Genomic DNA, 143,778 nt, shown 5'->3' with positions numbered 1-143,778 from the left:
GCCAACCTCCAGGTGGGAGCTGGAGACCTCCCGCTATTACAACTGATCTTCAGGCGACAGAAATCACTTCACCTGGAGAAAATGGCCACGTTGGAAGATGGACTCCATGGCACTGTACCCTGTTGAAGTCCCTCCCCTTCCCAAACCCCACCCTCTTCAAGCTCCACCCCCAAAATCTCCAGGTATTTCCCAACCCGGAGCTGACAACCCTACCTACTGTTGAAGAATCACCTTTCCCCTTCACTTTAGCTGGACTGGGCTCTATGTAGGGTTGCCAGCCTCCAGGTAGTGGCTGGAGATCTCCCGCTATTACAACTGATCTCCAGGTGACAGAGATCAGTTCCTCTGGAGAAAATGGCCTCTTTGGAAGGTGGACTCTATGGCATTATATCCCGTTGAAGTCCCTCCCCTCCCCAAACCCCACCCTCCTCAGGTTCCACCCCCAAAATTTCCAGGTGTTTCCCAACCTGGAGCTGTCAACCCAATGAAAAGGGTGAAAGAGCCCTTGACAGATCTACGGTGAGCCAGGGGAGATCTTGAGTGGTCAGAGGAGGGTAAGTCAGGAGGGGGGCATTTGGAGCTCCGTTCTGGAGAAGGAGAGCACAGGCTGCCAATGACTATTTTAAAGTTTCCTACAGAGAGCCCCGTGGCACAGAGTGGTAAGCAGCAGTACTGCACTCAAAAGCTCTGCTCACGACCTGAGTTTGATCCCGACGGAAGTTGGTTTCAGGTAACTGGCTCAAGGTTGACTCAGCCTTCCATCCTTCTGGGGTTGGTAAAATGAGTACCCAGCTTGCTGGGGGTAAAGTGTAGACAACCGAGGAAGGCAATGGCAAAAAGCCTGCCTAGTAAACGTCGGGATGTGCTGTCGTCATCCAATGGGTCAGTGAAGACCCGGTGCTTGCATAGGGGACTACCACCTTTTAATTTAAAAAACAGCCTCTCATTTTTTAAATAAGGAAGCTGTCATGTCATCAAATAAAAGTCTATTAAAAATTCGTAGGTGAACAGAGCAGTGTACCCAAGGGCCCAGAGTACATGTAATTACATTAGCTCACATCATGCCATCCTTCTCTCCCTCCTTCATAGGCATGACTTTGACTTTTTGCTTTCAGAGTTCAGACCCAAAATTCCCCTTAGGATTTTGCATCCCTCTTCTGCAAACCAGACCCATGACTTTAAAAACAAATTGTGCACCGTTTTCCTGATTCCTTGCACTGAAACCCCCACCCCCCGTGAAACGGATGCATTTTTCAGTGTTATTAGCACACTGATAAATCTGCATTATCTGAATATTATACTTATGAATGGTGTGCACTGAAAGCAGGGCTGAGCTGGGACATTAAATTAGCCCCGGAGTGCGCTGTGTCAGCTGTCTCTGATGATCTATGTGAGGATTCTGTATCATGAGCCGACACCAATTGTCCCCACCAGGAACATTCCCAGGGGCCAATCTGCCCCTACACATGAACACATGTAGCTGCCTTATATTGACTCAAACCATTGGTCCATCAAGGTCAGACTTGTCTACTCGGGGTGCCAGCAACTCTCCAAGGTCCTAGGTAGAGGTCTTTCACATCACCTCCTGATACTTTTAACGGGAGATGCTGGGGATTGAACCTGGGACCTTCTGACGGTATGGGGAGGGGCTGTGGCTCCGTGGTTGAGCATCTGATTGGCATGCAGAAGGTCCAGATTCAATCCCTGGCATCTCCAGTTAAAGGGACTAGGCAAGTAGGTAATGTGGAAAACCTCTGCCTGAGACCCTGGAGAGTAGCTGCCCATCTGAGTAGACAATACAGACATTCATGGACCAAGGATCTAATTCAGTATAAGGCAGTTTCATGTGTGTTCATGTGTTTATATAAATTTCATTTAAAATCCAAGCAAATGCACAAAAAATGAAATGGGGAACTTTTGCAGATCTTGAGTGTTTTCTTCTGCCCATTTTTAATTTTAGATGGTAAGCTCTTTGGGACACAAGGGGCTAGTTAGGAAGTTCTGCAAAATATTGTGTGCATTGGTGGCACTGTAGAAATTGGCAATAATGTTTCCCGCTCATGTGCTTACTTGCATATTCTATTTATTTATTTGAATTACTTCTCTCTTGTCTTTCTCTGCCTGGACCCAAGGTGGCTTACAAAAATTAAAATCAGTGAAAACAGACAAAAATATAGGGAGGATGTTCTCCACAGCAGGAGGAAGGAGAGAAGCAAGACGCAGTGCAACAAACAGAGGTTTTTGCTTAGACTGGCAGCCAGGGGCAAGCTGAGCTGATTGCCATTAGTTCAAAACAGATGTGGGAACAAATAACAGTTACAAATTACAGCAAACCAAGCAAACTACAATCCCTGGTTTGAAATCCTGGTTTAATGCCAACCAGCAAGCCTGGTCAGTTGGATGGTTTGCATTCAGATGCCACAGCTAACTGAGGTTCAACCAAACCATGTATTTTTTAAAAAAACATGGTTTATTGTGATGCCTGACTGCAGGCTGTAGTTCTGATGCATGTTGTGGCAGCACTGACCTGCAGTAAACTTAGCCCTGGCAAAGCCGCTGATAAAAGTTTAATTACCACTAATATAGGTCCCCAATGAATTGCTGGCAGTAGGTTGCAAAATTCTTAGGAAGGTTAATAGTTTGCTGTGGGATAAGCCATGGATTTAAGGAGCTCTGCACCCTTTCCCATGTGACAGCCAGAGTTCGGATGAAGTAGATCTTTCTTCACAGGGAGTCCTGACAATCACAGGGCCAGAACGAATGACCTGAAATAAGACTACCACCACACACACACACATGCAATAAGTTGCAGGGTCACACCTACACTGGCACACCTTTTATGTGTCCATGCGTAAAGGGTGAGCACAAATGCATCAAAGTGCATATCTTCAAAAAGGCACCTTCACACCCAGGGTAACCAGATACAAGGGTAATTTCAACAGAGAGAAAGGTGTCAATTTGGAGAGAAGAAGAAGAAGAAGAAGAAGAAGAAGAAGAAGAAGAAGAAAGGAGTTGGAGTTGGTTTTATATGCCGACTTTCTCTACCTTTTAAGGAGTTTCAAACCGGCATACAATCGCCTTCCCTTCCTCTTCCCACAACAGACACCTTGTGAGGTAGGTGAAGCTGAAAGAGTTCACAGAGAACTGTGACTAGCCCAAGGTCACCCAGCAGGCTTCATGTGTAGGAGTGGGGAAACCAACCTGGTTCACCAGATTAGAGTCCGCTGCTCATGTGGAGGAGAGGGGAATGAAACCCAATTCTCCAGATTAGAGTCCACGGCTCTTAACCACTACACCACGCTGGCTCTCAAGCAGTTCAAGGCAAGCAGTTCATTGGGAAACACACGTGTCTGCATGTAGAAGGTCCCAGGGTCAATCTCTGGCAACTCTGATTAAAAGCATTTCAGTCAGCATGGACAGCGCATTGCTAATAACAGTAGAACGTAACCAACTAAGATCAATTTCTCACTACTGTACCTCTCTCATTCCTGATAGGATGAGCTGCAAGTACCCAACTTTCCTCCGCATGGAAGCATTGAAAGGGTCGGATTCTTTGCAGCATTCTCTGCATCTGGTTGCTCTATTTCTTTCCTGTTCATTCATTTATTATAGAATAGAATCATGGGCCATTTATGCTTGGTGATTAGCAGCTTGTTCCTGGCTGAATTGCCCCGCATATTTTTTTTGAATTTTTCACGCTGAACCGTCATTCCGGTAGTGACTGCGAAGCCGCGACCTTTGGTGTTTGCTCCACCCCCGCCGCGAAGGATCCCCGAAGGAACCATGCAAAATAACAGCGGCACGTTAGCTATGCACATGCTAATGGCTATGCAAACAGGAACGAAGGAGCAGGCAAGTGGGGTGTGTGTGTGGAATTTCTCCTTTTGTGTCTGGACTGTGAATATGCATTTTAAAAGTCGCATTTTAAAAAAGGGCTTTGAGCGAGCATCAAAATTGACCATGCATCGAGTTTATGACCAGGCTATCGAGTTTGAAGGGGCCATGCAGGCCATCAAGTCCAACCCCCTGCTCAATGCAGGATGAACCTAGAGTACTGCTGACCAGTGTTCGTCCAGCCGCTGCTTCCAGTGAGGGGGAGCTCACCACCTCCCTAGGCAGCCAATTCCACTGATCATTCATTCATTCGTTTGTTTGTTTATTCATTCATTTAAACATTTATATTCCAGTTTTCTCCCCACCGAAGCAGCTTACAACAGTAGGAAAAAAACACTAGTTAGGATCCCTTGCCACATAATCACAACTTAACCAAAAGGGGAGGAGATTAGAACTGATTTCTTACCTTAACATATTCACTGCCGGATTCCAGTCCATCCTGGTGCCTAGAGGGAAAACCCAATGCTATTAATGAGCAGGTAGGTAGTAAAACACATGCAACAAGGACTCCCTGTTTCCTACTACCCACCCCAGTCAGTCATAAACCAAACATCAAAGAATCTTGGCCATGGGTACTGGCTGGTGCAAACATCCCTTAGGATGCATTCTCATGTATAAATCTGTCTGTCTATCACTGCTTATATAGCTATAGCCTTGAGCAGAAAATAAAGGAATAAAAATGCCTGTGTGTGTGTGTGTTAAGTGCCATCAAATCACTTCCGACTCATGGCGACCCTATGAATCAATGTCCTTCAAAATGTCCTATCTTTAACAGCCTTGCTCAGGTCTTGCAAATTGAGGGCTGTGGCTTCCTTTACTGAGTCCATCAATCTCTTGTTGGGTCTTCCTTTTTTCCTGCTGCCTTCAAGCTTTTCCTAGCATGATTGTCTTTTCCAGTGACTCTTGTCTTCTCATAATGTGACCAAAGTACCATAGTCTCAGTTTAGTCATTTTAGCTTCTAGGGTCAGTTTAGCCTTGATTTGATCTATAACCCATTGATTTGTTTTCTTTGGCAGTCCAGGGTTTCCATGCCTAATTAGTGTTTTTCTTTTGGTATTTGATTATTGCCCCTATAAATTATAAATGTATTTATTTTAGATATCATTACTATCAATTATCTCAGTTTATCCAATCTTTCCTCCAAGGAGCTCAGGTCAGCACACATGTTCTACCTTCCCTGTTTTATCTTCATAATAACCCTGTGAGGTAGGTTAAGCTGAGAGAGAGTGATTGAAATAAAGTCTCTCAATAAACGTATAGGTGAATTGGGGGGTTGGGGTTAGACCTGTGTCTGTGCACTCCCAGGCTTACAATTTAACCACTATCCTACACTGACTCCTAAACTGAAAGTGGTGTCTAAGAATAAATCAATATTTTAAAATCCCATAAAATGTCATAAGTAATAATGAATAAAATGTAATAATGAATAATGATTCTGAATCAACAAATTTTGCAGGAGAAAAACTCTACAGGCTTCCAATGAAAGCAACATCTGAAATTTAATCTCAACCATCAAACTGATTTGTTTTGCAACCCCATCAAAATTAGACATGCACTTTTTGATTATAACGTCCTACACCACTGGGTATTGTTGAAAGATATTGGTATGCATCTGAGTACACAGACTGAATACATTAAATGACAAGGTATTCTGCACATGCTGTCATCTGTATTTTTCATATATTTTAAAACACACCAATGATGGGGGGGAGCCATTTGCACATTTTTTGTTTTCATTTTTACTTCATTTATACCTCACCCTTCTCTCCAATGGGGGTCCAAAATGGCCAACATCTTTCTCCTCTCCTCCATTTTATTCTCACAACAACCCTGTGAGGTAGGTTAGACGAACAGAATGAGCTTCCATAGCATAGTAGGGATTTGAACCTGGGTCTTCCAGATCCTAGTCTAATGCTCTAACCACTACACCACATTGGCACACACATATTTATCAAATGTTGTTTTGTACAGAGATGCATTGCTTTCTTTCAGTAACCCTGTTGTTGCTGCGGCTATTTGGCTATTACACACAAACATATGAAGCTGCCTTCCACTGAATCAGACCCTTGGTCTATCAAAGTCAGTATTGTCTACTCAGATCAGCAGCCACTCTCCAGGGTCTCAGGCAGGGGTCATTCACATCACCTACTTGCCTGGTCCCTTTAACTGGAGATGGCGGGGATTGAACCTGGGACCTTCAGCATGCCAGGCAGATGCTCTATCACTGAGCCATGGCCCCTCCCCAGAGGGGAGCTATAGGGAGCTAGATGGAGCGTGCACATTACTCCCATCCTGCAGGTACTACACTGGCCGCCCATCAGTTAATGGGCTCGATTTAAGGTATTGGGCTGTCCCGTACAAAGCCCCTCAGGGCCTTTGGACCTTCATATATGCAAGACCCCCCCTCTCCCTCGATGCTCTGCAACGACAGCTTCGCTCATTGGAGCAGGTCCTTCTGCAGGTGCCAACCTGCAAATGGGCAAAATTAACTGCTACCCATACCTGTACCTTCTCTAGGGTTGCCAGTTCCAGGCTGGGAAATACCTGGAGATTTTGGGTGTGGAGTCTCAGGAGGGTGGGGTTTGGAGAGGGGAGGGACTTCAATGCCATAGAGTCCTATTGCCAAAGCGGCTATTTTCTTCAGGGGAACTGATCTCTGTCGCCAGGAGATCAGTTGTAATAACGGTAGATCTCCAGTCACCAGCTGGAGGTTGGCAACCCTAGCCTTCTCTGTTGTGCCCCCCACCTTATAGAATGGCCTGCCTGAGGAGGTCAGGAAGACTCCCACTTTCCAGGCTTTCCGCAAACTGTGAAAAACTGAATCATTCAAGAGGGCTTTTCTATGCAGGCAATAGAGTTGCATTGTACTAAATTATTCATAAAGTTACTTGGATAAATTATTAGGGACTGTGGTCTATACTACTGTGTTTAGCTTGCTTAGGATCCTATTATGTAATTTTTGTATAATGTAATGTGGGTTTGTTAATACTTATGCTTTGCTTCAGCTCTGTTTTTAGACCTCTGGTTGGTTCTACAATCCTCATCCTACTGCATTGTTTACTGAATGTCCCATCCTATCAATTGTATTAACTCACTCTGTGTAATCTGCCTTGAGTCCATGTGGGAAAGGTGGACTATAAATAATGTAAATAAAATAAATAAATGGTGAGTTTGCCACATCTTCACCATGCCACTCCCTGCAGTGCCCTCCTGCACCACCAGGGGGCTTTTGATGACCCCCCCCCCAACTGACATCATGAACACATGAACTTGCCTTATACTGAATCAGACCCTTGGTCCACCCAAGTTAGTATCGTCAACTCAGACAGGCAGTGGCTCTCCAGGGTTTCAGGCGGAGGTCTTTCACATCACCTACTTGCCTAGTCCCTTTAATGGACATGCTGGGGATTGAACCTGGGACCTTCTGCATGCCAAGCAGATGCCCTACCACTGAGCCACAGCCCTTCCCCTCAAGCTATCATGATAATGATATACCATTCTGTCAATATATTGGTATGTCATTAATCAGAAAAAAATCCTTAAGGGGAAGGAATGGCTGCTGTGTGATTTGGGGCAGGTAAAATGGCTGCTGTGTGGCATGAATGGGAAATTTTGGACTTTCTGGGCAATTCTGGACTTTCCCACCCACACAGCTGTCGTTTATGCTTTCCTGTGATCTTTCCCAAACTTTGCAGGAAAACATGTTTGGGAAACATCAGAGCAAAGCTAGGTTTCCATACCAGCTGTGGCCGCAACATTTCCAAGTTGGATCAGGCCCATTTGCAGAGGGGGGGGGGTTTGCTGAGAGTGTTCAGTTCCCAGAGAACTTGTCTAGGGAGGATCCCCCCCCCAAAAAAAAAACCCTGAAGAAATTGACATTTCTTGGACCCCCTTCCCCCTTTAAGCACCTTGCCAGGTTCACAGTCATTAGGGGGACTTTGGCTGGCCAGAAATTGACCGGAAAACAAACACTTGTTTTTCAAATGGAATCTGTTGTGTTACAAATTAGTTCCTTTAAAAAGAACACACACACACACACACACCTTAAGTTGGGCCAAAACAGTGCTCCAGACAGGGAAATTCACTCACTGGCCACATCCTAGCTGTAGCTCTGCTCTGCCTCCTTGCCTGAAAAATCTTTGGGTATTCAAGTCGAGGAACAGTTTGAAGGAGGAGAAGGGGGAGACTGAGCTGGCTGGGTGAAGCTCCTGGCTTGGATGGGTGACTAGCTTTGACCTCCTAAAACTCTGCGAGAACAATTACACTGCCGTGAGAAATTCCCAGAGCTACTCCCCTCCGGCCAAGTGCCCAATCTCTCCAGAAGTTGGCCTCAATGTCGCTAAGAGGATTGGAGAAGTGTTAAGGCTGTTTCCCACAGGAATTTGCCTCCAAACCCCACCTCCGAATTAAACCCTGGGGTTGGATTAACCTACCCATCACAGTGCTGGCAAGTTCAGACAAGGTCATTTTGCAAGCCATTTTGCAAGCCCTGAAGCAGAGGAAATGAGTGGCACAATTTCTTCTGTGAAGTCCTCCGTGATGAGGAGAACTACTTCTGGCATGGCAGTAGGGGTCAAAACAACACCCTGGCTCTTACATAGCTACTAGCCGAAGCTATTTCATGCAGGTAGCCGTGAGGTCTCGAAAAAAGATGTCCTGTGCCTTTACTAGAAGCTTCATGGGATGTCATTTCCAGGTGATGTTCTTTACCGCCATGCCATGAAAAGATAGGGTTGCCAACTTCCAGGTGGTGGCTGGAGATCTCCCACTATTACAACTGATCTCCAGGCGGCAGAGATCAGTTCACCTGGAGAAAATGGCCGCCTTGGCCATTGGGCTCTATGGCATTGAAGTCCCTCCTCTCTCCAAACCCTGCCCTCCTCAGGCTCCACCCACAAAATCTCCAGGTATTTCCCAGCCTGGAGCTGGCAACCCTAATTACAACTGACCTCCAGGTGACAGAGATCTGTTGGTGCCTGTAGGTGCCCTGGCACCCACTGATGCCTTTCCTGGTGCCCACCAAGTGTTTTTAGAAAGTGGGTGTAGTGGTGGTTGGGAAATACCTGGACATTTTGGGGGTGGAGCCTGAGGAGGGTGGGGCTTGGGGAGAGGAGGGTCTTCAATGGGGCAATAATACCACAGAGTTCACCTGCCGGGGTGGCCATTTTCTCCAGGTGAACTGATCTTTGTCACCTGGAGATCAGTTGTAATAGTGGGAGATCTCTTGCCACGACCTGAAGGTTTGGAAATCAGCACAGGAAAATCAGTACAAATGAAGAAAATCTTATTAGTGACTATAGCATAGATGACAAAATACAAAATACAAGGTGCATCACAACAAACATATACTCATTGTACCATCCTACAAATATATACATATATACAAAGCATGTATATTGCAGACTCTATGCAAAATATATAACTTTTGTTCTTCTGGGTAGTTGAAATTTATAGTTTTAGTTGAAAATCCAAAGATTGGTATAGTCCAAGAGAATGAGATGGGGGACGGCCATCTTTTCTTCAGCCCCATATTCAATCAAAATTCGGTTATAGATTAATCACATAACAAAGTCATCTTTCTCTGCGCAGTATGACATTGCATTAAGATGACATCTTTGTTTGTTGTGATGCACCTTGTATTTTGTATTTTGTCATCTATGCTATAGTCACTAATAAGATTTTCTACATTTGTACTGATTTTCCTGTGCTGATTTCCAAACCTACGAGGTACAGGCACAGGGGAGCCCTTTTGTTCGATTTACGACCTGAAGGTTGGCAGCCGTACCCATTGGACTGACTGCTGGCCCATGCGACACTCCTAAATGTAGCCATTTGGGGCATGACACCTGCCAAACCACAACAGTAGTCGGTGAAGAGGCAGAAGTCTGTATTTTTATAGCTGGGCTGTTTGCTTGGGAGGGAACCAACCACCGTTGCTTTTAAAAGATAGATATCTCTGTTGGGGGACTTGCCTGCTTCTCTCCTCCACGTTAAGCATGCTTATTTACAAATAAACACATGAGAAAAATAGAACTTCAGTATTCTTTCCTCACAAGGACAGTGGCTCTCTCCAAGGCTACTTCCCCACACCTCAAAGAAGCGCAGAGTACAAAACAAGAATTGTTGGGTGTTTCTTTAGAGCACTTCAGATAAGGCTGTTTGAATGGCACTTTACCACGCTGCTCAAAGCGATTTACAAGTAAAACAAGTAAATTAAAACTGGCCAGAAACTTGACAGGCTAAAAACATGAACGAAGTTAAACACCATTCGAAACAGTCAGGCAGTCCCGCACTGCTGTCTGAATTGGATGAAGGGGAGGCAGGCCTTACTTCGGCTGGCGCCCATTTCATAAAGACGGGGTTGCCACAGAAGAAATGTTGCCCTGCCAGTGACAGACCTCACCTTTTGTAAGGAGGGGAAAGAGAGCAAACCTTGTGAGAATTTTACTGTCTGTCCAAGATTATATGGGAATAGGTGATATGATAACCATCTTCAAGTACTTGAAGGGCAGTCATATAGAGGATGGCGCCAAGTTGTTTTCTGTTGCCCTCAAAGGTCGGACCAGAACCAAAAGGTTGATCAAAAGAGTTTCTGTCTAGACATTAGGAAGAATTTTCTAACAGTTAGAGCAGTTCCTCAGTGGAACAGGCTTCCTCGGCAGGTGGTAAGCTCTCCTTCCCTGGAGGTTTTTAAGCAGAGGTTAGATGGCCATCTGTCAGCAATGCTGATTCTGTGACCTCAGGCAGATGATGAGAGGGAGGGCACCTTGGCCATCTTCTGGGCATGGAGTAGGGATCACTGGGGTGTGTGGGGGGGAGGTAGTTGTGAATGTCCTGCATTGTGCAGGGGGTTGGACTAGATGACCCTGGTGGTCCCTTCCAACTCTATGATTCTAGGTGGTCCTTCAAGTTCGGGGGACCACCAGTCCATAAAGGCCATCCATATGTTATGATCAGATTTTGCTTTTATATACTAGTAATTTATGTGTTTGCCCTGACCTGGATGGCCCAGGCTAGCCTGATCTCGTCAGATCTCAGAAGCTAAGCAGGGTCAGCCCTGGTTAGTATTTGGATGGGAGACCACCAAGGAAGTCCAGGGTTGCTGTGCAGAGGAAGGCACTGGCAAACCACCTCTGATAGTCTCTTGCCATGAAAACCCCAAAAGGGGTCGCCATAAGTCGGCTGCGACTTGACAGCACTTTACACACACACACAATTTATTTGTTTACATGTTGGTCATTAGTTGGTTAGATGTGACTGAGACTTTTGCTGGGCACACTACCATTTTCTTGGATCCTTCGCAGGTGGCATAATTGGGGCACAGATGATGAAGAGCAACAGGCCGTTTGCAAGATAGTTTTGAAGGGACAGAGGTCCGCGGGGCCGGGCTATTTGGCAGGAACTGCAACTGGAGTGGCAGCTAGAAGCCCTGGAACCCTGGCACTGTATGGCTGCTTCCACATGGAGCTCCGTATTGCTTTCCGCACTGGAGTGCTTTTTTAAAAAAAATCATGCAATATTCCCTGGCTTCGCTGCATTTCCCCCAAAACCTGCTTTGATATGATCTTTCCAGAAAGATTCTACTCAGCATGGGATTTGGTCACCTTGTGGACAAAAAGATTGGAATTTGTGCAAGAGGGAGGCCATTTATGCAGGGATGTTTCCCTAGCGGTCACCCTGCCGACTGCTCCGGTGCTTCGTCTTGATTATTCATGCCTCACTCGCCCTGTGCGTTTCCGCGCGTTTTGGCCGTGTTTTTGGATGCTGTTTTAACCAAAATTCTCAAAACGCGGGCAAAACGTGCAGAAACGCGCGGGGAGAGCGAGACAACCTCTGACAGCCGGGAAAGACATGCATAATCAAAACAAAGCACCGGAGCAGTCGGCGGGGGTGACCGCAGGGAAACAGCCCTGCATAAATGGCCCGAAAGTGCCTCTGTCTGTCTCCCCCCCCCCACATACACACAGGGCTAATAACAGCTCAGAGAGGAGAGGGTCAGTTTCAGTTGCTGAAACTGCCCTAGTGGGAGGGTTAGACCCCCTCCCCAATACTGTGCCACCAATAAGAATCAGGTACCCACATCAGCATCATTTTCTTTCTTTCTTTAAAGTTAGGAACATCCCATTATGGATCATCCAGTGCCTCATCTGGTTTGGCCTTCATCACTGAGGCCGTTCCCCCCCCCCCCCCGTGTCCCCTGGGAACAGGGAGGAAGTCAGGAACACACGGAGTTGTACGCACACGTTTCCTCTGTACCTTCCTCCCCTGCTCAGCCCACCCATCTGTTTCCCGGCAATGTTCCTGAATGGCAGGAACATGAGGGAACAGCTTGAGGGACGGAAATGGGTGGCCGATGAAGGCGGCCAAATATAACTCACAGGATCTCGGGGTCAGGGACCAGATGAGGCCTCCGCCCTCAGAGAAGGTTTGACTGGGAAATGACTGGTCTCCATCAACTACACCTTGAACCAAGGGATGAACAAGTGTTCCCTAGTTTTGTTTCTTTTCATATTTTTGTCCCAACAGTTTCAGTTCTCTACTTTTTGCTACTGGTTATTAAGATTTGTTTGTATTGTGTACACATCGTACACTTTTCATAAGCAATTTATACATTCCATGTACATCACTATATTATTATTACTACTATTACTACTATTATTATTGGTTATTTATAGTCTTTCGTTCTCATTGAGACTCATGGCAGATTATTAGGGTTGCCAACCTCCAGGTGGTGGCTGGAGATCTCCCGCTATTACAACTGATCTTCAGGCGACTGAGATCAGCTCCCCTGGAGAAAATGACTGCTTTGGCTATTAGATTCTATGGTATTGAAGTCCCTCCTCTCTCCAAACTAGGGTTGTCAACTCCGGGTTGGGAAATACCTGGAGATTTTTGGGGCGGAGCCTGAGGAGAGCGGGGTTTGGGGAGGGGAGGGACTTCAATGCCACAGAGTCCAATTGCCGAAGCAACCATTTTCTTCAGGGGAACTGATCTCTATTGGCTGAAGGTCAGTTGTAATAGCAGGAGATCTCCAGCTAGGACCTAGAGGTTGGCAACCGTACTCCAAACCCCGCCCTCTTCAGGCTCCACCCCTGAAATCTCCAGGTATTTCTCAACCTGGAGCTGGCAACCCTACAGATTACTGAGTGCATGTTAAGTACACGCAGCAGGATGGGATATTTAATAAGCAATACAATAGGGTTTAGACTACAGAAACCTGAAAACAAACAGAAATCTCAAACGGAGCTGAAACAGAGCATGAACCTTTAGACAAGATACGTTAAGTGGTGTAGAAACTACCTAGTCTGGAGCATTTTTACAGCATTGGATAGCTACACAGGGTTACAGTCCCTATACCCTTCACCAATGCAACTTTCTGACCATTTCATTATGGAAAAAGCCCTCTTGAATAATTTTGTTTTGCATATTTGTGGAAATCCAGGAGAGTGAGAACCTTTCTAGCCTTGGCAGGGAGGCCAGAATCCATCACCCATACTCATGAATTCTCTGTGCCGGGGGGGGCACTACAGAGAATGCATGAGTATGGGTGATGGATTCTGCCCATTTGCAGGATGCACTCCCACAAGGCCCTGCTGGGATGAACACAGTTGGTGTGGTGGAGTATAGGGAGAGAGGCAGTCCTTCAGATAAGAGGGACCAAAGCTGTGCAGGGCTTTGTATGTGACAGTCAATACCTTGAACTGAGCCCAGTAATTGATGGGCAGCCAGTGGAGTGACTTGCACAATGGGAGTGATGTCCATGTTCCGTCTAACTCCTGATAATAACCCAGCTGCAGCATTTTGAACTAACTGGAATCTCCAGATTGACATTGTAGGGAGACCCACGTAAAGCGTGTTGCGGTAGTCTAGTCACAGTGTTTCCATGGCATGGATCCAGGTTGCCTGGTTGGCTGAGCCAAGGTAGGGGCCATCTTGTGGGCTGGATTACGTTGGAAGAAAGCATTTTTTGCAGCTCTATTAACTTGCTTCTCTAGCAGTAATGCTGGATCCAGGATAACCCCAAAGCTCTTAACCTGAATCAGCAAGGCTCAGCTGAACCCCATTGAAAGTGTGGAACACGATGTCCTTCAAGACATCTGCCTTCCTAACCAGCATCACTTCTGTCTTGTCTGGGTTTAGTTTCAATGTATTTGTTTTCAGCTTTTCAACCACAGAAGTCAGGCAGCAACTGAGGTAGGGTTGCCGGGTCTAGGTTGGGAAATACCGGGAGATTTTGGGGGTGGAGCCTGAGGAGAGGAGGGCTTGGTGAGGGGAGGGACTTCAATGCCATAGAGTCCAATGGCCAAGGCAGCCATTTTCTCCAGGGGGGCTGATCTATGTCGCCTGGTGATCAGTTGTAATAGCAGGAGATCTCCAGCCACCACCTGGAAGTTGGCAGCCCTACTCATGAGATTGCATAGATGGAATTGGAGGGAGCAACCCACTTAGAGGTACGAACCAGGCTCACGGAAATGATACTTGGGCCCTGCTAGCAAATTGCACTAAAAGTGTTAACATCTCCCAAAGGCAAAATAACACAGGGAATGCAGGGCCCAACAGGGACAAGAAAAAAACGATTAGTGAATAGGGACAGCTGGGGTTTCTGGAGCTGTTGACCAGCCCCACTTTGAATATGATATTCCCATTAAGATTGTACCCAAGTAAGTTTGAAAATAAGCATGGTGAGGTAGGGGGGGAACTAGGAAAGGAGATAACTACACGAACAGCTTCTTCCTGCTTCTAATTATAGGGACTGGTGAAAGACTGGAAGCAAAGGAAGGCAGGATCTGCCTTCCAAGTGGGGAGAGGAGGAGGAAGAAGAAGAGTTGGTTTTTATATGCTGACTTTCTCTACCACTTAAGGAAGAATCAAACCAGCTTACAATCACCTTCCCTTCCCCTCCCCACAACAGACACCCTGTGAGGTGGGTGGGGATGAGATAGCTTGAAGAGAGCTGTGACTAGCCCAACGTCACCCAGCTGGCTGAGTGTGGAGTCCCCATCCTTTGTAACAATCAGATGTGGGTTGTCGGTAGGGTTGGGAAATTCCTGGAGATTTGGGGTGCAGCCTGAAGAAGGCAGGTTTGAGGAGGGAAGGGACCTCAGTGGGGTATAATGCTATGGAGTCCACACTCCAAAGCAGCCCTTTTCTCCCGGGGAACTGATTGCTGTTGCCTGGAGATTAGCTGTAATTCCAGGAGATCTCCAGGCCCCATGTGGAGGTTGGCAACCCTAGCTGTCAGTTCTCAACTCCTATGCATGCAGCGCCTAATTCAGATTAAGACCATCACACACAAGGAGATGGGGCTTCAGACTCCCACCTAGTGACATTTTTCTGACCTGAAATGGACCTGAATGGTCCAGCAATACCTTTGCCCCACAGCAAGGGAAAAATAAAAATGTGATCAAATTGCTATCTGGGGAAAAAGAAGCACAATGTCATAAAGATGAAGACGAAGAAGAAGAAGAAGAGCTGGTTTTTATATGCCAATTTTCTCTACCTTTTAAGGAGAAGCAAATCGGTTTACAATCCCCTTCCTCTCCCCACAACAGACACCTTGTGAGGTAGGTGGGGCTGAGAGAGCTCTTAATAGAACAGTGACTAGCCCAAGATCACCCAGCTGGCTTCATGTGGAGGAGTGGGGAAACCAACCCGGTTCACCAGATTAGAGTCTGCTGCTCATGTGGAGGAGTGGGGAATCAAACTTGGTTCTCCAGATTAGAGTCCACCGCTCCTAACCACTACACCATGCTGGCTGTGGGAAGGTGTGGATTCCACGAGCACCCAAACTTGCTGTGTGGGATTGCCGTGGGTGGGGTGGTTACGGTGCACACCAGTGCAGTGTGACTTCTGGGAACCAGGCACGCCAAAGTTAGCGTGTAACAGCTCTGCAAAATTAGCTCGGACATGGCCGTCACTGCTGTCATCAAAGACAGGATTTTCACACCATTTCAAGCGGCCGCCATGCCAAAGGCGGGCCTTCTGAAACCCCACACGGAGCCTTCTCTTTCAGAGTCTGCCAGCTGTTGGCTTAGAGGAGCCGTTTCACACGGCTGTGGAGGGACTGGAAGACAAGAGGCTGGTGTTTGGGGGGAAAAGCTGTGAGAAAAATTCCAGGCTAGGAGGGGAGGCCGTCCCGACAGGAAACAGGGGGCCTGAGAGCAACCGAGAGAAGGAATTCCAGAGGGGTGGCAAAGAGCTGCTCTGGCTCCCTGGAAAGACGAGAGGCCCTTCGGCTTACCAACGGCAACAGTTCCCTGTCCGGAGCCAATGAAACACCCCCGCCCGAGCCTTCCACTCGGCTGCCGCAAGGGAAGAATGAAAATACTATAAATAACCCCTCGTCTCCTAACTGCAAGCAGATGTCTTTGGCTGTGACTTCATCCTGAGAAGAGGCCAGCTTGCAGCGATGCGCAGGGAGCCGTGCGAATGAATGGCTTGTGGGATTCTTGAATGGGGCTCAACATTCTCGGAGCCGGTCAAAGTGCCTGGGAGAAATTCCAGCGCTCCCCCCTTTGGAACTGAGTCTTGCCGCTGCCTGGGAGCACCAGCACAAGCCGGCATGGCACCTGGCCTTTTCCAGGCTCCAGCTGGTGCCGCGCCGGGCTGTGCTATGGTTTGGAGGGCTCTCCGAGAGTCAAGGGCCGTGGGAGAAGATGCCAGGTTTCGGCGTGGGAGCCTCCGCTGCAAACGTGCTGAGAGCGGCTAGGGTGTCCAACTCCATGTTGGGAAATACCTGGAGATTTGGGGATGGAAGCTGGGGAGGGCAGGGTTTGAGGAGGGGAGGGATCTCAGTGGGGTAAAATGCCACACAGTCCACCCTCCAAAGCAGCCGTTTGTCTCCAGGGGAACTGAGCTCTGTAGTCTGGAGATCAGTTGTGATTCCAGAAGATCTCCAGGCCCCATCTGGAGGCTGGCAACCTTAGAACTCAGCACCTGCCTTCTAGACAGGAACTGATATAGCCTAGTTGCTAAGCAAGTAAGCTATGAATGAAAAAGTTGCTGGTTCTAATTTCACTTCTACCATGAATTCTTTGGGTGCCTTTGGGCAGCCCCAAATCTGTAGTGGGGGATGATAATAACTACCTTACGGGGTTGCTGTAAAAATCACAATAAGATAATTAAAAATATATAAATTTAGATATTTATATCCCACTTTTCTCCCCAGTGGGGACTCAAAGCAGCTTACAATATTCTCCCCTCCTCCATTTTATCCTTACAAAAATAACCTTTTGAGGTCCGTTAGGCTAAAAGACATTGACTGGCCCAAAGCCACCCTGCAAACTTCCATGGCAGAGTCAGGATTTGAATTCAGGTCTCCCAGATCCTAATCTGAAACCCTAACCACTATGCTATGCTGGTTCTGATGATGCACGAGGCAACCACTTGGTTGAAGCTAAACTGGGCTGGGTCTAGTCACTGCCTGGACAGGAGACCTCCTGGGGATTCTACTCTGTTCACTTAGTCTACCTCACAAGGTTTTTGTGAGGATAAAATGTAACAATACAATACATGGTGCGAATGTTGCTGGGAAAACTAAATTTCCATGTTACAGAAGTAGGCAATAGTTTAATAGTTGTTAAGCTTAAAAACTGATCACCTAGAAATGTCCTGTTCAGTTTAGAATAAGTTGACCCTTCTTGCCTCACAGCACATCAAGATAAGCTGAGGTGACAAACTGGGAGAGCATCTTTGAAAGTTGATGGAGAAATTATCGGTGATAATAGTTCCACAACAATGGAAGAACCTTTTCTACGCATGTTCTGAGCTGGGAGGGGGAGTGTTTACGTAGAATGTTATTCTGAATAGTCACATTAATTCAAAGGTCTGGATCAGGCAATGGCCTTTTATGCATGGGTTGTTCCTGTCTGGTCACCTCCCGACTTCTTCGGGGCTTTGTTTTAATTATGCATGTATTTTTCGACCGTCAGAAGTTGTCTCTCATTTCCCCCACATTTTCAGGATGCCGCTTAACCCCGAATTCAAAGTCTGCCCCGATCCCAAATCAAAAGCCGGTCCGTGCATACTTGTCACTTTGGGGTTTTCTCCTCATGCCCATTCTCGCTTCTCTTCCCCACGTGTCTGCCCCCCTCATCTAACCCTTCCCCTTGAAGCCATTATCGAGTGCACTAGGGAGAGAATAATGCTGGAATACCATAAGGCTGCTTTTTTGTCAGTTTCACAGTGAGTGTGGGTCAGTTTCAGATCAAACAGTTGAGAGAACACTGAAATTATCACAAGCAACCTATGCTGCTGCTTATTTGGTCAGTTTCAGTTCTGGGCAGGATGGAACAAAGCTGGGCTGATTTGCCACCCTCCCCTTATACACATCCTCTTATAGGCATGAAAGCCTTTTTTTGTGAGTGCAAGGCTACCGATGAGACGATGAAATGGTCACAAATGACTGTGTATTTTTATGTTCTTATGACCGCTGCATTGAAATAGCCAGAAACAAATTGGTTGGGAGTGGGGGTTGTCTGGACAATTTTCTGCTTTGGCTGTAAAATGGCCACTTTGTTCGGATCAAATGAAAGAATCCCACTGTGGGGCTGGCGACATATTTAAAAAAACACTACAGCCAATTACAAAGCAGTGTTTTCGGGGGGGAGGGACTCACACATGATTCAGAAGCTCCGCATTTTCGCTGGTGATACATAATTTCTTTGGGGGCAGAAAGCCCCTGTGCATAGTGTTTTGAAAATTCGACTGCAAATACTGTGCAGTTAGAGAGCAGCAGATCCAGCGGAAACTGGCCACGCTTAAAAGGCCAGAGACTTTTGAATTGGCAATGGAGCATCCATGTAGGACTTTTACACTCACTTTCCTTTGCAGCGTATCATATCCCCTGCTTCCCCCTTCCACCCGGCTGTATCACCGGAGGGCTCTTCCTTTTTTTAAATCAGCAATCGCTATAGCACAACTTTCAGTGTCACTTATAAAAGTGCCTGAACTTTGGCCTCTGCTTTCAGATGCAAACAGGATATTGTAGGTTTCAAACATCGCAGCTCAGCTCCTTTTCCTCACTCTTTCAACAGTCTCCTCTCTGTCTATCTCCTGTTCGCAACCAGTTTCTTTCCTCTGACTCACACACTTGTGCTTTTTTTTGAAAGTCCACGGTACATTCCATGCTTCTTCAGCCGCATAGCTGTTGGTGGAAGGAAACCCCAAACGGCTTGGAGATGAAAGAGGGTCAGTCTCCCAGAGACATCGCTCTGTTCCTTTTCAAATCCTACAGTTCTGGGACTGAAGGGAAGTCTCTTCTTGAGGAGACGGGTTGCCATGCGGAAGGAAAAGCAAGTGAAGAAAGGGACCGGCAGACACAGGAAATGCAGAGACAGCCAGGGTGGTGTAGTGATTAGAGTTGAGCTAAGACTGGGGACAGCTGGGATCAAATTCTACAAAGCTCTGTAGATGACCTTGGGCCCCTTGTGATCTCTCAGCCTAAACTACCTCGCAGGGTTGTTATGTGGATACAACATGGGAGAAGAGTGTGATATGAAGAGGAAGGGGGTGGGTGGAAGAAAGAAAATAGAAACAGAAAAACCACAGGAACACCAGAGGGGACCAAATCCTTTCTTAAGGTGCAAGCAACTTCTTGTGAAGGTTTCCCAGTCACACAGTAAAGAACAGAGTTATATTCACCACAGGATGGTATTTATACACGCCATGTATTTTATACATTTTAGGCATCTATGTGTTATATGTATATGCTTATGACTTTGTTAATGAGTAATAAATGACTACTACTACTACTACAGACTGGTATTAACAAAACTACGCTCAGACCCTTTTCATCACAGAAGGGGCATCTAGATGAAGGTGCAAAGGCGAGGTGTGCTGAATCGTTGCGTTAGATGCTCACAAGCCTCCCTCCAGGAACTGTGCAGCCAATTCCCAAAGGACTAGCAAGATCAGCGCAAGCCATGGTGCTCTAGACCCTTCGTAGGGTTGCCAGTTCTGGACTGAGAAATTCCTGGTGATTTGGGGGTCGAGTCTGGGGAGGGTGGGGTTTGGGGATGGGAGGGACATCAGTGCAGTATAATACTGACCTTCAAAGTAGCCATTTTCTCCAGGACAGAGGAACTGGTCCATGGCACTCTAGACCCCCTCAAACAAGTTGTTTTGTTTGTGGGCCTCCTGGAGGCACCTGGTTGGCCACTGTGTAAACAGACTGCTGGACTTGATGGACCCTGGACTGATCCAGCATGGCCTTTCTTATGTTCTTATGGTCTCTACAGTCTAGAGAGCAGTTGTAACTCTGGGAGATCTCCAGCCCCCTCCGAAGGTTGACAACCCAACCCCTGGGATGTTTGGCAGTACTTCAGAAGTTTTCTTCCATACACACTCTCCCTTTTCAGTGCAATGCTGCAGTGACTAGGGGAAGCTGCCATGAGGATGAAGCCATAGCAAAACCACCACTAATTGTTTTGTTTTGAAATCCTCTTTCACCGCTGAGCTCTCCTTGTTTGGCGTGTGCTGCACCTCCCATTACTGACTGCAGGGCTAGTCTGCAGTAGAAAAGCTAGATTCGAGTCCAGTAGCACCTTAGAGAGCAACAAGATTTTCAGGATATAAGCTTTCAAGACTCAAAGCTCCCTTCGTCAGATACGAGCTGGTATTCTAAACATTACTGGTTGATAGGGTTGCCAGGTGCCCGGTGGTGGCGGGCAAACCCCAGGCAATTCGCCCATCTGCCCGCTGACCACCTGAGGGTTGCAGGCAAATGGGCATGCGCGTGCCAATGCATGCGCGCGGCGCTTCCGGTTTACAACTGTAAGTGCTGCCTTGCTTGGGGCCTTTTCCTCTTAGTTCAAGTGGTAAAGGGCCGCTTTACCACTCAAACTTAAGAGGAAAAGGCCTCTCGCGAGGAGGCACTTCTGGTGAGGAGGCGCACAATTGTACCCGCAGCCCCATAGCCTCCTGCCGAAGCAAAGGAGGGACCTGGTAAGCCTACTGGTTGAACGAGAGGTCGTTGAACTGTTAGCGCTTGAGCTGTACATTGTGACACCCGCCCCATCCCCAAACACCATCCTTGATGGCCTACTCTCCCAAGGAAAAGATGATTTGGAATAGGGAACAGATGTGTGTGTGTTTTGGTTAACACTGTCCCCCATTTTTCTACCGCCACTTCCCCACAACCACCACCACAAGCCATTTCCCTCCACATGTTTCCCACGTATTTGCCCTTTCTATGTCGAGGGGCCTAGTTTCATTTTGTTTTGCCTTGAGATTTGAAATTATAAAGCAAGTTCCTGTTTGCTCACTTTCTCATATACACACAAACTGCAATATGTAGTTTAGAATACTGGTCTACCATACATGGCTGTTAAAAATACACCTATCAATCTCTATCTATCTATCTATCTATCTATCTATCTATCCATCCATCCATCCATCCATCCATCCATCCATCCATCCATCCATCCATCCATCCATCCATCCATCCATCCATCTATCTATCTATCTATCTATCTATCTATCTATCTATCTATCTATCTATCTATCTATCTATCTATCTATCTATCTATCTATCTATCGATATATGCTACGTGGTATATATTGTAACATTGAACCTTCTCCAAGGCAAGGCAAAAGATGCTTCAAGTATTGAGTATTCTGTCCTGGGGCCAAGGGTCGAGCTTCCACAGTGATGTTTTATATTCTTCACATTTAGGAGAAGGCCTCAGCCTCTATGCCAGGGGTGTCAAACATAAGGCCCAAGGGCCAAATCTGGCCCCTTGAGAGCTCTTATCTGGCCCGCGAGTCAGCAGAGGCTAGGGCTGCCAGGTCCCTCTTCACCACCACTGGGAGGTTTTTGGGGTGGAGCCTGAGGAGGGCGGGGTTTGGGGAGGGACTTCAATGCCATAGAGTCCAATTGCCCAAGCGGCCATTTTCTCCAGGTGAACTGATGTCTGTTTTTATCAACTGGTGCCTGAAGCAGCCAGGGGTGGGAAACAATATGGAAGGAAGTGTTAACCCTTGTTCCCCAGGACTGTGCTCCAGTCTTACCCCTCCCAGTTGCTGCTTTTTTAGGGCCAAAAGACATGCTTGGGAGTTCCAGGCACAGAATCCCACAGTTATGTGCCACTTAGGCCCTTGATCGACACACTCATCTGTATCACCTGGATCTTTCCTCAACACTTGAAAGCTCACAGATAAATGTTCCCTGCCTCCACATGTTCCATTTCTTCACATTCCAGTTATCTTCTTCAGGTCTTTCATTGGTTTACCTTGCCTATTACCAAATACATTCTCCTTACAGAAATCATTGAGGCACACTGTTAATTATGACACTTGGCCCTTTTATGCAGAGTTGTTACGCCGTGGTCACCGCCGCCGCCTGCTTCGGGGCTTCCTTTTGATTATGCATGCCTTATCCGTCCGTCAGAGGTTGCCTCGCTCTCCCCGCGCCTTTTGCCCATGTTTTCCAGATGCTGTTTTAGCCAGAATCTGGAAAATGAGGGCAAAACACAAGGGGAGAGGGAGGCGACCTCTGACAGGCAGAAAAGGCATGCATAATCAAAAGGAAGCAGTCGGCGAGGGTGACCGCAGGGGAACATCTATGCATAAAAGCCCTTAGTTGTGACTCAAGGTTGGCTCCAGGTTCGGGAGGCTCCAGGGCAAGATGGCCTCTATTTCCCACACTAAGCACGCTGCTTCCTCCTCCACCACCATCCTGTGCCTCCATTTGCATTTACACACTGAGAAAACAGGCACTACTCAGTGCCAGCATTGCCACTGGCTTGCCCAGCCAGCCAGCAGCGATAACTTCTAGGAGCAGCCACAGCAGCCTCTGCCACTCAGAGATGTGGCGGGCAAGAAAACTGCAACCGCTCTTCCTAGGGTTGCCAACCTCCAGGTGGTGGCTGGTGATCTCCCGCTATTACAACTGATCTGCAGGTAGGGTTGCCAACCTCCAGGTACTAGCGGGAGATCTCCTGCTATTACAACTGATCTCCAGCCGATAGAAATCAGTTCCCCTGGAGAAAATGGCCGCTTTGGCAATTGGACTCTATGGCATTGAAGTCCCTCCTCTCCCCAACCCCCCTCCTCAGGCTCCACCCCCCAAATCTCCAGGTATTTCTCAACCCGGAGCTGGCAACCCTAACTGTTCCCTCTCCTTGCTGTTATCCTGGAACAGCTGGACTTGGCCGGCTTGGCCAAGTCATGCCACTTCCACACAGTGCAAGAGGGTATGCAATGTGCCACAGCAGGTCAGGAGTCCAGGTACGGCACGGGGGGGGGGGCTCCCGAGCCCCCCCCCCACTACACAGTAATGCCAACTTAATGCTGTGCAGAAACAGCGACTTCTAATTTCAGCGAATGCTGGTCTCGTTGCTCTCTGGGACTACCCTAACTGTGGCTGGATTGGGGCCATTGCCTCCTCATCAACACTGGCTTCAATGGAAAGCTCTATCGGCAGTGATTAAGCTGGGAAAGTCTTCTCCGCGTGTGCCATCAACAAATTAGTGAACCAGTTTAAGATTTTAAGTCCACTTTGTTACCTTCGGAAGGGCTAGCTGCATGTCTGCACATGGATTTTTAAGGACACATCCTTAGTGTAAAGCACATCCAAGCAAAAGGACGTCTGCCTACAGGCGGAGCTGATCTCCTGCTAGGGTAGCCAACCTCCAGGTATGGCCTGGAGGTCTCCTGGAATTACAACTCATCTCCAGACTACAGAGATCAGTTGCCCTGGAGAAAATAGCTGCTCTGGAGGGCGGACTCTATGGTATTATACTCTGCTCTCCCCTCCCCAAACCCTGCCCTCTCCCAGGCTCCTCCCCCAAATCTCCAGGAATTTCGCAACCTGGAGTTGGCAACCATCTATCCTGCCTTTCCAGCCAGGGGTACATCTTGGATGGACACACACATCCCTCTTGTGCAACATGGTACCCTGGGGTGGGGTGGGGTGAGGGCAGTACTGCTTCTCGCCCTGCTGCTTGAGACATGATTGACAAACCAGGAGCATGAGATGCTTCAGTGCAGACACACCATAAATCTTCAATTCAATCAGGGAGTGTTTTGAGCAGCTTACCTGCAGATGACCCCAAACTCTATTACCCAGTACCTTGTTTTCTTTCCCAAGGGCGAAATTACCTGTGTTGACAGAGGCGTCTGATAAAGTAGGCTCTTGCCTTATAAAAGCCTTTTTTTTTTTTTTTGGCCATCAAGTTGCAGCCGATTTATGGCGACCCCTCCTGGGGTTTTCAAGGCAAGAGACGCTGGGAGGTGGTTTGCCAATGCCTGCCTCTGCATTGGGACCCTGGACTTCCTTGGTGGTCTCCCATCCAAATACTAGGGCCGACCCTGCTTAGCTTCCGAGATCTGACAAGATCAGGCTAGCCTGGCCGATCCAGGTCGGAGCTACAGTACATCTACCTTTAATGTGCAATCCCTTTCGCCTTTACTATAGCTACTGGCAAAGGGGCAAGTCTTTGGCATTCTAAAAAGTTTCTCCAACTCTCTGCTCCTTCCTTTGGTTGGGGTGCAAAGGGGATCTACTTACCTGGCATGGTCCAGGGTATGATATCTCCTGCCCACCTCTGTCATCATCTGTCCTGGCTGGTTGCAGCCCAGAAAAGAAAAAGATGCTGCCCTTCTCTCCGAAGATGCTGCCTTGACTCTCCAGATCTCAGCTGCTCTTGTTTTGCCAGCTCTGAAACTTGTGGAAGTGGGAGCTGGACATGTCCGTCCCTCCTCCTAATCTCCGTTTCTCCTCCCCAAAGCCTCCGTCCCTCCCTCCCTTCCCTGGAATGCAAAGCAAGCAAAGGCCAAAAGCGGAGAGAAATTCCTCTTCATTAACATGCTTCTGGCATCTGTAGTCTGTGCTAAGACTCCCATAACATGAACCTCCTGAGAAAACAAACCTCAGATCCCAGGGGTGGGCGGGTGGGGGTTGAGGTAGATTGGGGGTACATTCTCCATCTGGGAAGGAGACAGGAAGGGGAGATGTATTCTGACAATTGGCGGATGGACGGGGAGGAATTGAAGAGTGATGGCTTACTGGAACTGTGGGGAGGGGCAGTGGCTCAGTGGTAGAGCATCTGCTTGGCATGCCGAAGGTCCCAGGTTCAGTCCCCAGCATCTCCAGTTAAAGGGATTAGGCAAGTAGGTGATGTGAAAGACCTCTGCCTGAGACCCTGGACACACGCTGCTGGTCTGAGCAGACAATACTGACTTGGATGGGCCAAGGGTCTGATTCAGTATACGGCAGCTTCATGTGTTCATGTAGAAATGGGCTTCTTATCATAAATTTGGATTACAGGGCTGTCAATGCCAGCATTACAATTAGGCAGCTGTAGGTGGCTGTCTAGGGGTGCACAGTAAGGGGAGCTCTGCAAAATGTGCAGGCAGGAGACAGCGTGCAAGAGAGTGAGTCAGATCTGATGCACCGTAGTGACTAATGCTCTGCAGTGTGGGAAGTCCCCAGTTCAAATCTCACCTCTGCCACAAACTCACCGAAGTGGCCACTCTTTGTTAGCCTACCCCATCTGCAATATGGTGATAATAAAACCGGTCTACCTAACAGAGCTGTTGTAAGGATAGGGTTGCAGGTCCGGATTGAGAAATACCTGGAAATGATGAGGGAAGAGGGGGGACTTCGATGGGGTATAGGGCCATAGAGTCCACCTTCCAAAGCAGCCATTTTCTTTAAGCGAACTGATCGGTGTCGCCTGGAGACCAGTTGTAATCCCAGGAGATCTCCAGCCACTACTTGGAGGTTGGCAACTCTATGTAAGGATAACAACTGGATAATATTTTTAAGCACTTTAGTTGCTGAAACCATACAAATGCTATCATACCCATTAACCGGAGAAAAGAGCCATGCTATTATGGATGGAAGGATCTTATCATGCCCACACAGTGTTGTGGTATAGGGATAGCATACTATGTGGAAATAGGAACAGACAATGTGCAAACTTTGAGTACATCTAAAGGTGCATTGTCCTAACCCAGGGTAGCCTGATCAGCAGAAACTAAGCAAGGTCAGTCCTGGTTAGTACTTAGCTGGGGGGCTACCAAGGAAGTCCAGGGTCTTCCAGAGGCAGCCAATGGCTAACCACCACTGTCTCTTGCCTCGAAAACCCTACAGGGTTGCCATAAGTCCGCTGTGACTTGATGGCAATTGCCACCACCACCACCTATTCTTTAGTCTGAGCATTCTGTGTTTAGACAAACTTGTTCCTCTACAGTGAACAATGTTTCACAGATGAAAAAGGAGCACTTGTAACATCTATGTCCCCACATCAAGGTTCTTTGTCTGAGGTGAAAGCCAGCATGGGGTAGCGCTTAGAGTGCTGGGCTGTTATCTGGGAGACCCAGGTTCAAATCCCCACTCTGCCATGGAAGCTTGCTGGATCATCTCAGGCCAGTCAAGCATTCTCAGTCTAACCTACCTCACAGGGTTGTTGAGAGGATAATATAGAAGAGAATGATGTAGGAACTCCCTGCCCCAGAATGTGATGATGGCTGCCAAATTGGAAGGCTTTAAGAGGGGAGTGGACATGTTCATGGAGGAGAGGAGTACTCATGGCTACTAGTAAAAATGGATACTAGTCATGATGCATACCTATTCTCTCCAGGATCAGAGGAGCATGCCTGTTATATCAGGTGATGTAGAACACAGGCAGGATAATGCTGCTGCAGTCGTCTTGTCTGTGGACTTCCTAGAGGCACCTGGTTGGCCACTGTGTGAACAGACTGCTGGACTTGATGGGGCTGGGTCAGATCCAGCATGGCTTTTCTTATGTTCTTATGAGCATGCCTATTATATTAGGTGCTGTGGAACACAGGCAGGATAATGCTGCTGCAGTCGTCTTGTCTGTGGACTTCCTAGAGGCACCTGGTTGGCCACTGTGTGAACAGACTGCTGGACCTGATGGACCTTGGTCTGATCCAGCATGGCCTTTCTTATGTTCATAGGACATTGAGTCTCAGTTGGGGAGAAAGGCGGGGTATAAATGAAGTAAGTAAATCAAGGCTCATTGTCTGAGGCATGGCTCCAGGTTTTTCTCTCTCATGATTCTTGGTAAGATTGAATGGATGAATATTTCCCCATATAAACACACACACACACACACATACACACGCGCAGAATCCTGTTCCATGACCCAAGTTCAACCTTCCCAGCCTGTGATGGAGAAGGAGAATACTAGCTTAACATAAAATGTTTGTACCTTACCTTGTAACTGCATTCTCCTGTGAGATTTTCTCCTTGGTCATCTGTTCTCTGGACACTATGTTTTTTTCTGGGATTTCTGTCCTGATGTGTTCCTCAGTACCTTTCCCGTCTGCCTCAGGACGGTCCAGCGTACGGCCTTTCGCTTTGTCTTCTGTGCCCTCACCCAGTTGCCCCAGCTCAGGAACACTCTTTGAGATGGTGGTCACAACAACAGGCTCTATCCTTTGGGAACAGGATGGGCCGTGGTTGGCTTTGGGCGGTGGTGTCTCTTGGAGCTCCAATTCCTCATCTGCTAAGGAAGCCTCGTTTCTCAAGATGGGCGCGACAGCAGTCACACAGGGCTCTGGGACCGCTGGTAGTGGGGTATCCTGAATTCTGTCTTTCGAGGTCCCCGTGGCTTTAGCCTTGTCCCGTTTTCCGGACCTTGGCATGGTCCCCATGTGGCTGTACATGTCACATGAGCGGGCGTAAGGGGACGGGCTTTTTGGCATGGTGTTCAGGTCATCCTGTGTGCTTTCGATGGGGGGCTCCAGGAAGCTGTTTGAGGACAAAAGACCCCCTCCAGGAGTCTCGAGAACGCTGGGGGCAACAGACACACGCCGGAAGGTGAAGGCCCGTGGAATACTGCTCAGGCTCCCAAAGCCTTTAAACTTGAGGAACTCTGCAGGGGGGGGGGGGAAGCCAGAGTTGGTTATGCTCCATGAGTAGGGTTGCCAACCTCCAGGTACAATATTAACGTGCCCTAAGTGCCCCGTAGCGCAGTGTTAAGCTGCAGTACTGCAGTCAAAAGCTCTGCTCACGACCTGAGTTCGATCCCAACGGAAGTCGGTTTCAGGTAGCCGGCTCAAGGTCGACTCAGCCTTCCATCCTTCCCAGGTCGGTGAAATGAGGACCCAGCTTGCTGGGGGTAAAGGGAAGATGACCGGGGAAGGCACTGGCAAACCACCCCATAAACACAGTCTGCCTAGAAAACGTCGGGATGTGACGTCACCCCATGGGTCAGGAATGACCTGATGCTTGCACAGGGGACCTTTACCTTAAGTGGTTGCACATGTGACTTTGATGACATATTTATGATTTTAGAGATATAGTCGTATGGTGGTTTCATGCTAATGAAATTTTGCAGACTGCTGAACTTGCCTGGGTTGCTTTGTTTCGGATTGTAACCTCCAGGTCCTAGCTGGAGATCTCCTGCTGTCACAACAGATCTCCCGCCGATAGAGATCAGCTCCCCTGGAGAAAACGGCCGCTTTGGCAGTTGGACTCTATGGCGTTGAAGTCCCTCCCCTCCCCTAACCCCGCCCTCCTCAGGCTCCGCCCCAAAAACCTCCCGCCGGTGGCGAAGAGGGACCTGGCAACCCTGTCCCTAAGGGGGGGAAATTCTGGAAGGTTCTATAGTCATTCATAGCACCAATGACATGTGGCTCTCTCTTGCATTGTTGGCCTCGCTTTGTTCAAAACAACAACAAGGACTGTTTCCCCCTTCTTCCTGTGTCAGGATAAATATGCCTGACTGCCGAGGTGACTTCTTTATACCTCGGGAAGCTCACAAAAAACGTCTGCCACAATAAATGTGGCTGTTCTTGAAGCGCCACTAGAACCGCCATCGTTTTCTCTGAGGGAAAGAGGCAGAGCTGGGACTGCTCTGGCACGGTCTCTAGAGCCGTCTACATCTGCTTTGCCTCAGAAAAATGCTTCTTTGCCTCATGAGCTAGGGTTGCCAACCTACAGGTGGCTTTTCAACCAAAGAGCAACCGCTATGGCAATATTCACAACAGGTTATACACAAAAAATGAGCCAATGGTATTATATATAGGTTCTTGTAGGTTATCCGGGCTGTGTAACCGTGGTCTTGGCAGCTGCTGGCGAAACGTCAGGAAAGAAAATACCAAGACCACGGTTACACAGCCCGGATAACCTACGAGAACCAATGAACTCTGACCGTGAAAGCCTTCGACAATATATTATATATAATTCCTGTATTATTTCATTCAGTCATAAAGACAACGGTTTTAACCTCAACTGTATTCCAAGACCAACAATTCAACAAATCAAGACAGAATTCATTCTGTTTCACAACTTTCCTCAGCTGAAAATTTTCCTTTTCAGGTACTTGATCCCACTGTAAAATAAAAAAATTAACCCATGGAGTAATACTAATGAATGAAGACGTGATAAGTTGTCTAAGCAGCGTGGGAGTGCCTGTGAGCGTCACCTTCTTCAACACAATTGAAAGGAAAAAGTACCTGAAAAGGAAAAGAAATTGAAGATTTTTGATTTTGGACAATACTTGCCCTTATACGGACTACAATACTTTTCAACTGAGGGAAGTTGCGAAACAGAATGAATACCGGAATTCTGTCTTGATTTGTGGAATTGTTGGTCTTGGAATACAGTTTAGGTTAAAACAGTTGTCTTTACGACTGAGTGAAATAATACAGGAATTATATATAATATCATTGGCTCATTTTTTTGTGTATAACCTGTTGTGAATATTGCCATAGTGGTTGCTCTTTGGTTGAATAACCTCCAGGTGGTGGCTTTAGATCTCCCAATACTATTACAACTGATCTCCAGGTGATAGAAATCAGTTCCTCTGGAGAAAATGGCAGCTTTGGCAATTGGACTCTATGGCGTTGAAGATCCTCCCCTCCCCAAACCCTGCTCTCATCAGGCTCCGCCCCCAAAATCTCCAGGTATTTCCCAGCCTGGAGCTGGCAACCCTACTCACGGGCAGAACTCACAAATTCCAGTTTAAGTTTCCCACACACCCCTCCAAACTACTGATATTTTAGAACTGAATTTCCTACCTGCGTGGAAATGGTACTGCCCAGAAGGATTTGTTACATGCGGGCCGTACTATCTGGATCAGCTCTAGTTACACACCATGTAGGAGGCCTTTGGTGATCACCATTACCGCTCAGCCCATCCCAATGCTCAATACGGTTATATTCACAATTGCCCCAAAAACCCCAAGGCTATTGAGAGTGGTCCGCTGCAGTACTGCAGTCCAAGCTCTGCTCACAACCTGAGTTCGATCCCGACAGAAGTCAGTTGCAGGTAGCCGGCTCAAGGTTGACTCAGCTTCCCATCCTTCCACGGCCGGTAAAATGAGTACCCAGCTTGCTGGAGGTAAAGTGTAGACAACTGAGGAAGGCAACAGCAAACCACCCCGTAAAACATAAGTCTGCCTAGTAAACGTCGGGATGTGACATCACCCCATGGGTCAGGAGTGACCCGGTCCTTGCGCAGGGGACTACCTTTACCTTTATGGCACATATAGAGGATAGGATCCAGGGAGACTCAGGCTTGAATCCCCACTCTACCACAGAAGCTTAAAAAAATACAAAATGCATGTATACATATTGTACCTATGAAAATAAAGCCTTATAAGAGGGAATACAGAACACGACAACAGAATTTCATACATTCCATCTGTCCTTATTTACCATGTAGAGTCCCTGTTTTCTGGTTCCTGTCCCTGGTAAATTCTTGGTTTTTTATTGGGATACCATTTAAATTTGTTGTTAATGCTGGATTTCTAGCGTTGCCATTCTTTGCCATTCTTTTTTGGTTCCTGTCCTTGGTAAATCCCTGTTTTTTTAATGGGATGCCTTTTAAAGATGTTAGATTGCTAGAGCTGCCATTCTTTGCAGTTGAGCCCCCTCACAAGTAAATCTCTAGCGACCAACTCCCCTGGGGGAGAGGGAAAAAACATAATTTCACATGAACATGCATCTAGCCATTTTACATAGTGATGCTCAATTATTAGTATGGAACTAACCAGAAAGACCAGACTGGAAGGGAGGGACCCTGACCCAGGAATGCCTGCTTTGCATGCAGCAGTTTCCAGGTTCAGCCCCTGCTGAATTACAACTAATAATGAAGCTCAAAACAATGTATTCTCCTGGATTGAATAGAGACCTGGGATTCATGTCTCATTACCAATGCTGATTTCTCCATGCCTACTACCACTCTGCATATCACACCTAATACAATCGCACCTGCTAATGTCATTTACCTGCTATTGACATTTACATTGGGTTTCTGAATTCACTCTTCTCCACTTAAGGACAGATGAACTCACATCTAGCTGTATCTGAAGAAGTGAGCTGTGACTCATGAAAACTCATACCCTACCAGAAATTTTGTTAGACTTTAAGGTGCTACTGGACTCTCGCTCTTTTCTTCTGTCCTCCACTGTTTTAAAAGCTGGGAAGGTGTTTGTTCTTTAGGCTAAAGATATGCTATGGGGAAAGGGGGAATTGTTTGACAAATGAGAGACTCAGTGGCATCTGCATTAGAGACGTGCATTAGAGACAGGATGCATCCACCTTCCACAAACACCACTCAGAAATCTAAAGGCCCTGTGGAGGGAGATGAACCCTACAGAACAATAACCCCAGCAACTCATACACAAAATGGTTTAACAAGGTGTTTTAACATGGAGATAAAATGACTGTGGCAGGTTCCAGGAAACATGGCCAAACCTGGACAGAATGATGTAATTTGCTCCCACTGATGACACATCGATCTGGTAACTGACAAAGCGAGCTTTGACTCAGGAAAGCTTATGCACTGGGAACTTTTGGTGTTCTCTAAGGTGCTACCAAACTCAAATTTTACCACTCTGGCTTCTAAATCTGAAATCATTCGATCATAATACATAGCAATACTTCTTCCCGGTTGGTTGTGTTTAAAGTGAACCACGTTCAGAAGCAAGAGAGCGACAAATGTCCAAACAACGAACAGTAATGCAAGCCACACTGCACCAAAATGAAGAGAGAACCTGCCAGGGAAGTTCTTCCTGGTAGCATGCGAGAAGTCTGGTGTGTACGTCAGGGCATCTACAGCACAGCTAGCAAGCAGCGTTTGCTGAAGCAGAAACAATCTACCCAATTTCCGGTACAAAGGCATGTCAGTCTACCTGCCCTCTGTTGCCTCTTTATTTCACAGCTCACACCTGCGAGCACACGATATTAACTCAAGCGGTATTTATAGTCACCACAAAACAGGATGGGCGCTTGCAGCCCAGCCCACCTCTTCGCGCTGGTTGTGTTTCATAGGATTTGTCTCAGAACATCTAAGAATCAGGGGGACACGGATTCTCTGATATTCACTACCAGTTGACAATGTCGACTTGAAGTGGCCTGAAGAGACCGGAGAACTGGGTTTCGATAGGCCTGTAAACATTCTCATTTATCTATATTCATATTCCACTTGAACCCAAAGCCCCTAGGCAGGTAAGACCGCGTTATCCATCTACAAAATATAATCTGTTACTCATCTAGTACTGGTGGTCACCGAATCTCTGCACAACTAGTAATATTGCCTAATAACCAACCCTCATATAATTAGGGTTGCCAACTTCCAGGTCGTAGCTGGAGATCTCCTGCTATTACAACTGATCTCCAGTCGATAGAGATCAGTTCACCTGGAGAAAATGGCTGCTTTGGCAATTGGACTCTATGGCATTGAAGTCCCTCCCCTTTCCAAACCCTGCCCTCCTCAGGCTCTGCCCCCCAATCCTCCCACTGGTGGCAAAGAGGAACCTGGCAATCCTACATATAATGGATTTTTTGTCCATATATGATCAGTTGCTTTGTATAATCTCAGGAACCACAGATTATGACTTCAGTGTGCCTTCAACAGCTTTATGACAGGCAGAATTCCTACCCGGGCAGCTGCCTCCAGCAAAGAGATACCATGCTGGAGGGAAGCTTCATGCTTTCTTGCTTTTGCTTGTCACGCAGCTGTCAAAAGCACACGCACCCAGCCAACAAAAAAGGAAGGAAAGGTAGGAATCACAGCCGCACATCACAGAGGAAAGGCAATTGCCACCTCTGCTTCACACACCCTTGCAGTCCCTTTCCGTAGAAGTCTCACGAGGACCAGGGGTCCTCTTCTTTATTTCTTCAACATAGTCACTGCCTATAAGCAAGCTGCAGAAATGGCCTGCCTGCTCCTCCACATTTACTTACTCTTTTTAAAACCTCCTCCTTTCTTCTGGCTTTCGGCCATCTTTCAGCGTTTGATGGGGCCACGGTAACAAGAAGTTTGCAAATGCGATACGCTTTCATCCAGCCCTCCCTCCCTTCCTTTCCCACACCCTCCCCCACCCTCTCGCTTTCTTTTTTGCTCACATTTCCTCTCTTGTTGCACAACACATGCTTGCCGCACTAAGCATTGCCGGAGAAGCAGCCAAGGTGTTAACACGGTGCTACGGCGCACCGTCCCTCAGTCAACCCCCACAAAGTCTGCATGCAACATGCCTATCCAGCCCTGACTTTTCGAACCCACTTCAAGCTCTTTGCCATCACAGAAGAGGATCCGAAATGGGGCTGCCAACGTCTTTTAATGGGTGCTTCCCCTGTGCCTTTAGCAGTAGCCTGAGCTGCAGAGTCCAGTGAGCCATCTTGCTTATCTCCTTGTCATGACAAGCGCCACTCACAGCTGGCCACAGATCGGGCTGTAGTTAAAAGTGCAGGAGCAGGCCAGGTAGGGGTTTCTTGGGGCCAGCTGGTGACTCTGTTTGGAGACAAGCTATTCAATATTTGTCAGGCCACAAAGTTGGGGTTGCCAACCTCCAGGTACTAGCAGGAGATCTCCTGCTATTACAACTAATCACCAGCTGATAGAGATCAGTTCACCTGGAGAAAATGGCTGCTTTGGCAATTGGACTCTATGGCATTGAAGCCCCTCCCCAAACCCCGCCCTCCTCAGGCTCTCCCCAAAAACTTCCCGCCGGTGGTGAAGAAGGACCTGGCAACCCTAGACTGTGTCCATGGTAAACTAGTAGGGTTGCCAACCTCCAGGTACTAGCAGGCGATCTCCTGCTATTACAACTGATCTCCAACCAATAGAAATCAGTTCACCTGGAGAAAATGGCTGCTTTGGCCATTGGACTCTATGGCATTGAAGTCCCACCCCTCCCCAAACCCTGCCCTCCTCACAACCTGGCAAACCTATAAACTAGTGAAGCCAGGGGGGATGTGTTTCAGTATTTTATTCAGAAAAGAAGGTTGAAAAACAGACTATGGGCGAAAACGCATGGTCGCTTTAGCCTCCTTAATTCCGTTTCAGCAAGGATTCATCCAGGATCGAACGCACGTTCGGTGAAACGCATGCGTTCGATCCTGGTTGAAACAGGGAATAAAGGAGGCTAAAGCGACCATGCGTTTTCACCCATTTAATGTCAAAAAGGACACCGGATTTCCTAGTTCTAGATCTCTTTCCTCTCTGAGCATAAGGACCAGGCCAGGTCAGAAGCAGCCAGGTTTGTTCACGTGTCCATCCCAGTTATCTATAAAGCTAAGGTCCGAACTGGACATTATGTTCGACACATGGCTGCCGTAAGAATTCCAGTCAGACAACAGCTGTGAGTTCTCCAAGGAACTCGATCCCAAAGCCTACAGAGCCCCAGTTAGGATCGGGACCACACTGTGGGGAGAGCAGCCATCCGAGCACAAGTCCTCCGTTGCAATCACATGTCAAACCTAATATCTGGATTGGATTTAAGGGCAGGTCTTCTTTTAACAAAAAGGGAAGTCAATCCCACCTCAGCCCAGTACAAGAAGCGAGTCAATCCCGTACTGTGCTTATCTGATTTGGTAGTGGCGGAAAGTGCCAAGATGCAGTCGTAGGGTTTTCAAGGCAGGAGATGTTCAGAGGTGGTTTGCCATTGCCTGTCTCTGTATAGCAATCCTAACTGGAGAGCCAGCATGGTGTAGTGGTTAAGAGTGGTGGTTTGGAGCTGTGGACTCTGATCTGGAGAACCGGGTTTGATTCCCTATTCCTACACATGAGCGGTGGAGGCTAATCTGGCAAACCGGGTTTGTTTCCCCTCCCCTGCACATAAGGCTAGCTGGGTGACTTTGGGCTAGTCACAGCTCTCTCAGCCTCACCTACCTCACAGGGTGTCAAGGGAAGGTGATTGTAAGCCAGTTTGATTCTCCCTTAAGTGGTAGAGAAAGTCGGCATATAAAAACCAACACTACTTCTTCTTCTTCTTTTTCTAACTTTCCTTGGTGGTTTCCCATCCAAATACTAACCCGGACCAACCATGCTTAGCTTCTCTGATCAGGCTAGCCTGGGCCATCCATATCTAGTATCTGGTATACTTATGAAATTTGCATAGAAAAGTCTTTTAATCTATGCTTCACAGTTCCCACCCATCCCCACTCCCTGCTTTGTATATATTTCTGCTGAGGGTAACACTTCATGAATCTGCTGAAGTAAACTCCTGCCCACAAAAGCTTATGCTTCAATATAGCTGTCTGTCTTTAAGATGACACCAGACTCCAGTCTAGGGAGGAAAGAATCTGTGGTGGCAGAGTGAGGGGAGGGGAGGATTTGGATCCTCTAACCTACATGCACTTTTTTTGTGAGTAAAAAGTCAGCATACATGAATGAGGCAGAGACTTAAAGAAACAAATAGAGCGGTTCGCAGCCCAAATCCCACCTACTTTGGCTCAGAGCAGGGGTTGGGAACATCAGGGTGGGGGGCCGTTTAACGCCTGCGAAATCATTTGGTCTGGCCCTTTGTGGGTCCTGGCAGATCTCTAGCTCAGAAGGATCTAAGACTGGCGATCTGCCCCCTCCCGCGGACAGGAATAGCCTCTATTCAAGGTGGAATGTGAGTTTGTTTTGCCAAGAAAAGGAACCTTTTTTCCCCTTGCAGAGGAGTCATTAGCTATGGAGTGGCTAGGACTGCCAAAGAAACTGTGTTAACCCTTTCCCACCTGGGCCAGGGAGAAATGTATTCCCTCTGTGCTACAAGAGGGCTGGGGGTGGAAGTGGCGACCATAGAGGGGTTAAAGGGGGCAGGGCCAGAAGTGTGTGTGTGTGGGGGAGCTCTTAGCCAGTGTGTCCTCATTTCATCCCTGCAGGCAGAGGTAGCAGGAGCCAGCTGTAGAATCCAGCCCTGACCACGCAGAGCAGGAGCAACTCCGGTGTGTGGCTGGTCGGCTACGCCCGGCTGGTGCAACAGACCATCCAGTGCCACCAGGTGGGCGAGTGTGCTACTGGTTGGTTGGTTGATTGGATGCCTGCCTGCTTGCTTGCCTGCGCATGCGGGGGGGGGGTCTCATCTGGGACAGCTGCCTGCTTGGGGCTTGGTCAGCTAATTTTTAAGTTGATAATTTTGTATGGCCGCCGAGTGATGTTATAAATATCCAAATGGCCCTTGGTGGAAAAAAGGTTCCCCACCCCTGGTTCAGAGGCTCACATCTACCAAGTTTGTCCAACTTTCTCCCTACTCGCTCAATGACTGACTGATTGACAGGTCTGATTCGCACATACAGGAGTATATGGGGGAGCCAGTGTAGTATAGTGTGTTTGACTAGTACCGAGGAAAGCCATGTTCAATCCCCATTCTGCCATGAAATTTACTGGGTGACCTTGAGGATAGGTTCAGGAGAACTGGACTTTCTCTTGGCCTAACCTACCACATAGGGCGGTTATGTAGGGTTGCCAGCCTCCAGGTACTAGCTGGAGATCACCTGCTATTACAGCTGATCTCCAGCCTGGAGAAAATGGCCACTTTGGCAATTGGACTCTATGGCATAGTAGTTCCTCCCCTCCCCAAACCCTGCCCCAAAAACCTCCCACTGGTGGTGAAGAGGGACCTGGCAACCCTACGGTTATGAAGATGAAATGAGAAAGGGGAGAATAATGCCACAGGTGCAAGGGGCTGTGTGGAGGTTTATCTAAGGTGGACATTCCCTCCTGAGAGCCCTCTACCCTCTACACGCCCTTCTTTCCCTCTTCAGCCCTGGAGTAGGCAAGGGCCCTCACTAGCTGCCCCCACTCTGGTATGGGGGTTCAAAACAGGAAGGGCCGGGAAACCTCTCTCCGCACCCCACTAGGGAGGGTGTTGCCAGGTAAGGACCCAGGCTGATTCAAACAGACTGTTTTATTTAAAAAGGTGGGTAGTAACCAAACCGATAGACAGAGTTGCCAACCTACAGGTGGCTGATAAAGCTGCAATTTTGCACTGAAAACGCTAGTGTGCATCCGGACCGCGTTACTGTGAACTTCAATTTTTCAGCTTTCCTCGTGTTGCTTTTTGAAGAAAACAACCTAGAGATAAGACTCTTACTTACCTTGAAAAAGACTTTCCATCTTGGATTTGCTTGTACACACTATCACTGCTGTTTTCACTTGCCTGTAGATGTTACACATTGTTCACAATATATGTTTGCATAGTTTGCTTGTGTATTATTTAAATTAATTGGTTTGAGCCTAGTACTATATTTGCACTACTAACCTACAGGTGGCAGCTGGTGGTAACTGTAGTAGAATGCCCTAACCTGGATGGGCCAAGCTAGTCCAATCTTGTCAGATCTCGGGAGTTAAACAGGGTTGGCTCTGGTTAGTACTTAGATGGGAGACCACCAAGGAAGTCCAGGGTTGCTATGCAGACTTGTATGGTTGCCAACTCCAGGTTGGGAAATACCTGGAGATTTTAGGAGTGGAACTGGAGAGGGCAGGGTTTGGGGAGAAGAGGGACTTCAGCGGGGTATAATACCATAGAATCCACTTTCCAAAGCGGACATTTTCTCCAAGTGAACTGATCTCCGTCGCCTGGAGATCAGGTGTAATAGCGGGAAATCTCCAGCCACCACCTGGAGGTTGGCAACCCTAACACAGAGGCAGGAATGGCAAGCCACCTCTGAACATCTCTTGCCTTGAAAAGCCCATGAGGGGTCACCATAAATTGGCTGCAATGTTTTGGCACTTTCCCCTACCATAGAACAATAGCAACTACTGATTTTTTTAAAGCTTGGCGGGTGGGGGGAACCCTCTGAAGCTGCAGCTGGGGGAGGGGAGGAAAATGGGAAATTGTGGCCCATGGAAGAAAGTGTGCACAAAACTTCCCTCGTTGACAGTACCAAACGGCGAACTGATCTCTATCGGCTGGAGATCAGTTGTAATAGCAGAAGATCTCCAGCTACTACCTGGAGGCTACTACCAGCTACTACCAGCTACTTAACAAATGCCCTACATTATGCCAGCCTCCAAGTGGGGCCTGGGGATCCCCCCAAATTACACTTCATCTCCAGACTACAGAGACCAGTTCCCCTGGAGAAAATGGCTGCTTTGGAGGGTGGACTCCGGGGCATTGTACCCCACTGAGGTCTCTGTCCTCCCCAGGCTCCACCCCCAAATCTCCAGGAATTTCCCAACTTGGATCTGGCAGCCCTAACCTCCTGTCCCCCACCGGTGGCAAGGGAAGACCTCGCAACCTTGGGAATGACAGGGAAATGGAAAATCTTTGCCACGGGGAGGCAGCCCTTCTCTGTCTTTAGCAGCCTGACATTAGGGTAGCCATCTATGAACAATCAAACAGAGAATAAGAAGCTTTCAAAAAGAGAGGGGAAAGTGCAGCGGCAAATTTTGCATATCCTGATATACATTCATAGATGCAAATTTACACTCGACTAGAATTTCAACAGAAATACCACTCCCTAGAATACGAGGGCCTCCATCTGCTTTCCAAGCGCTAACTGATGATAGGTACCTTTGTTAGGCAAAGCAGCCATTTTCTCCAAGCGAAATGATCTCTATCGGCTGGAGATCAGTTGTAATAGCAGGAGATCTCCAGCTACTACCTGGAGGTTACAATCCAAAATAGGCACCTCCGTGCCAATACCAAATGGTTAGAAAAACTGCAACGGAGTCTCCAAATACAAAAGTAGCAAACAATTCTTATTAGTGCTTGTACACGAATGACAACAACAGAACAGAGTGAAAATTACACATAGGAACTCCCGAAGATATATACAATATATGCAACTTAAGTTTAAGTGCAGTCTCTATGCACCAACTGCCATGCTCTTCAAAGTATGTATTTGTCTTTCTTCAGTGAGTCCAATAACAGGTACAGTCCCAAAAGTGCCACTTTTTGGGAAAAGATGGGGGATAGCCGTTTCAAGTCTTTTCTTCAGTCCCAATCAAAAATCCGTTTCCAAAAGTGAACTCAACAATCAAATCTTTCACTCAGTTCTCAGTTCCCCGGAGGATATTCAAAAGTGCAGCCGAGTACTCCCTTCTTATGGCTCATCCTTTTTAATCCACCCCAAACATCCTGGCTAGTTGAAGCAGCTTTTCTTCCCACTGCAGGTAACTGCAAGGCTCCCTGATTTTCCTAGAAGTTCAGCACAGACCTTTTAGGAAAAGATAACATCTGGCGATCCTACCTGCGGCACAGCTGTTTGAGCATTTCCCCCCACCCTTTATCTCAGAGCCAGGAAAAGCTCTAAGTGGTAACAAAAGCTGACTCCGCTCAGTTCCTGTGGATACACAGAGGAAGGGCCCAGTAAAATAGCGAGAACCTTAGCATGGCTATAAAACCACCAGACCCTGCTAGATCTATCTAGTCCAGCATCTTTTCCCAGCAGTGGCCAGCCAGATGTTTCTGGAAGCCCCCAAACAGGACAAAAAGGCAAAAGCCATCCATCCCCCCCCCCCAGGTGTTCCTCAGCAACTGGCACTCAGAAACCTCTCGACAGGGAAGTTCCATGTAGCCATCATAGCCAATAACCACCGATAGACCTCTCCTCCAGAGAGCCAGCTGAGAGTCAGCGTGGTGTAGTGGTTAAGACCAGTAGTTTGGAGCGGTGGACTCTAAACTGGTGAACTGGATTGGTTTCCCCACTCCTACACATGAAGCCAGCTGGGTGACCTTGGGCTAGTCACAGCTCTCTTAGAGCTCTCTCAGCCCCACCTACCTCAAAGGGTGTCTGTTGTGGGGAGGGGGAGGAGATTGTAAGCTGGTTTGAGTCTCCCTTAAGGGGTAGAGAAAGTCAGCATATAACAACTAACTCTTCTTCTTCCTCCATGACTTTGTCTCATTCTCCTTTAAGTGCATTTAATCCAGTGGGCATCACCACATCTTGTGGCAGTGGGTGAGCCCCATAAATCAATTCTGCATAGGGTGAACAAGGATTTCCTTCTTGTCTGCCCTGAATCTGCTGCCCATTAACTACACTGGGCACTCCCAAGTTGTAGCGTTGAGAGAGAGAGAGAGAGAGAGAGAGAGAAAAGGTCTTTTCTGTTGCTTTCTTCATGTCAGACATCATGCTAAAAGCCTCTATCATGCCCCTCCTTAGTCATCTGTTATTCTAAAGTATCAACCCCCTAAATTCTCTAGCCTCTCCTAGAGGAAGTGCTACAGCCCCATAGGGATAATACTGATTATTCTTTTTGGCACCTTTGTGATGTACATGGTATCCTTGCCTCGTCATAAATGGGTGGTAGGAATGGTCGCTTGTAGGCTTGTAGATCTTAACCATTACTTAACTCCTGCTCCCATAATTAACCTTTTTAAAGACCTAGGTGATATCTAAGGAGATGGGGTTTGTTTCTCTCACCTGATCAAATCCCAACTTTCTTGTCAGGAGGTACATCTATGCAGCAGCTGTCTATGTACAGTGTCCTTTTGTGCACGCCTGCAATATCCAAATAATGCAATCCTTGAAAAAAAAAAAATCCAGACCAAATACTGAACTTGTCCATCTGCATCCATGCTCCATTACACCACCCAATAAAAGCTGATTCACAAATCCAAAAATAGCAATTGCAGAACAGCAGAAAAAGGGCTCCAGATTGTAGATGGGGGATTTGAATGTCTGACTGCTGTTAAAAAACAAAAAAAACCACTGAGCCAGTGGAAAGTTAGGGCAAAAGTTACAAGAGGTTTGTTTCTGGAAGAGTTTTCAAACATGTAACTCTCACAGCAGTTTAAAGTGATACCATTCTAAGAAGGATTATACTATTTGCTACTGATGTGTATTTGAACTGGCTGTAAGTTAGGGTTGCAAACCTCCAGGTGGTGGCTGGAAATCTCCCGCTATTACAACTGATCTCCAGGCGACAGAGATCAGTTCCCCCTGGCAAAAATGGCTGCTTTGGCAATTGGACTCTATGGCATTGAAGTCCCTCCCCTCTCCAAACCCTGACCTCTTCAGGCTCCGCTCCAAAAATCTCCAGCACTGGCAACCCTACTGTAAGTAGGTGACCCTCACTAGGGTTGCCAACTTCCAGGTGTGATATGGAGATCTCCTTGTATAACATCTCCAGATGACAGAGATCAGTTACCCCGGAGAAAATGGTTGCGTTGGAGGTAGGGTTGTCAGGTCCCTCTTTGCCACCGGCGGGAGGTTTTTGGGGCAGAGCCTGAGGAGGGGAGGCGCTTCAATGCCATAGAGTCCAATTGCCAAACTGGCCATTTTCTCCAGGGGAACTGATCTCTATCGGCTGGAGATCAGCTGTAATAGCAGGAGATCTCCAGCTAGTACCTGGAGGTTGGCAACCATAGTTGGAGGGTGGGCTGTATGGCATTATACCCTGCTGAGTTCCCTCCCCTTCCCGAACTTTGAGGCTCCATCCTCAAATCTCCAGGAATTTCCAAAGCTGGCAACCCTACCCCTAGCAAAGCCAAAAGGCCTATATTGTAACAAGGTAGCTGGCCTCTGGGGTTGTGAGCTTAAGTAGTTGGCACAGGAGAAAAGTGGGGGTGGGGGAGCCTTGCCCACACAGCAGCAGCACAAATTCATACTTCTTCTTTTTCCTGAAAAAAGCCACAATTACTTCTTATTTACTAAAAGATTTATATCCCTCCATTGAATCCCCAAGGTGGCTAATGAAGTTCAGACAACCAGAATGGAAGTTAAATGCAATATCAAAAAACCCAGAATGGAAGTTAAATGCAATATCAAAAAACCTAGAAAGTCAGCAGAAGCCGGATAAAAGCACTGGCAGAAGTAAAATAGGAACAATGTGTCTGCAAATTAAGAAAATGCTAGAAAACTCGAAAGGTATTTCAGAAGAGTTTCATCTTTGCTTTAGGTGTGCCAACTCTGTGTTGGGAAATTCCTGGAGGCTTGGGGGTGAAGTCTGGTAAGGGCGGGGTTTGGGGAGGAGAAGGATATCAGTGGGGTATAATACCTTAGCCAGCATGGTGTGATGGTTAGGAGCGGTGGACTGTAATCTGGAGAACCGGGTTTGATTCCCCACTTCTCTACATGAACGGTGGACACTAATCTGGTGAGTCGGGTTGGTTTCCCCACTCCTACACATGAAGGCAGCTGGATGACCTTGGGCTAGTTACAGTTCTCTTTTAACTCTCTCAGCCCCACCTGCAAGGTGTCTCCTTGATATGTTTGTAATGGCCTATGGCTAAATGCAAATAAAACCATTCACCTACAAGGTGTCGATTCTGGGGAGGGGAAGGGAATGAGATTGTACACTGGCTTGATTCTGCCTAAAAGGTAGAGAAAGTCGGCATATAAAAACCAACTCTTCTTCATCAATACTGTCAGCGGCCCTCCAAGGTCTCAGGCAGAGGTCTTTCACATCACCTACTTGCCTTGTCCCTTTAACTGGAGATGCTGGGGATTGAACCTGAGACCTTCTGCATGCCAAGCAGATCCTCTACCACTGAGCCACAGCCCCTCCCCATAAAATGTCAATTAAGAAGGAAGTTAAACGAAAATGGAATAAAATCTGATTCTCAGACTAGCTGGTTCCTCAAAAGCCAGCCCAGATGGAAAGACCTTTTGAAAAAGCCTTCATGCAGGAGAAAGATTTTCAGTGCCGGCATCATCAGTATGAATGGGGGGGGGGGGGCTTTGCGATGCATAGTAATCTCTGGGGCTTGGGAAAGGAGTTCCATAGCTGAGGGTCAGCCACCAAGAACACAACTGCCCCTTAGCATGTTCAGCAGCTGTGGCAGACCTATTCCCGCTGCTTGAAACCCCTCCGGTTGCTCATGGTTTATTTTTGTTTGTCTCACTGTGCCCCCTGATGGTGCCCTGACAGTGCGTTCTTTGTTGCACTGCGATCTTGGGAAAGGGATGCATTTTACTTCATTCGCTTTTAAAAAAGCAAACGAACTATAGTCATCTGCTCCAGCAGTCCCTATTTACCAGGGACAGTTCTGATTTTCGTGTCCCTTTCCTGGTCAATTGCTCACCTTGTTCTGTCCCCAACTTTGACTTCTGGCAAACAGACTCTTGAGCAATGTGTAACTGGGGGTGGGGTTTGGCTCATGTAGTGATTCTTGCTGTGGGAACAGGCATGTGACATGCTTGTGCCTGTTTTCATCTGTGAAACATCGGAGGGCATGTGCCAGGGCTGAGGACTCCAGATAATTGGGAACCTCTCTCTAGTATTTTGAATGTGATGTCCATCAGGGCTAGGAGAAGGTGAAACACGGCGCCACTCAGAAATGCCAAGCTGCCTGGTTGAAACACATGGCTTAATTTGTGCCTGTCTTTTTATTTTATTTTTGCCATCAAGTCATAGCAGACTTATGGTGACCCCGTTGGTTTTCAGGACAAGAGACATTCAGAAGTGGTTTGCCATTGCCTACCTCTGTGTCACGGCCCTGGTATTCCTTGGTGGTCTCGCTTCCAAATACTGACCAGGGCTGACCCTGCTTAGTTTCCAAGATCTGACGAGATTGAGCTAGCCTGGGCTAACCAGGTCAGGGAATGCCAGCCTTACCAAGGATAATTTCAGAGTGTAGCTATTGTGTGTTGGAAGATCTGCCCTTCGAGGACGGTGTCACTTGCCTAGAGGGGGGGAACTGACCACAAAGTCAGATAGATAGACAGGACAGGGGGAGGTCATCTCTAGTTACACCTTGCCCTCATTTCCTGCCCCTTTGATGTTTAGAGGATGTATTGTCAGGGAAACTTCCCTTCTCTCTCTTCCCTTTTGCCCATCATCCAAGCATGATCTAGGAGCTGGGTGCTCTCCGCGCCCAGGCCTTCCTACCCCAAGATGGAGTATACCTAGAGGAATAGCAAGATAGATTAGGATAGAGAACCCTCGTTTGTCCTTTCCTATCTGAAGTGTATTTCCACAATAAAATGTACTTTAGTTTGATTAGAGCATATGACTGATGCTCCCTTTCTTTTCACACACGCATGCACGTGTAGCTTCTGCTGCTGCTAAGCTTAATGCACTCTGCTAAATACAGGAATATCTCCACGACAGATATTCCAACATTGTGTAGCGTGAGCAATACATGACGAGAGAGGCTGAGTCAGGATACAACATCTTTATTGCATGAAACCATAATGGCGAACTGAGAACAAAGCTCAATCGCCCTCCTTTCATGCCCCATGATAATCCTCGCTCCCCCCCCCCATACTCTAATTGGTGGGTTCAAACTGCGATCCAATGGGACTATCAGTTCTGGGTTTCAACTGTTTCCGCTTAACTATCTAGGTTTATTGCATACATAACAGTAGCCATGTTGATTTGCAGTAGAACAGCTAGATTCGAGTCCAGTAGCATCGTATCGAACAACAAAATTCTCGGGGTATGAGCTTTCAAGAGTCTGATGAAGGGAGCATTGACTCTCAAAAGGTTATACCCCCAAAATCTTGTTGGTCTCCAAGGTGCTACTGGATTTGAATTTATCAGGGATAAGCATGTTTGTCTGGGGTTTTGAGGAGTTGGTTGTTTCCAGCCAGCATGGTGTGGTGGTTAAGAGCAGTGGACTCTAATCTGGAGAACTGGGTTTGATTCCCCACTCCACATGAAGCCTGCTGGATGTCCTTGGGCTAGTCACAGTACTCTTTGAGCTCTCTCAGCCTCACCTACCTCACAAAGTGTCTGCTGTGGGGAGAGGAAGGGAAGGAGATTGTAAGCATGTTTGATTCTCCTTAAAAGGTAGAGAAAATTGGCATACAAAACCCAACTCTTCTTCTTTCTCCATCTTCTGTGTACCTGCTGCTGCCAGCTCTGCATCCGTGCTTGATGCCACCAGCTTCCTTTTGTGACCTTAAGTGTTGCATACCTTCCTACAGTTTACAGGTGAAAATACGGACACTCTTTTGCCCTTTTAACTTGAGAGACAAAGACATGCAGCAGGTGAACATACCGGTTTCGAGAGCGGCTATCGCTGGTGAACTGAGGCTTGGATCTCCTCGCCTGGCTGCTGACCGACTGGAGCAGCTGGTGAAGAGCTTTGCAGCTGCGTAGTAGCCGGGGTGGAAGAGTTTCAATCCTTCTGTGTTGTGGCTACTTTAGCATCTGAGCAGTAGGCGAGATAAGGAGGGTTACCACACTTGTATTCCCAGCGATGTATTAAGAGTTTGAAAACGTTATAAAAAATACTGTTCGCACTTTGTTTGGCCCCTTTAGCTGCGAAGACGTCTTCCAACCATTTATAAGCCGTGGTATCCAAAAACCCTTTTAAAGCGATGTTTTTAATAACATTTTCAAACTCTTAATTCATCGCTGGGAATACAAAGTGCGGTAACCCCCTTACTCTTCTCCAGGATCATGGATGATCAGTTAAGGAGAATTATGACTCCCATAAGACTGTGAAAATGTGCATGCACAAAATAGCAATAGCAGACTGGTGAATGACAAATGATAACAATTTTTTAAAAGCACTGTGGTTATAATCACTGGTTGACTGACTGGTATGTTTACTCTACTGAAAGGGCTGCTGGGTGGTGCACTGATAACAGGTCTGTGGGGGGGACTAGGCCCCCCATTGGGCTGCATGAGAATCAACATGTGCAAACTGCTGCTGATAGCATTGTATTGAGCTATTTGAATACGCAGAAACTAACCTGTCGAACAGGCTAGAGATGCTCATGAACAGCAGAACTGCTTGTTGTGGGGGGGGGGGGAATCATCTCTTTGCTGGCAACTGACAACCAAAAACTTGAATGGGACTGGTTCAAGCTTTTAACACCCCTACTTTTAACACTCTTGTTCTCACACCAGCCATGACCTGGATGGCCCAGGCTGGCCTGATCTCATGAGATCTTGGAAGCTAAGCAGGGTTGGTCCTGTTTAGTATTTGGATGCGAGACCACCAAGGAAGCCCACGGTCGCTACACAGATGCAGGCAATGGCAAACCATCTCCGTTTGTCTCTGGCCTTGAAAACCCTACAGGGTAGCCGTAAGTTGGCTGCGACTTCTCAGCGCTTTCACCACCATTCTCACACCAAGAATAGTTAAATTGTGGAACTCCATGTCCCAGGATGTGGTGATGGCTACCAATTTGGAAGGCTTTAAGAGGGGAGTGGGCATGTTCATGGAGGGCTATCCATGGCTACTTGTAAAAATGCATTCTAGTCATGATGCACACCTATTCTCTCTAGTATCAGAGGAGCATGCCCATTATGTTAAGTGCTGTGGAGCACAGGCAGGATGGTGCTGGTGCAGTCGTCTTGTTTGTGGGCTTCCTAGAGGCACCTGATTGGCCACTGAGTGAACAGACTGCTGGACTTGATGGACCTTGGTCTGATCCAGCAGGGCTTTTCTTATATTCTTATAAGAAGAAGAGTTGGCTTTTATATGCCGACTTTCTCTACCTTTTAAGGAGAATCAAACCGGCTTACAACCTCTTTCCCTTCTTCTCCCCACAACAGACACCTTGTGAGGTAGGTGGGGCTGAGAGAGTTCTGAGACAACTGTGACTAGCGCACGGTCACCCAGTTGGCTTCATGTGGAGGAATGGGGAAGCCAACCCTGTTCACCAGATTAGAGTCCGCTGCTCATGTGGAGGAGTGGGGAATCAAACCCGGTTCTCCAAAGTTCACTGCTCTTAACTACTACACCACACTGGCTCTGTCTCAGTTTGGGTGACCAAACTCTCATTGTTCCCCAGTACCTCTGTGTGTGCTGTATTCATGTACTGCACAGTAGTCTGTCCTGTAGTCCATTCTATAGAAGGGGGGACCATCATATCCTTAGGCTGGGCTAGGGTTGCCAGCTCCGGGTTGGGAAATACCTGGATATTTTTTGGGCGAAGCCTAAGGAGGGTGGGGTTTGGGGAGGAGAGGGATTTCAATGCCATAGAGTCTAATTGCCAAAGCGGCCATTTTCTCCAGGTGAACTGATCTCTGTCGGCTGGAGATCAGTTGTAATAGCAGGAGATCTCCAGCCACAACCTGGAGGTTTGGCAATCAAAGTGAAGACGAGTGCCCAAAATGTAGCTACTGGAAAATCACAGGCACTTATGGCAAAAAGCAACACAATGGTGCAATTATCCAAACTGTATTCTTCATTCAGCTTAAAGGACCTTTGAGTCCCACGGAACTTTGTTGTAACATACTTACAATTGTATGAGATTTAACCTTTTGAGAATTGTGATATTTGTGCCTTTGCATTTAATACTGTTTGTACTTTTGCATACATTACAGTTTGGATAAGTGCTTATGTACACAATACAGTTTGGATAATTGCACCATTGTGTTGCTTTTTGCCATAAGTGCCTGTGATTTTCCAGTAACAACCTGGAGGTTGGCAACCCTAGGCTGGGCTCTGGTCACCACACATTGCATCCCACCCATCTTGCAGGCATTGTTTCTAGTGGGTTCCATGATAGTTGGTGCGGCAGTTGGAGAGGAGAGGCAGAGGGTGAAGCTCTATTGGCCTCCTGAGCAGAGCTCCAGAGACGCCCGCAAAGCTGGTCCCCGTATTTATATTAAATTATTATGAATGATACTATTATTTAGATTGTGAGAACTTTGGGGATAGAAATGTGTTTGGAAAAACTGCTGGGAGTCACTGTGCCCATGGGAAATAGCAGAATATAAATCAAAATGAATAAATAATGTTTTTTTAAAAAGGTGTTGGTAGAACTTGTAAATCTCACAGTGGGTTGGGGTAAATTTCTTCTAAACTCAAAAACAGTTGTAAAGATTTATTATGTAGGCAGCTATATGACAGTGATTAGATCCAGCTTCAACTCCCCACTCTCCTATGAAGCTTACTGGGTGAAACGTCCTGTCATCTCTTTCTCTCTCTCTCTCTCAACCTTGTCAACCTCACAAGATTGTTGTGAGGATGAAATAGAACAGGGGAGAACCCTGTATGCCACCCTGAGGTCTTTGGAGGAAAGGACGGATAAAAATGTTATTTTTTCCCCCACGCCCCTTTGAACCATGCCTTGCCTGGCGAGAGTTAAGATGCATAAAAGGAAGGGGGGAAAATAGCAAGCCTGAATGCTTTGGAGGAAGAGACCTGAGAATAGCAGAAAGCGGCTGTGTGCCTTTAAAAAAAAGAAACCCCAAATATTTTCTCCAAAAACCAAGATCCTACGAAAAGGGCCTGTTGGAGCGCATGCCTCCTTCTCCCCCAGGCAGAAATCCACCCGGTGCAGCCTGCCGCAATGGCAGCATCCCCCCTCAAGTCACGCCCCGCCCCCTCTAAGCGTCTCGCGGCTTGTTAAAACCACGGGGACTAGCGCGTGTGGCTGCCTCTTCTGTGACGTCTCAGCACACGCCCCTCCCTTAAAAGCACGTGGGAGCCCGCCCTCCCCAATTCTCTGAACTACATCACCCACAGGGCTATGCGGCGCCGTTCCCGGAAGTGAAGGGCACAATGGAGCGGAAGGGCGGAAATGCAACAGGAAACGTGCTGGGGCCCCGCTCCGACGGAGGCCGCCGGCAGCCAGAAGAGGGCGGCGGCGCCAGCTTCGCCATGGCCAAGCAGTACGACACAGTGGAGTGTCCTTATTGTGACGAGGTCTCCAAGTACGAGAAGCTGGCCAAGATCGGGCAAGGCACCTTCGGGTAAGGCCGGGCCTGCCGGCGCCCCCCTCGGCCCCGCCAGGGACCTCCCCCGCCGCCGCCCCAGGCTGGGGTGGGGTTGCCAACCTCCAGGTGGGGCATGGAGATCTCCAGGAATTTCAACACTAGAGAGAGCCGTTTCCTTGAAGAAAAAATGGCTGCTTTGGAGGGTGGCGTTACATCCCGCCGAGGCCCCTCCCCAAACCCCGCCCTCCCCAGGCTCCACCCCCAGAGCTGGCAACCCTACCCGCCTCCTGATGGCGGTTGTCTTCTTCAAATTCAAATTCATTTGCAGTCAAAGACCAGCAACGGTTGATATAGTACCAGCCATGTTAAAACTACTGGATACCACCTTACGATAATGCAATACATTTCTAATCTAAGGTGATAAATCCCTAATCTAAAGCCTCCTTATGAGTGCTGGGTCACCCACTAGGGATGCCAGTCTCCAGGTGGGACCTGGAATTACAGCTCCTCTCCAGACTACAGAGATCAGTTCCCCAGGAGAAAATAGATCCTTTGGAGCAGTGGTTCCCATCCTTTTTTTGACCAGGGACCACTAGGACTTTTTTGTTCAGTGCAGGGACCCCCAGGTTCAAAATAAAAATTCAGAGAATTTGAAAATAAACTTTAATCATAACTGTTAGTTAAACTTTAAGCTTAGAATAATATTTGAATATATATTTTTATGATAGAGAACTTTTAATTGAAAATATTAATTTATTATGGGTTTATAACTTTGTTTCGCGGACCTTAATTTAGTTCTCGCGGACCCCTGGGGGTCCATGGACCCCTGGTTGGGAACCAGTGCTTTGGAGGGTGGGCACTATGGCACTGTGCCCCACGGTGGTCCCTGCCCTCCGTGGGCTCTGTCCTCAAAGCTCCAGGGATTTCCCGACCTGGATCTGGCAACCCTAGGCTGGGGCAGGGAGCCTCCTTCCCTCCTGGCTGCCCCCCCCCCAAAATGTGGCTTTCTCCAAAGGCTTCTTACAGGCGGGATGGCTCCATGTCCCATTCCCCTCCCCCCAGGACCTTGGGCTCGTCACTCTCAGTCTCACCGGCCTCACAGGGTGGTGGGGACTGGGAAGAGCCTGGTTTGAAGCCCCCTGAAGCTCAGTGGTCAGGATTGCCAACTTCAGTTTGGGGAAACGCCTTGCAGACCTGAGGGGGGTGCTTGGAGAAGGCAGCGTTTGAGGAGGGGAGGGAGCTCAGCAAAGTCGGGATGCTAAAGAGTCCACACTTCTCTTTGCTTCTCTTCCTCCAGGGAAGTGGTTTCTGTTGTCTGGAGGTAACTTGTAATTCCAAGAGAACTCCAGGCCTCACCTAGAGGTTGGTAACTAGGGATGCCAACCTCTAGGTGGTGGCTGGAGATCTCCTGCTATTACAACTGATCTCCAGGCAATAGGGATCAGTTCCCCTTGAGAAAATGGTCTCTTTGGAAGGTAGGTTCTATGGCATTATACCATACTGAGGTCCCTCCCCAAACCCCACCGTCCTCAGGCTCCACTCCCAAAATTTCCAGGTATTTCCCAACCTGGAGCTGCCAACCCTAATGGTAACCCTATTATGGGTTAACCTCAAGCCACTCATTCTGAATTTCTCCCCCATCCCCTAGCAGTGACTTGCTTTTTCAGATTATTATCCACCCAAAATGTGAGGGTGGTTGATGGTTCCAGAAGACCACCTACTTCATTACTTTCCTCCATCAGAGCCCCTATGCATAGTTGCACACCGCTCCTATCTCCTGTTGAATTAGTTCCTGATTCCCACCAATGCCTCCCCTTTCAGATTTCCTAAGTGTAGCTGGTGTAGTGCCCTGCCCTGGATGGCCCAGGCTAGCCCAATCTCGGAAGCTAAGCAGGGTCGGCCCAGGTTAGTACTTGGATGGGAGACCACCATGGCATACCAGGGTGGCTATGTAGAGGTAGGCAATAGCAAACTACCTCTGAACATCTTTTAGCTTGAAAACCCTGCAGGGTTGCCGTGAATCAGCTGTGACTTGGAAGGAGGGGGGAAGCCAAGATCTTGTGTTAGTCTGTCACTAGCAGTAGAAAAGAGCAAGAGTCCAGTAGCACCTTAAAGACTAACAAAATTTCTGGCAGGGTAGGAGCTTTCATGAGCCACAACTCACTTCTTTAGATACAGCTAGAATATGATTCCATCTATCCTTAAGTAGATCTGGGATTCCTGTCTCATTACCAATGCTAATTTCTCCATGCCTACTAGCCTTTTGCATATCACACCTAATCCAATCACACCTGCTAATGTCATTTACTTGCTTTTGATGTTTACATTGCCATTGTGTGTCTTATTCACTCTACTTGAGGGTAGATGAAATCACATTCTAGCTGTATCTGAAGAAGTGAGCTGTGGTTCACGAAAGCTCCTACCCTGCCAGAAATTCTGTTAGTCTTTAAGGTGCTACTGGACTCTTGCTCTTCTCTACTGCTCGTGTTAGACAAGGATCTGGGAGAGTTGGGTTCAAACCGCCACTCTGCTATGAAGTTCCCTTGATGAGATTAGGTCGGTCACTTTCTTGCAGGATTGATGTGAGGAAGAGAGAAGTAGGTCTGTCACTCTGAGCTCTTTAGAGAAAGGGCAGAATAAAAATGCACCAGATAGAAATTTCTCCCTCTCCACCAAATTGTTGCTGCCCGTGACAGGGTCTGGATTCTTCTCCTCTCCTCCCCAGAATTTCTTCTCCCTCCCCTACCCTGCTGTAAAGTGTCTTGATTTGGTCTGTCCTTCCAACACTGATTGCTCATAACCACACCACGGAGGTGAAAGGAAAAAAAGTTTATTTCTGTGCACGCAAATAAGGCATCCCCCCCACAGCTCAAGGGGCTGTTGAAGAGAGAAGCACACTGTTACAATCACAAACAATATAAAGCATTTCATTTTCTCCTTCCATTATGCATATCTGGAAATCCAGTTGCTAATTGGCACATCTAATTATTATTCAAGCATGCATACAGGTTTCTGTCTTATGTAATTAAACTCCCATTGTGATTGCGCAGCCATCCTTGGAGGAGGACCACTTGCTAACAAGAGGTGTGTTCTGGCCAACTTCACGTCACTAAGTAACTCCTGGGCACTTTCTACAAGGTTGACCTGAGCTTCTTGTGATCCTAGCAGTGTTTATGAAACTCCAGCTGTTCCTCTTTATGTATTATTCCCTACCTAAGCTGTGAACACTAGACATATCTATACTTCAGTCAGGCCTTTTTGCTATGCACTTTTGTTCTTAATGACACCTTCATCCAGTATCAGGGTCTGAATCTTTATTTAGAACCTGGATCTTTCTGGCCTGGGTACCATCCAAATAACTTCCAAACAAACCATTTATTTTGCCTTCTGGATGCTCCTATGGGCCCCCAAACTGGGGTTAAGAGATGTGCTGTGCTTTTTCTGGGCTGCTCTCTGCCTAGTCCTGCATTGCCTCTAACACTGGCCAGCCGGAACGTGCCTTGAAAACTCACATCTGTGGCTGGCCCTTCATCCTACAATTGTCTCGATCCTCTTCCACCTTCAGCAACTGGTGTGCTTTTCTCATCCTGCTGCAGGGAAGTGTTCAAAGCAAAACATCGCCAGACGGGCAAAAAGGTGGCACTGAAGAAAGTGCTAATGGAGAATGAAAAAGAAGGGGTGAGTCAATACGGTGTGCTGGTGTAAAGGTGATGGCGGGCATGTTGACTGACATGTATCAGATCTGGAAAGGTCCTAAGGAAAGTCCTGCTGGATCACTGCATCTAAGCCAACTTCCTGTTTCCACTAGCGGCTGGTCCTTCTAGGCAGCTCACAAACAGGTCATGAAGGAGATGGCAACTTGCATTCAGTGATGTACAGCCACTGAACGTGGAGTTTCCATTCAGTCATCCTAACTAATTGACATTGGTTACTGTGCTCCACCTTTAAAGCCAGAAGCTATCACCTTTTTTTTGTGAAAGCAAGTTACGCATGTTAATAATGGTGTGTGAATAGGCTATTTGTTCCTCTTCTCAGTGCTGAATCTACCATACCCCACTAATTGTGCGACACGTAAGTTCTGTACTAGGTAGAGTGGGGTTGAAGCACTCGTAAACTGGACATTGCTGTGACAGTATCCACAAAAACACTGAAACAGCTATAAAAGTATGAGTATAATTAAGCCCCAACTTCCTTGGGTGCAAAGGTCACTTCCTTTATTCTGTTCTTTATGCTCGCGGACCAACAGGTCCTGAGCAAAACAAATTCAAGTAAATTAAATAATACAGAAATAACCAAACATACAGAAATACAATATCTGAGCAGTACAGTTTAAAATGAGGTATCATTTTAATGAGGTTTCATTAAAAGTCATAGATTAAAATTTTTGCCTTGGTGAGGGTTACATTTGGATCAGTATCAGCCAATAGCTTTGCAACTATCTCTTGCTTTAGGGCAGGTCCCCACCTCTGAATGTATACTGTGATCCATTTGTCTCTGGCAAGATCATGCCAGAGACAAATGGCATGCTCAACAAAAAAATCAACAAAAAAAAAAGCCAAACAGTGTCCAAACTGGTTCTTGTAGGTTATCCAGGCTGTGTAACCGTGGTCTTGGTATTTTCTTTCCTGACGTTTCGCCAGCAGCTGTGGCAGGCATCTTCAGAAGAGTAACACTGAAGGACAGTGTCCAAACTCCCTGATCCACAATCACAAAATCGCTCAGGTGCAAAGGATGAAGTCATCTACATCCACCTTACAGATACTGTTGTGTGGTCTTAAATACAAAGGGGTTGGTTAGTCTGTTGTACTAAAAGTACACAGGAGTCAAGTGGCACCTTAAAGACTGACACAGTTTATTTCAGCGTAAGCTTTCGTCATCTGATTTTTGTTTCAGGCAAGGAAAAATAGGAGCCCCGTGGCACAGAGTGATAAGCTGCAGTACTGCAGTCCAAGCTCTGCTCATGATCTGAGTTCAGTCCTACCTAAAGTCGGTTTCAAGTAGCCGGCTCAAGGCTGACTCAGCCTTCCATCCTTCTGAGGTCGGTAAAATGAATACCCGGTTTGCCGTGGGGGTAAAGTGTAGATGACTGGGGAAGGCACTGGCAAACCACCCCATAAACATAGTCTGTCTAGTAAGCGTCATGATATGACATTTACCCCCGGGTCAGTAATGACCCGGTACTTGCACATTTTTAAAGGAAAAATCCAGGTGCTGCAGGATTCCTTTCTGTATTTGCTGCTGTAGACTTAACAGCTAACCCGTTGGACGGAAAAACTATACCTTTGTGGGAATTGTGAATAAACTATATAAATGACCTTGGAATATTTTTTCTGGAAATGTAGCTTCGATATACTGGACAAAGTACTGCTTGCTCTAGGCTTGTTTATTTCACTGCAATTTTAATAATATCCATGCAGAAGTGGAAGAGGGTGCTAAACTGGCACTCACCATCCTATTTTCTATGGGAATTAGGACCGTGTTTATACAAAGTCTATACAAACTGTACACTATGGGTTCTCCATCATGTCTTGAAACATCTTTGTGTGTATCTCTTCTTCCCCTTTCCTTTTTCCTTTTGGCGTTGAACATCCCTTTTGAACTTTCCCACTGCTTTTTGACACCCTAATATTACCGTAGGCCGCTTTTGTTGACTTTGGTTTGTCAAGATGACAAGCGATGGCCCTTCCCAGCCGTACCACCTGAGATCCTTTTACGTTGAAGATGGCCAGGTATGAACCTGGGACCTCTTACCTGAAAATCATGCACTCTGCCACTGATCTATGGCCCCCGAGGTTGTTCGTAACCATCTCTGTTCATCCTTACCATAGGCTATGTTCGTACAGGCTCTAGCCTTTGTTAACGTCTCCTTATTGCTTCTCTCTCCAGTTCCCTATCACAGCCCTGCGGGAGATCAAAATCCTCCAGCTCCTCAAGCACGAAAATGTGGTGAACCTCATTGAAATCTGCAGGACCAAAGGTAACGAGTCTCGCTCGGGACAGGGACAGATGCTATGGATAGGGGCAGGCTTGCTGATAATGTTCCTGAGAAGCCGGCGCACTGACTAGACTTCTCAAAAGGCCAGGCTTGATTGGTGGGGCTCCCGGCCTTTGGAGAGTCGAGGGGGCCCCTGAGATGACCAGAAGCTGGCCTGTCCCTGGACATTAAAAGTGAATGCAGATGAATTTATGAAGCTACCGTATCCTGAGTATGAGCAGCATACTCTGCCTGACACCAGCTCTCCAAGGAAGGCTGTTCCCTATTACCTTCTAACTAAAGGTGCCAGGGATTGAACCTGGGACCGTCTGCAAGCAGAGCATGCGCTCTACCCACGCAGCTAGCCCAGAGGGGAAGAACTGTAGTCTCAAATGTCCCTCTCCATAAGGCATGTGGGTGGTGGTGGGGTGTTGATAGATGTTGATAGATGACAGCAGCTTAGCGGATAGGTTTTGGAAGGTTGGGGGGGTGAGTGGGATTTTTGGATCGGTCTTGTTGGCTCATGGCTGGGAGCTGTTAATCTTAAGCGAATTAAAACAGCATTGTTGTCTTGTTGCCTGCTTTTTGAGGTGACCTTCTAAGGAAAAGCCTTGCTGGATCTCTTCAGCACCTTTATTCCTCTACTGGGGCCAGCTAGATGCCCCAGGAAGCCTAAAAATAAAAACATCCCCCTGTTGCCTAAGCAAGTGGCAATCAGACGTATAATGCCTTAGTACATGGAGGTACCCTTTAACCGTTGGTGCTTTTCTCGACCATGAAGAAACCCCCTTTTGAACCCATCTAACTTCAAGGCAGGGAGTGCCACAAGTTAACAATGCACTGTGTGAAGAATTCCTTTCTGCCTGTCCTGACCCTATCCGTTGATGTCATTGGGTGCTCCCAATTTCTAGCGTTTTGGGACAGGGAGAAAAAGCTCTTCTACACTTTGCCTTTCTTTTGTAGCCTGCCTTGTGCTTCGTAGGGCAGGTGGAAACCCCGCTGACGGTTGCTTCTCCCATTCCCACAGCCTCTCCGTACAACCGTTGCAAGGGAAGCATCTACCTGGTGTTTGATTTCTGCGAGCATGACCTGGCCGGCCTCCTCAGCAATGCGCACGTCAAGTTCACGCTGGCAGAGATCAAGAAAGTCATGCAGATGCTCTTGAACGGCCTCTACTACATCCACCGGAACAAGGTGGGGGAATCTTCCCCTTGAGGCTTTTTCTCGCCTCTCATGACAGCGGAGCTCTTGGCTTGCTTGTAGCTCCGTCGCTCCTCTGGACACGGCTCTTCCTGACCCGCCTTGTTTTTTCTCTGCAGATTTTGCACCGAGACATGAAAGCTGCCAACGTGCTCATCACGCGAGATGGCGTTCTGAAACTGGCCGACTTTGGCCTGGCTCGAGCCTTCAGCCTAGCAAAGAACAGCCAGCCCAACCACTACACCAACCGGGTGGTGACGCTGTGGTATCGGCCTCCGGAGCTGCTACTGGGTAGGGGGAGGTTGGCCTGCTTTTGTGCTCTGGTCTAGGATTTCTTCAAAGTAGTTACCCCGCACTCCTCTTGCTTGATGTTCCCAAAGTGAGGGCTGTGGCTGTGTGGAAGAGCCTCTGCTTTGCGTGCAGAAAGTCCCAGGTTCAATCCCCGACATCTCTGGTTAAAAGGACCAGGTAGGAGGTGATATGAAAGGCTACCTGAGACTCCAGAGTGCCATTGCAAGTGAGAATCCAGGAGAGGCTGTGGCTCAGTGGAAGAGCCTCTGCTTTGCATGCAGAAGGTCCCAGGTTCAATCCCTGACAACTCTGGTTAAAAGGACCAGGCAGTAGGTGATGTGAAAGATCTTTCTGTTCCTGAGACCTTGGAGAACCTCTGTAGAGGTTCTTCCACTGAGTGACAGCCCCTCCTGGATTCTCGCTTGCAATGGCACTCCAGAATTTCAGGTAGAGGTCTTTCAATACTGACCTTAATGGACCGATGGTCTGTTTCAGTATAAGGCAGCTTCATGCATTCATGAGTTCAAGCATGCCTGAAAAGGGAGGGGTTACCTGAGTGCTAGTTTTGACTTTCGAAGCCCTTAAACGGTTTGGGTCTGGCTACTCCCATGTAAACCCTCTTGCTGTTTGATGATCTGCCTCCTGCTCCAGATTGCATCTTGGTTTGAAGCAAGGTCCAACCACAGCAAGGCCTTCTCGTTAGCTGCCCCAGTGTTATGTGACTCTTGCTCTCTCCCCTTTGCTTGGCTTTTTCAGAATCGTGTCAAGCTTTTCTACTGTGATAGATCACGATGGGTAGCTGTGTTAGTCTGTCTCAAACAGTAGAAAAGACAGAGTCCAATAGCACCTTAAAGACTAACAAAATTTCTGGCAGGGTAGGAGCTTTTGTGAGGCACAGCTCACTTCTTCAGATGCAGCTAGAATGTGATTCCATCTATCCTTCAGTAGAGATGAGTGATTTAGGCACCCAATGGCGATGTAAATGTCAAAAGCAAGTAAATGGCATTAGCAGGTGTGATTGGATTAGGTGTGATATGCAGAGGGTAGTAGGCACGGAGAAATCATTATTGGTAATGAGACAGGAATCCCAGATATCAAGTCCTGAAGAATGCATTGCCTTGAGCTTCATTATTAGTTGTAATTCAGCAGTCTCTCTTTCTAATCTCTCTTTGAAATCCCTTTGTAAGAGAACTGCTGCTCTGAAATCAGCAACTGAATGTCCTGGAAGGTTTAAATGTTCCCCTGCTGGTTTCTGAATGTTGCAGTTTCTGATGTCAGACTTATGTCCATTCAGTCTTTGTCACAGGGACTGTCCTGTTTATCCAATGTAGAGGGTGGAAGGGCATTGCTGGCATGTGACGGTATAAATCACGTTAGAAGATGAGCAGGAGTATGAACCTGAGATAGTATGGCTGACGTTGCAGGGCCCAGTGATGGTGTTGCTAGAATCTACATGAGAGCAAAGTTGGCACCTTGGTTTGTTGCAGGCAACACACTATGCGTGTGATATTAGGCTCTAAGAACAAGACTTTTGCCGGGGGAGGGGGGCAGGGTAACCACAGGAGGGGGTCTGGGTGACAACTGGCCTTGCTGCCGCCCCTGTCTTAGCCCATCTCCCCGCCCCCTGTCATTTCTGCTCCCTCCTCACCAAGGACCCAGAGCAATTAATACTTCTTCCTTCTTTCTTGCCAAGGCATCTTTCAACACTTTGCTACTAGTTGCGCATGCCCACAAGGGTCTCCCGCACTTGTGCAAAAGTGGGGCATGCATGGCTCGGTGCGCTGCATTTAAAGGCACCTGTGGGTCAAGGAGAGGAGGTGGACTAGCTGCTCTGCAGACTAGACATTCTTGAGACTCTGCCAGTAATAAAAGATCCGCTGGAGCATTTGCGTTTGTAAGTCCTCGCTTTCACTCAGGTGATCACATGAGCACATGAAGCTGCCTTATACTGAACCAGACTCTTGGTCCATAAAAGTCAGTATTGTCTACTCAGGCCAGCAGCTGCTCTCCAGGGTCTCAGGCAGAGGTCTTTCACATCACCTACTTGCCTTTAGCTGGAGATGCCGGGGATTGAACCTGGGACCTGCATGCCAAGCAGATGCTCCACCACTGAGCCACAGTCCCTCCCCTAAATATGACTGGTTGGACTCGAACCCACAACCTTTGAATGACTTAACTCCATCACACCATCTAGAAGTCCAATGCGCTATCCATTGCCCCACAGAGCCTCTCAATCAGTGTCTGGGAAGTACCAACTCATAGGATTGAATGCCCCCCGCCCAATCCCTATACATAGGAAAAGCAGTGTGTGATGTTACTCTCAAAGCCTAGGGAAGTCTTTGTTATAGAGGGACAAATCATGGGAGCTGCCCCCTCCATATGTAGTCTGTAAGTGGTATAATCCGAAGACCACATTAATGCAGTGATACCCCAGCAATACAGTTAGGAACACCAGTGGTTTTACGAAGAAAATAGTTCAAAAGGGAATCAATAGATTCTCCACAAGGTTCCACCCTGGTAGGTGCACCATATAAAAACTGTGATCCTGCTTTTCTGTTGAATACAGTAATGGCAGCCGGAATGTATTGATCACCTTTAGAGTAGAAGAAACTGATTATTGCCTTTGTGGCAGTAAGTGCTTTGGTCCTTGCATTTCTAATATGCGTTGTCCAGAACATATTGGACTGGAAGTAAACCCCAAGATATTTGAACTGAATGACCTGATCAATAAGGTTACCATTAACACGCCAAAGATGTCTCTGCTGACGTGAGGACCTAGAGAACCGCATCACTTTAGATTTACTATAGTGTATAGTCAAGCCCTCTGAGCTGCAGTATTCTGCAGAATAGCTCAGAAGTCGACGTAGACCCACTAGGGATCTAGGAAGTAACCATGTATCATCAGCATCCCATAGGATTGATATAGGAGTTTGTGCCAGTACTGGGTGGGTGGAATTGTTAGTTATTTCTTCTGGTGACCATGTAGTTAATATAAAGATTAAACAGTGTGGGGGCCAGCAGACATCCCTGTCTTAGTCCCCTTCAGAAGTACAGCAAACCTGGGCAGCCAAACATTCGTAAAGTTTTTGTATTAACCACAAGAGTCTCTGGTGGATTGTGGTCCTCCTTAATGAGAACCAGGTCTGGGTAGCAATTGAGAGGGAAGGCCCGAATGTCACGGGAAAGACGTTTTGAGGAGGAACTGTGGCTCAGTGGTAGAGCATCTGCTTGGCATGCAGAAAGTCCCAGGTTCAGTCCCCGGCACCTCCAGTTAAAGGGACTAGGCAAGTAGGTGATGTGAAAGACCTCGACCTGAGACCTTGGAGAGCCGCTGCTGGTCTGACTAGACAATACTGACTTTGATGGAACAAGGGTCTGATTCAGTATAAGGCAGCTCCATTTATTTATATTTTAGTTTTATATCCCTCCCCCACTACAGCGGGGCTCGGGGCGGATACCAACAATTCAAGTACACTTAAAAACAAAATATATTAAAATCCATAAAATACAAATAAGATGCGCCCTGAATTCTCAGCAGAGCAGACTCCCGAGAACAAACCCTCCACAGAGTAAGTGAGGAGGGGGGCTGACGGGAGCATATGGGGGGCGGGGCGGTGGATGTAATAGAGCAGCTGAAAGTTCTCAGCCATGTGCCTGGCAGAACATCTCTGTCTTGCAGGCTCTAAGGAACTGGGCCAGATACCGCAGGGCCCTGGTCTCAGACAGAAAGTTCCACTGGGCAGGGGCCACAGCCGAAAAGGTCATGAGGAGCCCCCATCCAGACCAATTATTTCCTTGGAGCCCTCTAGTGGCTTTCCGGGGGCTCAGGTCTTTCCTGGTCCTTGCACCAGAGGTGCAGGGGATTGAACCTGGGACCTTCTGCATATAAAGCAGGTGCTCTACCGCTGAGCCATGGCACTTCCTCATTCAAAGGCAGTAAAAGCGTAAGCCCCACCTGACCCTTACAAAGGATGTCTGAACTGCCAGTCAGTCATGTTTATTGTGCATGGCCACAGGGCTTTACAGTCTGGATAATGTTAAAACAACTTAAATATATATATAAAACCCTTAAAAGTCGTAAGATTTAAATACACCAGTTTGGCTCCTTTCCTCATTCAGTGGCTTTCTTCGCCCTAATTTTCCTGGCCACAAGGCCATAAAGTGCCATTTTCCGGGAAACAAAAGGGTCAATATCGGAAGGCAAGAAAATTAGTTTATCAGCATCAGATAATAGGTGGAAAGAATATTTTCCAGGAACATATTCCGAGGCTTGATGTAGTGAGGGCAGGCCAAGATGTAATGGAGTAGATCTTCCACTGAGCTACAGCATATACAGATTTGTTGAGCCCAGGGTTTTTCCGAAAAACAACTGGCAAGAAGCTCTGTAGCCATAGTTTGCCTTGTCTGCCACTTATCCTGAAAATCTGGGGCGGCAGCAATCTCTGCCATCGAAACAAATTGCCTGGCTCTGGTCTCCGAAGGTTCTGAAGATGTTCTTCTGTTTAGGGGAACGAGACTATGGACCGCCCATCGACCTCTGGGGCGCAGGCTGCATCATGGCTGAGATGTGGACCCGCAGCCCTATCATGCAGGGCAACACCGAGCAGCACCAGTTAACACTCATCAGCCAGCTGTGCGGATCCATCACTCCAGAGGTAGGTCTGACTTGGAGGAGTGGGGTGGACTAGATGACCTTTGTTACACCCATCAGGTTCTGTCTGTGGCCCACTTCTTTGGGCATTGGGGGGTCAGGAGCGAAATGATCACACGGACCCAACTCCAGGATGAAATCTTGCCACTGCCCCAATGTTGTGTGTCATTTGCGTTATTGGCCCCAAGTACTTGCTTAAGGACAGATATAAAATAATTTGCAAAATAATCCAAATTTAAGAGGATTGTGGAAAGAAAAGGGGAGGGGCTGTGGCTCAAAGGCAGAGCATCTGCTTGCCATGCAGAAGGTCCCAGGTTCAATCCCCGGCATCTCCAGAAAGGGACTAGGCAAGCAGGTGATATGAAAGACCTCAGCCTGAGACCCTGGAGAGCTGCTGCAGGTCTGAGCAGACAATACTGACTTGGATAGACCAAGGGTCTGATTCAGTATAAGGCAGCTTCATGTGTTCATGAAAACAAATTGGCGCATGTTGCATTTTTCATAATTCTGTTTGTAGTCCTGGTGGAGGAAAAGAAGTAAATGCAGGAAGCAAAAAGTTGTGGCCCTAGAAAATCCTGCCTGGAAGCCCTGAGCAACTTAGTTCCTTATATGAAGACACAGGACACTGCTGGCCAGCAGTCAGACTAGAACTTGAGAGGCATGGGTTCAGAACCCCACACACTGTGAAGTAGTGGCCCATGAGCCTGGCACAGTTTGTCAGGCTAAACCAGGGCCCCCCCAGCCTTTTTGAGCCTGAGGGCACCTTTGGAATTCTTACACAGGATAGTGGCTGCCACAAAATGGCTGCTGTAGCTTGCCTTAATCACCCAGTGAAGATCATTGTGCTGTGGTGGTAGTTGCTGCAATGCTTTAAGAAAATCTGCACAGCCAGTCACATCTCTAATGACCAATCAGAAGCCTTGCTGGGCAAAAGCCCCACCTGGCCCCTAAAAACATGGGGTAAGTGCCAGGAAAGGTGTAGGCGGGCACCGTGTTGGGGACCTCTGGGCTAATTGATTTCACCAAAAATAATGGAGGTATCGGCATTTTGATTGCCGTCCCTTCCATTTCTAAAGGTGCAGAAAAGAGCAACCAAAAGGATCAGGGGACTAGAGCAACTGCCCTATGAGGAGCGGTTAAAACACTTAGGGCTGTTTAGCTTGGAAAGAAAATGGTTAAGGGGAGACATGTTAGAGGTCTATAAAATTTTGCATGGTATGGAGAAAATGGACAGGGAGAAGCTTTTCTCCCTCATAGTACTGGAATGTGGGGTCATCTGCTGAAACTGGAGGGTGAGAGATTTGAAACTGATAAAAGGAAGTATTTCTTCACACAACACATAGTTAAATTGTGGAACTCCCTGCTCCTGGATGTGGTGGTGACTGCCAACTTGGAAGACTTTAAGAGGGGAGTGGACATGTTCATGAAGGAGAGGTGTATTCATGGCTACTAGTAAAAATGGCTACTAGTCATTATGCATACTTATTCTCTCCAGGATCAGAGGAGCATGCCTGTTATATGAGATGCTTTGGAACACAGGCAGGCTGCTGCTGCTGCAGTTGTCTTGTTTGCGGGCTTCCTAGAGGCACCTGGTTGGCCACTGTGTGAACAGACTTATGGACTTGATGGGCCTTGGTCTGATCCAGCATGGCCTTTCTTTTATTCTCCCACTGGGTTCAACCTGTTTCTGACAATTTCCTAGGTCTGGCCTAATGTGGACAAATATGAACTCTACCAGAAGCTGGAGTTGCCCAAAGGGCAAAAGCGCAAAGTGAAGGAGCGCCTGAAAGCCTATGTCAAGGATGCGTATGCATTGGATCTGATAGACAAACTGCTGGTTCTGGATCCCGCCCAAAGGATCGACAGCGATGACGCCCTGAATCATGACTTCTTCTGGTCCGACCCGATGCCTTCCGACCTCAAGAATATGCTGTCCACCCACAACCAATCCATGTTCGAGTACTTGGCTCCGCCCAGGAGAAGAGGCGGACACATGCCGCAGCAGCTGGCCAATCAGGGCAGGAATCCAGCTGCCACCAACCAGACAGAGTTCGATAGAGTGTTTTGACTGCCAGCGGTTGCGATAGAGAAAAGAAAAGACCCAGATGTTGTAATGAAGTACTCAATGATTTTTATTTTCTATTTTAAGTTTTAGATAACACTGTCTGGAATTTTTTTTTAATCACTGGCTGTATACAGAGCCTTGGCCATCTCTGGGTGATTATAAGAAAATATAGCTTTCTTTTGCTTGTTGATTTCCAGGGTATGGAAATGATCTCATTTAACTCTTATAGAGCAGAGTACCTTTTTGGGGCCCGTAGGCATAGCATTGCTAAGCGAGCCCTCTGTATCTTTCGGCTGTCCTGTCATTGCCTGGGAGGGTCCAGGCGCCCGCCGCCCTGTGGCGTTGCAGAATACGACCTGCATGCCTCTCCCTCCCCAAGGATGGGTTGGCGTTCACTGTAGGGCTGTCCTCTTCTTGCCAGCAATCTGTGCCCATCTGCAAAGAAATTGGCAGGGTGTAGAGGCAGGGTGTGACGGCCGCTGAATTCTCCAGCCTTTGTTAAGAGAGGGAGTTCTTCCTGATGGTGCTGGAAGGGTGGCAGGACAGATAAAAAGCCCCCCCCCCAACCCAGCCATGCCTTTAGGGTGTCTAATTCTTTTGAGTTGTTGCAGGAATTGCATTTTTCCTAATTTTTGACTTTGCAAATAGGTGTTTTTTTAAAAACAACAACTGCTGAACAGAAGAACAAAAGAAAAGGGCTTTGTTTGGCTGACAGAATATTTAGACCGGAGTGCCCCCCGCCCCAATGATGAGACCCCTCATGCATTTCCCTCAAGGCTTTAGCAAGCACCTGCCCGAGTAGGGTCTAAAATGCCATTTTCCCTTTGGTGAAACTGGGAAGCGTGAGTGTGAGAGTCACCCGTATTGAACCTCATGTTTTTTGGTTCTATATGTGTGTGCGCGTGTGTGTATAGCTCTCAATAAAAAAGGTGCTTAAGATAATAAGTGCATTTGTTTTTGCTTCTCATGCAGTCTGCAAATGTCTTGATTTGCTTGACTGCAGAGACTGGTTAACTGACTGCTGCATTTATTTTGATCAGGAGGTAGGATGTATCTTTTCTCAGGGTTAAAGAGGGCAACATGTATGGTCATAGCCTCAAGAGGGGAGGGGAGGGAAGGGAGGGTGCCCAGCAATATTTGAACCACCAATAGAGAGCCAGTGTGGTGTAGAGGTTAAGAGCGGTGATTTGGAGCAGTGGACTCTGATCTGGAGAACAGGGTTTGATTCCCCACTCCTCCACATGAAGACAGCTAGGTGACATTGGGCTAGTCACACTCTCTCAGCCCCACTCACCTCACAGGGTGTCTGTTGTGGAGAGGGGAAGGGAAGGTGATTGTAAGCCGGTTTGATTCTCCCTTAAGTGGTGGAGAAAGTCGGCATATAAAAACCAACTCTTCTTCTCTTCCTCCTGGTCAGTCCTGCAGCATCCACTGAAGGAGGGCGGCTTAATCCAGGGAGCAGGTGTATCACGGCAAAGAGCTGTGTTCCGGGAGGTCACCGATTCAGATCTCATCTCTGCCTTAAGCAAGTCCCTCTCTCTTGTCCTCAGTCCCTCATCTACAAGAGGGGGGTAACAGTGGCCTGCATTACAGGGTTGTTGTGACAATGTATGCAAACACTGAAGTGTTATGCAGATGCAAAATAGTATATTTTATTCTTCTTCCCTCCAAGGAGTATGGGGCGATGAGCATCCTTCTCCCCTCCTTCATTTTATCCTCCCAACAGTCCTCTGAGGTAGGTAAGACAAGAGAGTGCGTGACAGGCCCAAGATCACCCAGTGAGGCAAATCAGCGTCTAACTCTAAATTCCAGCATACAAACTGCTACACCATGCTGTCCATAAGACCTGATCTAGAATTCTGCATTGTAAGTGCTGCCTCACATAGGTGAATGGCCTTTGTTGTGATGCTCTGAGGGGCGGGCTCATGTGTTGAAGTATACTAGAAACCCATTCCTCTAGGGCGGCTGGGATTTCTGGGATTGCAAAGGCTCCAAAACATGTGACTCCAATTTCCTTGTGTGGAATTATCACATAATAAACATAACAATCATTGTGCCTGGATATAGATGAGACTGTTTTCTTATGTCATCCAGCTCTAAGTGCAGGAATAGGACAGTCTTTCTTATCTAGTGAGCAGGGTGAGGGAAAGATGTTGATAATCTCCTGTAACTGAAAGAGCCAGCGTGGTGTAGGGGTTAAGAACAGTGGTTTGGAGCGGTGGACTCTGATCTGGAGAACTGGGTTTGATTCCCCACTCCTCCACATGAGCATCCAATGCTAATCTGGTGAAGTGGGTTGGTTTCCCCACTCCTATACATGCAGCCAGCTGGGTGACCTTGGACTAGTCACAGCTCTGTTAGAGCTCTCTCAGCCTCACCTACCTCACAGGGTGTCTGTTGTGGGGAGGGGAAGGGAAGGTGATTGTAAGCCGGTTTGAATCTCCCTTAAGTGGGAGAGAAAGTCGGCATATAAAAACCAACTCTTCGAAATGCAGCAATAGGACAGTCTTTCTCATCTAGTGAGCAGGATGAGGAAAAGATATTGATAATCTCCTGTAACTGCCTGTGAACCTTCCTGAGAGGAAGAAAAAATGTTCAACCAGATCCCTTAATCCTATAAGATCATTTTCCTTATAGAAGTTATAGAAGCCACAGCTCGCTTCATCCAGGGCTGTTCTCTGGAGCCAGGCGAGTGTCTCCACTGGGACTTGACCAGTAATGATGGGTGTCTAAGCAGAGGGAGAGAACTTCAACCAACCTCCCTGCATTTGGGATTAGAAGGAGTCTCCTTTAAGCCCTCTTTGAAGCCTCTCCACCTCCTCCCTCCCCTTCTGAAGGATGTCGGCTGACCAAATCGGTTTCAAGAGGAGTCTGTGTCAGTTGGGCTTCCCGGCTTAACTCTTCCACACTGAAGGTGTGACCGATGAAGAAGAAGAGTTGGTTTTTATAGGCCGCCTTTCTCTACCACTTAAGGGAGAATCAAACTGGCTTACAATCACCTTCCTCTCCCCACAACAGACACCCTGGGAGGTAGGTGGGGCTGAGAGAGTGTGACTAGCCCAAGGTCACCCAGCTGGCTTCATGTGGAGGAGTGGGGAATCAAACCAGGTTCTCCAGATCAGAGTCCACTGCTCTTAACCACTGGCTTTGACACAGCATGCAACCTTTTGAGTTCCCCAGAACTTTTCTTTGGACTGGATGTTAAACAAAAGTGGAGGGGGAGAAACTGGAAATGAGCAATGCCCTATTACAGTGGTTGCCAACTTTTTTTCACTTGCATACCCCTTGGCAGTCTGTTCCCATAAATTGTACCCCTAGTATTATCAAAATGATTGTAATTAATATCGTTGCTGTTATTTCAAATGCCTTTCCCCTCCTTTCACTTTTTTCGCATACCCCTAAATGTCCTGGTTTGTACCCCTGGCCGTGGGCACGTGTACCCCAGGTTGGGAACCACTGCCCTATCCAGTAGACTGCAGAGGTGTTACGGTAGAATGGGGGTGGTTTGCAAACTTTATTAGGCTGTGTTGTGCCGGGCGCAAAAGGGTAAGGCCAGGCGATTGGAGGGAGGGACTTATCTGCTTCCAGGGAAGAGCCCTAGCTGAAAGAGGATACTCCTTCACCCAATGCAAAATCAATGGGCTGATGGGTGGCATATCCATTTTAAAATTAATAAATAGATGCCAAATTGGGTAAACTTGCTTAATTGGTGGAGGGCATATTTTCCCTCCTCTGCCAAGTGACTACCATTCAAAACCTTCCTCTGTGGCTGATAAATGAAGGTCTGGATTCTTGAATTTCTTCTTCCATGTCTCAGATTCTGCAGTTAAATACGCTTTTCCGATGTGGTGGAGTGGTTAGAGGGTTGGACAAGGCCTGGGGAGAGCCCAGGTTCAAATCCCCACTCATCCATGAAGCTCCTTAGGTGACGGTCCTGTTCTCCCTCAGTTTAACCTACCTCACAGGGTTTTAAGGTAAGGTAAAGGTCCCCTGTGCAAGCACCGGGTCATTCATGACCCATGGGGTGACGTCACATCCTGACATTTACTAGGCATACTTTGTTTACAGGGTGGTTTGCCAGTGCCTTCCCCAATCATCTTACCTTTACCCCCAGCAAGCTGGGTATTCATTTTACCAACCTCGAAAGGATGGAAGGCTGAGTCGACCTCGAGCCGGCTACCTGAAACCGACTTCTGTCAGGATCGAACTCAGGTCATGAGCAGAGCTTGGACTGCAGTACTGCAGCTTACCACTCTGCGCCACGGGGCTCTTCACAGGGTTGTAGCGAGCATAAAATGGATTCATGCCGATCTGAACTGCTTGGAGGAAAGGCCAGATAAAAACAAGATGGGATCCTCCGGAGGAGACAACACTCACGGGAAGCTGCGTTGGACAACATGGCTTTGAAAAGGGTGGGGTTTGGGTCACGGGCTAACCAAACAAGCCCCAGTGGAGGAAAAAAGACAAGACTCCTGGATGCAGAATGCAACCTCCCGTGAGCTCTTCCCAGTTACCCTTTAACTAGACTGGGGAGAGGAAATAGCATTGTGTTTTCTGCAACAAGGAATGAATAACTTTTCAGTCTGGAGCTCTCTAATGGAACGAAGAATGATGAAAGAAACATACAAGGTAATTTTTTTTGTCTGTGTTGGAGGCAAGGGTCCAAGCCGTGCACAAGAGAACATAAGTGGAGTAAGGGGACATTGTTCTTGGTCTGACCTCTGGCATGGAGTGTGTGCTTGCAAGCATGCTAAATGGAGAGGCAGGAAAAGAAAAGGGGGTACATTGTGTACATTGATAGTTTTTGAATACGGGAGGCTATTAAGAAGGGGGAGCTCTTGCTTGTGTTGACTATTGAGGATTTGGGCATGGGGCTCAAGAACTACAGGGATGTACTTTTAAAGAGGACTTCTGAAGTGTTACAAGAAGTATTGTCGAAGGCTTTCACGGTCAGAGTTCATTGGTTCTTGTAGGTTATCCGGGCTGTGTAACCGTGGTCTTGGAATTTTCTTTCCTGACGTTTCGCCAGCAACTGTGGCAGGCATCTTCAGAGTAGTAACACTGAAGGACAGTGTCTCTCAGTGTCAAGGGTGTAGAAAGAGTAATATATAGTCAGAAAGGGGTTGGGGTTGGGCTGAACATGGACTGACACAAACAGGACACAGGGTCTTATTCCAAGACACTGAAAGACTGGACAATTCTACCAACTATTTTGTCAGATTGCACAGAGAAGCCATTGAAATTCACAAACATCAGCACAACTTTAACAGAAAAGAGGAGAGTTTAAGAATGAATAAGGCTTGGCTTCCTGCCCTGAAAAACCTCCAGACAAAGACAACATTCAACAATAGCCATACAGATTAGTTTTGGATTACACACATTAACAGATCACTTCAGGATACAATGGTTCCATATTAACATACCATACCCTCATTAGCACATTATCTTGATACTTACAGGACAATACTTTTGCAGGACAATACTCAGCTCAAACCCAACCCCTTTCTGACTATATATTACTCTTTCTACACCCTTGACACTGAGAGACACTGTCCTTCAGTGTTACTACTCTGAAGATGCCTGCCACAGTTGCTGGCAAAACGTCAGGAAAGAAAATTCCAAGACCACGGTTACACAGCCCGGATAACCTACAAGAACCAATGTTACAAGAAGGTCCCTAAATGGATTGGTTACCTACAGAGGGTGGAGACTTTCCAGGAAGACATTGGATGGCCCAACTGTTGAAGACGCTTAGGTTCCCCCCCCCTTTTTTTTTTTTACAGTTCTTTACTTGTACAAGAAATGCTTTGGGGTCTTTGGGTAGATGGTAGAAAAGAAATACCAGCAGCATAGAGTTCAACTAACACAATCTGGATGCAGCAGCATAGACCATTTGTGCATGCTGATCATTACATGTGGATAAAAATTATCACCATACAAGGTGGCCACAATATTATTTAAAAATTACAAGTTAGATCGGTTTGCTTGGTAAACAGAGAAGATGGAATGTTTTGTTAAGAGAAACTTTTGTTCAGGATACATTTGCATTGATTGGCTGTTTCAGAAAAACAGGGAAAACAACAGAACAACACAACACAACCCACACCCTGCTGAGACTCAGAGGCTCCCCAAACCAGTAAAACAGGTTGTGAACTTTGGGTTGATTTCCTAGCATACAAAGTCCTTTTTGGTGGCAATAAACAGTTTATGGCTGTGTGATGGGATTGAATGTCTTTTTATATGTTAAATGCTATATATAAACATGTTCTGTTTAAATGTGTGTGAATCTGATGAGCAAAGACAAAGCAACTATGGGTTGTAGGTGGCTCTTCTTTATTAAGAGATCAAGAGTGCTGGTCTAATTTGCAAAAAGAAGGGTTGAGAGGCATGTATATGGAAGCAAGGCAGTGACTACTTGCTTTAGTGTAAGGTCTGAGTTCACCTGTTGAATCCCAATCACCAAACGACCAGACAGGGTATTCTAAGAAGCTGGTTTATTCAGGAAGCATGAGGTGAGTAGCAGAAACTTACAGGGAAAGGTACGAGGACTCTAATGGAGAGGAAACGAGCAGGTTGGAACATATACAGAAAACCGAAGGCACATTTGGATACCAGAGCAAACAGAGAGTAAGCAGTCATAACAAACTTCTGAGCAACACAACCTTGGAGGCCAGCTGCGCTCCCAGGCCTGGAGCTCACATTTAGTCACTCAGCGTTCTGTGTACAGGTTGAGAATCCCTTATCAGGACTGCTTGGGACCAGAAGTAGCCCGTATTTCGGATCTTTCTGTATTTTGGAATTTTTGCATATATATAATGAGATATCTTGGGGATGGGATCCAAGTCTAAACACAAAATTCATTTATGTTTTATATATACTTTATATGCATGGCCTGAATGTAATTTTAAACAATATTTTAAATAATTTTGTGTACATTGAACCATCAATGGCAGTACTAAGGGCCTGTGAATAATGCCTGAATTACGGCTCAAAAGGTCCAGTTTTTGGATCAGTCCGGATAAGGGATACTCAACCTGTATTTTGATTCTCGGGTTTTCGGTTTTGTTATCTAGATATGATGCGAGCACTCATTATTCTTTATTATTTTTACTAATCGCTAAACAAACTGTGCCCTAATCTGGATAGCTAAGGCTAGCCTGATCTCATCAGAGTTCAGAAGCTAAGCAGGAAAGTACTGGAAAGTATTTGGATGTGAGGGTCATGACATGGATGAAGGCAATGGCAAACCACCTCTAAATGTCTCGTCTGAAAACTGCACCAAGGGTAACGTAAGTCAGATCTGACTTGACGGCAAAACAAACTATTTCCAAAAGCCATCTTTGGATTAAACTATCTGTTCTTTATGAAGAATGTTCAGTTGTCCAAAGTAATTTCTGGCCTCATTGGAACACACTAAGTTTTCTTTAATCGATCTGACTTCCAAGATTACTTATGTAGTAAATGGAGCAATTTTTTTGCCATCAAATCACATCTGACTTCTGGTGACTCTATAGGGTTTTCAAGGCAAGAGTTGTTCAGAGGCGGTTTGTCATTGCTGGCCTCTGAGTCACGCGAAGGGTTCCCAGCTCCAGGCTGGAAAATACTTGGAGACTGTGTGGGTGGAGCCTGTGGATGGCAGGGTTTGGGAAGGGACTTCAATGGGGTATAATCCCATAGAGACCCCCTTCCAAAGTGGCCATTTTTTCCAGGCGAACTGATCTCTGTCGCCTGGAGATCTAACAGCCTGGAGTTGTAACAGCGGGAGATCTCCAGGCACCACCTGGCAACCCTAGTCATGCCTCGGGTATTCCTTGGTGGTCTCCCATCCAAATACCAGCCAGGGCAGACCCTGGTTAGCTTCTGAGATCTGACAAGATTAGTCTAGCCTGGGGCTATCCAGGTCAGGGCATAAATGGAGTATATTAGCTATTATTTTCTAATAGTGTGTTGGTATGCCCACATACGTTCATTTCTCTTGCCTCATGGTCTTTCCCGTCTTGGATCTTTCCATTGTTACACTTTCCCTTTTCATAGGGGCAAATTCCAGATCCTCCTCTGTAGGATCCTCTTCCTTTGTCAAAAGGACAGTGGGGGCATTTTACAATCAGGTAGGCTGAGAGGGTATCAATAGGCTACAGTTAAGTTGTGTGTGTGTTAAGTGCCATCAAGTCACATCCGACTCATGGCGACCCTATGAATCAATGTCCTTCAAAATATCCTATCTTTGACATCCTTACTCAGGTCCTGCAAACTGAGGGCTGTGGCTTCCTTTATTGAGTCCACCCATCTCTTGTTGGGTCTTCCTCTTTTCCTGCTGCCCTCAACTTTTCCTAGCATGACTCTTTTCCAGTGACTCTTGTCTTCTCATAATGTGACTAAAATACGACAGCCTCAGTTTAGTCATTTTAGCTTCTGAGTCAGTTCAAGCTTGATTTGATCTAAAACCCACTGATTCGTTTTTTTGGCGGTCCAGGGTATCTGTAACCCTCTCCTCCAACACCACATTTCAAAGGAATCTACTTTCTTCCTATCAGCTTTCTTCAATGTCCAACTTTCACACCCATACATAGCAATAGGGAATATGATGGCATGAATTAACCTAATCTTGGTGGCCAGTGACACATCCTTACACTTCAGCATCTTTTCTAGTTCCTTCATGGCTGCCCTTCCCAGTCTCAATCTCCTTCTGATTTCTTGGCTGCAGTCTCCCTTTTGGTTGATGATGGAGCCAAGGAATAGAAAGTCTTCAACAATTTCAGTTTCTTCATTGTCAGTTAAGTTACCTTGTCACTTTTTAAAATAGAGACCGTTCCCTTACAGTAGTACATATCTGGGTAGTTCCTCCAGGTCTATATAAGTCTTAAAAAGGGTCTGCTTAAACGCATTTTCCCTGAAACGGCCCATGTCGGCTCTGAATTTTTTTAAAATACATTTTTATTTTCAAAACAACACAAAAAACATGAGACATAAAATACGTAACAATCAGTACACACTGCACAACCATACATTGACTAAATTAAACAATGAACTCCTAATCTACTGTTCAACATACATTTCTCTGGGTGAATCTATATCATTTTGTACCTTCCACCTTACTCTAAATTGCAAATTATGCTAATGAAAAGCAAAGTTGCAGATTTAAAGAATGTTTTGTGCTTATGCAGACTGAATGAATTGAAAGCAAGAGGAAAAACAGAGAGGAAGGGGGGGTTGATTCTTTACACGCACTCATCTACATGGTGTCACATCTAAAAGGAGGATTCGTGCACCTGCTTATGTACACAGGCAGTTAATAGTGCCACAGGTAAAATACCTTGATAGTGGGCACTTCATGCTGAATTTTTAACCAGAGGTTAAGACTTTTTTAACCCCTTTGGCTTATCAACACCTTGAGCTCAGCAAAAAAGGAAAAGGAAACATTGCCAGAGAAAGAAAAGAGTGAGAGCCCCGTAGCACCTTAAAGACTAACAAGAATATTTTCTGGCAGGGTGTGAGCTTTTGTGAGCCACAGCTCACTTCTTCAGACAGTAGACAAGAGCAAGAGCCCAGTAGCACCGTAAAGGCTAACAAGAATATTTTCTGGCAGGGTGTGAGCTTTCGTGAGCCACAGCTCACTTCTTCAGACAGTAGAAAAGGGCAAGAGCCCAGTAGCACCTTAAAGACTAACAAGAATATTTTCTGGCAGGGTATGAGCTTTCTGAAGAAGTGAGCTGTGGCTCACGAAAGCTCATACCCTGCCAGAAAATATTTTTGTTAGTCTTTAAGGTGCTACTGGGCTCTCGCTCTTTTCTTTCTCTGGCAATGTTTCCTTTTCTTTTTTTGCTGAGCTCAAGGTGTTGTTAAGCCAAAGGGGTTAAAAAAGTCTTAACCTCCGGTTAAAAATTCAGCGTGCCCGCTATCAAGGTATTTTACCTGTGGCACTATTAACTGCCTGTGTACATAAGCAGGTGCACGAATCCTCCTTTTAGATGTGACACCATGTAGATGAGTGCGTGTCAATAATCAACCCCCCCTTCCTCTCCGCCTTTCCTCTTGCTTTCAATTCATTCCAGGCCGCATAAGCACAAAACATTCTTTAAATCTGCAACTTTGCTTTGCTAGTGCGTTATCTCTATTACAAAGGCCTTTGTGTCCTGGCAAAAGACTGCTTTGCAGAGATGCTTGTTGATTTCAGTAGCCAAGAAATATTTTGGTTCTTGTAGGTTATCCGGGCTGTGTAACCGTGGTCTTGGAATTTTCTTTCCTGACGTTTCGCCAGCAACTGTGGCAGGCATCTTCAGAGGAGTAACACTGAAGGACAGTGTCTCTCAGTGTCAAGTGTGTAGGAAGATACAGTCAGAAAGGGGTTGAGTTTGAGCTGAGTACTGTCCTGCAGAAGTAATGTGCTAATCATTGTCCTGTAAGTATCAAGATAATGTGCTAATGACAGTGTGGTATGTTAATATGGAACCATTGTATCCTGAAGTGATCTGTTAATGTGTGAAGTCCAAAGCTAATCTGCATGGCTATTGTTGACTATAGTCTTTGTTAGTCTGGAGGTTTTTAGGACAGGAAGCCAAGCCTTATTCATTCTGAAACTCTCCTCTTTCCTGTTAAAGTTGTGCTGTTTATGAATTTCAATAGCTTCTCTGTGCAATCTGACAAAATAGTTGGTAGAATTGTCCAGTCTTTCAGGGTCTTGGAATAAGACCCTGGGTCCTGTTTGGGTCAGTCCATGTTCAGCCCTGGACTCTTGGCCCTTTTCTGCTACTGCAGACAGGTGAACAGGGCTACCCACTGTGCATTATTGCCAGAGAAACTAAGACTAGAATTGGTTCTTGTAGGTTATCCGGGCTGTGTAACCGTGATCTTGGAATTTTCTTTCCTGACGTTTCGCCAGCAACTGTGGCAGGCATCTTCAGAGTAGTAACACTGAAGGATAGTGTCTCTCAGTGTCAAGGGTGTAGGAAAAGTAATATATAGTCAGAAAGGGGTTGGGTTTGAGCTGAGTATTGTCCTGCAAAAGTAATGTGCTAATCATTGTCCTGTAAGTATCAAGATAATGTGCTAATGAGGGTATGGTATGTTAATATGGAACCATTGTATCCTGAAGTGATCTGTTAATGTGTGTAATCCAAAACTAATCTGCATGGCTATTGTTGAATGTTGTCTTTGTTAGTCTGGAGGTTTTTCAGAACAGGAAGCCAAGCCTTATTCATTCTTAAACTCTCCTGTTCTGAAAAACCTCCAGACTAACAAAGACTACAGTCTACAATAGCCATGCAGATCAGCTTTGGATTACACACATTAACAGATCACTTCAGGATACAATGGTTCCATATTAACATACCATACCCTCATTAGCACATTATCTTGATACTTACAGGACAATACTTTTGCAGGACAATACCCAGCTCAAACCCAACCCCTTTCTGACTATATATTACTCTTCCTACACCCTTGACACTGAGAGACACTGTCCTTCAGTGTTACTCCTCTGAAGATGCCTGCCACAGTTGCTGGCGAAACGTCAGGAAAGAACATTCCAAGACCACGGTTACACAGCCCGGATAACCTACAAGAACCAAAGAACTCTGACCGTGGAAGCCTTCGACAATATAAGACTAGAATCACACATAGCTCGAGGGTCTGCTTTAAAACAAAAAAAAATCGAGATGAAGCTCAGTCCAGGGCTTCTTATATCGGGGAAGCGAGGGCGTGAGGGCAGCCCGCCGCCGGAAGCGCAGCGGGCGGTTGACTTCCGCCTCCCTCTACGGAGCTCGCTCGTTTTCTATCCCCCCTCCCCTTTGAAAAGGGCCGGCGCCCGCTCCGTGGTGGCGCCTGCGCACTGAGCGGTCCGGAGAACCCAGGGGGCGTGTCCGCCGCCGCCGCCGCCGCCGCCTCGCGCTCCGCGGCGTTGCGTCACAGATCCCAGGGACTGGGAGGCGCCTGCGATGGGCTCGCGCCGGGTCCGCGCCGTGCAGCTCGCGCTCTTGCAGCTGCTGGCCGAGGCGCCTGCGGCGGCTCCTCCTCCTCCTCCTCCAAGGGCTGCTTCCGCCGCTGCTGCAGCCGCCCGCCGCTGGCTGAGCGCCCGGCCGGCCCGCGCGCCCAGGATGGAGTACCAGGTGAGGAGCCCTTTGCAAGCCCCGCGACTGCTGCAGCCGCCGCGCGCCCAGGTTGCATCAGCCGGGAAGAGGCACGCACGTGGGGGCGAGAAGGGAGCGGGGGGTGCGTTCCCGCGCGCGCACTGGGTGCTCTCTCTGTCGCTCGGGGCGGGGCAGAGGTGGGATGTGCGCGCGCGCGCGGGTAATTCATACGCCCGCGTAGCAGAGAAAAACTCGGGTGCAATATGCACGTGTGTGAATGTGTTACAGGAAATTGACGCGTGTGTGATTGAATGGAAATGCATAGATCCCGTGTGTTTCTTAGCCGGTGACGGGCTCTCTCAGGCCACAAGATGTATGCAGAATATATATTGAAAATTAATTGAAAATATATATTGAAAATAAATATACGTTGAAAATTTTACCCAGTTGTAAAGCGGTTGACTGACATGTGATTGAATGGACGTATGTGTGATTGTATGGAAAGTGCCATTCATAGATCCTGTGTGTTTCTTAGCCGGTACAGGCTCTCTCAGGCCACAAGATGTATGCAGAATATATATTGAAAATTAATTGAAAATATATACTGAAAATAAATATACATTGAAAATTTTACCCAGTTGTAAAGCGGTTGACTGACATGTGATTGAATGGACGTATGTGTGGTTGTATGGAAAGTGCCATTCATAGATCCTGTGTGTTTCTTAGCCGGTACAGGCTCTCTCAATCCACAAGATGTATGCAGAACAAGCATAAATATACACTGAAAAATCTACCCAATTGTAAAGCTGTTTACTCAGTGTTAAGCTGCAAAATCAGTGAACATAATGTTACAAGAAATGTAATTCTACTTATCTGAATGTGTTGCTTGCTGAAGTTTTAAAGACACCCGTCCCAGGGCAAAGTGCTTATGGGTTGCAGTGGAAGAGAGGTGTACATAAAGAATTCTCCACTGAAGCTTTCAAAATATCCTTAACTGTTCGCTAGGTTTGTGTGTGTAAGTGCCGTCAAGTCACTTCCAACTCATGGCGACCCTATGAATCAGTATCCTCCAAAATGTCCTATCTTTGACAGCCTTGCTCAGATCTTGCAAATTGAGTCAGTCTATCTCTTGTTGGGCCTTCCTCTTTTCCTGCTGCCCTCAACTTTTCCTAGCATGATGTTCTTTTCCAGTGACTCTTGACTTCTCATAATGTGACCAAAATATGACATCCTCAGTTTAGTCATTTTAGCTTCTTGGGTCAGTTCAGGCTTGATTTGATCTAGAACCCACTGATTTGTTTTGTTTTGTTGGCAGTCCAGGGTATCCGTAACACTCTCCTCCAACACCACATTTCAAAGGAATCTACTTTCTTCCTATCAGCTTTCTTCAATGTCCAACTGTCAGCGAGGGCATGCAATCGGACCCTGGATAGCGAGGTGACTTTCGTTTCATCTCTCCTTCCCGTGGGAAGGAAGAGGCAACAGCCAAAAGGCTCGAGAGATCTCCACTTCAAAGTGACTTCCTGATTGTAATCCTGCTCTGATCTTAAGGTGTGAATTCTCTCTCTTGGTATTGGGGAACCTCTGATGTTTTGCATTTCAAAGATGTTACTTGTAAACATGCTAGCTTGTGTACTCTATAAGAATACCCTCCAAATGATTTGGCGCCATTGTAACGTTGTGTTTCTTAGGTTACTGTACCCTTCCTTTCAAATAAATTCTACTTTAAACTCTCTGCTAACGTCTGGAGTAAAGTTGATGATTCCTGAGAGGCAACGGAGTCCTAGAACCTGACAGTACGTTACAATCCCAACCTTTTTTGTTTTCGGGTTAGAAGTAGTATTAGGATGTCGGTACCACCCTCGGTCCCGCTCAACGCGGGAGAGGAGCTTCGGCAGACTCCCGCTGATATTGAGGTTGGTCAAGGAGCAGCGACCCCGGAGCAGCGCCCACCCGGGCCTACCGATGTCCCTGGGAGGCCGACGTGGACCCCCCGATTCTCGGAGACCGGGCAGCGGCAGAGAGCGGCGTCAGAACCAGGAGGCGACTTCTACCGGGGACCGCTGGCCGCTTGGTATGGAGAAGGGGAAGGGTGGAAGGACCCCACGCTCGCTCACACCCCGACCCTCACTGCAGAAGCGGCCACTCTGATACGCGGACAGAATCAGATGCTCGTTCTGCAGAATCGGGACCTGCAGACTCAGCTAGATACCTTGCAGCGAGACCTGGCAGCCGTTCTAGGGGCAGTGAGGGGGCTTGGACAGCCCGTGCAACAACCCCAAACGGGTTCACGGCCGACTGCAGGGCCGCTCGTTGTTGGGGAGGCTCCCACGCCCAGACGCCCTACGGCCAGAGACCTGAAGGTATCTTTCGACGGGTCCAGCTCACAGTTGTCTCACTTCTTACTCCAAATCTCCGGCTTTATGAAGGACCAGGGGGAGACCTTTGCCTCGGAAGAAGCTCGGGTCAGGTATGTGATCAGCCTGCTGGAGAAGGAGGCAGTGGAGTGGGCAGTGACGGCGGCAGAAACTATGCCCCGAGTTTTGGCATCCCTGGATGAGTTCTTGTGCGCTCTGCGACGCCGGTTCGAAGACCCCCACCGGGGGGAAAAGGCAAAGATTGCCATGCGGCGTTTGAAGCAGGGAACCCGCTCAGTAAGTGAGTATGCACAGGACTTTTTATCTTTGTCGTGCAAGATAAGGGAGTGGAGTGAGGCCACAAAGGTCCAGCACTTCCGCGAAGGGTTGCGGTGGGAAGTGCTGGATGGCTGTTTGACTCTGGGAGATCCAGAGTCAGTGGAAGAGTGGGTAAATTTGGCAGCTCTAGTGGAGAACCGCAAGCTTACCCTCCAGTTCTCCAAGGATCGTCCTTCGAAGACGATCCCTATCCCGCCCACGAGAGGGGACAGCGCAGCAGGTCCCCGGCGAGAGGGAAGACATCGAGGAGTCTACAGTCTCGACAGGGCACGTCGGTTCAGGGAGGGAGCTTGCCTTCAGTGTGGGAAGATGGGTCATTTTGCAGCAAGATGTACCAACACGCCGTCAGAAGGGACGAGCAACAGGGCGACACAAGAGCGGGAGGCGACACCACCTCGGAACCTGGAGCACAGGAGAGCGGAGGGGACGAACGGTCGCCGGGGGGCGGCGGCCCTGCAAGCGGAAACCTCATCAGATCTCCACAACCATGGTACCCGAGATAGCTTCCGAAGCCCCTCACCGGCAAAAAACGAGGACGGCCTTCTGTGAGGGAACCGGCACAGAGGGCACCCTTGGAAGAAACCAAACCGGCTCCATGTAGGGTGAGTGACCAGGGAGAGACATTGCTGATACCTGTTGTATTACGAAATCCCCAAGGGGGGGAACCGGTGGCCGTTGTGGCTATCGTGGACTCCGGGTGCTCCCGGACCCTAATTGATCAGGCGGTGGTAGAACGTCTGAAAATTGGGACTCGAGAACTGGACCAGCCCTTACATTTCCATCAAATGGATGGGAGTGATCTGCGGGGGGGGGGGGCGGTTCATTTGCACACTCGCAAGATGTGGCTGGGGGTGGGAAACCACTGGGAACAGATCCACTTCACGGTAGTGCCTAAGATTTCCTACCCGGTGGTCCTCGGCGTTAATTGGTTGGCGGGACATAACCCGAGCATTGACTGGGAACAAAGGCGGGTGGTGTTTGGAGCTCCTCAGTGCGAAAAACACAGCCGGGATGATTTACCCGGAGGCGAAGGGGGAAGCGCCGCTGCCTTGGAGGAACCCACGTTGCCCCCAGAATATAGTGATTTCGCAGATGTATTTGAGGGGACGGACTGTGACTTATTGCCTCCTCATCGCACTACGGATTGTGCCATCGAACTGATTAAGGACGTTAAACCGTCCAAGGCCCGAGTTTATGCCATGAGTCCTCAAGAGAAAGCAGTGCTGCGAGAATTTCTGGACAAGAACTTGGAGCGGGGCTTCATACGACCGTCCAAAGCTGCATTTTCTTCTCCCTGCTTCTTTGTGAAGAAGAAAGGTACATCTGATCTCAGACTGTGTGTAGACTATAGGGGGCTTAACGCGATTACTGAAACTAATGCCTACCCCCTTCCCTTAATCCCAGACCTCCTGAGTGTGTTACAGGAGGGTTGTATTTTCTCGAAAATTGACCTGGCGGAAGCCTACTACCGGGTCCGGATCAAGGAGGGGGATGAAGCTAAGACAGCCTTTTCTTGTTGTTATGGGTTGTTTGAATTTTTAGTCATGCCATTCGGTCTGTCTGGGGGGCCCTCGTGCTTCATGCAATTAATTAATGAGATTCTACACGACCTCCTATTTAAAGGTGTGGTAGTCTTTTTAGACGATTTGCTCATTTACTCCAAGGATCCCGCAGAGCACAGGGAATTGGTGCGGGAGGTGTTGCGTCGTCTAAGGGACAATCATTTGTATGCTAAGTTATCAAAATGTGCATTCAACCAGGACCAATTGTCGTTTTTGGGTTATGTGATCTCGCCACAAGGGTTAAGCATGGATCCGGAGAAGGTGCGGGCAGTGTTAGAATGGGAACCTCCCAGAACTCGCAAACAGGTTCAGCAGTTTTTGGGGTTTGCGAACTTTTATAGAAATTTTATTCAGGATTTCGCTCAAATAGCTTTGCCTATTACTGATTTGCTTAAAACCAAAGGGAAGGGGCAAGGGGCCACCTTTGCACAATACCAGGTACCTTGGACCGCCAGGTGTCAGGCGGCTTTTGAAACTCTTAAGGAGCGCTTTACCTCTGAACCCATTCTGGCGCACCCAGATTGCTCCAGGCCATTCACTTTACAGGTAGATGCCTCGGACAAGGCGATGGGAGGCGCACTCCTTCAGAGGGATGATCAAGGGAGGCTTAGACCCTGCGCATATTTTTCTAAGAAGTTCTCTGGTCCTGAACTAAACTGGCCGATTGGGGAAAAGGAAGCCATGGCAATTAAACATGCGCTCACGGTTTGGCGACAGTTCCTGGAGGGAGCGGCCGAGCCCTTTGTGGTTTGTACAGATCATCGGAATCTCGAATCGATTTTGGGTCAGCGGAAGCTGTCCGCCAAACAAGTACGTTGGGCGAGTTTTTTCTCTAAGTTTCACTTTACCATCAAACATATGCCTGGGAAAGAAAATTGCTTAGCAGACGGACTGTCTCGCATGCCGCAATATGAGTGTCAGGTTGAGCGGCCGGTGGGTTCTCTCTTCACACGGGAACACCTGGGTTTGACTCCAGAGGGGAATAGTGCAGGAGTTCTGACCAGAGCACAAAGCCGCGCGGCGGCACAAGACTCGAGTTCGAGTCTCCCTCGAGATGTGGTCGCTCCCACCTCCTCATCCCCAGCAGTCCCCGGAGAACTTTCAACCACAACCGCTGGGGAGGGGGGGGAAAACTCCCAAATAGAGCGAAGGGACCAGGCTGAAGGGCTGATACCCATCTCCTTGCCGGGGTCGGATGTTGCCATTCCCCGCCTCTGGGCAGTTCCAGAAAGCCTCCCGGAGGTAGTCAAGAAAAGGTGGGGGGAGGCTCTTCAACGGGAGCGGGAGGAAGAATCTATCCCGTCCCAGATGACGGACAAAAACGGTATCTGTAAGAACAAACATTACGTGCCCAGGGAACTGAGGCGGGAGATATTGGAACGGAGCCACAGTTCAACAATAGGGGGACATTTTGGGTTTGCTAAATCCTTACACCTAATAAGAAGACAGTTTTGGTGGCCTGGGATGCGCCAAGACATCGAAGTATTTATCAAATCCTGCCCTGTGTGCGCAACTAGTAAACGTTTGATGGGAAAACCCCCGGGATTATTAAAGCCCCTAGAAACTCCCGAGGCACCCTGGCAAGTGATTGGGATGGATTTCATAACAGACCTCCCATCCAGTCAGGGGAAGACTGTCCTGTGGGTAATCACGGATCTTTTCTCTAAGCAAGTTCATCTCGTGCCGTGTGAAGGGATGCCATCTGCACATAAACTGGCTCGCTTGTTTGTGCACTGCATATTCAAATTGCACGGATTTCCACGGAAGGTCCTGAGTGACAGGGGCTCCGTGTTTGTGTCCAAGTTCTGGAAAGCGTTTTTAGGAATTGTAGGTGTGCAGTTGGGTTTGTCATCTGCCTATCACCCCCAGACGGATGGGCAGACCGAAAGGGTTAATGCGGTGATGGAATGTTATTTGCGTTGTTTTGTTAATTATCACCAAGACAATTGGGTTGATCTGCTGCCACTGGCAGAATATGCCTACAATAACTCGGTGCACTCTGCAACCGGGGTGAGCCCATTCAAAGCAGTTTATGGAATGGATTTTGGACCATTAGGGGCTGTACCTACCCCGCCAGAAGGCGATCCCCCCGAGGTGTCTAAATGGGCTCACACAGTGAGGAACACTTGGCCCTGGCTTGTAAAAAACCTGGAACAGGCTAAAGATAGGTACAAACTACAAGCAGACAAACACAGAACACCTCAGTGGGAATTGAGGGTCGGAGAAAAGGTGTATCTTTCCACTAAGAACCTCAGGTCTTTACGCCCGTGTAAAAAATTGAGCCAACGGTTTGTGGGCCCATTTTCTATCTCCAGAGTTATCAATGAGGTTACGGTAGAGCTGGAGCTACCCAAATCCTTACAAGGGGTGCACCCGGTGTTTCACGTGAGTCTACTAAAACCCTTTCTACAAGCACCAGAATGGCACCCCGAACCCGAAGCGGCAACTCCCATCATGGTACAGGGCGAACGGCACTTTGAAATCTCCAAGGTGCTCGATTCTCGGAGGCGCAGGGGCCGACTGGAATATCTTGTGCGTTGGAAACATTTAAATTCCAGTCACGATGAGTGGGTGTCCACTGTTCACGTACAGGCTCCAACCCTTGTAGCGGATTTCCATCGCCATTACCCGGACAAACCAGGAAATCTGGAGGGGGGGCCTTTGGGGAGGCGGAGTGTCAGCGAGGGCATGCAATCGGACCCTGGATAGCGAGGTGACTTTCGTTTCATCTCTCCTTCCCGTGGGAAGGAAGAGGCAACAGCCAAAAGGCTCGAGAGATCTCCACTTCAAAGTGACTTCCTGATTGTAATCCTGCTCTGATCTTAAGGTGTGAATTCTCTCTCTTGGTATTGGGGAACCTCTGATGTTTTGCATTTCAAAGATGTTACTTGTAAACATGCTAGCTTGTGTACTCTATAAGAATACCCTCCAAATGATTTGGCGCCATTGTAACGTTGTGTTTCTTAGGTTACTGTACCCTTCCTTTCAAATAAATTCTACTTTAAACTCTCTGCTAACGTCTGGAGTAAAGTTGATGATTCCTGAGAGGCAACGGAGTCCTAGAACCTGACACCAACTCTCACACCCATACATAGTAATAGGGAATATGATGGCATGAATTAACTTGATCTTGATCACTAGGTTTATATTAATTGAAAAACAGAATTTAAATACATCATTTTGTGATGCTCATTAGGTTGTAATATTATGGGTAGTTCTAATAAAAATGAGTGTGTGACTTTTCTTTCTGCAATTTGTCAGCTTCCAGTGTTCTATGCTTAACTCTGCAGTCTTCTGCCTATCTACTTGGATTTAAGCCCCTGCAAACACAGATTGACTTTTGCGTAAATGTGCATGGGGATCAAGCTATGAACCTCTCCTGCTGAAATCCGTGAGGCTTTAGAAAGTGCTCAATGCTGGTTGCATCATACTATTTGGGTATAAGCCATCATAATAATACTTGTGCTGTCAGTGTTGAAAGCGCTTTGTGCACATTATCTGGTAATCTTTACAGCAGCACTGTAAAATAGGCCAGGGTCAGTATTTCCCATATCACAGCCGGGGTGAGAGAGCATTTGTGGCTTCCGTAAGGGCATCCAGTGAGTCTGTGGTGAAGGCAAGGCTTGAACTACTGATCTTTTAGATTGCAGCAGAATATTTGGCTGCTACAGAAAGTAGATTCCTTTGAAATGTGGTGTTGGAGGAGAGTGTTACGGATACCCTGGACTGCCCAAAAAACAAATCAGTGGGTGATAGGTCAAATCAAGCCTGAACTGACCCTAGAAGCTAAAGTGACTAAACTGAGGCTATCGTATTTTGGTCACATTATGAGAAAGCAAGAGTCACTAGAAAAAACAGTCATGATAGGAAAAGTTGAGGGCAGCAGGAAAAGAGGAAGACCCAATAAAAGATGGACTCTATAAAGGAATAAGATGGCTCTAAAAAGCCATGGCCCTCAATTTGCAAGATCTGAGCAAGGCTGTTAAAAATAGGACGTTTTGGAGGACATTGATTCATAGGGTCGCCATGAGTCGGAAGCGACGACGGCATTTAACACACACACAGAACTGAAGGAAATATTCCCTGGGATATTGTCGAAGGCTTTCACGGTCAGAGTTCATTGGTTCTTGTAGGTTATCCGGGCTGTGTAAACGTCAGGAAAGAAAATACCAAGACCACGGTTACACAGCCCGGATAACCTACAAGAACCAATTCCCTGGGATATTCCGGCATACAATATTTTGGGTACACGTTTTGAAATAAGGGGTTCCCACCACAGATGGGACAGACAAAAGGAAATTCTTCTTTACACAGCAAGTGATTAAAATGTGGAGTTTGCCACCAGAGGATGTAGTGGTGACCACAGGCATAGACAGCTATAAAAGACAGATTCATAGAGGTTAGGTCTTTCAGTCGCTACTAGCCATGGTAGAAGGAACCTCCATGTTCAGAGGCAGTAAACCTCTGAATGCCAGTGCCAGGAGACACCATCAGGGGAAGGTCTTGGCCTCGATGCCCTGTTGTTGGACCTCCAAAGGAACTGGTTGGCCACTGTGTGAGAGGGTGATGGACCACTGGTCCGATCCAGCAGGGGTCTTCTTATGATGTACAACCGTGCATGGAGCTGGTCATCTCTAGTGGGGGAATGCAGGACTTCGGCTCCCTCCATCCCGTTGGGAATGGCTAGGAATCATGCTCAGAGATGGAACATCCTTTGACACACTCTCACAAGTGATTGTTTTAGTTATGAAAGGAGGACTGTGCTTCCCTTTGCCCTGCTGTGGTTGCTACTGGGCCCCTGTGGATGATGGCTAGTGGAGGTGTGTAGTTTGGGTATTACAAGTGGCTTCAGAGCAGCGTATGCGCATAGCCCTTGGTGGTGATTTTTGGATGTCTTGGGTGGGATACTTATTTTGTAGGGTTCCACATTGCTAGAGACCTTCTATCTGCCCCCCCCCCCCAGTTTGGCACCCTTTCAGTCCACAGCAGATAAGATTCTGGAGCCAAAGAATGTTGAGCATTTGCTAGGCCTGGCAACTAACTGGCTCCTGGAAGTGGGAATAAAATGGCCTTTGTCTCTCCTTCTTTCCGTTTCTTGTTTGCTGCCTGCTTGTTTTATGTAAATTATATATTTTACATAAGAGCATAAGAAAGGCCATGCTGGATCAGGCCAAGGCCCATCAAGTCCAGCAGTCTGTTCACACAGTGGCCAATCAGGTGCCTCTAGGAAGCCCACAAACAAGATGACTGCAGCAGCATCCTGTCTGTGTTTCACAGCATCTTAACATAATACAATAGAGTTGTAGGCATAGAGAGCTTTCTCTGGAGACTTGGCTTCTTGCAGGTCTCTGTGCAGTTGTTGCAGATCTGCGGTGTTGATCATAAGATTCAAAGATATTTGAATTGGCACGAGATCGCTTTCTGTTCTTGGTTTGACCTGAAATGAGTTTATTTTAGCCACCAACCAAGGGGAGCACAGCCCATAGTCAATAATGCTTTTCCCATTAACATTAATAAAGGTGAATTCAACAGAGTCTTTAGCGCAAACAACCAGAGCAAAGTCTCACAGGCCACTTACCTGGTTTGATCAAGAATGCTTCCAGAAGAAAAAGGACCTACGTCGGAAATTCCATGATGCAAGACAGAAAGAAGACTACCACAGCTAGCAGGAATATTATTACACTAAATCAACCTACAGCAAACTGATTTCACTGAAAAAGAAAAACTACTCTGATCAGAAATGGGCATCACTCCTGACCGAGCAAAATCCAATCACAAGAGAATTCTGGACCTGTGTGACAAAAGTTTTACAACGCTTCCTTCCTTCCTTCCTTCCTTCCTTCCTTCCTTCCTTCCTTCCTTCCTTCCTTCCTTCCTTCCTTCCTTCCTTCCTTCCTTCCTTCTCTCCAGAAAAAAAAAGTTTTACAACGCTCTGATAAAACATTAAGTCAAAACATCTCCGAATTGATATGGGTCCAGCATTATACCAATATATTCAACGACTATACAGTCTTTGGTTAACAATAACAAAGTAATTTCATCCTCCATCCCAGCTTGGCCTCCAGTTGATACCGAAGAAATTTTATCATTAATTAACTGACTGAAAAAACACAAATCTCCTGGCTCTGATGGCATCCCAAATGAACTGCTAAAAAATTTAGCAGATTGGTGGGCTCATCCTCTTGCAAACTTTTTCTCTATACTAAACCACTATGGAGTTTTACCCGAGGCGTGGCTTAACTCAATAATCGTTCCCATATTTTAAAAAGGTGTGCCAGACTTACCGGAAAACTTTCGCCCTATCAGTTTACTATCAGTTATTGGGAAGCTATATGGCAAACACCTTGAGAAGAAACTGAATCACTGGATAACTTCCCAAGCCATCCTGGGCTGTGAGCAAATTGGTTTCAGACCTGGAAAAACTACTCTGGACCATTGTCTCATTCTAATGTCACTAGCCGAAAAATATATGAGAGCAGAAAGGGGGAAGCTTTTTGTGGCCTTTATTGACCTAAAATTCCTTTGACACAATTCCCAAAGACCTCCTGTGGCAGAAATTGGAAAAACTGAAAATAGTCCAGTGTCTCCTTGCACTTATACGCCGCCTGTACGCCAAGACAACTTGTCAGGTTAAATTCAACACTAATGGTGACCTAACAACAAAAATTCCAGTCAAAAAAGGCATGAGGCAAGGGTGTGTCTTGGCCCCTCATCTCTTCAATTTGTTCATCAATGACCTAGCTACAGCTCTTGACAAGGTAGACGGCCATCCGCCTAAACTGAATGATCATCTAACTCCCGTGCTACTGTGTGCCGACCATGCCGCAGTCTTGGCCAGGACTCCAATTGGCCTTAAAAGATACCTCCTGGCCTTCACTGCCTATTGTCAACAAAATGGGCTCACCATCAATGCAGAAAAATCAAAGATTATGGTCTTTGCCAAAACCTGGAGACATTATAATTGGAAAGTCGGCAGCACCACCTTAGAACAGGTCAAGAGTTTCAAATATCTAGGTCTGACTTTTACCTATAATTTAAGCTGGACACAGCACAAAACACGCACGGTGAACCAAGCCAGATGTTCGGCACAAGCCATAGTAAGGTTCTTCTACAATCAAGAGAACCAACAAATCCCAGAAGCACTACAAATCTTCAATCTGAAAGTATTGTCACAACTGCTATACGCTGTGCCAATTTGGATTCATGCCTACTCAGATGAAGTGGAACGGATCCAAGGCCGTTTTCTCAGACATCTTGTAGGGCTCCCAAATTGTGTCTCTTATCTCACTGTCTGCTCCGAAACAAATCAAAAATTAGTAACAACTAGGGCCTGGTCATCTGCCATAAAATTTTGGCTACGGATCCATTATCATGCGGGGGAATCAACCCTGTTAAAATACCTACTAGAATACCCCTACTGGACTGAATGCTCTGAATAGACAATCAAAATAAAAAAGAAAATTCCCATATGCATCAACCCGGACTCCCTGCTTCTGTCCAGCGAGAGTTATATCCTAAGTCTAATTAAACAAAGACTAGTCGATCATGAGTTCCAGCGCAAATTTCCTTTAACGCCACCAGTTTGTTCACCTCAATACTTTGGACTTCCACCTAATTTCCATTTAAACTACCTGGACCGTCTTGACAATCCTAAACTCAGGAAAGTCTTTATGCAAGCTAGGACTAATTCATTGCCTTCAGCGATCCTCCGTGGCAGATTCCTGAAAACACCTTACGCTGAAAGAGTCTGCAGATGTGGCGTAGGATGTCCTGACTCCCTGTCTCTCATTCTTTTGGACTGCCATCTTTATGATTCCCCACGAGGAAACCTCATAAAACCTATAGTTTTGAACTTCTCCTCAAATATTACGAAAATACTTCACAAACAATTAGCTGATAAAGACAACCGAAGGACAACCGAAAACGGGGCAAAATTTCTGACGATAGCAGTCAACCGATGGGAATCTAGTCGAACGTAAAATCACAACATTAAGGAATGATTTATATTAATTTTATTTTAACTTTTATCCTTTTATATCCTGCAGATTGTACTATGTCAATAAAGGTATTTGAAATTTGAAATCTGAAAAAAAATTTTTGAACATAATAGGCATGCTCCTCTAATACTAGAGAGACTAGGTGTGCATCATGACCAGTATTCATTTTGACTAGTAGCCATAGATAGCCCTGTCGTCCAAGTACATGTCCACTCCCCTCTTAAAGCCTTCCAAGTTGGCAGCCATCACCACATCCTGGGGCAGGGAGTTCCACCATTTAACTATGCATCGTGTGAAGAAATACTTCCTTTTATCTGTTTTGAATCTCTCCCCCTCCGGCTTCAGCAGATGACCCCACATTCTAGTATTATGAGAAAAAAAGCTTCTCCCTGTCCACTCTCTCCATACCATGCTTAATTTTATAGGCCTCTGCCATATCTCCACTTAACCGCCTTCTTTCCAAGCTAAACAGCCCTAAGCGTTTTAACCGCTCCCCATAGGGCACTTGCTCTAGCCCCCTGATCATTTTTGTCGCTCTTTTCTGCCCCTTCTCAAGCTCTGCAATATCCTTTTTTTAGGTGTGGCGACCCGAACTGTACACGGTAATTCAAGTGTAGTCTCACCATAGATTTGTACAAGGGCAGTATGATAGCATCAGTTTTATTCTCTGTTCCTTGTCTAACTAGAGCCAGCGTGGAATTTGCCCTTTTTTTTTGCCTTCTCCCCCCCACAAGTGTCCATTCCCCCCTCCCCGGCCTGTCCGGAGAAGAAAAAGGCCCTCTCCTCTTGCTTCCTTGCCGCAAAATGTCTGGTCTCTTTCCCAATAAACTTTGACCCGCTGATTAAGCAACTTCGCTGAAGCTGCTGTAAGAGCTTTAATTCTTTCAATCAATAGTGGCTTGAATCTTAATTCCCATCGAACAGGAGAAGCCGTAACGTTGCGGAGAGACATAATTTGTGTGTCGAATCCAGTAACGGTCAAGAAGGAAATGAGGCATGATCATGGGGAAGTTGTTACCACAGTCCTACTGGCTGCCTTTTCTTTTGTTAGCAGGATTTTTCTCTTCCTTTCACTGTCTTGGGAGACATTTTAACTTAGGGCGATTCTGGGGAATAAGGCAGTGAAGGAGAAATGGAGGTGAGTTTGGGGTCAGTCTCGCATTTATTTTTTTAATCTCTCTGTGGTAAATCTTCTCCCTGCCCCCTTCAAGCACTTTAGAACGTGATATTTGGGGAGGGGCCGTGGCTCAGTGGTAGGGCATCTGCTCGGCGTGCAGGAGGTCCCCGGTTCCATCCCCGGCATCTCCCGTTAAAGGGACCAGGCAAGTAGATGATGTGAAAGACCTCCGCCTGAGACCCTGGAGAGCCGCTGCCGGCCTGAGTAGACAGTGCTGACTTTGATGGACCAAGGGTCTGATTCGGTACAAGGCAGCTTCATGTGTTATGTGAAAGACCCCTGCCTGAGACCCTGGAGAGCTTCTGCTGGTCTGTGTAGACAATACTGGCTTTGATGGACCGAGGGTCTGATGCCGTGTAAGGCAGCTTCCTGTGTTCGCGACCCATGTGAGTATATGAACTATGTGCACATCTTTACATTAAATCTCAGGATAGAGTTTATTGGGCTCAGAGAGCCTGGCTTCATGTTACTCTCACTGCATAGTGGTTCTGCCTGCTGAGAATTTCCTTCACCAGCGGACAGGAAAAGCTGGTGTAGATGGCTGTTGCACAGGACAGGATGGTCATTGCGCAGTGCAGGAGGCAGCTTTTCTCTGTATCTCCCAGTTCCTAATTTTCCTTTACAGTTGGGGAGGTCTAGGGATGCCAGCCTGCAGGTGGGGCCTGGGGATGCCCTGGAATTACAGCTCATGATCGGACTACAGAGATCTGTTTCCTTTGAGGAAATGGCTGCTTTGGAGGGTGGACTCTATGGCATTGCACCCCACTGAGGTTTCTGTCCTCCCAGGCACCACCCCCAAATCTCCAGGAGTTTCCCAACCTGGATCTGGCAACCTTACCCCCCATCCCCCACCGTTGGCCTGGGGGGACCTGGCAACCCTCGGGAGGACCCAGGGAACTTTAGCTGGAGAAAGATAAAGGACGAGGAATGACTGGTGGAGAGAGGCGACAATGGTATTGGCTCTACAGTGCAGGCAGGCACCTGGCTTCTTCTTCTTTTAACATAGGGGAAGTGTTACGCTCCAATCAGGGGAAAAGGTAGGACGTGCAGAAAATGTTGGTTTTTATTTCCTAAGAAACATCAGATCCAGGTCTTGCCGAATGGAGTGCGTGCAGCGACTGCTGGGGAAGGGGAAGTGAAGCTTGGGTCAGGAGAGATGAAGGCGTCGTCATAGTCATCGTCGTCATCATCATCATCACTTTATTATGGTCATTGACCAGTATTACAAAAGGAAAAAGAAAGCAACAGATCAATCCAATGACAATGTAATTTGAGTCTTAAAACTTTTAAAAATGCAAGCTTCAACCCTTTAAGACCATTTAAACCTGTGATGGCTTTAATTCCACCCCCCCCCCATCCTACTTATCGAAAGGCTGAATTTGGCTACTTGGCATGATATCTGGTGGGTTTTGTCCGCTAACAGAAAATCCAGTTTAATTTTATCAATTTCATCAGAAATCTCATCCAACAGAGGCTTTAAAAATTTAAATCTAACCTCCTTATAATAAGGACATCTCAAGAACGTATGCTCCGTTGTTTCCATGTCACCCTACGGACATGAGCACAGCCTTTCTGTGCGCGAAATCTGCTTAAATCTACCTTCCAGCACCGCAGAGGAAAGTGTCAGACTCAGGGTGTTTGTCCTTAGCCTCCTGCAAGCAAAACTCATCAGGCAAGGCTCTGAAGCAGCTTAGACTTTATTAGGAGCAAAATTGGACAAAGTCAGAAGCTGGCTGCCTTCGGGCAGAGAAGGCTACTAATGAGGAAGCAAGGCAAGGATGCAGGGTTAAAATACAGTTCAGACTTTGGAGATGGATAGGGCAAAGTACACAGGCAGCTACAACACATGATAAGCTTTCTCAGGATAGGTATAGACATAACACATCTATGCAGCTGGGGTGAATGTGGTAAATAGGATAGGCATAACACGCAGATACTGCACATAGGCATGGGAACCAGGAGTACATGACCAGAGCCCTGACTGAGCCAAACTCTGGCCTGCTTGGGTCAGGAGCCTGGGAGCATTAGTGTCAGGCCCTTAGCCTGACAGAAAGTGCCGCACACCTTGCAAAGGTAAATGCTCTTCTAATGCTGTTAAACTCTAGCAAGGACAGACAGGCTGCTGGGGCCACCACATATTTCGCACTCAATGAGCATTTAAAATCTGGTGCTCTGGTGATGTCAGATTGACGTTCAATATCATTGACCCTCTTTCGGATAAAGAGATGAAGGCGAAGGATGATGGGAAGGTGAGCAGCGAAGGAGGAACAAATTGGGGCCGGGAGGAAATGGCAGGCGCAGCTGAGTCGCCTGGGAAGATTTTTACAAGGAGGCCTTACCAGGCAACCAACTGCTGTCCCAGAAGCCTCTTTGGCCGTTTGGCTCGTGAACCCTGTTGGTTCCTGCTTGGGTTAGGTAGCCGTGGGTGGCATGCAGGATATTCTCTCTGGTCCCAAGTGCAGTTCTTGATGTGAGCTTGCGACTTGACCTCGTTATTCCCGTTTTACAAATCGGGGAAGTAAGTCTCAGAGATCGGCTCAGCCAGGAGCTCTCAAGCCTAACCCAAGTTTCGCAGTTGCGAAGACAATGGCTGCATTCAGACGTCGCAATATGCTATATTTTATAAACCTTGGCTTGCTCAAATCCCAGGTGGTTGTGATGTCTGAATGCAGACAAGTCCCGCAAACCAGAATTTCTTGGTTGGCACCAAATTGGGCTTTCAAACCTGGGTTTGCATCCCGCGTGTTAACTGCCATTGGTATCGATTTGTTGTGGCTTCTGAATTTGCAAGCCATGTTTTGTTTAGTAGTGCCATCCCTTGCAGCTACCCAGCCACAGAGACAGTGGCATAGGGGATATGCCTTCTTTGATGTTGGGGGGTTGGAAACAAAGCAGACAAACCAGGGTTTGTGCAGAAACTGGGGTTTGGGGCAGACTAACCAGAATTGGTTGCACAAACCCCTGGTTTTATTGTGATGTCTGCATGCTGCCTGATACTTAATTAACAAGTTGGTTTTCTGTTGGTTTTGAAATGTGGTTTTACTACATGTGCTTTAATTTGTCGGTTGCCTTGGCGGCCTTCATGGAAGCAGAAAGGTGGGGGTACGCATTTTGTAAAATAAAAATAATAGTAGGACTTTATGTGCTGTATCACTTGGCTGTGTATACTTTGTTTCATGGGTGGGAGGAAAAGAAAATTGGACGACGCTGGAGCAGATGTTGCTGGTGGCAGTGGATTGAATTTTTGGGAGTGTAGCAAAAGTGATCCTGATTTATGTATTGGCGGGGTGGTGGTGGAGCAAAGGCTTACCTTACAGTATCAGGAATAATTTGATCCCTCCCCCCCCCCCACCCCAGAGGCTTCAACACAAGTACAGTATCGTCACATTCCTGCCGGAGATATAGTATCCCACTTGCAAAGTGAGGTGATGGGTGCTATTTATAGAAACGGAGGGTCCCCTTACAAACTAACCTAGCAGAGCTATGCAGCCTATTTTAAGTATGCCCACCCTGCCCACCTGCCCTTATGCATTTGCTTTTTCTGCACAAAGCTTGCAGGAGCAGGTAGGAGAAGAAAAAGAAGAAGAGTTGGTTTTTATATGCTGACTTTCTCTACTACTTAAGGAAGAATCAAACCAGCTTACAATCACCTTCCCCTCCCCACAACAGACACCCTGTGAGGTAGGTGAGCCTGAGAGGGCTCTAAGAGTTCTGTGACTGGCCCAAGGTCACCCAGCTGGCTTCATGTGTAGGAGTGGGGAAACCAGTCCAATTCACCAGATTAGCACCCACTGCTCATGTGGAGGAGTGGGGAATCAAACCCGGTTCTCCAGATCAGAGCCCACCGCTCCAAACCACCGCTCTTAACCACTACACCACGCTGGTTAAAGAGATTGTGTCGTCTTCCTGATGTGACGGCTCTGTGTTTCAGAGGTCTAGAAATCGGGTTCAAGATTTAACCGATCAGAGACCTTGCAGAGACCCCTATTCAAGTTAACGTTGGTCTTAAAAAAAAAAAAAAAAAAGCTGCATGCGCTCACACACGAGACACCGAATCCGTTCTTACACAGGTTGTAAAACGGCTGCAGGAATGAAGGGGCTGTAAAGCAGGGTTGTGACAGCAGAGCTGGCAGCCGATCAGCAGCGTGCAGAGCTCGCTTGTAATAGAAATGCGCAAAGCCAGTTTCACCTGGCCGGGCTCTAGGAACAGATCGAGGTGTACCTGAGCAGAAGATGGTGTCTGTGTTTCCGGTGTGCCGGAGGTGCAGCTGCAGTTTACATTTGAGGACACTCTTTGATGTACCCACTGAACTCTGGGCTGGCCAGAGACTCCGTTTGCTGATGGAAGACGCCCTGTGTGCGTCGCATTCCCTCACTGCATGCATTTCTCAGCGACAACGCCTAGGGTGGTGTAGTGGTGTAGTGGTTAAGAACGGTGAACTCTACTCTGGAGAACTGGGTCTGATTCCCCGCTCCTTCACTTGCGTGGCGGACGCTAATCTGGTGAACCGGGTTGGTTTCCCCACACCTTCACAAGAAGCCAGCTTGGGCCAGTCACAGTTCTGTCAGAACTCAGCCCCACCTGCTGCACAAGGTGCCGGCTGTGGGAAGGGAAGGAGATGGTAAGCCGGTTTGATTCTCCTTTAAAAAGTTAGAGAAAGTTGGCATATAAAAACCAACTCTTCTTCTTCATCTTCCTTCTTCTATCCGTGTGCTCTGTTTGCCAGCATGGCGTAGTGGTTAACGCGTCAGACTTGGATCAGGGAGACCCAGGTTCGAATCCCCACTCTGCCATGGAACCTTGCTGGGTGACCTTGGGCCCGTCGCACGCAGTCAGCCTTATCTACCTCACAGGGTTAGGATAAAATATTAGTGGAGCTGCTTTGGGTTCCCATTGGGAAGAAAAGTAGGGAATAAATACTTTTTTGTTTGCTGTTATAAAAACAATTGATGGGCTTCCTACTAGCACAGCTTTGAAAATAAATCCACAGGATTTATGGGGGAATGGGAGGCTTGGATGAAATATTGTGAATATGAACTAGGACTGGGGAAAATGGAAGAGTACCTTTTAATCTGATCTAGATGACATTGCTAACATAAAGAAGTGTAATTAATTATATTAATAGAATATTGTGATTGAAACTTAACTGAGATATAAGAATAATTAAGATCAGATCAGATCACGATGGGATAGAATACTTTATTAAGAGGCGGATAAAGGTGATGGGGAAGTCAACAAATTTTCCTTTATTTTTTATTTTATTAAGTACTTAAATAACTATAACAACATTACTTATGATTTAGTTTTTTATATTACTTTTATTGTTGTTTATTAACATGGAAAATTTATATTATAAAAACCAATAAAATTAAAAAAAAGTAGGTAATAAATACTTTTTTGTTTGCTGTTATAAAAACAGTTGATGGGCTTCCTACTAGCACAGCTTTGAAAATAAATCCACAGGAGTCCGTGTTATTTTTTCCCTAGCCAGCTTGCCCGTACATACCTGTGTTCGTTATTGGGAGCCTAACTACAGGAACAAAAGAAACATATTTGCGTAAAGCTTCTATTCCTGGAGGCAATTCTTACCCAATGTGGGTGTCCAGGCCGTTGTCTGCTTACAGGCCAGGGCTAGCTTTGTAGAGCTGATGGTGGGTAAGGCTACAAACTCATGCCAACTATTTGTTGGCTGGCTTTGGGCAGCGCACTGGAATAATTCAGACAAGTCTGAGTGGTATAGCTAATGTCTCTTCTTTACCCTTATTCTTGCCCATCATGCGCTGCTCAGCCACTAAACGGCTTTCATTTCTACTGCAAACCATAGCTTGTTCATCCATCTGAAGAAGGGATGCAGTGTGGCGAAGTGGTTAGAGTGTCAGGCTAGGGTCAGGGAGACCGAGGTTCGAACCTCCACTCCGCCATGGAAGCTTGCTGGGTGGCTTTGGGCCAGCCGTACGCTCTCGGCCTCATTTGCCTCACAAGGTTGTTTGTGAGGATAAAACGCAGACGAGAACGGCATAAGGGGAGCAAGGTGGGGCGTAAAATAAACCACAGAGGATGCATTGTGTGGTGACTGCAGGCTAGGATTCTAAGACCGGGTTTAGTCTTCGTTTGAAATCCTGGGGTGAAGGGAAAAGCAGGCACCGCGGGGTTGTGGCATAGGGTTTGCTGTGAAAATCTTGATTTTTCTTGCTGGGTGGGGTGTGGGGAAACCGTGAGCCAGAGGCATCCCTCAGGCGGGCGATGGTGGAATCCTGCCTCTGTCTTTCAGGCTCCATTATGGCGCGCTCTCTCTCTCTCTATATATATATTTTTTGACCTAGCCCACTGGTGGTATAGTTAGAATCGTTCTGAGGAATTGCCTGTGAAGCATTTTTGAGCTTTGTCAGGGAGAGGGGTATAGTATAGTTTCTAAATTATTTATTAAAGATGCTGGACTTCAGTTGGCACAGCTTTTGAAGCAATTTATAAGGAGCTTCTCCCTCTCCGATATAAAGTTAAAGATTTAGTAGTGTGTTATTTAGTAGTATATCATACACATTTTCTCATAAATGTGGACAAAGTTAGTCATTTAAACTAATATGCTTGAAAACATGTTGTATTTGTCTACATCAGCAGTTCCCAAACCGTTGGTGCTCCGTGAAACATTTCCTAGTTCTCCGTGAAGAGATTGGAAAGAGAAATGCTACTGTCATTCGGCTTAGTATATAGGTGCTAGGTGAAAATTAGTGTTCCGTGACGAATTTCTCTCCTGAAAAGTTCTCCATTACTCAAAAAGTTTGAGAACTGCTGGTCTATGGTGTACCCAGGAATTATCATTATCAAAGGGTATAGATTGTCTTACATTAAAAAAAGTCTTCATACTACATATTCAGAGTAATGCCTTGGCTTAAAACTCATTTCACTTCTGAATATTTCACAGAAGACTTTTTAACTGCTTCCCAGAATTTTTATAGTTTTTCCGCCGGGAAAACTGGAAGGTGAAAGCGTACCTAGAGAATTGCTCTGATCTGGAAGGCTCAGGCTGACCAGATCCCATCAGACCCTGGAAGCTAAGCAGGGTTGGCTCTGGTTAGTGCTTGGACCGGAGACCACCAAGGAAGTCCAGGGTTGCTACACGGAGGCAAGCAATGGCAAACCACCTCTGTACGTCTCTTGCCTCGTAAACCTTATGGGCTCCCCATACGTCTGCTGCAACTTGAGGGCCGTTTCCACCACCACTTTGGGAATTAAAAAATAGTTTGAGGCTTTCACACCTCTATAAATAAATTTATTTAATACAGTCCAAGACCAATGAAAAAATAGAATCAATATAATAATTCAGATGACTAACTTCCAATATATCAAATAACTCAGGTTAAATTTAAGAATATTTTAAAATTATAGATTCAATGAATTATACAATTATACAAAATTTATAGATTCACAGAAGTTATACAGAATAAAATTATAGGTAAAAAGGCTATATATGGCTTACCCAAGTTTTCCTAGTGTTACAGGCTATCCATCCAAATTTGGCGACTGTAAAAGTGATCTCTAGATTCTTATCTGCTAGCATAACAGAGAGAAGAGTCCTTCTATTTTTCCCAGGATGGAGTCACACCTCTAGGTTGATTCATGAATGGGGGATCTAAATTGGCTTGAATGTGAGATCCCCCCCCCCCAGCAAACTATTTAGCAAATTAGTCAGATTGTTCTTCTAAAACCTGGGTTATTTGCTCGAGGGGTGGGGGAAAGCTTCTGCCATTTATACCAGCACCACCCGTCTTTCTCTGCGGTGGCTCATACAAGTCAACCCTGAAAGGGTTCTTTGCTAAAACCTGTGGTGGTGGTGGAAAGGGCTGTCAAGTCACAGCTGATTTATGGCGACCCCATGGCATAGGGTTTTCAAGGCAAGAGATGTTCGGAGGTAGTTTGCCATTGACTGCCTCCGTGTGGGCTGAGAGAGTTCTGAGAGAACTGTGACTGGCCCAAGGTCTCCTAACAGGCTTAATGTGGAGGAGTGGGGTATCGAATCCGGTTCTTCAGATTAGAGCCCTACTCTTAACCACTATACCATGCTGCTAAAACCTACCAAATTATAATTTGGGAGGGAGTATCCTGCACATCTAACTTTGGCTGCACCTGGAGTATTGTGTACAGTTCTGGAGGCCTTACTTCAAAAAGGATGTGGACAGAACAGAGCAGGAGCAGAGGAGAGCGGTGAGGATGATCAGGGGCCTGGTGACCAAGCCCTATGGGGAAAGGCTGAGGGAGTTGGGAATGTTTAGTCTGGAGAAGAGGAGGTTGAGTGGGGACATGATTTCTCTCTTTAAGTATTGGAAGGGCTGTCCCTTAGAGGAGGGCAGGGAGCTGTTCTTGTTGGCAGCAGAGGATAGGACATGCAATAATGGGTTTAAAATTGCAGGCGGAAAGGAAAAACTTAGGAAAAACTTTTTTACAGTAAGAGGGTATTAGGAAAAACCTTTTTTACAGTAAGAGTTGTTCTACAGTGGAATCAGCTACCTAGGGAGGTGGTGAGCTCCCACTCACTGGTGGTCTTTAAGCAGAGGCTGGACAAGCACTTGACGGGTGCTCTAGGCTGCTCCTACATGAAGCAGGGGGTTGGACTAGAATGGCCTGTATGGCCCCTTCAAACTCTGTGATTCTATGCCTGGGCTGGCCCTTCAAATCTGCAGACATGTGATCTAACTGTTCCTAATACATAGAGGAGGATGTCTTCCCTCCGGTGAGCCTGTTTTGTTCCTTGGGAAGCGAAAACAGTGTGTCCTGAGCCAGAGAAGGCTGTTCTCCCTCCCAGTGTTTGTTTGATTTAGACGAATGGATGCCAACCATGTGTGGTCATCTGTTTTGGGAAGGGCAGGGAGAGCAAGTTCCTCTCTGGAGAAGACTAAAGTTGCACATTCAACGTTGGAGAGAGCAGCCCTGGCCGCAGATGGAAGGGGTCTTTAAGAAGGGGAGTTACCATCTCCAATCTTTTCCCCTTCCGGTCCTCAGCGGAGTGTGCCATGACAACCTCGAACCACGGACAGCAGCATCTCTTTTCCAGGTTTCCCATTCTTGGGAGTTCAAGATGCGGGGAATGTAAAGGTTATGCGGTAGCTAAAAAGGCAAATGTGATCTTGGCCTGTATCAACAGAAGTATAGTGTCCAGATCACGCGAAATGATGGTATCGCTTTACTCTGCTCTGGTTAGAGCTCACCTAGAGTATTGTGTTCAGTTTTGGGCACCACAATTTAAGAATGTTGTAGACAAGCCGGAACGTGTCCAGAGGAGGGCAACAAAGATGGTGAGGGGTCTGGAGACCAAGTCCTGTGAGGAAAGGTTGAAGGAGCTGGGTATGTTTAGCCTGAAGAGGAGAAGACTGAGAGGGGATATTATAACCATCTTCAAGTACTTGAAGGGCTGTCATAGAGAGGATGGTGCCGAGTTGCATTGTGCAGGGGGTTGAACTAGATGACCTTGGTGGCCCCTTCCAACTCTATGATTCTATACTAAAGAGCACGTGGCGGATTTCTACCAATCCAGATTTACCCACTCTCCATAAGCGAAAGCTTGTGTTTGTTCTTGTTCTAGGATGCCATTCGGACTCTAAATACGCTCCAGACGAATGCCAGCTACCTGGAGCAGGTGAAGCGCGAGCGAGGAGACCCGCAGGCGCAGCTGGAAGCCATGAAAGGGTTCTTGGAACGCAGTGGGTTAAAGGTGAGAGGCTCAGGGGCTTTGCAGGAGGTCTCTGACCGCAAGGGGTGTGCAGGGCACCCATCGCGATTTCTCTTGTTTCGGCCTGATAAGGGGCAGAGTCTGTTTGTTGTGTAGACTCTCTGCTTTCCTGTTCTGCTGTTGAACTGTTGTAGGGGAGGAGCGGGGTGGGCAGGGATCTGGCAGACGAAGCTGATGGGTTCGTTCACCTCTGGCAGGTCGAAGATCTGGATCAACTGAACATAATTCACGTCACTGGAACAAAGGGCAAGGTAAGTAAATGGGTTGGGGGTGTGGTAGGTGAGTGGGGGAGAACAATTTTGCCTGATCTCGTCAGATCTCAGAAGCTAAGCAGGGTCAGCCCTGCTTAGTGTTTGGATGGGAGACCACCAAGGAATACCAGGGTTGCTGTGCAGAGGAAGGCACTGGCAAACCACCTCTGTTAGTCTCTTGCCATGAAAACCCCCAAAAAGGGGTCGCCATAGGTCAGCTGCGACTTGACGGCACTTTACACACACAATGAGAGACACTGCCTTGGATGGCCTAGGCCCTAGGCTAACTCGATCTTGTCAGATCTCGGAAGCTAAGCAGGGGCGACCCTGGTTAGTTCTTAGATGGGAGACCACCAAGGAAGTCCAGGGTTGCTATGCAGAGGCAGGCAACGGCAAACCACCTCTTAACATCTTTTGCCTTGAAAACCCTACTGGGTTGCCATAAATCGGCTACAACTTGACGGCACTTTCCACCACCACCAATGAGAGACCAATGTTGCACGCTGGTTACAGTGCTGGCCTCAGACCTGGGAGACCTGAGTTCAGATCCCCACGCTGCCAGAAAGCTTGATTGCCTGACTTGCAGAGAGGTATTCTAGGGGCACAGTAGCTAATGAAAAGACACCAAGGCCATTTATGCAGGGTCGATTTTAATTCTCGCTCAAAGCTCCTTTTTTAAACCCGATATTTGAAATGCCTATTCATGGTCCCGATGCAAGAAAAGAAAGTCAACAAATTCCACCCCCACTCCTTCATTCCTTCATTTGCATAGCCATTAGCAATCTTCGTTTGCATAGCTAACCTGCGGCTGTGATTCTTCATGCTTCCTTGAGTGGATGCTTTGAGGCAGGGATGGAGCAAAATAAATGCGAAGCAGGTATGCGCCGGCTTCGCATCTGGAATGACAGTTCAGCATGAAGAACTCAAAAAAAAATATGAGGGGCACTTCAGCCTGGAATGTAATTACCAAGCATAAACAGCCCAAATTTCCACCCAGCAAGATATCTGAGCAAAGCAGCTCTCCACTGCAATTCTGCCATAGCATCAGGGGGGAAAGAACAAAGGTTACCACATATCCTACAGATAGTCTAATTGACGAAAGGCTAATGTATTCCAAACTCTAATGTAACCTAAAAATTAGGCTGGGGGGGTGAGGATGGGGGAGGGGAACTGTTCACAAAGGCAATTTAAAGCTACTGGCCACCCTCAGATCAGATCTAGTCAGCTTCCACCAGTTTCAGTACTCTCCCCTGTATTCCTAACCACTACTTGCCCCAGGGCAGAGACATCATTTTCCAACGTATGAGCTCTCCCATATACTTTGAGGCTCCTTGTATTTTTATGGTTGAGTTTCCCTCCCCTTTTTTGTGGTGTATTTGGATGTTTGATAACCATTGCATCTTTCTTCTGCCTCAGGGTTCAGTGTGTGCCTTCACAGAACGTATCCTACGCAACTTCGGCTTAAAGACGGGTTTCTACAGGTAAGTTGTTCTTGAAGATTAGCTTGGTTTCACCACTCTTGGCTTCAGAAGGTGGGGAGCTGCATTTAATTTCAGCCGCGTAGCTTTCGACGGTCGCTCAGTGCAGACATGTCAAAACAGCAAGTCTCGGGAGCCGTGCCCTCCCTTGTGCTTCTGCACAGCTTGGGTGATGAAGACTTGAGGGTTGCAGAGAAACAGCAATATCTCACGACATCCGAATTGGCCAAAGCTAAAAACAGTGGCTTTGGGTTTTTGCCTGCAAGCCAGTATTCTGAACCGTGATTTAATTCTGGTTTGTAGGCAAGCAATAAATCATAGTTTGTCATTCTGCATCATCTCCAGCTACCTTGTGGATTATATTTAAACTTTTTATTTATAAAAATATATAATATTTACCCTGTGATGGTTCAGGACAGAATATTATTTTGTTTAAATTAGTGTCTAGCTTTAAACAGAATAATTTAATCCATCTGTTTTCTTCTGTAGTAAATATAACCATCTCCCCTAGTAATCGATCAGTTTTAAATCCACTAGGACGGGTGTCAAACTCACTTATTGCAATGTCTAGATATGACATAAATGTCACTTGGTCGGGCCAGGCCATGCCTCGCCAGCCCAGATTGCGAGGGGGGGGGCTGCCTCGGCTAACTTGCGGTCCAGATAAGAGCTTTCATGGGGCCAGTTCCTGCCCACAAGCCTTATGTTTGACACCCCTGCACTAGGAAGTTGGAAGTCTCTAAATTAAAAGCTGGTTGGAACACAAGGGGAATGCTAGCTAGCACTATAAACCAGTGTGGTTAGTGTGTTGGAGTAACATTGGGGAGTCCCAGGTTTTAATTTTCTCTCAGTTTTGAGGCTTTCAAGGTGATCTTAGCCTGCCTACCTAACAGGGTTATTGTGAAGATAACATGGAGGAAGTAAGAACATTGTTTGCTGCCCTGAGCTCCATGAAGAAGTGTGGGATAAAAATATAAGAGCAGATATGAAGGGGAAAGTTCTTTCTCCTTCCTGCTAATGCCGGTCAACCAAGCTTGTGTTGTAAACCTGTTGGGCTGTGAAGAAGATTCTGAATGATTTGAGGTGTGTGTGTGTGTGGGGAAGACTTGTTTTGCTCATTTGCCTGGCTCCTCTGAGGAGGGGAGAAGGGGCCTGTTGTGGGGGGGCTGAATTTAATTTGTCTTGCACATTCTCCTCTCAGCTCTCCACATTTGGTCCAGGTGCGCGAGAGGATTCGAATTAACGGGCAGCCTATCAGCAAAGAGCTCTTCAGCAAATACTTCTGGCAGGTGTATAACCGGTTGGAGGAGACCAAGGTGAGCAGAACAGGCTTTTTTTGCCAGTGGGCGGACAATAAAAATGTAAGCAGTAATTCCTCCTCCTTTTTTTAAATCAAGAAAAACAGAGACCTAGAGTCTGTTCTTGTCAATCAGGGTTTAATATGAAAAGGATTTAGTATGATATTTATCTGATTTCTCTCAGATTAATGATCAGTCTTGTTATTCCTTCAAAAAACAATTGGTCTTCGGCTGGCTCTCCTGGGTCCTGATCTAAGGCCTGGTTCTCACATACAGGAGGTGATAGAGTGGCCTATACTAGGGGTCCCAGTGTGGTGTAGTGGTTAAGAGTGGTGGACTCTAATCTGGTGAACCAGGTTTGATTCCCCATTCTTCCACATGAGCAGCGGGCTGTAATCTGGTGAACTGGGTTGGTTTCCCAACTCCTCCACATGAAGCCTGCTGGGTGACCTTGGGCCAGTCACAGTTCTCTCCGAACTCTCTCAACCCCACCTACCGCACAAGGTGTCTGTTCTGGGGAGAGGAAGGGAAGGAGATTGTAAGCCCGTTTGATTCTCCTTCAAAGGTAGAGAAAATCGCCATGTAAAAACCAACGCCTTCTTTCTTCTTCTTCCTTTTCCTCCTCCCCAAACTTTTTCAGCCTCTGGGCACCTTTGGAATTTTGACACAGGGTGTTGGGGCACAACCACAAAATGGCTGCCATGGAAGGTGGAGCCAGTCACAAAATGCCAGGGACTGAGGTTATCCATAACTCTGGTAGTAGGTCTTTCAGCATTTCAGGCAGAATCTCTCTTAACGAGATACCTTTTAAAACTAACATATTGTTGCATTCATACAAAATAAATATACTTATCGAGCTAGCTAAGAAACCCTCATCTGGCAGTATCTGTCTTCATTTTGCAGACATCTAATGCACATATGCAAAAGGGGGGAAATGATGCTTTAGATAAGGCCACTGTCTGTGTTATACCATAGACATCAAAAACACTTTCTAAACATTTAGTGCGCATCCTCCTAACCATCCTGCTTTCCCAACAGGTTTCTGAGCATGTAGCTATGCCAGCGTACTTCCGCTTTCTGACCATCATGGCTTTCCACGTTTTCTTGCAGGAAAAGGTACAGTGCACTCACATCATTTTTTCCTCCCTTTGAATGATGGGTTTTCACTTAATGCAGATCACATTTGAAATGTTAAGGCACTTGGCATCTATGATGGTTGCAATCCCTTGCGACAATTCGGAAAGTATTGTTCTTGTATGAAATATTTGGGGTTGAGTGCCTGGAGGCCATCTGGTGAGTTTGTGGCAGAGGAGAGATTTGAGCTGGGGACGTCCTGATCTATAGCTTTGTTCCCTTCGCCACCGGGACTACCCCGACTCTCTATTTTTGTTGATGTAGGTAAAAGATTTGTATACCATTTAACCATGGGATTCTTTGATTGTTCCTGTAATGAAGGGCTCTCTAGGGAAGAATAGAATGTTTTACCTTTATAGTATGCTAAGAATCAGGAGCTGACCTTTAAGGTGGCAAAATTTGGCTGGCTGGTCTTAAAGATCAGAAAATCTTGGTCTACACAGGTTCAAGAAGGATCATAAGCAGATATTATATATCTTCTTTTACTCGTCTTCATCTGTTTTTAGTATTATTTTATTCTATATTTTAGTGGTGATGAATGATTATCAATCATATGGAGTTTGATTGAAGACGTGATATTTATATTTACAACCTATGTTACACTTTTAATTCTATGTAAATAATAGCATTCTGGTCTAGGACCGTAAGAAATATTTACTTACTTACCACTTTACCTAAGATAAGGCTGGGTTACACCAAAGTGCAGTATATAATTATGTTATAAATCAGCAGCATCTTAAAGCTGTAAAACAGACAGACAGTAATCTATCAGCCAAGAAGCAATGCATAGAGAAAGCCCCTCCGCAGATCAACCTCTGAAAGCTGCCCGAACAGCGCCCTTCTGCAGGGGCTGCACAGTTCCCTTGAGGAAAGTCCAAACGTTGCTGATGTCCTCTTGTGTTGTTCTTCAGGTAGACCTGGCTGTCGTTGAGGTGGGCATTGGCGGCACATACGATTGCACCAACATCATCAGGTAGGGAGATCAAAACGTCGGTTGTCTCCTTTATGGAGAGGCTCTTGGGAGGCCTTCTGACAATAACAGCCCAGAAAATCCAGACTAAAGATGTTTTTAATAAGGGTGTTCAATGTATTTAATTACTGGGTTTTTTTTGGGGGGGCAGACTGTTTTAATGTTATTATTTATGAATGGGCTTTATATGACAGACTGTGATGGCCTTATGCCACAAACAATAAACTTGTATCTGTTATCTGTTGCAATAACATCTGCTGTTTGCTCTTTTTTCTGCCCTTACACATGGGAGTTTCGGCTCCCCAGCTCCCTCTCCCTTTTGGAGCCAAGCCCTGCTTGGTGTAGCTTGATAACATCACTGTGGCTTCCCGAGGGAAGTAGTGAGGTTTGTAGCAGCTGTTGTTATGCGAGGCACCTAAGCGGCACTGTGGCAAGTGGACAGCAGCAGCGCACTGACAGCTGCCCTCGCCAAATGATCCATTCTGATGTGGCACCACTTTACTGACGCTTGTTACTGATGTGCATCAAATTCTCTGAGCCAAAGAGATGACTCGTTCTCATGTTCGTTCTCTTCCCTGTTACAGGAAACCTGTTGTGTGCGGGGTCTCGTCTCTGGGCATTGACCATACAAGCATCCTGGGGGACACCATTGAAAAGATAGCGTGGCAGAAAGGCGGAATCTTCAAGGTAACGGTGCTGTGTCTCGATACAGGTCCTGCCTGGAGGGGTGATCTTGAAGAAAGAAAGAAACTTGACCAGAATTCTGATTTGTCACAAGGCCCAGTCCTGGTTGCCTGGAGCATCTCTGAACTCCATTCCATACTTAACACAGACTTGGGGTGGTTGAATTTTGGATTGTGCCACAGCAGACTGCTGGTGAAAGTGAAGGAATCATAGAATCATAGAGTTGGGAGGGACCACCAGGGTCATCTAGTCCAACCCCCTGCACAAAGTCAATATTGTCTTCTCAGACCGGCAGCGGCTCTCCAGGGTCTCAGGCAGAGGTCTTTCACATCACCTACCTGCCTAGTCCCTTTAACTGGAGATGCCGGGGATTGAACCTGGGGCCTTCTGCATGCCAAGTAGATGCTCTACAAACTGAGCCACAGCCCCTCCCCATCCAAGTACTAACCAGGACCAACCATGCTTTGCTTCTGACAAGATCAGGCTAGCCTGGGCCATCCAGGTCAGGGTGCCTTTTCTATACAGTCAGTAAAATAGAATTTGGCTGGCTTCTGCCAGGATGCTAGACTTGTGCTCGCCGAGAGGGAGAGTGGGCAAGAGCATGCTGGCTCCACCACCACGTCTCTGTGTGATCGCACTGATCCTATGGATGCTTCATCCGTGCGTACATTCCTCCCTGTGATTGGCAGTGTTTGGAAAGCACTATCCCTGCTGGCAGGGATGGAAGCATATGTACGGACCCTTCCTAAGAACATAACATAAGTACATATGCTGGATCAGACCAAGGCCCATCATGTCCAGCAGTCTGTTCACACGGTGGCCAACCAGGTGCCTCTAGGAAGCCCACAAACAAGACGACTGCAGCAGCAGCAGCAGCCTGCCTGTGTTCCACAGCACCTAATATAATAGGCATGCTCCTCTGATACTGGAAGAATAGGCATGCATCATGATTAGTATCTATTTTGACTAGTAGCCATGAATAGCCCTCTCCTCCATGAACATCTCCCCTCCCCTCTTAAAGCCTTCCAAGTTGGCTGCCATCACCACATCCTGGGGCAGGGAATTCCACCATTTAACTCTGCGCTGTGTGAAGAAATACTTCTCTTTATCTGTTTTGAATCTCTCGCCCTCCAGCTTCAGCAGATAACCCCACGTTCTAGTGTTATGAGAGAGGGAGAAAAGCTTCTCCCTGTGTAGGTGCCATGCCTGCGATCTGGCAGTCATGTAGAGGCAAGAGATGGAGCTAGCATACTTGTGACACTATCCTTCCGTGTGCATTCAGTCAGTGTGCAAAGGAGTTGTGCATAGAAGGCTTAAATGGCTCCTTGATTTGACCCAGCAGGGCTCTACTTATGTTTGTTTCACAGTCTTAAATTGGGCTGTGGGAAGAGATTCCTGGAATGGCCACAAGCAGTGTGTGTGAGAGGCAAAAATAATGTTTATATATTCAGAATACTTCTACGCCGCCTCTTCAGAATTCTGCTCAGTAATGCTTACAATGGAAAAGCTGCAATATACAAAATACAAAGTCATTAATAGCAAGCCATTGGGCATAAGCAGCATAAAAGCTATCCACAAATCAGTTTAGGGGAGACAGCAAAGAACAGTGTCAGAGTATATAAAATGAAGAAAGTCCTTCTTTAATAACAGCAACTCTAATTTCCTAATGTTTACTGATCCATTTAGTTCTATACCCACAAGGCCTGGATATTAAAAATACAAGGCAGTATAATTTGGGATTTTTTGTTTCGTGGGGCAGAATGCTGCCTCGTTGAGTTCAGGTAGACCAGGGGTCCGCCCCCTGCCTTTTTGAGCCTGCGGGCACCTTTGGAATTCTGACACAGCGTGGTGGCGCAGCCACAAAATGGCTGCTGCAGGAGGTGGAGTCAGCCACAAAATGGCTGCTGCAGGAGGTGGAGTCAGCCACAAAATGGCTGCCACAGCTTACCTTCAGCCACACAGTGAAGAGCCTTGTTCTGTGGTGGCAGCTGCTGCCAAAGCAACATTAAAAAAAAAAAACAACCCCAACACAGCTGATTGAATCTCCAATGGCCAATGGGTAAAAGCCCCCTGGCCCCTCCCACTTTCTAAAAACACTTGGTGTGCGGCAGGAAAGGTGTTGGTAGGTGCCGCGGTGCCCACAGGCACCATGTCGGGGACCCCTGATGTAGATGAAGGCCTTCTCTGACCCACTGTGGTGCACTGCAAAATGTAAGAGATTCTGGCCCAACTGCGTCTGGGACTGGGGATGGGGCTTTCCACACCCACTCTTCTTTTAATTGCGAGCTAAATGGTGCGTTTCTTCCCTTTCTAGTACTGCTCATACAGCTATAGCCTTGAGCAGAAAATAAAGGAATAAAAATGCCTTACTTAGTGTTATTCTTTTGGTATTTAATTATTGCCCCTGTACCGAGTAACAGAATCATTTGTATCTGAGAGTAGCCTCATCGCCTGTGCCCTCGTACTGCCAGGTGCCTCGTTGGGCATTTCCATATTTTTAAATAAAGGAGTAATTAAACTGGCCCTCAGCTCATTAAATATAGGGCACTCCATGATCATATCTTCAATAGTTTCAGCCTTGTGATGTGAGCATCTACATGTTCTATCTGAGTATGGCACTTTTTCATAACTGTCCTCCAAAACCGCGGAAGGAAGGGCATTCATTCTTGCCAAAGGGAAAAGCTCTTCTGAGCTTTGGCATTGTAAAGCTTGCTGACTGTTGGTTTCTTCGCTTCGCTTTCAGCCAGGGGTGCCGGCATTCACAGTGCCGCAGCCAGACCGGCCCTTGGAAGTTCTGAAGGAACAGGCTCAGAGGAACTCGGTAAGAAGTTTTGTGCAAGACGGATGCGTCCCTCACCCCTTGGTAGACCTTCAGCTCCCAGCACTCTTTGGAGCTGGACGCATGAATCGGTTTAGGTTACCAGTGTTACCCAGGCTTGAAAAATTCTGCCGTTTTTGAAGAGAACTGAGATTGTGAATACTGTTTAAGGAGTTAATGGTGGAAGACACTGTGATTGGGGGAAAACCAGATGCATGGAAATTTTTTTGGGATTTTCATGTAAAAACCATGGCTAAAATTTTACTTTCTTTTGATTAGGCCAGTTTTAACTTCTTTGATGGACTTTATTTGATAAAGGGAATTATTCCATTTTTTTCTAGAATTGCTTTTAAATATTTTGGACTTTAAAGGGTTTATTTGTAAATGTATTTTTATATAAGCATTGGTACAGTTTGATTATATCATTGACTCCTGGCAGTGAGGAGGCTAATTAAAATCTTCTAGCCCTTAACTTTGAAAACAGGTGGTGTTCTCCAACTTTCCGGTGCCTTCAACCCAGGAATTCCACATTATATGAAAAAGTTCTTCCTGTAAGCACTTTCATTCCCATTGTTAAAAGTATTTTCCAGTGTTTGTGGAGATGGAAATAGCATTTCAAATAGCCTTTTTATTTGTCTATATGCAGGAATGATAATAAAACCATGTTCCATATGTTAAGACATAAAATATATATATATTAAAAAAAGGAACAGGCCCAGAGGAACTCAGTAAGAAATTTTGTGCAAGACAGATGTGTCCTTCACCCCTCCGTAGACTTTCAGCTCCCAGCGCTCTTCGGAGCTGGACGCATGAATCGGTTTAGGTTACCGGTGTTACCTGGGCTTGAAAGGTTCTGCCATTCCCCAGGAGTGAAGTCTTTCTCCTTCTAGAGTTTCCTGCTAGGCCGGCGTAGTTAACTGGCAGCCCTTTCTTCCGCAGTGCCCTCTCTACCTGTGCCCAGACCTGGATGCCTTTGAAAAGGAAGAAAAGCCTCTTCGGCTGGGGTTGGCGGGCGACCATCAGCGCTCAAATGCTGCTCTGGCCCTGCAGCTAGCCCATGTGTGGTTGGAGCAGCAAGGGTATCTGGGTAAGAGGCAGCTGTTCACTCCTTTTTGGTGTTCAATCCTGAGTACATATCCAGGGACTAAGCACGTGTTCACCTGGTGGATAGCTTTAAAAAGGAAATTGGGAGTTAGGGTCTATCATTGACTCCTTGAGAGCCAGTGTGGTGTAGTGGTTAAGAGCGGTGGTTTGGAGCGGTGGACTCTAATCTGGAGAACCGGGTTTGATTTCCCACTCCTCCACATGAGCGGCAAACACTAATCTGGTGAACTGGATTTGTTTTCCTACACATTTAGAGCATGTTGCTTACTTTCATTACCTTGATGTAATATTTACAGAGCCCCGTGGCGCAGAGTACAAAGCTGCAGTACTGCAGTCAAAAGCTCTGCTCACGACCTGAGTTTGATCCCGATGGAAGTCGGTTTCAGGTAGCCGGCTCAAGGTTGACTCAGCCTCCCATCCTTCCAAGGTGGGTAAAATGAGTACCCAGTGGGCTGGGGGTAAAGTGTAGAGGACTGGAGAAGGCGGCAAACCACCCCATAAAACATAGTCTGCCTAGTAAATGTCGGGATGTGACGTCACCCCATGGGTCAGGAATGACCTGGTGCTTGCACAGGGGACTACTTTTACCTTTAATCTTTACAGCAACCCTTAGTCCATATTACAAACTCACCATGTTGCTGAAGAGATCCCACCAATCCAGTTCTGCCAAATTCTTCTTTGACTTTTGCCCTAAAATTTTACAGGCCTTTTTTGGGTGGTGGGGGGGGGGTGGAGGTTATCAATATCAAATGGAGCTGAAGTAAAACCATAGAAGAGTGACGCAGACCTTTAAGGCAGGTGTTCTCTGAAGGGCCCTGTTCCACCACCTTCTCATCTTGCTCCTTACAGGGGAGTAACCGGACTGCTCGGGGTTCATTTTTGTTCTCTAGCCTAACTGATGGTGGGGTTTTCTATGTCTGGACAGATATTGGTGAGTTGAAGGATCCGTGGCCCAGCCCTGAGTTGTCAGCAAAGACGCCCCCTCCGTTGGCCCCTGTCTTCAAGCCCGGAGAGCCCATGCTGCAAGGTAAAGCTATTCTCTTCTTCTTTTTCCTGCTCTGACAGATATGTTAAAAGTAGACTTGGCAAACAGGATTTTGGCACAGAGTGGATCGCTCCTGATACTGATGAAAACAGCAATTGCCTTCATTTCATCAAAGAGGTCAAAGAATTTGTCCTGAGCACTTAGATCGGATACAAAGCGAAGTGGCAGAACAGAAATTGATACTAAGATTTAGCGGAGTGACCCAAGGCCGTCAATAGGACCATGGCTTCATCTCTTGCTGTAAAACCTGATGGAAGAACCTAAGTCTCATCATTTTAAGATTGAGATTCCTGAGGGGGCATTTTCCTCAGTGTTTAAAACTTGCCACCTCTTGGTTCTTGTAGGTTATCCGGGCTGTGTGACCGTGGTCACATAGCCCGGATAACCTACAAGAACCAATGAACTCTGACCGTGAAATCCTTCGACAATATTTTGCCACCTCTTGCTTTTGTTTTAATCCATTTTTTTATCAGACAAAATAAGGGCCAGTGTGGTGTAGGAGTGGTGAACTCTAGTCTTGAGAACCGGGTCTGATTCCCCACTCCTCCACATGAGCAGCAGAATCTGGTGAACCAGGTTGGTTTCCCCACTCTTCCACATGAAGTCAGCTGGGTGACCTTGGGCTAGTCACAGTTCTCTCAGAGCTCTCTCAGCCTCATCTACCTCACAAGGTGTCTGTTGTGAGGAGGGGAAGGGAAGAATATTGTAGCCACTTTGAGACCTTAAAAGGTAGAGAAAATCTGCATATAAAAATCAACTCTTCTTTTCTTTATTGCCTGTCTTTTAATGTTGGCCCTTCAAGTTCTTTTTTTAAAATGCTGGCTTCGAATTACAGTGGCTGGTTTCATCTGATCTGATGGATTATTTTGTCTGATGGTTTAACTGATGATTTTATGGCACTGAATTTTTACTGCTACTAAAAATCAGTGTGCTGCTTGTTTATTTGTTCTAGTGGGGTCATGTTTTAGTCACTCTTGTCACTTTGAATATTTTTTATAGAAGAGTGATGAATATGTTACATAAATAAAACACAAATTAATACAATGAACTGTAGTTCACAGAAGGTTCAAGGTCTTAAAATGTGTTAGGGTAAAATTCATAACATCACTTCTAACAATGGTTGAGGAAGCTGACTCTTGGTTTAATGTGCCTGTCTAAACTGACAAATAGGCTATTCCTGAGGCTGGGGGCTGCATGGGCTCAGGAGGCGCCGTGACCCCTTTGCCGGGATCCGTGCCACTTGCGCTGTGCAAACTGGCACGGATGCCAGTGTAGTGCCACTTGCACCGGCTTTATAGAATCATAGAGTTGGAAGGGACCACCAGGGCCATTAAGTCCAACCCCCTGCACAATGCAGGAAATTCACAACTACCTCCCCCCTCCACACCCCTAGTGACCAGAAGTTGGCCAAGATGCCCTCCCTCTCATCATCTGCCTAAGGTCACAGAATCAGCATTGCTGATTCCCTTGACTGCTTCCCTTGACTGCCACGGCAGCGTGGCCCTCGAACGCCTGCTTAGCATCCTGGGAGGCGCTCCCGGGGCATTTTGGGGGTTGGAGCTGCCAGTAGGCAGCTTCCTAACCCCCTCCAGCCCGGGAACGCCCCCTTCAGCACCAGCGGTTCTGCGCCAGCTGTTTGTTGGCACAGCGTCGCTGTTTTCAATGGGGCTTTCCCCCACACACACACACTTTTTTTTTTGCCTTGCAGTGGCTGGGAAACCTCTTTGCAGGCGACGCAGTGGTGCCTCAGCCATGCCATCCCCAGCTGCCGCATCGATCAGGAATGGGATGAAACTGTTTTCTTTTGTTTTAAATTGGCTGGCAAACCAGAAACAGGACCCCTGGTTTGAAGTGACTTTTGCCAGCCATGATTCATTCTAGCTGTGGTGTGGCATGCGGTCTTGGTTGGCAAACCCTGATGTTGAATTGGCTAGAAAGCCAGAACTGGAGCTGCCCAGGCTGTGGCATGCGTTAAATGCAATGGCTGCATTTGCAAACCATGGATTGCAGTCACTCAGCAAACCAGAATCAGAAACTCCTCGATTTGAAGTAAGCTTTGCAAACCAGGGTTTTGCCTCTGATGCCCCCTGAACCTTCAAATTGGGAAAGTGGAGCCGAAAGAAAAAGCAGTCCAGCATCTCTGACCGTGGTGCAGGTTGGAGAAAACCTTGGTTGGGTGCAATTTCTGAATTTTTAAGGTGCTGCACAGATCTTGCTGTCTTTGGTTGTTTATGCACGGGGGTTTTACCCGAGGTTCGTTGCTCACTGGACCCACACCTTCCTGTTGGGAGTCTATGCACCAGCAGTCTCCCAGCTCAGATCAGAAAGAATTTGAATCCCCGCCCATTGAAATGCTACTTTGTAATTGGCTGTAGTGAGAGAAAAATCATCTCCCTGAAACCCAATTGCTGCATAAAACAGCATTTTAAGAGCATTTTAACAACAAAAACAAAAAACGTAGCTATTTGAAAGGAATGGGGGGCGGGGGGAGAAACCCAAGCCTCGTTTTTAAAAGCCTTCTGCTCAGAAAGAACTCTGAGGAAGCAGGAAGTATTTGAATCCCCGCCCCTTGACATGCTGCTTTGTAATTGGCTGTGTGCTTTTTGTGAGAGAAACCAAGCTTCTGTGTCCTGCGCTTTGCCTTATGGGGAATTCACCCAGGCTGAGCTCAGAGGAGAGGGAAGAAACGGGTTAATAGAGGGATGGGAAGTCCCAGGATTTGCAAGGGCTGGCCATGAGGTCCTCCCTAATGGAGGGAAAAACTCATGCATAACTCCAAGGAACAACCGAGACAGACTGGTTTTTCTCTCTCCATATTTTCACATGAGTGAAAATAACCATGCATAAACGACCACTGTGACTTTAAAATAAGCCGCCACAGACCGACGTGGCTCTGGCCTTGGCGAATGCGTGAGGGCAATGACTGCCAAGTCAGAGCTGTAGACTCTGCCCCTGTCAACAGGGAGACTGTTTGTTTGCATGCCAGCTCTCTTGCCCTCCCTCTCCGGCTGCCCCTGCTGCCTGCTCTTAACCCCTCAAAGCCTGGCACCTTGGGACTTACCAATGGACGTATCAGCCTTTCATTGGATTGGCTAATCTCCCCAAAGCGTTAACCTCACATCTGTTGTGTTATGTGTGTGAAAGGGGAATCCAATAATTGGCACCAAAATGCGTGTCCTAATATCCTCCACTCTTTAAAGCTCTAAAAAATTATGATGGAAAACTGGAGTAGTTCCTAGTTCCTGTGCTGTTGAATCTGGACTTTTACACCCAGGGCAAACGTCTTTATAACTTACCCAGTTCTTAAGGCTGTGGTAACAATATATTAAGCAACATCAGATCCTTCACAGTCATTAAATCTGCCCCATCTAGGTCTCCTGTTTACCCAGTGCCAGTTTCTTGCCCCTGAGAGCAGGAGAAAAAAATGCTTCTACATAGAAGAAGAGTTGGTTTTTGTAGCCCGATTTTCTCTACCTTAAGGAGTCTCAAAACGGCTTACAATCACCTTCCCCTCCCCACAACAGACACCCTGTGAGGTAGGTGGGGCTGAGAGAGTATAACTAGCCCAAGGTCACCCAGTTGGCTTCATGTGGAGGAGTGGGGAAACAAATCCAGTTCACCAGATTAGCCTCTGCCGCGCATGTGGAAGAGTGGGGAATCAAACCCAGTTCTCCAGATTAGAGTCCATCACTCTTAACCACTACACCACTCTGACTCTCTAGGAATTTCCCCTAGTCTCTATGGTAAACTATAGAGAATGGGGGAGGGGAGTCTAGGACATCACCCAGAAGTGGCATCATATTCTCCCCAAACTCCACCCCAGGCCCTGCCAGCAGGGAGATGGTGATGCCGAGCTTGTAATTTCCCCAGAAACACCTTTCTAGTCTCTGTTGGAAACAAAATGATGCTGTTTGGGGTGTGATGCAACAGAGGCAGTTCTTCCGTCAGCTCCTCTCTACTTTCTCTCCTGCTGAGTTGAGGCAAGTAACTGTCAGAGGGACTGCCTTTTTGGCAAGGGGGGAGGGTTCCAGCTTTGGCACTCGCTCCCTGGGCTTCCGGCACTATGTCTGTTACCATATAGGTGCTGGGGAAAGATGGCCTGCGTTCTCTATTTAGGATCCCTTTCAGTTTTGCTTCCTCCTGTTTTTTAATCTATGCTTTTGGTTGCTGCTGGTCTCGTTTATGTATTTGGTTTTACTGCCCCCCTTCTTTGTCGTGTTTTTGCAAGACTTTATTATGAACAGCAGGGAAGATTTTTTTTTTAAAAAAACAAATTTTTGAATTGCAGGCCCTTGTGGAGAAGTTAGAGATTTGCTGAGTAGATAAAGGCCTGTTTTTCTATTGCTCTCTGCCCTGCAAGAGATCTGGAGAGATTAATGGCTGACTATTCTATATGCTCAAAGGCAAACTGTTCTTCCTCCTTTGTCTCAGATGGTTTGGGGCAACTCCAGATTTGATTTGTTTCGCACTCAGCACAGTGCAGTCTTGTTAAGTTTGCAACGCATCCAGTCTTCTCCTAAGTGCAGACTTAGGACCGCTACGTCATGCTCTGAAACCTCTTTCTCTCCCTGCTTTCCCTTTTGGGGGGCTGCGGAATACCCAACTTGATGAAGAGTTCTGGCCTACTCCAAAGCTTACAGGCTGTGTTGTGATTTAAATTGGTTCTAATAAAAAGGGATATTTCATGGCTTTTTGGTTTGGGGGATGAAGTCCTGGAGCAAGTCATTTGATGGAGGAAAGCGGCTCAGCTGACCTTCCTTGGCTTCTCTCCTGCCAGGCCTTCAGGCAACGGAGTGGCTCGGCCGCAACCAAGTCCTGCATCACGGCCCTGTGACGTGGTACATCGATGGCGCCCACACCACCACCAGCATCCAGGCCTGCGTGCGCTGGTTTCGCCAGGCTGCTCTCAACGAGGAGAAGCCCACAGAGTAAGGGGCAGAGGGGCGGGTGCTTGTGCAGCATTTCTGCGTCATGACCATGGGCTTGGGGATGGAAGCTGTATGCCAGGGGTCCCCTGTGTGGTGCCTGTGGGCACCATGGCACCCCCGGACACCTTTTCTTGCACCCTCGAAGTGTTTTGAGGAAGCAGATGGGGCCAGATAGGGCTTTTCCCGGTAAGGCTTCTGAATGACTATTGGAAATTTGATTGGCTGTGCAGATTTTTTTTAAAAGGGTGCTTTGGCAGCAGCTGCCACCACAACACAGGGATCTTCACTGTGTTACTGAAGTTAAGGCAATCCTTTAGTGGCTGGCTCTGCCTCCTGCTTGCAGCCATTTTGTGGCAGCCATTTTGTTGCTGCTCCCACCGTGTCATATCAGAATTGTAAATGTGCCCACAGGCTCAGAAAGGTTGGGGACTCCTGCTGTATGTGTTAGGGCCCTTTCCCAGAGTTTATATATATGCACCATAAAAGCAGCCAGATCTGGCAGCTGTGATTGATCAAAGCAGGTCTGAGTCTGATCTGTGCCTGAATGGGAACCTTTTCAGTGCTTCTGTGAATTCTGTGACTGAAGAGGCAGTGGGCCTATGGTGTGGGGCTCTGGCTCGGTTGGCAGAGCATCTGCTTGACATGCAGAAGGTCCCAGGTTCAATCCCAGGCATCTCCAGTTTAAAGGATCAGATAGTAAGTCATGAGGCCATGATCTGGATGGCCCAGGCTAGCCCGAGCTCATCAGATCTCAGAAGCTAAGCAAGGTCGGCCCTGGTTATGACTTTGATGGGAGACCACCAAGGAAGTCCAAGGTTGGCACGCAGAGGCAGGCAATGGCAAACCACCTCTGAACATCTCTTGCCTTGGAAACCCCAATGGGATTGCCATAAGTCAGCAGTGACTTGATGGCACTTTCCACCACCACCAGTGCATCATGTGAAAGACCTCTTTCTGAGATCTTGGAGAGCTGCCCGTACTTGGAGAGGAGCCCGTACTGACATGGACAGACTGATGGTCTGATTCAGTCCAAGGCCGCTTCATGTGTTCAAGAGAGGTGGGATGCAAATGAATGCTCAGCATCTCTTCTTGGACCTCAAAAAAGGGCCAAATTAGACTTAGCAAGTGGCTATGTAAAATATACCGTTAGGAGCGATAGCCGGTTACTTAAAATAAATGGTAGATCAGATGCTGAGGTGTAGCGAAATAAGTAGGACTAATCCTATAAATTATTAGGCAGTGTATTATATTTCAATTAAGGTACTTAAGAATTGTATATAATGATGTCTTTCAAGTTCAACATTGTTATTGGGTGTGTTAAGTGCCGTCAAGTCGCTTCCGACTCATGGCGACCCTATGAATCAATGTCCTATCTTTGACAGCCTTGCTCAGGTCTTGCAAATTGAGGGCCATGGCTTCCTTTATTGAGTCAGTCCATCTCTTGTTGGGTCTTCCTCTTTTCCTGCTGCCCTCAACTTTTCCTAGCATGACTGTCTATTCTAGTGACTCTTGCCTTCTCATAATGTGACCCCCACCAATAGCCTCAGTTTAGTCCTTTTATCTTCTAGGGTCAGTTCAGGCTTGATTTGATCTTATAACCCACTGATTTGTTTTTTTGGCAGTCCATGGTATCCATAACACTGTTACGGATAACATTGTTATTAGCCTAACTGATATGGAAGGCAGTTAACATACGGCACCTTTCAGAAGGCTTGATATACTGTAGGCATGGTTTATGTAAATATGTTGTGTCTGGATTTTTGTGTGTGTGAATAAATAAAAATTATTCCCCAAAAAAGGGGGGGCAAATTCACAGAGGGTCATTTAGCGATGAGTGGTGGTTTAGTAATGGTAAATGGGTACCATGTTTAGAGACAGCATACAGTGAGTAGCAGAGAGGACATCTACATGGACTGCTACATCTGGGTATTCTGGAGGCCGACCATTGTTGGAAACAGGAGACTGGGCTAAACGGCCTTTGATTGGCATCCAGCAAGGCTGCAGTGAGGGTGGCCGGAGGATCAAAGTGACTTGCTCTGGCGGTTTAAGGGGGTTCCTGTCTTCTCTTCCTGACTTTGCAGTGGCTCCGAAGTCCGAGTGCTTCTCTTCAATGTGACCGGTGACCGGGACACCGCAGCTCTCCTGAAGCTGCTACTGGTGAGCATGGGCCCTGACCTGCTTGTCACCTGGCTGTGGCAGCTATGGGGTGAGAGGCAGAGGAGGAAAGTCTGAGGCAAATGCCTTCTGGGCTGAAGAATGCCCAGTCCCCCACTCTGTCCTCTTGTATAGGCTCCTTAAACCCCAGCCGCCCACTGTAAAAAAAAAAAGGGGGGCACAGGCTTTGAATAAAGGATTGGTAGCGTTTAAGCTATGCACTCCCTAAAGGCCTCTTACTGGGAAACCTGATCTCCCATATTTTATTGAGCAGGGAAATGTTACCTTTGCTATTTAGCTGCCTCTCAAAAACCAGTTTTTCAAAGAATGCCCAGAAGGCCTTTTTTTTTATAACCAGAGTTGAAAATAAATATTGTCCTTGGAGATGCTGAAACCAGAATGTTTCTTGTTGCCTTCTAGATCTTGAAGTTTGTTTTTTCTCTTTTAAAGAATTGTTTTCAGTTACTTTGGTTAATCTGTTCATACTAGCTTCTTTCCAGTTGCTAAAGATCCTGGAGGGATTTTTTGTTTTTGGCCAATAAATGTTCCCACTGTGGTGGTTGACCTTCTCCATTGATCCCATGTGCTGAAAGGTTAGGTGCGCAAGAGTTAGGTGCATACTTTTTATAATAATAATAAATTTATTGCAGTCATAGACCAGAAAATATCAAGGTACAGATTCTGTGCTACTAATCTAACAAGCTAAAACCTTATATAAAATTCTATGTAAAACAGTATAAAACAATATAAAGGGGTAGATTGTAAGTAGTACTATTCTTTATCATTACCAGCAACCCTTTTCTTGTTTCGAGCTTTGACCACATAAGCACAGAATTTGGCCACTTGCTTCGAAGTAATGGGATTTTCATCAGTTGATAACTTTTTCAACTGTACCCGCTCTGAGCAGTGCATACTTTTTATACATTGAGGAGCAGTGAGATAACAAGATTTTCCTCCCCTCTCACTAAACTGAGACAGGCTGTATGGTATATGTTTGTATTTCTGAACTGCTTTCCGTAACCCTGATTATCCTGTTTCTCTTTTCAGCCTTGCCAGTTTGACTATGCTGTTTTCTGCCCCAACTTCACTGAAGTGTCTACTGTGGGCAATGCAGGTGAGTGGGAGAGTGTGTGTGGGGGAGGGGGTCAATATGCAGAGCCCTCTGTTAAAATTGCCGCGTGGGATCGGGCGGATGGACTGTAGGGCTCACTGTTCCATCCAAGTGGCTGGCTGTCCCTGAGTACTGTTAGGGAGGAGCTGGGAGTGGGCAATAATTTCTTTTATTGTTTTGTAATTAGATCACATTAACATCAATCCTCCAATCAACAAAATCATACAACATAAACCATTTTTCTCTAATCATTATATTTCTTACTTATTGACTTCCCTTCTCCCTCCTCTATCTCTTTAGTATCTCTATTCTCCCCTTTGCATTCAAATTCTAATTCATTATATGTCATTTATATATTTAATTACATATCTCATGGTCTTAAAAACTAAGTTTATCATTATTTCTACTTTATTCACTTGAATTAGCTCAAAACATAACCTTTGATACTTCCCAAATTAAATTCATTTATACAATATGTTGTCCAAGCCTCCCATTCTCCCACAAATTCCGTATTTTCCTTCTGATTTACTAATGCTGTAAGTTTAGCCATTTCTGCTAGTTCCAACATTTTATTCATCCAGTCAGTCTTATCCGACACCTCTGACAATTTCCATTTTGCTGCATATACTAATCTTGCGGCTATGGTGGCATATATTAAAAAGGATCTCTGAGTCAATATTGATTCCGGTATAATACTTAACAACATCATTTCCGGAGTTTTAGGGATATTTTTTTGTAAGATCAGTCTTAGTTCATTGTAGATCATATCCCAAAAGTTCTTAGCTTTTTCACATAGCCACCAAACATGATGAAAGGAACCAACCTCGTTTTGACATTTCCAGCAGTTTGGTTACATTGTTTTATACATTTTAGCCAACTTTTTTGGTGTTAAATACCACCTATAAATCATCTTGTAAATATTCTCTCTTAACGATTGTGAAAGTATATATTTCATGTCTCTTGACCATAGTCTTTCCCATCTATTCAAAGGAATATTGTAACCCAATGTATGTTCCCAAGTTATCATCGTAGGTTTAATTTGATCTTGTTCTGTATATAATATCAACAACATCTTGTACATCTTTGAAATTAGATGGTCATTATTCTCCAATAATGTTCGTTGTAGAATTGATTTGTCTTTGGTGAAACCTATTTTCATATCGTGTTTATATACAGATTTTATCTGATGATATTGGAACCAGGTCAAATGTTCTTTTAAATCTTCCTGATCTTTTAGGGCACATTTATTATCTCCCGTTGTGACTTCTCCTTGGCTTCCCCTTGCAGACCAGCAGAACTTCAACGTCACACTGGAGAACGTCCTGACACGCTGCCTGCAGAACCAGACCTATTGGAATCGCCTGATGGAGGCAAAGGTGGGCCAGGACCCTTGGCTGTCTCCTGCCGCGGAGGTGGAAGGGGTGGGTGGGTGGCTGAAGCCAGCCCCCCTTCACGCCTCCCTGATCTTCATGCCTCCCTCTGCTCGGCCGCTCAACTCCAACTCCTTGGTTTTCCCGTGCCTCTCCCACGCTCTGCAGTGGATCACCCAGGGCAGGGACCCGCACTTCCAAGCCCCGGCCTCCAAAGGGCTCCACCCTCACCCCGTGGCCAGCAGTGGGGCTGTCCTGCTCAAGGAAGCGGCCACCATCCGGGTCCTGGTGACTGGCAGCTTGCACTTGGTGGGCGGAGTCTTGAAGCTGCTGGATCCATCCCTCTCGCAGTAGGGGGTGCTGCTGGTCTTCCCTTCCCAGGACTGCATCTGCCGTCTACTTGAAACTTCCTTGGGTGCAGGAGGGCAGGCGGTTGTTGGCATGCCACCGAGATTTCAGTGGCACCTGCAGACTGGTTGGCTCCCCGAGGCTACTTCTGGCTTCTTCGAAGACCACGGAATCCCTCCTTTCCCCCCAGAGGACCTGGGGAAGGTGGTCTGGCATCTGAACTGGATGGAGTTGTCCTTCTCTGACATGTATTCTAAAGAAAACCCACCTGCCTTTTATGCCCGAGGTTTCCTCTCCAGCATTGAAGGATCTCTCTGCTGCTGCCTGGACTTTGGGGTTCTCTCCCCCTTCCTCATGTGGCTACTCCATAAGCCCCCCCCCCCCACAATAAGTTGGGCCCACCTTTAAACTGAGCCAAAGCTACATAGGTTCTTGCTTGAGGACAGAGGCTTCCTCTCGGTTTGAGCCATCAGGAGGTGGGCTGGTAGCTTTTAACTGACAACTTGAGACGTGCCTTTGAACTCGCCTGCTCGCCCCTCTCTTTTGCCAGCGCCATTCTTGTTTTTTCTCTTCTGCCATTTCGATGGGAGGGTGGTGGGAGAACAATTTGCATTGTTCTCGGGAGGACTTTCCCACCAGCTCTTTTGTATCATCTTGGTGTTTTTCTTTCCTTTTTTCTTGGTTTCTGGGGTAAACAGGCTGTGCTCTCTGTGGGAGTCGCACGGGAGAGCAGAGGTCTGAATAGTCTGTGTAAGTCTACGGTACATCCATGCAGGGCGAGCGCTTTCTGTGTGGGCCAGTGCAACAGACCACCCTGATCCACACAGCTGATGGGCAGAGTTCTGGCCAGTGTGGAATCTGTACAGCTGCCTTCCCACTGCAGATGTGGGGACTTAGGTGCCTTTTCCTTTCAGGGGACAATTGCCACGCCTCTGTGTGTGCTGAACGCAGGGTGCTTTGTTGTTGGAAGGAGCTTCCAGTTTCAAAAACGTCCCTTTCAGGTTGCGGGGGCCAAGTGTTCTGTAGTGGGTTGGTTTTGATTAACAGCACGCGGCCACTGTGTGGTGCGCTGCCGGTTGTTTACTTTATAGGTGCAGCTGAAATCTTCATTTCTGCATCCTTTTTCCCACTCCTGACTCCCCTTAGTGGAATTTTTTCCCTTTGGAGTATCTCCACAGGCGAATCTTCCTGTTCACAAAGCCTGAAATGCAACACTAAAATCTTGGAGGGGGAGCTAGTGGGACTTTTTCTAGTATGCTGAGTGGTGCTGGGGCAGCATGTCCTCAGCTTGAAGGTCTTAAGAAAAAATCCTGATTCAAGGATGCTGCTCCTACAGGACTGTATCCCCTCTTAAGTGCACTGATGTTGGGAGGGGGTTAAAAGTGTACCCCTCATGCCCAAGAGTGTGTCGCTGCCCTAACCTTCTTTGACATGCAGGTTTTCGCCGTACAAGAAGCTTTTGACATGGGGATGGTTTTTAACAAAGCTCTCCCCCCTTTTTGAGGCACACTGTCCTCCTGCATGCACCGCTCATCCTTACTGGATATTAGCGTGCGCTCAGTTTGTGGTTTGACATTTACCCAATGAGGGTGTGATGGGAAGGAATAATACATTGTCGGGCAATACGTGTTGGCAAACTCTATGAAAAAGAAACTGTGTGGTTTCTTAAAACGGTGACTGCTCCCCAGAGGTGCTTTGGATATGATTTCTGTAGCGGCGCATGCGTGTTGAGGGTTGCAGTGGTTCAGTGCGGAATCCTTATTTTCCGGAGGACGATTAGCAGCCAACTGGAATTCATGATCTTTCCAGGGGATCCTTCTGGAGAATATCCCTATTGGGTGGCCGGTTTGGCAGTTAGCTCTTTTCTTTCCCTCCCTGGTAGCGGCTGCGGCCCTAAAGGCTTTCATGGAGGCAGGAGTTACGCAGGCATTTGGATCCTCACAAGATCTGCGGTTGAGCAGGGAACTTGAGCGTTTGGAAGGGCCAGGCCTTCTGCTCACCTCCCGTGTGGTTCGGTAGGAAAATGTTTATTCCTCTTTGTCAAGGATTTCCTCCTCCAACCCTACGGTACAAGTGACAACGTTTAGGACGTGACTGTCCCGGCAGTGTGATCCTCTTCCATCCTCTCCTGTTTTGGGGTTTCTCTCCTCTTTTGCTCACAAGGATTCTTGAGGACTCTTTAAGAGGTTGAACTGGGATTTTAACTCACCCTGCACAGCAGTTTTCAATCCTTGAGGGGGTGGAGGGTATGTTTGAGCTCTGTGGAAAACACACAGATACGGATTTTAAAAAAATAATATCTTAACTTTCTGTTCCTGACTCTTAGCTAAAGAGGCAGAGAGCTAAATGGTGAATTCTGTTGAAAAAATAATTTATCTCAGAAGTATTATTTTTGTTTCTTATTTTAAATTAAATCTTTTAACTGTTTTTATAGTTGGGCTTGTATTCCTTTTTAAAAGCTACTTCCTATGACTTTTGGAATTAAATGCGGTATTTCTGCCAAACTGATATCGGACTGGTGGAATAGATGTTTCAAATAAAGAACTGACGTTAGAACTTTCTAGTCTTTTGTGTTTTTCCAGTCCCTCTCATGCCTCTGGGTATACTGTATTAATTTGGACAGATTCTTAATCTTGGTTCCTCTTTTCTGAAGAAAATGCAAACCCAATGGTTTTGGACAGCCTCTGAACACGCCGTATTCGCATGGGAAGGGGGAAAGTAAGCAAAGGGGATTTGGTCTCTCTCCCTCCCATAATACTGAAATTTGTGGTCTCCCAACAAAATCGATGGGCAGTTCATTTCAAGACAGTTAAAAATGAATATTGCTTTGCTCATTACATGATTAACTTCTGGAATATGTTTCCACAAGAGTTAGTAATGGGCTCTGGCTTAGAGAGCTCTTAAAGTAGATTGGGCAAATCCATAAGAAAAAAGGTCCATCAAAAACTATTAGCCACAGTGGCTAAAAGGAGCCTCCTTGTTCAGAGGCAATATATCTTTATCAGGAGCTGAGTGGCAGGGGTGGGGCTGTAGCCTTCATCCTCTGCCTCCTGGATACATCAAGCTGGCTGCTGTTGGAAACTGGATGGGCCTTGGGATCTGCTCCATCAGAGCTCTTTCTATTGGAAACGGTGTGGAGAGGAGCCAGATAATGTTTTTTGGGGGGTCATTAGAGCCCGAGCCTTCACCCATTGTCTTGCTCCCTACACCAGCGTGGTGTAGTGGTTTGGAGCGGTGGACTCTGATCTGGAGAACCGGGTTTGTTTCCCCACTCCTACACAGGAAGCCAGCTGGGTGACCTTGGACTAGTCACAGTTCTCTTAGAGCTCAGCCCCACCTACCTGACAGGGTGTCTGTTGTGGGAGGGGAGGGGAAGGTGATTGTAAGCCAGTTTGAGTCTCCCTTAAGTGGTAGAGAAAGTCGGCATATAAAAACCAACTCTTCTTCATCTTCTCTGCACTGTTTCTTAGGACCAAATGACATGTACACAGCTCCAGTCGTAAAACGGTTTGGTCCAGTTCTATTCAGCTGTTTGACACATGCAATGTTTTAGTTGGTCACTAGGTGGTGCTGTCGTGTTATGGTGAGCACTCTGAAAGCACAATAGTCTTTGTAAAACATTGAATGGAAATGAATAGCCACCCTGAAACGTTATTTTGTTTGTATGATGTCAAGTTTGGTCCTCTTGTCTCCATCACTGGAACACGGGTTATAAAAGGTAAAGGTTCCCTGTGCAAGCACCGGGTCATTCCTGACCCATGGGGTGACGTCAAATCCTGACGTTTACTAGGCGGACTGTGTTTACGGGGTGGTTTGCCAGTGCCTTCCCCAGTCATCTTTCCTTTACCCGCAGCAAGCTGGGTCCTCATTTGACCGACCTCGGAAGGATGGAAGGCTGAGTCGACCTTGAGCCGGCTACCTGAAACCGACTTCCGTTGGGATTGAACTCAGGTCATGAGCAGAGCTTGGACTGCAGTACTTCATCTTACCACTCTGCACCATGGGGCTCCTATGGCCGATGTACTGATGCAATAATAAGACGTTGCGTGCGTGTCATGCCCACAGATATAACATGGACTTAAATATGGTTGCAATAATTGGGAGCTTGGCAGTTGCGGCTGCTGGGTGGATGGGTACACCTGTAAGCTCTAGCCCTGCGGCAAACCCATGAACAGATTTCAGCAGATGGCAAATCCACGAAAGCAGTTTTATTGGTTAGAATCGACAGGTTTCAGAAGCCATATTCAAAAGGACACTAGTAAGGGTCAAAGGCAAGGCACATAGCATATATGGGAGAGCAAAAGGAGATAACTGGTTACCCAGGCAACCCCCCCCTCCAACAGGCAGGAAGGAGCACTCGGCGATTCCCACAGTATGGGAATCTATGAAGACTAAACACGGGGCTTGACTGGCCTTGGACAGAATAGCACAACAGCACCTGGAAGCAGCACAACAACACCTGCAGACAGTTTCAAAGAGTTCACCCAGGATGAACCATGAAGATGTTCTTAGCTTTGTTGATGTTCTTGCTGCTCAGTCCAGCAGAGGTAGGGTCACCAAGTCCCCCATGTCCACTGGGGGGGGGGGGCGGGTTGCCAGATCCAGGTTGGAAAACTGCTGGAGTTTTGGGGATGGAGCCTGGGGAGGAATGGGACCTCCGTGGGGTAAAATGCCATAGAGTCCACCCTCCAAAGTATGCATTTTCTTCAGGGGGACCTGATCTCTGTAGTCTGGAGATGGGTTTAAAAGGGATTCTACTGTTGACCTGAGAGAGTGGCAGTTGAGGGTGGCAGTGAGCAAGGAAGGTGGGGAGAGTTTCTGGTTTTTGTTTAGTATACCATATACCCCCTGGGGGGGAATCTTTGACAATACAGATTAAGAAACAATAACAGAAGAATGGACTCTGGATCATCCAGTTTCTCAGACCAGAACAAGAAACTCTTCCCCCTTTCTGTTGCCAGAAATCCTCTGTGGCTGATAGTGAAGCCTGTTTTTCAGCATCCAAGAACTTTGAACCCATAAGCAGCGATGAAAGCCCAGGAACCTATCCTGGAAGAAAAAAGAAAAGCCAGCCAAGCAAATGGATTATGGGAGAAGCTCTACCATAGTGTACAAGGACCTTTAACTACTACAGTACACAGAGAAATTAGACAGGATCCAAAGAGTTCATCAATGAGGTGGGGTCGAGTCAGTGTCGGGCAGCAGCTCCCAACAGTACCCTGTGCTGGATACAGAAAAGAAAAATTTCCTTAGCAGTATCTCAGGAGTTTGGATAAGACATGGCACAGTCTTGTGCTGCTGCTATGGCTGATTCACTGATGCAGTGAAAAGGTTGTGTGTGCTCGTGTCATGCCCAGAGATTTAATGTGGCCTTAAATACTGTTGCAGTAATTGGGAGCCCAACCGTTGCGGCTGCTTGGGTGTGCAGACGGCACTTGCACTAAGATGAAGCAATAAGGCCTTATTGGTTGTCTGCTTTATTTTGCTGCTGAGTCCAGCAGAGGTAGGGTTGCCAAGTCCCACATGGCCAGTGGTGAGGAATGTTTTTTTTTTTTTTTTTTGCCAGATCCAGGTTGGGAAAATGCTGGAGATTTTGGGATAGAGCCTGGGGAGGACAGGGACCTCAGTGGGGTACAATGCCATAGAGCTGACCAGTACATCTGGACTGGTCCATCTGAGTTTGAATTGGTAAATATGAACAATGAAGATGTTCTTGCTTTTCTTCTTTTCCCCCCTGCTTAGACCTGCGGCAGAGGTAGGGTCACCAGGTCCCCCCTGTCCACTCGTGGGGCATGGGTAGTGGGTTGCCAGATCCAGGTTGGGAAACTGCTGGAGATTTGGTGATGGAGCCTGGAGAGGACAGGGACCTCGTGGGATACAATGCCATAGAGTCCACCCTCCAAAGTATGCATTTTCTTCAGGAGACCTGATCTCTGCAGTCTGGAGATGAGCTGTAATTCCAGGGGATCCCCAGGTCCCACCTGGGGGCTGGCATCCCAGGGCCGAGGGTTCAGGTTTTCCTGCATCTCAGTGCCCTCTTAGATCTCCTCCAAACATCAAGGGGCTGTATGTTCGGCTCCACTTGGGAGCACCCAAAATGTGAGTGGTGCCTTCTATGGATACGAGCGATGTCTTTCGACGTGTTCAGGACAGCAGTGAGGAAAATGTCTTGTTTTCTCCTAAGCGAAGGAGACGCTTCTTCCCTTTCTTCTTGTGGATGTAGATCCACAAGTTACACACGTGGCAACTGTATTCACTCTGGCCTCCAAGAAAACGTGTCAAAGTGGTGTCTGAAACCTAAAATCTGTAGTTTTTGTAATGTTTTCATAGTGTGTGTTTTTCTTTCTGCTTTTTTTTTAAAGCAAAAATAGATATAACGATCCGGGAAGGAAGAAGTCTGTGATGGTTGGCATCTTATCTTGATGATGGTTATTATTATTTTTTGGAATCTATGCTTTGTTGAGAGCATTTCTGTCGTGGCCTTTGGCTGCCTGCCATAAAAAATACCTGACTTCTTGGAAGGGCCTCTGCTTCTCCATGGCACCTTGTGCTGATGTGACACAGAGATTTCTGGTGGGGACTTCTGGTGAGTCTGGTAGGTGATGCTGGGTGAAATAACAAAACAATCCTATGCTGTGTACAAATCACCCAAAACAAAAACAACAGCACGAAGGCCAGAATCAAGAGAAAGGTATCAAATATAAGACACAAGTTTGGTGTAAGCTAAGTCTTTATCTAGTATCTACTGAAGTTAATACAATATAAATCTGTATCTGCTATCAAATCTGAACTACACAGAGACAGAATAGCTGAAATGTACTATCAGCATGCGCAACAATTATAAAACTTTGTTCATTGACATAGCCCATGTATTCATGGACCGATGTAATGTCAAGGACTGCCAAATATATAAACAATGTTTTATAATTGTTGTGCATGCTGATAGAGTACATTTCAGCTATTCTGTCTCTATGTAGCTCATATTTGATAGTATATTGTATTCAGTAGATACTAGATAAAGACTTATCTTACACCAGACTTGTGACTTATATTTGATACTTTTCTCTTGATTCTGGCCTAGGTGATGCTGGGTGACCCCCACATGCTCTCCTGGGCAGATCCTCAGTGGGTGCTGGTTGGCAGCTGAGAGGAAAAGGGCTCTGGGGATCAGGTTTTGAGGAGGCTGATGACCCTGCAATCTATTTCTTTCCAGTCTGGGCCACTGGATCAGCCAGATTGGCCACCTCCGCCTTGTCAATATTGGGATGCGCACAGAGCGCGTGCTCTTCTCTGGAGTCTTTCATGAACTTTTCGTCGTATGCAGAACGAACAGTCTATTAGTGTGGTGGTATGGTTCTCAAAATAAGATTTTTAAAAAGCTTTGCAAAACATTGAATGGAAGCTGAGCTGAAGGGAATCCATGGGAATTGTACTGTTAAAGAAAAAAAATGAATAATATGTTATTGCTGATCCATGATGATAATAAATTACATAAAGAAACAAATTAAATATTTTGGCTTAACATATCTGTGTAATAAATACAATATGTCATCATATATATAATAACAGCAAAGCTGGTCAAATCTGAGGATACGTCAATCCTTCTGGTTATGATTTCAGTCTCTGAGGGACGTCAGAAACATAGAAGCTGAGAAGGCCCCAGAATATGAACAAATCACTTCCCAGCAGCCTGTAAGGAACTGTTACCAAAACTACCTTAGCCAGTACCAGGCTGGTCAGTAAAGCATCCTGCAAACAAAAGAGCCTTTAAATCCTTGTGACATTGTTTCTTGTAGGTTATCCGGGCTGTGTAACCGTGGTCTTGGAATTTTCTTTCCTGACGTTTCGCCAGCAGCTGTGGCAGGCATCTTCAGAGTAGTAACACTGAAGGACAGTGTCTCAGTGTCAAGGGTGTAGGAAGAGTAATATATAGTCAGAAAGGGGTTGGGTTTGAGCTGAGTATTGTCCTGCAATACTTACAGGACAATACTTTTGCAGGACAATACTCAGCTCAAACCCAACCCCTTTCTGACTATATATTACTCTTCCTACACCCTTGACACTGAGAGACACTGTCCTTCAGTGTTACTACTCTGAAGATGCCAGCCACAGCTGCTGGCGAAACGTCAGGAAAGAAAATTCCAAGACCACGGTTACACAGCCCGGATAACCTACAAGAACCAATGAACTCTGACCGTGAAAGCCTTCGACAATACCTTGTGACATTGACCGTTAGAGCTAGATACTCCAATGAGTGAAGAAAACGTGTCTTTTGAACAACTGCGTGTGCTAATCTTTAGGGTGAAAAGAAGTCAACAAATCAGGCCATCAAAATGTATGGGGAGGATGTGTTTTCAGTGGCTCCTTTTTATGGCCATTTTTTCCGGAGTATGAGCAATACATTGTCATTAGCCAATTACGCGGCACACAAGACGCTGGAACAGTCTATCTGAGTCGTGCTGTCTCCAGATGGGGCCCGTGGGGGCAAGGCAACGTTATTTCAGGAACAGTCTCCCAGGAACAGGAGAGGTCAGCCAAAGAGGCAGGGAACGGGGATACAGGAACAGGTTTCTGGTTTGGCCAGTCAACCCCTTCAGGACCTCGGAGAGCTCCCAGACTAGCCACCTCTGTCCAAGAAGGTCAGGAACTGACCGAGAAATGCTCTGCCTCCCGAGGAGACAGTGGACTTCTTTGAAAGGCCTGTGCTCCTTATAGCCATTCGTTTTCAAACCAGGCAATATGCCAAGCTAGCAGGATGTTACTCTTGCAAACAGGTCACTCAGCATGTTTGTGGTGTGTTAGAGGTTGAGGATCTTCCTCACTGCATGCTGCCTTGTCCTCCCTATAGGGAACGCAGATATACATTTCTGGCAGCCATTTTAGCCAATCTGACTTCATGCACAGCTGAGGAGAAAATAGTATTTCTTCTCACAGAGGTAGATCCATGTGGTACACATATGGCGGCTCTATATGCTCTGGCTACCAAATAAATATGTGCCAAAATGGTGTCTAAAACCTAAAATCTGCAATTTTGTAATCTGTTTTTATTGTGTAGTTTTTCCCCCCTCTTTTTTTTCTTTTAACACTAATATTGATAACTTTTTGGGAAGGAAGACATATTTCTGGTGGTAGGCATCCTAGAAATACAGAGCTGGAAGGGACCACCAGGGTCATCTAGTCCAATCCTCTACACAACACAGGAGATTCACAACTATTCCCCCCCCCAACTCCCCCAATGACCTCTGCTCTATGCTCAGAGGAAGGCAAAAAACCTCTAGGATTCCTGGCTAATATTATCTTGATGATTGTTGTTATACTTTTGGGATCTATGTTTTGTTTAGACCATATTTGCTTACACCAATGGCCTTTTGGCCTCATGTAATAAAAATTTACCTTTCCTCTTTGTAGGGCCTATGCTTGTGCCTGGTCGTGTGATGCACCATTAACCGCTGATGTGTTATACCGGTCTGGGAACCTTGATTAACTGGGGGTCCCAATGGCATTCAACCATTGACCTGAGAGAGGGGAAGTTGGGAGTGTCTGTTAGGAAGGAAGTGGGAAGGAGTAGGTAAGCAGGAGGAGAGTGAAAGATCATGGAGGATCCTGAGATAGGGAAGTGAAACCCTAAGGGAAATAACTCCTAGGAAAAGGGGGGATCCATATCAAGTGTTAAAGAAGGAAAATTGGAACCTGTGTGCATGTTCCTGCTTATGGATTCAATAAACAATCAGAATAATAATTAAATGAACCACCATCTGTCAAAAGTCCCAACTCATGCACTTGACCCAAAAAAAGTATTAAGGCTTGATGATAAAAATGAGTCGTCTCATAAGACATGCTAATGGACTAGGGGGTGTTAGAAAGAATATTTTTAGCCACTTCTTTGTAGCCCATTTCCACATAATTGATTGTAGGGAGCACAACCCACTTTCTAATCTAATTACCGAATTGGAGACACAATTGGACATTCCCAATACACTTAGGAAAAACCTCACTGGCAATCTCTCAAGATCTTTCACTTGTGCTGCCATAAGGGTGCCCCAGGCAAGATTGCAGGTAATAACTCAGAGGCTGTCCACCTAAAAAGTAAATACTTTCAATAAATTCCACTGCTGAGTCTCATGCAGCACTTGAAAATCATTTAGTAGCATGTCCTCTTTCAGAAGTAACAATTTGTTTCTGGTTTTGTTTAGCACAACATATACCCCCTTGGAAAAGAAAATCCTTGACAAGACAGATGATGAAACAACAACAGAAGAATGTATTCTGGATCACTCAGTTTCTCAGAGCAGAACAAGAGCCACTGTGGACATAAAATAAAACGGTGTATGTTGTTCTCATTCCACTTGTAGCAGAAGCTTTAGATAGTGGTCTGCTGTGGTAGTGTTGTGCCTAGAAAAACGCTATCCAGATAGATCCGATCAAGGATAGCGCACTGGAGATCAGGAATTACTTTAACAGCTTACTATTTAATGGTACCAAGTTTTAAACAGTACACGCTGGGATCAAATCTCTCCAGCCCAAAAGCAAAATAAAGAATCACCATAAAGAATCACACTGCTGTTCCCCAGGCATCCGGTTTTATACATTTCTTGACAATGCATTTCAATACGATACATTCATAATTTTCTCATGCTGTCATTTCTTGGCTACTGAAATCAACAAGTCAGCACTGCATTAGGTCCGAACACAGAGAGTTCCTTGCAAGGCACATTAGAATCTTTTAAACTAGATAACAAGCTACAATGCCGACAGCTTCTACTTGTTACAGTTAGAGGAATGTGTGCACTCTTTATGTAGACTGTTTGAATAGAGAGAAGACAGAGGAGGGAGGGGTGGTACTTGACACGTGTTTATCTACACGGGAGTCATGTCTAAGAGAGGATTCCTGCAACCTGCTTATGTACACAGGGGCGGTTCATAGTGTCACAGGTAAAATACCTTTATTGCGTGTACTTCAGTAGGACATGCCATCCAGAAGCTACAGTCAAAGTCCTCAGAAAATTCATGGTTCTCAGAGGAGCTGTACGGATCAGGAAAAGCACTTTATCAGAAAATGTAGTGCTCTCACTCACAAGGGGTGTGATGTATTGGGAGAAATGGGGGGGATTAGCACAGATGTGAAAGTGTTTCACATCCACTGTAGTGGTTGGACTCCAGCAATGGTCAGGGAGTGGGGGGGGGCAACAATACTACATCAACAACCAAGACATCTATGTGTTTCAAAAGAACTATGACCCATTATTTTGAAAAATGTTGACAAATTGGGAAAATGTGATTTAGATCCTATTACTGTTAGGTGGATCTGTAAATGGTTGACAGATTGCACGCAAAGAGTGCTTGTTAATGGTTCCTCATCCACTTGAAGAAGAGTGACTAGTGGAGTGCCTCAGGGATCTGTCCTGGGTCCTGTGTTGTTCAACAACTTTATAAATGATTTGGACGAAGGAATAGAGGGGATGCTTATTAAATTTGCAGATGATACTGTTGTGTCTAAAACGTTACCCCAGGTAGATCTGATCAAGGATAACGCACCGGAGATCAGGAATTACTTTTACAGCTTATGCTATTTAATGGTACCAGTTTAACAGTACAAGCTGGGATCAAGTTTCTCCAGCCAAAACCAAAAGAATCACACTGCAGAAAGAATCACACTGTAGTTCAGCATTCATCAAACTTTATACACTTCTAACAATTGTCTTCAATAAGGATACATTTCTAATTTTCCCATGGTGTCATTCTTGGCTATTGAAATCAACAACTCAGCAACTTTGGCAGCAAGCGATTCTCTAATTGCGCATGTCCCTTTAACTAGATAAGGAGCTAAATGCCGGCAGCTGTTACTTGTTGCAGTTAGAGAAATGTGTGCGTGCTTTATGCAGACTAAGTGAAAGGAAAGGAAGAGAAAAGAGAGGAAGGGGCAGCTCTTGACACGCATTTATCTACACAGGTGTCATGTCTAAAAGGAGGATTCCTGCACCTGTTTATGTCCACAGGGGCAGTTCATAGTGCCACAGGTAAAAGACCTTTATTGGGGGCACTTCATTCCCCCCTTTTCATGTTAATTGACATTCCTGTCAATTCCAGGGTGATTCCAGGAGATACTGGGAGATTCCCTAAAACTGCTTTATTTAAGAGTCCAAGAGGTGGACAAACTCACGAGGGACAGTTTGAAGAAGCATAGTCTTAGCAGGAGCCCCAGTAGGGTTTTGGTGAGCTGGCAATGCAATTAAACGAGACACATTAATGGAAGGGTGTATAAACCTTACAAGACATGGTATAATACATGGCAGAAACAACAATCCGGCAATTGCACATCCTAGAAAAAAAACACAACTTCCTCCACCATCCCCTTCCAAACAAAGCATCCCAAAAACCAGAATCAAAAGCACTTTGCCAACTTTGAATGGGAACATGCGCAATCTTGCGTATATTTGATGCAATATTTAAAACTGCATCCCCTGAATCATCAATCTGTAAACAACAATTTGAGAAATTGAATTTCCTACAGACACTACCAGCTTCTACCAATAAGTAGTCCAATGCTAACCTATTTTGATATATTGCAGCACTCATTTGCATTTTTGCTGCTCAGCTAGCAGTTCAAGTGCAGAAACGGATATATTGGTTATGATTTCTGAAACGGCTTGAAGTCTGATAATACGATCAAGTAAATATATTGGGTCCTATACCCGTACATCTCATCTTGAGCCCAAGAAGCAGGATCATAGTACTCAATGATGCGCTGAGCTGGCCATTTATACTCCCATTGGAAGCCCCCTATGTCAACAGACCTCCTAGAACGCTTGAGATCATCATAAAGGGGAACACCCAGAGAATCACCAGAGGATGTGGGCAGCAAAAAGAACTCAGGGTGAATTACTCCCAAAATGCAAGACCCAGACCACCGCTTGGGCAGTCTAGAGTAGGCATGACTGCCACAGAGCCAGAAGAACCCATCAGGAGCTACCCAGGAAAGTGAAATGTCACCAGAGTCTTTTCAGAGGAGCTGTAAAGACGAATGAGCCTGAGACACAAGATCAGTGAGTTGTGCTGCCAAGTGGAGTTCCCTGTAAAAAGAGGAACCCGCTGCTGCCCCCCCTTCTATTGCAGGGCAGGGGAGACAAACCCACGGTCTCAGGCAGGGGGGCATGAGACCCTCTAAATGACTCCCAGTAGGGGAGCCAAGATTCTGAGCCACAGGAAAAAAAAGGATAAGGCAAACAATGTTAACATATGGTTCTTGTAGGTTATCCGGGCTGTGTGACTGTGGTCTTGGTATTTTCTTTCCTGACGTTTCGCCGGCAGCTGTGGCAGGCGTCTTCAAAGGAGTAACACTGAAGGACAGTGTCTCTCAACAATGTTAACATATAATAGAATGTAGGTACAGTCATTTGCTGAACATGAATTCATCTGGCGTCAGGAAAAAATAGTGTGCGCTGAAATCTGGAGCCAGTCTGTAAGAGATAAAAATATGAAAAGCACACACAGAGTTCCAGAGGCATGTGAGTCCATGGTGACCTGGAAAAGATGGAGTGCACTAATGTCTGCAGAGTGTGGCTGAAAAGGAGAAAGGCAATGTGCACAGCAAGAGTTCTAGAGCCACACAAAAGTTCTGTCCAAAGGCAAAAAGGTGGCTGAAAGTAAAACCTGAAAATCTCACAAGTCAATGAATTCAGTCCGACGGGTGGGAGCCAGGCACTGTCAGGTGGTGGAACAGGTTTAATCTGAGAGTAGTGCCCCCCCTCCCGGGCCTGTAGGTAAACAGGTGAGAGAACCTAGGCCAGTTTGTGCATGTAAAGAGCAAGATTTTCCCCCTGTTAACACAGAGGGGCTTCCCCCCATTTTTTTTGACACACAGAAAGCAGTGAACATTTTATGCCCAAGAAAGCTGCTACAGACTGAGCAAGACCTTACAGCCAAATAAGCAGCCATTGTCACTTTTCTCAAACCCTTGAAAATCTCCATTGCTTGCTTCAGGCCATCCGGAGAACAGATCCACGAAGAAAGAAAATAAAAACCAAAAGATGTTTCTTGCTGCTGCGAGATGGCATTTTTTGCAAAGTTCACTTGCCAAAGCCTCATTCTCTTGCCAAGCCTCATTCACTTGCCAAGCCTCCCCGGAATACTTCCCCCCCTTTTTCCACTTGTATCCTGGCTGCAGTCCAGGTGTTTGGTGCGATTGCCTTGGGAGACGTCAGAGTCGTCAGACTGATGACCAGGGCAATGCACAAACATGTTAGCTGTCACAAGGCTCTTTTATGGTTTTGTTCTTCCAGACCAGTAGTTCTTAAACTTGAATCTGCTGTTGCTCAGATTCATCGGCTTGCCAACCTCCAGGTAGTGTGGAATTCAAAATATAGCACAAAACAATTGTTTCTAAAATAAAGAAACCAAACAATAGCAACTCATGCTATTACAGATATATATTGGAAACATTCAATAACCACAATTCTGGAGCAAAGAAATGTATATCACAATTGGTCTAAGTAAGACCCCAGCTCTCAGCATAAGGCTTTACAAGGCAAAATATAAGCCAAAATGCTCAGTCCTTATTCAGTCTGTATTAATAATTTCAATTTCATAAAGTGCATCAGTAAACCACGGAAACAAGATGTAGAGCAATGGAGATCCGGTATAATTCCATTTCGTGTAGACTTTTTCAAGCCTTCAATCTTTCCGTGCACTGTTCTGCAAGAAAGTACATAGTTCTACAGTATGCCATTCATTATAAAATGCTCATAAATGGAATAAATAATTAAAATATCATACCAATCAATGCATGAAGGAGTGTACCTTTCCTATGTATCTGGACGGCAAAGTAGGACGTCTAATTCAGTAACAAAGTCACGTTATTAAAAAGGTTCTCAGAGCAAGCAACTCATTACCGTATTGACTCTATATGTAGCACCATGTCTTTTTTTAAAATGCCACGTGTATTTGTAGTAAAAATTTACAGAAAACTGGAAAGGTCCATAAACGTATTGAGGACATTAGGGACTAGGGAATTGAACATAAATATAAAACGGGACTCCTGTTGAGACATAAGACGATCTACATCAGTAATTGAAAAGAACTTGCCCTTATATTGCCAAACAACAAAGAATTGCATTTCAGAATCTTGATGCTTCTTTTCTAAGTAATGGACGGTAAGTGGCGCTTCCAAATTTCGATTCCGTATGCGGGACCTGTGCTCTTGTATTCTAATTTTAATGTCTCTTTTTGTTTTTACCCACATAAAGGAGACCACACGGGCATCTAATAATATAAATAACATATTTACTATTGCAGTTGGTAAAAAATTTTAATGTAAATTTGAAGCCCGTTTTTTCGTCCCAAAATTCCTTGACTTGCAGCGCCTGCGCACAAGCGCTGCAGTCACCGCACTTAAAATGGCCGGCAGTAAGGGCAGATGGCTGCATGATGGTGCAGTCAGATTTTGTTAATTTATCCCCTTTCTTCGTAGCCCGAATTGAGGTGGTATAGAACACCCTGGGATGTCCTTTACTAAGTGCCAATGTTTAGTGATAATTTTTTGAATTTCTCTAGATTTGTCACTGTATTGAAGTGCTGTAGTGATACCTGTTCCTTTGTTTTTGTTTTTATCCAGAATGCGTGTAAGTAATTCTTTTCTGTCTGTATTATCTGCCCGTAATTTACACTGCTGTAAAATTGGTTTTGGGAAGTCCCTCTTTAATAAAGTGTTGTTTAACAATTTAGCAGCCTCCTGATAGTCTTCATTGTGTGTTGCATTACGTTTAAGACGCAAAAACTGTCCATATGGCAAATTTCTCTTGATGTGGCCAGGATGGAATGAATTAAAGTGCAGCAGTGCTCCCCTGTCTGTCGGTTTTTTAAAAGGTTTAACTGCTAGAGTTGATTCCTGAGTAGTGAATACCGTAATGTCTAAGAAGTTGACTTGCTTAAAATCTGATGTGGCTGTAAATTTGATAGCTGGATTTCTGTCATTCAACCATATTAAAAATTCAAAAGTTCAAAAGGTATACACAAAATTCAAAAATTAATTTCTTCCCCTTAGGGATAAATCTTATAACTATATCCATTGGCAATTGCAATAGTCCATATGACTTAAAATCTATAGAGGATATAGTTAGAATAAACAGAAGTTCTTGCAAATGTAACCGTTCCACAACGGATACATGAACTGCATGAATTGAATGGAACTGATGAAGAATGAAACGATCGTCTTCCTTTCATAATAGTCTTTTACACATTTGCTGAGTTCTTGTGACCAACTATTGGAATCTTCTTGGATCTATGTAGCCTTATGGACTATTGAAGAAAATATATTTATACATACCTTTGTGGATTATTGAAATACTATTGTATATAGTTGTATGTTTGTCCTTTTCCACTATTGTATGCATTGATTACATTTTGATGTTTCACTCATTTGTGTTGTATTAATTATAGCCTAAGATTCCTGCATTACCAGGAGGTTGGCAACCCTACCCCCGCGATAGCAGGTGAGGAATTTCTTTGTTATATTCCAAACATTTCTAAACTGCTGAAGCTGGAAGGTGAGAGATTCAAAAGAGATAAAAGGAAGTCACACAAAGCAGAGTTCAGTGGGGCACTCCCTGCCCCAAGATGTGGTGATGGCTGCCAACTTGCAAGGCTTTCAGAGGGGAGTGGACATGTTCTTGGAGAAGGCTATCCATTGCTACTAGTCAAAATGGATACTAGTCATGATGCATCCCTATTCTCTCCATGATCTGAGGAGCAGGCCTATTGTACTAGGTTCTGTGGAGCACAGGCAGGATGGTGCTGCTGCAGTCGTCTTGTTTGGGGGCTTCCTAGAGGCACCTGGTTGGCCCCTGTGTGAACAGACTGCTGGAGTTGATGGGCCTTGGTCTGATCCAGCAGGGCCTTTTCTGATTTTTTTATGACGTGTCTTCTCAGGCTCAAGGCAGGAGGGGTGCGTACTCCTAAAATTAATTTTAGGATGGGCTTATGGCACTTAGCTTTAAGCGATGTTTATCGGGTGGTGATGTGTGAAGTCCCATGTGGAAACTGTGTGTTCATAGAGACCTACTCAATGTTCAGCAAAGAAAACAGCACAACCTCCCAACAAGCATTAGATTTAAAATAATGCATTGCCTAATGAGGGGATAATTTTATATTGTGATAAGATTCGCTATCTTCCCAACAGCAATTAGAGCTAGGCCCCAAAATTGGCCGTTAACATAACGTGGTCTTTGCGAGATTATTTGCCCATTAGACAACACTTTAAAAATGAATGTCTGAAGAAACGGAATTGATCCCTCCCATTCTTTTTCACTATTGATCAATACACGATGATCTCAGAAGATGCCCCTCCTTCTTTTTGCAAAACAGGTTGCTGCCAGCGCTACAAAACCGTCAAAGATCAGGGCTATAAAAGTTAAGCAACAGAGCCGATCCAAACGAGTTGAAAGAAGAAATAGAAATACTGCCTATTAACAGAAAGAAAAAAACTCCACAAAGACAGAAAATTAGTGGCTTTTATTATTTGTGACTTGCTGCAGTTTTCCTGAGCTCAAGCACTGATTTACAGCCCGGGAGTAAAGAGACTATTTATACTGTCTTATTACAGTGGTTCTTTGCACTTTCCGAGATTGTCCTAGCTAGCAGCATTGTCAGACACTATGACAGGGACTATATTATAAGCTTTGTTAAAGTATTTGAAAATTTACAAAGGGATGCTTTTAATTTCATAGACATATATATTTGAAACGCAGTTCTGGAACACTTTGGTGTATGCATATTTAAGAAGAAAAAACTTTCATATGAACATACCCTCCCGTGGTCAAATTTCAAGTATATACTTGAAATGGTGCCATTTCTACATGGCTTCTTCTTATTATTATTTTCTTTTCCTTTGTTGGATACATTCCTTCAATGTCTGGGTTTTGTTCTTCAGAGCTGAAATCACTACATATAAGAGCTATACCATAAAGCAGGATATTCTGTGTTTGACTTGATGTGCATGTGTTAATAAAATCAAAGTTGCTCCAACCTGGCGACGTTTGCTCTGCTGTCTCTTTCCTGTGACGGCCACGTGGTGGTAGGGTTTTCTCGATGGATTTTGCCAAAATACGAAGCAAGCACACGTGCTCCAGGGCAGAGTTAAAGGGCTTCTAGCGGCAAACACCAACTCTGGAACAACCGGAGAGCAGACCCAAGTATCGAGGTGAAGTGCGTTGGCAATTTGTTTCCAGCTCAGATTGTAGCAATGGGAGGAGCCTCCGGCCCTGAGAATGCACTCAACCTACAATAAAGCATAAATAGAATGATAAAGTTGGAAGGGTCCATAGAGGCCATCTAGTCCAACCCCCTGCTCAATGCAGGATCAGCCTCGAGCATCCCTGACAAGTGCTTGTCCAACCTCTGCTTGAAGACTGCCCGTGAGGGGGAGCTTACTACCTCCCTGGGTAGCTGATTCTACTGTCGAACAAGGCTTACTGTTAAAATATTTTTCCTAATATCCAGCCAATACCTTTCTTCCTGCAATTTCAACCCAGACTGCCAGACTAGCGTTAGTCATACACAGAAAGCTGATTCATTTCAAATGTGGTGTTGGAGAGTTGTGCCCAAAGGGAACCTCCACGTTCAGAGGCAGTCAACCTTTGAATCCCAGTGCCAGGAGGAAACACCAGGGGATGGCCTCAGCCTCTATGCCTTGTTGTTGGCCCTCCAGAGGAACTGGCTGGCCACCATGTGAGACAAGATGCTGGACTAGATGAACCATGGATCAGATCCAGCAGTCCTCTTCTTGTGGACTTCTTGGATTCAAGGGATTTAATGTGGGGTCCATGCCCCCCCCCCGCACACACATGGCTGGTGTATTTGGACTCTTCAAAATGATATTCAATAGCTCTCTTTCACCGTCCTTCACCCATAGGGTTGTCAGCTCCGGACTGGGAAAAACCTGGAGTTTTTTGGGGTGGAGCCTGAGGAGGGCGGGGTTTGGGGAGGGAAGAGACTTCAGTGCCATAGTGTCCAGTGGCCAAAGAGGCTCTTTTCTTCAGGGGCTATCTCTATCGGCTGGAGATCAGTTGCCATAGCAGGAGATCTCCAGCTCGTACCTGGAGGTTAGGAAATAAACAGCACATAAGCTCAATATTACTCACAAAACTCTTATGTTTATAAATTAATTTTTCATCAAGTATTCATACAGTATAAATGTTCACTATTCTTGTATTTACACACTCATATATATTTCTTCTTAAACTGTGGCATTGTCCATAAGACAAAAGAGATCGCAATATACCGGTTCCAAATCAAGTTGGTAATTATAGGTTCAAACAGGACGCTAAAGGCAAGAGCAATCACGTCAATAAGGATCCCAGCAGCGTCCTCAAAGTGCCCGACGACTACTAGTACTCTTCACCTCCTACAAGAGGCCAAGTTGGGAGATTGGGAGATCCCAGCGCGGCGGGTGTAAGCCACGCTCCAAAGTGATACAATGGGGCGACCGGGGGGAGGATCGATGGCTTTATTGATTTTGGGGGAGCGTGTAGAATATGGGTACTTTAGCATAAGATTTAATTAGAAATTCCATGGTTGATTTGTCAATATATCCTAAGGCAGCGCCCTCGTGTACAACAGTCCGAATGATTTTGGCAACCCTTTTGGAAGGATTGGCAGATAGTGGTCTATAAAATTCCACATTATTCAGTTGTTTATTGTTTTCACCTTCATACATTTTTTATCCAAAATCACAATGGCCCCGCCCTTGTCAGCAGGTTTAATGACTATAGAGTCATCTTTGGTCAATTCTTTAAGTGTCATTTGCTCCTGAGTTGTCAAATTAGAAGTCATAGATATATGACGTTTTTCAATTTTTTCTAAGTCTCTGGTAACTACATGCTGAAAGGTAGAAATCAGCGGGTTAGAGGAGTTGGGTATAAAGGTAGACTTGGGTCGAAAAATAGTTGCAGGTAAGTAAGGTTTTTGAAAGTAGTCACGTAGCTTAAGTTGTCTGACTAACTTAAATAAGTCAATGCGTGTTTGTAACGCTGAATATTTAGGCACTGGTACAAACCCCAGTCCTTTGTTAAGTAACTGTATTTCCCCAGTTTTTAATGTTCTAGGTGATAAATTAACTACTAGTTGTTCTGTTTCTTGCGTTGAGGTCTCCTGGGGCGAGAAGCAGGGGGGAAATTTTTGTTCCCGCCTCCAGAACGCAAGTAATAAGGTCTAAAGGAGGAAAAAGACTTAGTAGAACTCGAGGTACTTCTATTGTCATAGTCAGATTCTGAGGTCTCACCTTCTGCATAACTATCCTGCCGTGGCTTCCCAGGAGCCCGACGAGTGTCGGTATATTCCCAATAGTACACCTTATTTTTAGAATAATCCTCTTTGTCCCGATTAAATTTACGCCGTTTATACATTTTTATATTGGTCACATAATTGTTCAATTCCTGTTCTAAATTGTCCAGTTGTTTCTTAAAAGCACCCTCACTGAGGGTGCCTTGTAATTCCTCCTTAACAGTGTCTATACCTTTAGTAATTATTTCTACTTCCATAGCTACCTGGAGGTTGGCAACCCTAAGAACAGGAGAATGCAGCTGGGATTCCGAGAGAGGAGAGGCGGTTGGTGGGAGGGGGGGCACAGCGACTCAGGACCTCCAGCCACTAACAGTCCTCCTCGGGCTTTGGTCCTCCTTGATCCGGAGGTGGCCGTGTGAGGAGCCGCCAAAGACTCATCAGAGTCTTCTTGGCCTTTCAGAAACTTCGAGCGTCTACTGTGGCCTTCCTTCTCGGTGCTTTCTAGGGCCCTTTGCGTATCTAACCAAGAGTTCTGATAGACAAGACGACCGTTGGTGGTCTGTAGCGCCCTGGTTCAGAATTCCTTGCATCCCACAGACGGGGGGCTTTTCTTCTTCTAGAAGTCAGTCTGCAGCGGCCAAAGAGTGAAAAGAGTCTTGGTGGCACTTTGCAAACTTCACAGCGTTTATTGCAGCATTGATTTCTATGCGTCCTCATCCACTTTGTGCGTCTAACAAAGCATGCTCTCGATTGCAAACGGTTAGGCTATCATAAACATGTGAGGTGTCACAAGGCTCTTTTATGGTTTTGTTCTTCCAGACCAGTAGTTCTTAAACTTGAATCTGCTGTTGCTCAGATTCATCAGCTTGCCAACTTCCAGGTGGTGGCTGGAGATCTCCCGCTATTACGACTGATCTCCAGGTGATAGAGATCAGTTCCCCTGGAGAAAAGGGCTGCTTTGGAGGGTGTACTCTATGGCATTAGACACCACTGAAGTCCCTCCCCTCCCCAAACCCTGCCATCTCCATGATCCACCTCCCAAACCTTCAGGTATTTCTGAACCTAGAGTTTGCAATTCTACAGATTGATAAGATTCACCGATCTTGGGCATATTCGCAATGAGCCCCCTCCCCACCCCCAACCCCCGCCTAGGGTTGCCAGGTCCCTCTTCACCACCGGTTGGAGGTTTTTGGGGTGGAGCCTTAGGAGGGTGGGTTTTGGGGAGGGGAGGGACTTCATTGCCATAGGGTCCAATTCTCTCCATGATCCGAGGAGCAGGCCCATTATACTAGGTGCTGTGGAACACAGGCAGGACAATGCTGCTGCAGTCGTCTTGTTTGTGGGCTTCCTAGAGGCACCTGGTTGGCCCCTGTGTGAACAGACTGCTGGACTTGATGGGCCTGGGTCTGATCCAGCAGGGCCTTTTCTGATTTTCTTATGACGTGTCTTTTCAGGCTCAAGGCAGGAGGGATGCATACTCCTAAAATTAATTTTAGGATGGGCTTATGGCACTTAGCTTTAAGCGATGTTTATCGGGTGGTGATGTGTGAAGTCCCACGTGGAAACTGTGTGTGTTCATAGAGACCTCGACGACAGGCTGCAGCTTAGAATGGAGTCCAGTTTCCTGCTGTTCAAGCAACAATGTTTTATTGGAAACGTTCAAACTGGCATGATGCCGTAATGTCCCTCCTCTACTCTTGCTGTCATTACAGAGAGGACGAGATCCGTCTGAAATTTGAGCAGACGAGAATGGCGCCCGACATGCCTCTGATGGGCTACCACAAAAGAGCCTTCGTCTTGAGGCGGCTGGCACAGACTTTTTTGGGCGGCCCCCGCTTGATGTTGGGGAAGTCCTCCTTGCCCCTGATCACCCTCAACGTTGCCTTCTTCCCAATTCTCCTCCTCCTCATAGCGCTCTCTGCCCTGCTGTCTTCCCCCTTGCTGCCCCTTTTCAGCCTCCCCATCTTTCTTATCGGTTTTCCCAGGCCTGTCCGAAGCTGGCCAGGACCGGTGGGCAAGAACGCCTTTGTGTGTCCTGACACGGCATATTACCAGCAGATGGTTCCCAGCTTAACAGCAGCATTGCAGACCGCTTTCGCATCTGGTAGCCTGGGTAAGTCAAGTGACGAGCATCTGTAAGGTGCCCCCCCTGGTGTCTTTGAAAAGTAGCAGTCATGCGCCCTGAAGCATACAGTGAAACCAATCATGCGATGGATGGGGGTGTGGGTGACTGACCTGTGGCCCCGGACACTGAGCTTCGTTGTTTCCAGGATGTGTTAAGTTCAGCGATTCACTCCCCCTTTCTCTAGATCTTGGCCAGTGTGCAGGTCCTGTTGTAGGTGAAGGTCTCCCGACTGGCCCCTGCCAGTGTCCTGCAGCCTCCAGCTGACTGTAGCAGCGTTAAGGGGTTCAGCAGATCACTGCAGGCAGTCGGAAGCTTCTGTAGGTGCAGAGGTTTATTCCCTGGCTTCAGCATGAGCTGCCCCTAGTTGTGATCACCTCTGGGACGTGTAGGGTTGCCAGCTCCGAGCTTAGAAATACCTGGAAAATGTGGGGGGCGGAGCCTGAGGAGGGTGGGGTTTGGGGAAGGGAGGGACTTCAATATCATAGAGTCCAATTGCTAAAGCAGCCATTTTCTCCAGGTGGACTGATCTCTATCGGGCTGGAGATCACTTGAAATAGCAGGAGATCTCCAGCTAGTACCTGGAAGTTGGCAACCCTAAGCACAATTTTTTTTTTTTTGCTAAAACTTTAGCAAACAAATATATTCTTTTAGCTTGGCATGATAGAAAAGGTTGTTTTAGTGTGTGTGTGTGTGTGTGTGTGTGTTTTAACTAATAGAATGGCTTGCTTTTCAGGTCGTGCTTGACCTTATTCTGAAGCGCTAAAGTTTCACTTTGCCGACTGGTAATATTTGGGTGTGACTGGGGATTTCTTAAGGAGTGATATGCAGCCAACCAGCATTCGCTGACATACTTCATCCTCCTCCAGTGCATCTGGAAAGAAAACGTTAATACTTGCTAGGCTGGTAAAATGGGGCAAATGTGCCCCCGTCTTGCTGAAGCCTGGTTTGGGTCTGGTCAGTGCCCAAACACCCTGAAAACCTGCCCACTTCGGGTGCCCTGATGTTGAAAAAACACATTCAGTTCAGTAAAGGGATTGTTATATTCTTAAGAGCATAGTTGTTTGGGAGAGAATCTCAGAAGGCCGCAACTTTCCCCTATCCTGAATCCAAGGATTGGAGAAGCTGCGCCAGCCAAAATTCTCCCTTCTTGGTCATTTGCCCTGAACACAACAATCCTGCCCTGTGGAGGTCTATCGGTCCATTCTGACGTCTTTCTGCCTAGTGATGGGAACTGTTCCGAAATAGTGCCCTTACGAATAAGACCTTATTGTTGTTAGGAGGGGGAAAGGTCCCACAGTTGAAATTCTAAGCAGAAAGTCTTTCCAGAAGCTCATAATACTGTTGCTCTGAAGCAATTCTGAAAAATGCATATCGAGACCCCCTTTCCCACCTAGCCACCTTCTTTGCAGAAAGTCCACACCCCCATCCTTCAACCTTCCCCGATATCTTCCCGAAATTTCCATTCCCTAGTTTCCAGTATATATTTTCGTGAGCTATGAATAGTCACCCTGCGCTTGTCTGCCCTCGTGTCAGGTGTGTTCCTTGTGGCATCGCTGGACTCCCCTAATTCTCATCAGTAGTAGCAGGATAGTGCCCGTCGCGTCAATTTCGGTTTTGACAAAATGCTGCACCGACCATTAATGCACTTTCCTTCCTTTCCCAAGGCCTGTGTTTACCTGGATCGCAATACCTGTGTCGGTTTCAGGACAGACAGGCGTGGATCCATGTCCTGGAGAGAGGCTACGCTTACTGCCGCGTGAACATCAAGGTGATGATGGGCAAACCTTCTTCGTGGTATCACTGGAGCTAGAGCAGATGTCCCTAACCTTTTTGAGCCTGTTAACATCTTCCTGAAAGCCCCGATTCTCGAGAGCCCTTTGTTCTTCTCTGCAAACCGATTCAGAATGGTGATATCAGTTGGATAAAATGGATTCCGGATGATTCCAAAGACGTAGACGGCCTGAATCTCCTGGAGAACCCACGTGCCCAGGAGCAGCCCCATCAGGACGTAGCTCATCACGGCCTGCAGGCTTGTTGTAGAGAACGCCTGATCTCCCTGCGCATTGTGCAATAGGCCGGCTTCTACGAGAGCCAAAAGGAAGACGCTCAAATGAAAAAGGATCTCCCTCCACCGAAACAGTCGGCAACACCACGCAGTCAGATCCTTAAACTGCTTAATAGCAAAAGAGCTGGTCACAAGGTCCTTGATGGCAAACCCAATCTGAGTGAGGTCGAGGCTCAGGGCAAATCCGCATCCCGTCATGAAGACGACTAAGCCGAGAGAGCTGGGGATGAAATATGCCGTAACAGCTGTTCCCACGGAGAGGAGAACCATTCCCAGCAACCTGAAAGGGGTGGGGGGAGAGAAAGAGAGAGACAAGAAAGAAAAATGGGAATCGCTTGGAGAAAAATAAGTTCCATGCCACTTGCATGGAGGACTGGGCCTATTTCACCCCCTTCCCTCCCACCACAAACAGACCAGAGTGTGAACATCTCTGACAACACGCCCTCCCCAGCTGTGGCAAGACGGTCTCCCTATGGCATAGATTATGATGGCATCATGGCCTCCCGGGGGTACAATGTAAGTGTCGGTGGTTTAATAAGGCTGGGGCAGGCGCCATGCCCAAGAACTTCCAAAGGTGTCTAAGTGTCCTACACGCTATGAAGAGGGCAGGACCTGGCATGGA

At 46.6% G+C, this 143,778-nt stretch overlaps 2 protein-coding genes and 1 pseudogene across 2 annotated transcripts; 2 read left to right on the top strand and 1 right to left on the bottom strand.

Moving 5' to 3' along the window:
* The first annotated feature begins 48,488 nt into the window (after nt 1-48,488).
* CDK9 (cyclin dependent kinase 9) lies at nt 48,489-62,845 on the top strand. Its single transcript, XM_056860478.1, has 7 exons — nt 48,489-48,632; nt 52,193-52,274; nt 54,483-54,573; nt 55,598-55,764; nt 55,890-56,061; nt 60,568-60,716; nt 62,415-62,845. Exons 1-7 carry the CDS (start codon nt 48,541-48,543, stop codon nt 62,778-62,780), a joined length of 1,119 nt encoding a protein of 372 aa, XP_056716456.1. The 5' UTR covers nt 48,489-48,540; the 3' UTR covers nt 62,781-62,845.
* Nucleotides 62,846-74,710: 11,865 nt separating this feature from the next.
* Nucleotides 74,711-118,698, top strand: FPGS (folylpolyglutamate synthase). Its single transcript, XM_056860535.1, has 15 exons — nt 74,711-74,881; nt 97,853-97,981; nt 98,197-98,250; nt 99,667-99,731; nt 100,930-101,044; nt 102,065-102,142; nt 103,072-103,133; nt 103,715-103,817; nt 106,558-106,635; nt 107,572-107,719; nt 108,662-108,763; nt 113,559-113,709; nt 115,791-115,866; nt 116,911-116,977; nt 118,262-118,698. Exons 1-15 carry the CDS (start codon nt 74,711-74,713, stop codon nt 118,696-118,698), a joined length of 1,836 nt encoding a protein of 611 aa, XP_056716513.1.
* A 22,573-nt stretch (nt 118,699-141,271) lies between these two features.
* Nucleotides 141,272-143,778, bottom strand: part of LOC130486868 (pecanex-like protein 4) — a 5,071-nt pseudogene continuing 2,564 nt past the window's right edge.

Source organism: Euleptes europaea, chromosome 14 (genome assembly GCF_029931775.1).
Source record: "Euleptes europaea isolate rEulEur1 chromosome 14, rEulEur1.hap1, whole genome shotgun sequence".
Taxonomy (NCBI): domain Eukaryota; kingdom Metazoa; phylum Chordata; class Lepidosauria; order Squamata; family Sphaerodactylidae; genus Euleptes; species Euleptes europaea.
This window is presented reverse-complemented; position numbering and strand designations above follow the sequence as displayed.

What these genes read in the sequence shown, in the direction of transcription:
- CDK9 (XM_056860478.1), top strand. Translation starts at nt 48,541, where the DNA reads ATGGCCAAGCAGTACGACACAGTGGAGTGTCCTTATTGTGACGAGGTC. An exon ending in TGAAATCTGCAGGACCAAAG is followed by an intron (nt 54,574 to 55,597) that starts GTAACGAGTCTC and finishes CCATTCCCACAG; the next exon opens with CCTCTCCGTACAACCGTTGC. An exon ending in ACTACATCCACCGGAACAAG is followed by an intron (nt 55,765 to 55,889) that starts GTGGGGGAATCT and finishes TTTTCTCTGCAG; the next exon opens with ATTTTGCACCGAGACATGAA.
- FPGS (XM_056860535.1), top strand. Translation starts at nt 74,711, where the DNA reads ATGGGCTCGCGCCGGGTCCGCGCCGTGCAGCTCGCGCTCTTGCAGCTG. An exon ending in AGAAAGGCGGAATCTTCAAG is followed by an intron (nt 103,818 to 106,557) that starts GTAACGGTGCTG and finishes CTTCGCTTTCAG; the next exon opens with CCAGGGGTGCCGGCATTCAC. An exon ending in CGGAGAGCCCATGCTGCAAG is followed by an intron (nt 108,764 to 113,558) that starts GTAAAGCTATTC and finishes CTCTCCTGCCAG; the next exon opens with GCCTTCAGGCAACGGAGTGG.